At 40.2% G+C, this 144,179-nt stretch overlaps 1 protein-coding gene across 2 annotated transcripts; it reads right to left on the reverse strand.

Moving 5' to 3' along the window:
- Positions 1-10,935: 10,935 nt before the first annotated feature.
- LOC308678543 (uncharacterized protein) lies at positions 10,936-97,097 on the reverse strand. 2 transcript variants are annotated; one of them, XM_081345774.1, is made up of 5 exons: positions 96,329-97,097; positions 83,492-83,570; positions 79,924-80,273; positions 42,073-42,126; positions 10,936-13,654 (listed from the first exon to the last, which is right to left on the reverse strand). In XM_081345774.1, the coding sequence occupies exons 1-5, from the start codon at positions 96,395-96,397 to the stop codon at positions 13,526-13,528; spliced, it is 681 nt and encodes a 226-aa protein (XP_081201900.1). In that variant the 5' UTR covers positions 96,398-97,097; the 3' UTR covers positions 10,936-13,525. The 2 variants fall into 2 exon arrangements, with proteins under 2 accessions (XP_081201900.1, XP_081201899.1); XM_081345773.1 differs by having other exon boundaries at positions 79,783-80,273; positions 96,329-97,096.
- Positions 97,098-144,179: the final 47,082 nt, after the last annotated feature.

Genomic DNA, 144,179 nt, shown 5'->3' on the forward strand with positions numbered 1-144,179 from the left:
TGCCTTTGCCACAGTCTTTCTATTTCTATTTGTAGGTCTTTGTATTTTGTTATCTTCTCCAGTTCTTTCTCGTCTATTCTGCTGTCTCCAGGCACTGCCATGTCCACTATCCAGACTTTTTTGTCTTTCTTATCAACAATTGTTAACTCCGGGGTGTTATGTTGCAGGTGCTTGTCTGTTTGAATTCTGAAGTCCCAGAGCAGTTTAACTTTATCATTTTCTATGACTTTCTCTATTTTATGATCCCACCAGTTCTTGCTTACAGGCAAATGATATTTCTTGCAGATCTTCCAATGCACCATTGTTGCTACTTTGTCATGCTGCTGCTTGTAGTCAGTCTGTGCGATCTTCTTGCAGCAGCTTACCAGGTGGTCCACTGTTTCTTCAGCTTCTTTGCATAGGCAGCACTTACTGTCTGTTGCTGTCTTCTCAATTTTGACTTTGTATGCATTTGTCCTTAAGGCTTGGTCTTTTGCAGCCAGAATTAGTCCCTCGGTCTCTTTCTTTAACTTTCCTGCTCTTAGCCATTGCCAGGTCTTGTTATTGTCTGCTTTCCCAGCTATTTTTTTAATATACTGGCCATGTAGTGCTTTGTCTTCCCATGCCTCTATTCTGTTCTTCATTTGGTCTTTCTGGTAGGCCAGTTTGGTCTCTCCAGTAGTCAGTAAGCCTTCCTGATATACTAATTTCAATGCATCTTCATCATTGTCCTTCAGATATTCTTCCAAAGCCATTTTTTCTTCTTCAACCATCTGATGTACTTGCAGCATTCCACGTCCACCTACTTGCCTTGGTAGATAGAGTCTGTCAATGTCACTGCGTGGATGAAGGGCATGATTCATTGTCATTATTTTTCTGGTCTTCCTATTCATTGCTTTTAGTTCTGCTTGAGTCCAGTCCACTATTCCAGCTGTGTATCTAATGACTGGAATTGCCCAGGTATTTTGCCTTCATGGTATTTCCTCCATTGAGTTTGGACTTTAGGATCTTCTTCACTCTCTTGATGTATTCACCTCTAATTTTTTTCTTGACTTCAGTGTGCTTGATGTTGTCAGCTTGAAGGATACCCAAGTATTTGTAGTAATCTTCCTCATCCAGACTCTTAATGTTATTTTTGTGGGACATCTTGATTCCTTCAGTTTTTACTATTTTTCTTTGTTTGAGAGTAAGTGTGGCACATTTGTCCAAGCCAAACTCCATTGCAATATCTTGGCTATATATACGGACAGTGTTCAGCAGCGATTGTATTTCAGATGATGTTTTTTCCCATACAGCTTCAGATCATCCATGTAAAGGAGGTGGGATAGTCTGACAGATGTTTTTGATGTTTAATAGCCATGTCCTGAATTTCTCAGTATTGTTGTTATTGTTGTTACATTAAATATCTCTGAAGAAGTGAAGATAACAATAGTCAGGATTTACCGATCAGCTACATGCCTGGTCTAACAGAATCTCTCTGAATAAAAAAGAGGACAAGAGATATCCCACTTGTGTTCTGAATCGTAGCTCCTCATGAGGAGACCATTGGACACAGTGGTGGGATTTAGCCAGTTCACACCACTTCGGCAGAACCGGTAGCTAATTTTTTGTGGCCCAGGCTCAGAATGGACTTCCGGAAGAGGCATCCACACAGAGAACTGGTTGTTCACATATTTGAATCCCACCACTGATTGGACAGCAATTTACCATGGATCTGAGTACCAGGAGATGAGGTCTCAACCCTTGTGGAGCCTATAAAGCCATTAGCCTTACTTTCTATACTGTTGAAATGTAATTACTTTAAAGTAACTACACACAAATGTATCACACACATACATTTTTAATGGAATCCAAAGCAGATAGATTCATGAATTATTTTTTTCAATGAATAAAATGGGGAGTGTGTGTTGCTCACATAAGTGAGGTAATATTTCAGTATTATTAATATACTAGTATTAGTATTAAAATATTAGCCCCTAAAATCATTGTTGAAATGAGACAAAAATGTCTCATTTATATATCATAGATAGTATATTGTTTAGGTTATTGAAAATAGGCTTGACTTCCCTTTAAGCTTTTCATGAGGTCTAAGAAAATATTTCACAATTAAGGTTACAAGTCCTCAACTCCAAAATCCCAGCTAACCCATAGATGGCAGCAATGAAGGATTGTGTCTGATGCTTGTTTGATGCCATCTTGTTGTCTGAATTTTTGCAACTGACATCTGATACTTAAGTGATCAGATTTTAGCCTATTCAATTAGATTGTTCAATAAGGCACATTTGCTGAAAATCTTTCTTCTGAGTAACTATTGTGCAGGAAAGGATTTTCTTTCTTTCCTTCCTTCCTTCCTTCTTTCCTACTCTGGCATCCAACTGGCCACGGTATTATTCCAGCCTTCTACAGTTGTGGGGATCTGGCCATTGAATGACTGAAATGGAATTAGCTGTAGGCCATGCACTTCTTTTCTCCACATCTCCCATGTTCAAACACTTTACAAACTTCTTTTCCCTTGGTTTCTTTCTTTTGTAGTTATTCAGAAGCTATACATTCCTTTCATTTGCAGCTTATATAGGAAAGCTTATTGAACTCTCTCTTGTTAAGCAATGAGGAGCCTCTGGAGTTTTTTTAAAAAGAAAAGTTAAACTTTGCATTTCCTCACGTCCCCCTGGTCTTCTGCTAGAGATTACACCAGAGCATAAAAGAGAGGCTGCTGGGCAGCTGGGATTCATGCACACCCCTTCAGTTACGTGCCGATAGCATATGATTGCCACCAAAGAGAAGCAAGGGGACTAGTGTGAATATCTCACAAAGCCTCAGTGTGCTCGTGTTTTGATTTGTTATGTGAAAGGGCCTTTTGTCCTAGGCCAGAAAGGATGGTGAAGGGGCAAGATTTCCCTTCAGAAAGCAACTCCTCCACACCCTAGACCTTTTTGTTGTGTAAAGGAAAATCACTTTCCCTATAGAGTGTTTTTAAAATCAATATTGGAATAGAAATCCTCAAAAGACAATGCAATTCCACCTCCCTCATTCAGATTTTAGAACACCCCCCAACTCTCCAATGAGACTAACTCCCACCCACATGAGTAAGTATTGGATTGACATCACCTGACTAAATGGAGAGGTGAATGCATGAGCAATTTGGCCTTATACAGGCATCCCATGTCTAGGCTACAACTGCCGCTAGTCACTAGCCAGCAAGATCCTAATCTGAAATAGAAGTCATTCACATCTCCCCTCCCTTGAGCTTTTCAGAGGATCATGGAATGTGTAGCATAAAAGGTGCAACAGAAAATACATTCATTTGCTTGGTGCATGCTCAAGGGTAGCAGAGAATATTTGCAAACAAATCAAATTTCAGAGCTTCATGTAATGGGTCTTGTAGTTTGAAAAATGTACATTGCACGAGAAATTTGACTTTTCTTTGTGTCACTATTTCACTTACAAAGTTAAGGCTTGTCAACAAAATTCATGTTGTTACCCGCCCTTGCCTCCAGCAAAAAAGGATGTGGTGGCCACTTTGTGCATCATTCTAGTGTCCTTCAGGGCAGATCTTAGGAAGCAATTGGCTTCATCATCACTATTTCACTGGTGTGCTGGAATCAGCAACCGTTTTGAAAGTAGGGCTTTCTGTTACACTGACCATCAGGAGGCACTGAATGACCTGTTTTTTGTTCTTATTGGGACTCTTCAGACAAAGTATTGTTATCCTACAGCAGGAATTCTGGTAGTTTGGGTCTTAACATCTTTTTTGTACCTTCGTGACCAGAACTGGATGCAGTATTCCAAGTGTGGTCTCCCCAACGCAGTGTACAGTGGTACTATATTATAAGCAGCCTGTTTATGTTTATGTTCACTTAAATAGGCATGTAAGAGTTAATAACGTGGGTTGGTCACAAACCAATTAAACCAGATTCCTTCTCTCTATCCTCTCTTTGATAACGTTACATAATAGGTTAGTAGGACATGGGAATGCTATAGATATAATGAATGTAGACTTACACTAAACTTTTAATATAGTATGTCATTACATTTTTTCATAATCATATGATAAAATATAGGGTAAATGATGTGTCTGCTTAATGGACTCACAACTGGGTGAATGGCCATATTCAAAACCTGCTCATTAATGCCACCCGTCCATATGATACAAAGCTAGGAGGGATGACTAGCCAGATCTGAAGAGAGATGATTCAAAAAGATCTAGACCAGGGGTCGGTAACCTTGGCTCTTTTATGACTCGTGGACTTCAACTCCCAGAATTCCTGAGCCAGCTGGGAGTTGGAGCTCTGGGAGTTGAAGTCCACGAGTCATAAAAGAGCCAAGGTTGCCTACCCCTGATCTAGACATTACTGTAGTGGCAAATATTTGTAGCTCGGGTGTAGGAAGAAGGTGAAGGTTCGTTCTTGGAACCTGTGGGTTGGTTTCTGGATGTTTCGTTACCAGGCTAGGTAACATCTTCAGCAGATTTTGTTTTGCACCAATATAGTCCCTTGGCTACTGCTGGTTAGTTGCTCAATGTGAGAAAAGTTGATAAAAGTGAAAATTTCATGAGTGGAATGCTTACACAATGTTTTAACACTCAGCGGGGGGTCAGGTGCCCATTTCCAGCAGAAAAGCCTCCAAAACCAAACCAAAACAAACCCTGAGTATTTTTTAGAGCTCTATTTTTTTAAAAAAAAAAACCAACAACAGTTGGTTCCTGATATGCTTCAGTTTTTAATTCTTTCTGAAGTTAGTTTAGCCTCAGCTAACCTTACAAAATAAAGCTTTGGTGTCGTTTCGGGAATAACCTCACCCTTGTTTCCAGTCAAGGCACACCATGGTGATGGAATATAGCCAGGCTCCTGGGCCAAGATCCAGACATGCCTGCTCCCAGAAATGGGTGTTGGTTTCCCTGCTGAGGAACAGATTTCGCTTCACCCTCCCTGCCATCCTCCATGACCCATAAATCTAGCTCTGACTCCAGGATGGATTTTTCTTCTTTCCCCATTCTTTAGCCCTTTTAACCTTTGCTTATTTGCAACCCCTTTAAAAGGCACTTGGCTCACTGACCCAGCAAGAAATTTATCTGGCACTTCAAGAAACTCAGCCACCTTCAAGAGCTGAAAGTTCAAGTTTTGCTCTAGAAAAGCTAGGAGTGACTTCCTTATAGAAACCACCAGCCAGGCAAGACATAACATTGGATTAGAAGTCTCATCATCTCCACTGACATGGCATGATCAGAGATGGGAGTTGCATCCCACACATGAAGAAGACAACAGATGGGGGAAGGATGCAAAAAACCCCTGCAGTAGAATGTAATTGAAAACTGCAGCCAGCTACATCTCCAGCAAAATTTATTACTAAGAAATAGCATTTTATTTCAGCTCAGTTGCTATGGCTCTGCTTCTTCCCCCTTTCAAAATACAAAGGAAAAAATGTTCATAGTATCATAGAGTTGGAAGGGATTTTGGAGGACTTTTAATCCAACCTCCTGCACAGCACAGGAATCCAAGCTCCAGTGTTAGATTGGCTGTTTTCTGCTTTTTAATGTAGCACGGGAATCCAAACTCCAATGTTAGATTGGCTGTTTTCTGCTTTTTAATCCTGCACAGCCAAAAGTGCCAGTGTGTGCCAGTGCATCCATGTGTATGGGTGAGTGTGTCTGTGTAGATTTTGTGTGTGTGTGTATTTTCTGCATGGGGTTCCCACTATAGACTGCTTTGCCATATTATTGTACATCAGCAATTAAAAAAAAACACATCAGGTAGGACACTGTGTATTCTGTATATGAGAATCAGAGATCTCTACTCACTTCTCCCCAAGATCTTAATTTACCATTTTGTTAAAGACCAAAATACCTGCAACATGTGGTAAGCTAGATTTTCCCTCAATGTGTGTAAATGATCTCTATTCACATATTCATGAGAATACAACTTGGGAAACATAATCATAAGAAGCCTTCTTTGGCTCATTCCTATACCAATATAATCATCAGCTTTTTATTTTATTTTATTTTATTTTATTATTTATTTTATTTAGTCACCCATCTCACCACAAAGTGACTCTTTTAAATCTTTTAAAGGAGATGTTAACTTGAGGAGAAAAAGCAGAGCTAAAGGCTTTTTCTGAAATTGTCAAAAGCTTCTGTCCAATAATTGCAGACAACTGGAAGAACATGAAGTGGTTCAGACTGAGAGACAGTAGCTGGAAGCAACCCTTATATTAGAAGCCAACTGTTGCATTTGACTGGTTTTCATAATACACAGTTTATATTCAACATTGGACAGAAACCCATCTTTCAAATTCCTAAAATGTTATTCCCTGTTGAAAAGAGTCTATTTCTCTTCTCTGTCTTAGAGAGAAGCAGTGTTGTATCTATAGGCAATCAAATGTTCCTGAATGTCCATCAGGCTGCCTCTCAACTTATCAGTGCTTCAAAGTAGATCAGGAGATAGACTCTTAAGAACAGAATTTTGCAAGCTTGATTATGCTTTATCCCCTCTCCCTCTTATATCCCAGTGAACCAGGAAAGTGTTTGCCCTGATTCCAAATATTATCTTGTTTTGCATGACTTAAAAATGTTTCATCCATTACCTTTACCTCGGTAACTTTTCTTGCACATTTGTCTCAAGATTATCTCCCTGATTCTCTACACAACCAAACTTTTAATTTGTGTGTGCGTGGGAAGCAGAGTCCTGTTGGTGTTAATTTGTTACATTTCATTCCATTACACTACAGCAGACATGTCAATCTCGCAACATCACATGACGTCGTGAGACATATTGGATCTTTTTCCAGCAATGGGGTGGGTGCGGTTTCTTTATGATGCGTCCGGCCTGTGGGCCGGCAGTTTGACACCCTTGCACTACAGCCTTCCTGGCTCCTCCTGTTTCCAGACCTGAAGAACAGAGCTTAACTGAAACTTGGAGATCAGAAAAACTTCAAACCCTTGATGAGAACACCAGACACTGAAAGGCAGGACACTAGCATCTTTAACCCCCATATCTGTAAAGTAACAGCAAGAGCATAGTCCCCATTATGAGAATAGCAATAGCAATAGCACTTAGACTTATATACCACTTCATAGTGCTTTACAGCCCTCTCTAAGAAGTTTACAGAGTGAGCAAATTGCCCCCAACAATCTGGGTCCTCATTTTACCAACCTCAGAAGGATGGGAGGCTGAGTCAACCTTCAGCAGGTCAGAATTGAACTCCTGGCATTGAGCAGTAAGTTAGCCTGCAATACTGTATTCTAACCACTGTGCCACCGCAGTTCTTTGTAATAGCTATTTATCTCTTTTGGGGTAAAATTATAAAACAAATTCCCCCATCAAACTGAGAAAGGCTGGATGAAGGAGGGATGACTGAAGTATTTTGATGCCATCATCTTTATATTTCAGCTTCATGCTGGCTTTTTCTACATATCCATATTTACACGGTTAAGTACAGAGTTCATCAGGAATTCTGGTACTTGGAAGTCAAACTCATATGGCAGGTCTAGGATGTTGCAAGAATCCAGCCAATTGTGACTTATTGCTTTGCTTTGTTAATAAACATTGTTAAAGAAGATGCAGCTTAGCAAAAAGCATTTTAAAAAGAGGTTGCCAGGAATGCCAAGTGGCAGATAAACATCTTCAGACATTAGTAGTGCAACTAAGGAAAAGCTCATATTAAATGACAACTCCCTGAGTAGCAGGAGAAGATAGGAGATTCTGAGTTAACATTTATAGCATCTCAGAAGGGAGAGAAGCTATTGTGCCAGGGCAATAGGTGCAGTTGGTAAATTACTTTGCGCCTGGTACTGCATTTGGGCTTTAACTGCTATTGTAGATCAAAGTCCAAGGACACCAAGGCTAGGACATGCTAATAACCCCAGGAAAAAAACAGCAACTCTGTATTGTTCTTTGGTATAACTGTTAAAATGACTTGCTCTCAATCCACAAACATAATTGGCTGGATTAGTAGTTCTACACGAAAGAAACAAAACAGCGCCCGCCCCCCCCCCCACACATAGCTTTTGAGCTATAAAGTGATTGCAGGCAGGAATTCATTAAGGGAGACCACAACAATAAGAGCAGGAGACAGAAATATGCTCTCAGTATAGAAGGATTGCAAACGATATTTGATTTTAAGGTTGTCTGCCCATTCAAGGCATATATGGCTGATTGGTTATCACAGAGCTTATTAAAAAAACTGAGTGTGAGCACACCTTAGTAGATTTGTAGGCTCTTCACAGTAGGGTGAGCATTCCCTACTGCCATGTAATCATAGGGACTGAGCATACAGAAAGGCTTTCAAATTAAAATGCCTTGGCAAGACTGGATGGTATCCCTCCTTGAGAAAGGAAGCCATATAACCCTAATTGATATGGCCAAAAAGAGAATATCAGTTCCCTGTCCTGATTGATTAATCCACTTATCTTTGTCTTTCCCTTGAAGATCACTTGACTGACTGTACAGGGTATACACTCACACCTTTCTTGTGCTTGTGAATGTAAGTATGGAAAAAAATGTTTCCTTCATATTCAAGCAATCCAGACATAGAAACAATTCAAGGAATATGGGATTGATTTTTACATGTATTTATTGTACCTGCATAGAATTTTGCCAAATAGTTGAACACATAACTTTTTTTTTTAAATTCCATTTATATCCCGCCCTTCTCCGAAGACTCAGGGCGGCTTTACAAACTTAGCAGTAGCCTTCATTCTATGTATATGCCTGCTTATTAGGGCTTTCACACACACCCCCCAAGCGGCATTATTACAAAGTCAGCTTAATTGCCCCCAACAATCTGGGTCCTCATTTTACCTACCTCGGAAGGATGGAAGGCTGAGTCAACCTTGAGCCTGGTGGGATGCGAACCTGCACTAATTGCAGGCAGCTGGTGTTACTTAAGGAGGCATTAGCCCACTGCTCCACCAAGGCTCTTGTACCCTGTTGTCTTCCAGGAGCCTCAGAAGAGTTGTTTGCCCATCCATTGTTGATAATTTCCCATTCCTAGATGCCTATTTCCCATTTCATGCCTGATGTGATACTAGTTTCATACATGAGAAAAGGATGGCTCATATGCAAACATTCACAAACCATATTACTTTAAGAGTTTAAGTCTAAGCACCCAAGATCTCCAGATTTCCTGCCCCTGCACTAAAGTATACATTACTTACCAATTTAACCAAATGACATTGTTGAGGCAGATAGAAAAAAAAACTGAGCAATGTCTTATCTAGGACATTTTGGATACTGAAGTCCAATTCACCAAGGCTGAGCAACTTCACATGGATTTTTTTAACTTCTAGAATGTTCCCAATACCCGCCAGACTGCAACTTGAAAAACATAACTGCTTGAGTAGCTCTCTGTGGATTTTTATAGTCTAAATAATCTGCTTTCATCTTTGAGGGGAAACGCCTGCATGATTCTAGTCAAGAAACAACAGGATGAGGATTTACAGTCAAGTTATAAAAATTGCTCTTGGCTGTTCAACCACAAACTCAACTTTTAGCCAGCTGTGTCAGGTTAGTACTACTAGGGCAATCTCTCAATAATCTAAGACAGCTTCCCTCAGCATGAATGGAACATGGAATGTCAAGCTGTAGCCTCATTTGAATCTAAGCAAATCGAGATTTGGTCATTACATGGGAGATTTCCTGGGAATCTTATGTATACCATTTGGAGTTCCACTAGATGACAGCAAAGCAAAAAGTGGTAATGATGACTCAAGAAAAGGTAACTGAACCAGAATGCATATTTAGCAATACAGCACCAGTGTTTTGGTTGTTGCACTATCAATTATTTGATAGGCTCAACTCGGTCTGCTAATTTCCAACTACAAAGCCCTATGGAACTCAGTCCCTGTGACATTATTTACAAAAACACTGCTGATTGGATACAGACTGGTATTGCATTCTTCCCAAGAAGTGATGTTGATGGTGGTGGGGGCCTCTCATTTACTAAGCACTAACTTACTTTCAAGAAGGGGACAAAGTCATCTTCTTCTGGCAGATGCTGTGTCAATAGATGGATGTGCTAGGCTGCCTTTTTTCCACCTGGTTTGGTTTTATGGGATTTGAATTAGCCAGTTTGGTGTAGTGGTTAAGGTACCAGGCTAGAAACCAGGAATGCAAGCTCTAGTCCTACCTCGTGCATGAAAGCTGGCTTAGTGACTTTAGGCCAGTCACTTTCTCTCAACCAATGATGTCAGGCTCAGGTGACAAGCCACTTGATCAATTCTGTTGCAACCAATGAATCAACTCTCAATTGATTAAAATTTAAAAAAAATGGACCCTGCATTTGCAGGAAATGTCAACTTCTGCTCAATGAAGTTGTATGAATATATGGGACTGTTTTATACACCTATTCCTATACACTATTCACTCTAAACCTTCTAGAATGTCCAAAGTTGGTAGTACAGTATATAAAACAGTAAGTAAACCACCTTGTTTTGAGACCATTTTGTGCTTGCCTCCCTGTCAATATAGCTTTCTTAGCAAAAATATTCCCTATAACATCCCTCACCACAAAGTTGCCTCCATCAGGTCTTATAAATATCTTGTTACATGGACGCTGTAAAATTCATTCACTTACTATGATCTCATCATGATTCTGTGAAAAGGTTACAAATGTAGCTATGTAAGACTGTAATTCTCATTCGTTTTTCAGTGGTGGTAGGGCAAAGATTGTTGCTCGTATAAAGTTGGCTAAGAAAAGATGTTAACTAAACTGTGGGACAGGCAAGAATCTGTTTTTCTATTTGAGCTAAGGTTGCAAAATTCATACCTACAAAGTTTGCAGAAGATTCCAGTTAAGTAACTTTGTGTTTTCTTCTTGAGGGATGAAAATACTTTAATGTGGAATGCAAAGGTATGGTCTGCTATGAAATAGTAACATTAAAAATGCTTTGAATTTCCTTAGGGCCTTAGAATTAAGGTAAGAGTAAAGGGAGAGCAAACAGGGAGGACAATAACAGCAGTTAAAATATAACTTTATTTTTCCTCATTAAAAACCAAAGACAGAGAAATGTTACAAAAGTATTAAAGAGAAGCACTTCATCAGCAGTCATCTCTCTTTCCAGACTTTCACCTTAGAGCAGGGTTGTCACTCTGCCGGCCCACGGGCCAGATGCATCATAGCAAAACCATGCCCACCCCATTGCCGGCAATAGCAAAAAAAAGCTGCAATACAACACAGCACATGATGTTGCGAGTTTGACACCCCTGTCTTAAGAGTATCAGGACAATATCTTCTAGATCCAACACCCCACCCCCCAAAAAACATTCTGCAGTATCTACGGAACAAAGTGAGGGCAACTTTATATGTATGAAAACACATTCCAAATTATCCTGACTATGACAGGTGCTGGTGGTTTGTAGGTCAAGTCTAATCTGCCAAAACAGAAAACTCACATTAGGTTTTGCCCTTATCATTACTAGAGGAAGGCCAAATCCTTTCAGATTATAGATCTTCAACATGTGCACTGACCTATAAAAAATCATCTTTAGGATTAGAAGATAAAAGGGAACCTCCCCTCTTTCAACTAGAACAATTGCTTTAGAAAAACTATTTTGTTGCATGTCAATTTTGACCCTGTTCTCAAACCAATTAAGAATATCATCTTATCTTTTATTTAATTAGTGGTTTAAGAAGGATTGTGCCCATCCATCCCTGATTTCTTCTTATATAGACTGGTATAGAAAAGAAATACAGTAACTCACGTATTCCTTTATTCTTATGCTTTTGCCACCAGGTTTTATAAACCCAACATATTTACTGCTAGGATTAAAAGCAGCTGAGTTAATTCATTCTGACTAGAAAGTTTCTGGCCTTAAGATTCCAATGATAAAAAGAACCTCACAGCTGTTGGCTATTTTACCCCCCTATGAGCCATCTTTTTCAACTCCTACAGTCTACATATTTAATTGTAGAAGACAGCACAAAAGTGTTCAAAACAGTGGTCAAGTTATAGTTTCCATTATTCTTTAATTAAAAAAATATATAACACAGGAGTTCTTTCTACACTGTTCTTCATACGATTAGTATACAAGTTGAGACTGAAATGCCTTTGACACACACTGTATAGAGAAGATAATATAGCACATTGTTAAAACTTATTTTCCTAAATCTCAGAACATAAGCTTCATTGGGTTAGCACAAAAACCTGTAGAGTTGGGCCAACTGATTACCTGAATAATTGGTATCTCAGATGTCAATGCAAAGCAGAAACTATCACCAATGTGTACAGAAGAGCTGAGCTTGAAATATATGGCTGCTTCTGTAAAGCTGCTCTTTTTAAAACATGCCTTTTTTCTGCTTTGCTCATTACTCCTACCAGCAAAAAACAAAATTAAAAAGACAGATCATAATGCAAATACTTGTGAAGTATTTCCTTCCACATATTTATGTCTTACATAACATCCACCTAAACCAGTGGGTTATACATCAAATGCAGCTTATAGTCATATTTCTGCTTTTGTTACAATTTCATAAGTTGTTTACAAAGTGAATGCTATAAGACATGTTGTTGGATGTGCAAACCAATCATTGCAGTATTCATTCCAACTTCACTAAAAGAACATGTGACATTCACATGGCTTTATAAAGGATACTCAGACAAGTCAAAGGAAATTATAACTTCTCATTTATTCTTCTACCTGCAAATATCTATCCAGTTACTGTATATCCTAAGACTCTGTACAGCTCTAATTCTATTTGTGCTGAACAAAATATATAGTTGTCTCTTTAACTTCATACTCTACTAATTTCAAAGCAATTCAGCTGCTGCACAGCTCAGTAAGCTTCTTGGTCTACCTTATAACTTGGTGGCACAAAACCAAATAAGTTTACCTACCCTGCGAGATGAAAACCGTATGTTTCTAATCTTTCAGACTCATACTAAAAGCAGAGATCCTTCCAATTCCTGGATAAATCCTAGTCTACTGAACATTCCTAGATACAAGGAATAATTCTCTTAGATAAAGAACAAGAAAGCTGCTTACTGCTGGGGTTTTAGCACATGGGCAGTTGCTCATTTATAATATATTGTGAAGATGCTCTCAAGCTGAGTTCAACTCCTAAGACTGCATCCATGCTGTTTTCTTGGCAATGTTATGGAATTGGTTTGTGATGTCCTTCCCCTACTGTGGGCTGGGATTTCTTTCCTGTTTACCAATCCAGATAACAACTTTGGACTGCCCAGGTGGTTCTACATATAAACTAAGCCTTACCCAGTTTAGCTTCTGAAATAAGTCAAGGTTGGCTAAATGCTACCACTCACTGAAGATCAGTTATAAGGGTAATATGCTCGCTCCATTTATAAGAAACCAGCCTTCTGTGAATCAATAGTATCTTGATAGTTGCATCACAATTTATGTGCCTAGCTTGGCTGATGCACATACATTTCCTTTCTGACAATCTTCAGACATTATAATGGCATGTAAAACAGACAACAGACAAGACACCAATCTCCTGATACCAAGGATCCTGGAACCTATTGCAGATATGTGCCCTCCATGTCCCTTGGGCAGCTGGTTGATATGATGATTCCTGAGACTTTTGAGTACATTGTTCAGTAGGCACATGATGGTTCTTCAACTGGAGCTATTGGGCTCAAAGGCTTCAAGGTGCTCAGGGATTGGAAGGCAAAAATCGATGGATCATACACAAAGTGGGGTGAGGGCCGACTGCTGTTGATATGCTGCATAGAGAAGAAAAAGAAAGAGATAATTACCAGTTCCCATAGGATAAATGAATGACAGCAACAGGGGTCACCAACCCCCACACAGCAGCCCACTACCAGGACTTGAGCCTTTTGGAACTGTGGAAGTGGTGGGTGAGTGAGCACATCCCCACTCACACAAGCAGTGAGTGAGCACATACATTCACCCCTCACGCAAATGGTGCTGTGCGTGCAGAACCTTTCTCTCCCCCCCCAACCAGGTCTGCAAAGCCAAAAATGTTGTGGAACTCTGAAGTAATATATCACAACTGAAGTGATTCAAAAGCTTTATAATAGTAAATTAGTAATAAATCAAAATCTTTTAAAAGGTTGAAGAAAGGAAAGCACAAAATATGTGTTAAATATGTAATATGTATATAATATGAATGAAATCCTGACAGTAGTTAAATCATGACTGCAAGTTAAACTTCCTTATTATGTGTGATATTTTGGTTTAAAGTTTCTAGGTACTTTATAGTACTAGAAAATTCCCTTCAGTGTATATTTATATTTTGTACTTATTCAATGTAAGGGACGCGGTGGCTCAGTGGGTTGGGACACTGAGCTTGTCGATCAGAAGGTCGGCAGTTTGGCAGGTCGAATCCCGAGTGCCACGTAACAGAGTGAGCACCTGTTACTCGTCCCAGCTTCTGCCAACCTAGCAGTTCGAAAGCACGTAAAAATGCAAGTAGAAAAATAGGGACCACTACGGTGGGAAGGTAACAGCATTCCGTGCGCCTTTGGTGTCTAGTCATGCCAGCCACATGACCACAGAGACGTCCTCGGACAAGTGCTGGCTCTTCGGCTATGAAACAGATATGAGCACCGGCCCCTAGAGTTGGAAACGACTAGCACGCATGTGCGGGGGAACCTTTACCTTTACAGTTGCAAGAAAAAGTATGTGAACCCTTTGGGATTACGTGGAGTTTTGCATGAATTGGCCATAAAATGCGCTCTAAACGTCATGTAAGTCACAACAATAGAAAAACACAGTCTGCTTAAAATAATACTACACAAACATTAGCTGTTGTCATGTTTTAATTGAACATAAGATGGACACATTCACAGTGCAGGGTGGAAAAAGTATGTGAACCTTTGGACTTAATAACTGGTTGACCCTCCTTTGGCAGCAATAACCTCAACCAAACGTTTCCTGTAGTTGCAGATCAGACCTGCACAACGATCTGGAGTAATTTTGGACCACTCCTCTTCACAAAACTGTTTCAGTGTAGCAATATTCTTGGGATGTCTGGTGTGAATCGCTCTCTTAAGGTCATGCCACAGCATTTGAATTGGGTTGAGGTCAGGACTCTGACTGGGCCACTCCAGAAGGCGTATTCTGTTCTGTTGAAGCCACTGTTTTGTTGAATTACTTGTATGCTTTGGGTCATTGTCCTGTTGCATCACCCATCCTCTACGGAGCTTCAGTTGGCAGACAGATGGTCGTACGTTTTCCTGCAAAATGTCCTGATAAACTCTGGAATTCATTTTCCCATCAATGACAACAATCCGTCCAGGCCCTGAGGCAGCAAAGCAGCCCCAAACCATGATGCTCACTCCGCCATGTTTTACAGTGGGGATGAGGTTTTGATGTTGGTGTGGTGTGCCTTTTTTTCTCCACACATAGTGTTGTGTGTTTTTCCCGAACAACTCAATTTTGGTTTCATCTGTCCACAGTATATTTTGCCAGTAGCGCTGTGGAACATCCAGGTGTTTTGCAAACTTCAAACATGCTGCAATATTTTTTTTCGACAGCAATGGCTTCCTCCGTGGTGTCCTCCCATGTACTCAATTCTTGTTTAATGTTTTCCTTATTGTAGATGTGTCAACAAAAATGTTAGCATGTGCCAGAGATTTCTGTAGGTCTTTAGCCGACACTCTAGGATTCTTCTTTACCTCATTAAGCATTATGCGCTGTGCTCTTGCAGTCATTTTTATAGGACCACGCCTAGGGAGAGTAGCAACAGTGCTAAACTTTCTCCATTTGTAGACAGTCTGTCTTACCATGGACACATGAACATCAAGACTTTTGGAGATACTTTTGTAACCCTTTCCAGCTTCATGCAAGTCAACAATTCTTGATCATAGGTCTTCTGAGAGCTCTTTTCTGCGAGGCATGGTTCACATCAGACAGTGCTTCTTGAGACCAGTAAACCCAAAACAGGTGTGTGTTTTTAAAGGGCAGGACAGCTGTCAGCAACACATCCAATATCATCACACTGATTGGAGTCAAGGTTGGCTCACTCCTGGCTGCAATTAGCTCTTGGAGAAGTCATTAGGCTAGGGGTTCACATACTTTTTCCAACCTGCACTGTGAATGTTTACATGTTATGTTCAATTAAAACATGACAACAGCTAATGTTTGTGTAGTATTATTTTAAGCAGACTGTGTTTTTCTATTGTTGTGACTTACATGACGTTTAGAGCGCATTTTATGGCCAATTCATGCAAAACTCCACGTAATCCCAAAGGGTTCACATACTTTTTCTTGCAACTGTACCTTACTTATTCAGTAAGAGAAGAGCAATTAAAAGAATCAGTACTAGAAAATAATTATTGATCCATCCCCAACTTTCTATCCTACACTAAACCATCAAAACTACACAAAATCTTTTCATCAAAAATCTTCTCATAATTTAGTGTCTTTGCTTAAATCCTTTCATTAATGTTAGAAGGTCGTGAAAATGAATTAAGGAACTGTTTTTTAAAAGCTCAGTTATAATGACTTAGCAGTAACAGCCTTATTAGTTATAAATTACAATAAATTTACACAGTCTTGACAAAATGATATTCTGCATGGGGCAAGAGTACGACGGGAATTGTTGTCCAGCCTATCTGAAGGGCAGAAGAAAATAAGCCACTGCTTGCTTTACTGTATATATAAAGATGAAATAAAAATCCAATAATAATTACTGGAACAAAATTGTCAATCAGATGATAAAAAGTAATCAAACAAAAACATCTACTCTCATTTTTTTCCTAGCCGCAGCTTTATTCTAAAAAGCTGGATCAGCATTCTTTGAAGAGAATTGAACTTTGGGTATAACCAGATTAAATTTTAAACACATTGCTTATTCTTTTCCTTTTTTCCCCACCTCATTACCAGCTCAGCACAGCTTTCCAAATGCCAGAGTTTGCTTAACCATTTTGGACACTACTCTTTTTACAAAGGATTTGGATTTTTAACAAACAATTAGCAGCTCTTTTGTCTAGAAGTGACCTCTTACACTTCAGGGTCATTTCGTCATGAGGTGGTCACTGTATCCAGGATTTCACTCCTTCACCTATGCACATTCCTTAATAGGTTTTGATTTAAGAGGTCGTGAACTTTAAGTTCTTCTGTATGACTGAGCCAAGTCAAATCTTTTTATCTGATGGAAAAAGGTCCATCAGATTATCCGCACCATTCTTTCCTTCCTAGTCTTGGAAACTGGAGACATTTCATTTTAACAGAAGGTACAACACAGCAGTTTGGCAGCCTGGTCAAATTACACATCTAAATATTCTTTGATTACAATATAAAGGATACTGCATGCATGATCTTTAGAGTATTTTTACTCAGCTCTAACCAAGAGGCTGCTTCCTGATGCAATACGAACATTACTTTTGAAGAAAAATGTGGGGGGTGTTATTGATTTGTCTTGTGCAATACACCATAGCAAGAGACAGGAGAGATAGGCTGAGTCAAAGCTGAAATAAAGTCATACAAGAAGCAGAGTCCATATAGGCAGCACATAGAGAAACAAACGTGCACAAGAGAGTCTTGTAGCACTTTAAATCTAACTGATGTATTATAGCACAATTTTTCATGGACTAGAGCTCACTTCACTGCCATCCTTGAGGGTATACATAAGCCTAACTAGTTATGGCATAAGCTGTTATATATACAAATATGTATAAATGCATTTCTTTATGGACCCACTAAAATCTTTTAAATAATGGTTGTTGTATTGCTGAAAATTTTTTCCTTTTTAAAAAAAATTACTTAAAAGCATGCTATTGAGCCTTATTGCTAGGAATGCTGAATTCTAATTTGCCCCAAAGTGCTACAGTTTTTCAAGTCATAATTCTAATAATATGTAATTATAATAGCATATAATTACATGCTAGTAAGGGTGGCTGTAAAATAAAACCCACAAATACATTAGTTGGCATTTTATGAATGTTTACACAATCATTTGGTTTAGAGACCTACTGTTGCATTTTTTTCTCACCCCAATGTCTTTTCCAAATATGTATATTTTATATCTGTAAACTTTTGCAGTTGTGTTACTTTGATTCAGTTTTGCCAACTATGTCTGCAATTCTGCTTATCAGTTAATTTACAAACAAATTTTCAGAGAAAAAATCCTAATAATATGGATGTTTTTACATACAAGTGTAACAGAAGATGGCATAATGGACAACTAAGTTATCCATTCTCTCTCTTGGGTTTTGAAATAAAAATATGTTTCTGTTTTAAAAGTCACAAAAGTAATTGGTTGTAAATTCTGAAGGTCAATATGAGAGTACATTCTTTAGCAAGTTGAATCTGCTGGACAGATGGAGGAATAAAGCAATCTGAAATCTAAATGATTGAGACTGAATAGTCCCGATATTGACGTTCTCTTTTCCAGTTCTATATCATGTAGAACGTCTGACAACAATGAAGCGTTTGGTTTTTTATATCTCCTGTAACTATCTTAATACAGGTGCTTCCTAAAATTTAGATACCCCCCCTCCATATTATATCAAACTCAAGTGAACAGAAGTTGACACCTCTATTTGGTGCAGAGTCAAACACATTTTTTGCCAGTTTGAATACATAATTACTATTTATGCATAGCTGTTTATACATTCAAAACAAGAGAACAGTGTAACCAAACAATATTTTAAATGGAGAAGCTCAAGTTCCTGGACAATTTACTTTTATTTTAGCCATACCAGCTGGCCCTTCAGAAAATACATATTTTATTTCTTGTCAAAAGAACCAGTGGAGATCTTTTATGAATAGGTATCTGCAATGGCAGCCATGACACTTTCCCAAATATAAAAACCTTTGGAGACTTCTGCTATAAAGAGTTTTCTACACTTTGTGAGACAAGTAGTATTACTTAGCCCTGTCTTGTATTAAGAGGGATTTCAGCACTATCAAACAAAACCTTTGTTATAAAACAAAACATTTATAGCACAAAATAATTTTAATACGAAGTAGATTTTTTTTAACAAAAATGCCTCACTCAGATAGCAAATAGATAAGGGTGAACCTTCCATTTCAGTTGGGCAGTTGAGTTCTTCTTATTTCCCCATCCTTAGTTTTGCAACCTTTTTAGAAAAATCATACCTATTCTTTCAGCTACATTTTTCTAAAACTAAGGACTTTTTGTACAGAACACTAATATATGGATTTTTGCAAACCACATTTTTGCAAGTCCTTATTAGTATGTAGTATATTTTATGTTTGTGATATTGTGTAAGGCTTTGCTGTTTAAAAAGGTCAAGATTTTGCATACCAACTCCATTTTGTTTCATACTTTGGCTCTGGAAGGACAAGTTAGGACAGTGTGCAGATAAATGCAAATCAAATTAATTTCTCTCTTCCCTCCACATGCCAAGGTGGCGGCTCATGGGAAAAGAAACTAGTGCTCAGCCTAGAAATTAACCAACTATACTGTAGCTCTGTTTCATGAAATCATATCCAACATCCTCCTACACAGCCAGAAGGCTTGGCTAACAGCAAGAACACAGCAGGAGAGGCATATTTTAAAAAGTCTCCATTCACCAGCCGCCTGCTGTGGCATTATGGATGGTGTGTGCTCTGGCAGGCCTCAAAGTTGGAGAGTAACATAGCAACCTTTATTTAGAGTTAAAGGGGCAGAATTAATCAGACAGATTTGTCCTTCCCCGTGCAAGGAAGCCGCTTACCAGTACTCTACTGAGAGAGAGGCAAGGAAAGTGGACAAAGAGTTTGGCACTTCTCTTCAATAAAAAAATGCCAACCAACAGGATCGGTGAACAAACAGCAGCTGGAACTTTTGGCTGCAGGCAGGCAATGGAGCTAATCCATCAAGGAAAGGGAGAAGAGAACCTTAAACTCTGTAGCGTAGCACTACAGAAGTAAAGCCAGAACCAGAGTCTTTTATGGGGTCACATTAATGGAAAACACAAGATTTCACAGAAATACGGCTCATTGGACAAAACGCCAGTTATGATGAAAATATTCAAGCATGGAAAACCAAAAAAATGTTGGGTTGTTAGTTGGTTTGGAGATACAGCATTCTATGGCTTCAAAATTTTGACTTTGTTTTGTTGGTACCACACTGATCCATGAAGGTTCCGTGAGAAATATATCAAGTATATCAATATATATATGAAGTAAAGAAATATTTCAAGTATATATCTCCTTAGATGTGCCCATTTAACATATCCCAGTTAGACATAAGATAGGTTTGAGGGCAAGTCACAAGAGGTCTCTCAAGAAGAAGATGGATAAATAGTAAGACATGTACCACCTATGAGGTGGCTCCTCTGCTTTGAAATTGCCTTTCTGCTCCTCTATTGGTATGTTAACAACATAAAGGAAAATGAAAACCTCTCAGTGGAGATGTAACTATTCTGTCCCAGCAAGAAGAAATAATAGAAGAGTAAATATGTCATTCAGGATTGAAGTATGGAGTTCTTGGCTGCTTTCTGAGCTTAGCTGTCTACTTTCAGACGTGGAGCAAATCTCACTGTTAGTTGCACTGGTGATGTTGTTTACCTAGTTGGGTAAAGTAACATATACAAACAAGCAGCCAAACTCAAAAGGCACCAAAGACGCCACAAGAAACATGCACTTGTCATATGATTTGTGTTATGATCATATTTTGTTCTTCTCCTTTTAATGGATTTTCTTCCTGACTATAATAATAATAACTTGAAAGAGTGGTGGAAAATAGTACAATAATTCAAATAGAAACAGTATTCAGTGCCCCTTTTAAACCTTAGTGAATTTTACAGGACGTTTTTACTCTAAAAGTCACTTTTAAAAGCATATTTCTCCATCCAGTAGAGTCTCTCTGAAAAAGGGAACAACTAGCTGCTTCTCTATTAGATTTTTGGTGGGCTGTAAGGAACTATTTTAAAAACTATTGTTACCAAAATTACCTTGCAATGCTATCCTAGGAAATAGTGTAAATGTAACACTGTAACACTGAGGTTCTGACCAATCTTCAGCTAATTATCTGCTCTTTATGGCATGCTGGCCACTTACTAGCCTCGTGCAAAGCATGTACTCTCTTTTGCAGTTTCATCTAGCATGTGATTTATCAAAAATAATCCAGGCAGACATAAAAGTTTACTAACTCTAAAATGGAGGACATGTAAAGAATAATAAGCCATTGGCAATATCACTTATAGTTAAGGAAACCTTACTGTTTTTCCATTGTATTTATCATTATTTTGGAGCTCTGTAGAATACATAAAACTATAGAGAATAAAATACAAAGCACTGATAATCAGGTATGTAAGAAGCTTGGCTGTTTCTGCCTCTGACCTTGGGCAGACAAACTTGTTACAGCATGAAAGACACCACAAGAATGCAGAAATTTGCTTTTCTTTACTTTTACAATGCCAACAGCCTGAATGGAGACTTTTTGTGCAGCTATTTCAATTTGGTGCCCTCTAATTGATTGGGATTGGGATTCCAGTGACTCCAAAGTACAGACAATGCTGACTGAGCCAACTGGAGCTGTATTCTAAGACACCTGGAAGTAAAAAAAAGTACCGTATATACTTGAGTATAAGCCGACTCGAGTATAAGCCGAGACCCCCAATTTCACCCCCAAAAACTGGAAAAAGTTATTGACTCGAGTATAAGCCGATCCGCCGTTCTGCAAGCCTCTGCCGCCAGCAGAGGCTCGATCCGCCATTTTGCAAGCCTGAATACACAGGAATACCCTGTGTGGCCGCGGCTCTCGGGGAAGCCCTGGCTGTCCGCTTCCTCGCTCCACGCTGCCATTCGGGGCCCGCGCTTTCCCCGGGCAAATCGCGGCGCCCAGCAGGCGAGGAAACACGCCCGCTCCAGTCGCCCCCCCTTCCCTCAGGAGACGCGAAGCAAGTGACCGCCCGGAGCTTACCGAGGACTAGCGCGCGGCCGAGGCTTCGGTGCTTCCAGGATCGTGCGCACCTCTCCCAAGCCGCCGCCGTCCGGAGACCTGCCGAAGTTTGGGGAGGTTTGGGGAGGTGCGCGCGCACCTCCCCAAACCTCCCCAAATGTCGGCAGGTCTCCGGACCTCCGCGCCCTGCCTGCCTGCTTCTTTCCGCTGCGGAAAGAAGCAGGCAGGCAGGGCGCGGAGGAACGGAGACCTGCCGACGTTTGGGGAGGTTTGGGCGCCTCCCCAAACCTCCCCAAACGTCGGCAGGTCTCCGTTCCTCCGCGCAGACCTGCCGACGTTTGGGGAGGTTTGGGCGCCTCCCCAAACCTCCCCAAACGTCGGCAGGTCTCCGTTCCTCCTGCCGACGTTTGGGGAGGTTTGGGCGCCTCCCCAAACCTCCCCAAATGTTTGGGCGCCTCCCCAAACGTCGGCAGGTCTCCGTTCCTCCGCGCAGACCTGCCGACGTTTGGGGAGGTTTGGGCGCCTCCCCAAACCTCCCCAAACGTCGGCAGGTCTCCGTTCCTCCTGCCGACGTTTGGGGAGGTTTGGGCGCCTCCCCAAACGTCGGCAGGTCTCCGTTCCTCCGCGCAGACCTGCCGACGTTTGGGGAGGTTTGGGCGCCTCCCCAAACCTCCCCAAACGTCGGCAGGTCTCCGTTCCTCCTGCCGACGTTTGGGGAGGTTTGGGCGCCTCCCCAAACGTCGGCAGGTCTCCGTTCCTCCGCGCAGACCTGCCGACGTTTGGGGAGGTTTGGGCGCCTCCCCAAACCTCCCCAAACGTCGGCAGGTCTCCGTTCCTCCTGCCGACGTTTGGGGAGGTTTGGGCGAGGTTTGGGGAGGTTTGGGCGCCTCCCCAAACGTCGGCAGGTCTCCGTTCCTCCGCGCAGACCTGCCGACGTTTGGGGAGGTTTGGGGAGGCGCCCAAACCTCCCCAAACGTCGGCAGGAGGAACGGAGACCTGCCGACATTTGGGGAGGTTTGGGGAGGCGCCCAAACCTCCCCAAACGTCGGCAGGTCTGCGCGGAGGAACGGAGACCTGCCGACGTTTGGGGAGGCGCCCAAACCTCCCCAAACGTCGGCAGGAGGAACGGAGACCTGCCGACGTTTGGGGAGGTTTGGGGAGGCGCCCAAACCTCCCCAAACGTCGGCAGGTCTCCGTTCCTCCGCGCCCTGCCTGCCTGCTTCTTTCCGCTGCGGAAAGAAGCAGGCAGGCAAGGCGCGGAGGTCCGGAGACCTGCCTACGTTTGGGGAGGTTTGGGGAGGTGCGCGCGCACCTCCCCAAACCTCCCCAAACTTCGGCAGGTCTCCGGATGGCGGTGCCTTGGGAGAGGTGCTCGCGATCCCGGAAGCACCAAAGCCTCGGCCGCGCACAAGTCCTCGGTAAGTTTTTTTGTTGACTGGAGTATAAGCCGAAGTGGAATTTTTCAGCCCAAAAAGTGGGCTGAAAAATTCGGCTTATACTCAAGTATATACGGTATATGTGTGCCTAAGGCACAAGAGACTATATTATGAGGAACAACAAATCTACTTCTCACTCAGTTAAAGACACGTTCTTATCCCCCATTAAGATTTCCAATGGTTTTAGAGGTATCATCCTAACCCTAACATTCCCTTTAAAGTGTATATCATAAATAAGCAGGAAACAATTGTATTAGAACAGTAAGGATTTCAAACTCTCTGGGGATAAGACTATTTCCAATCCACATTCTAATGCTTATCTTATACTCTGCTACTTTTTAGCCCACCCACAGACAAAAATAAGCTGACAAAGCCTCATCTGGTTTAAATCAGCTGTAGATATGTGGCTGTAGATGAAAGCCAAATCTAGCATTCGTGGCTGGAGATTAAGCCAATGGCCTGACTTGCTAAACCACTGCTTTATTCAAGCAAGTCTCTTCTCTCCCCACCCCCCATTATTTTATTCCTGGTTTAGTTGGTTGGCTTTAGGTCCTGAGGACAAAAATGGCAGTGCCAAATACTCAGTGGTGGGATTCAAATATGTGAACAACCAGTTCTCTGTGTGGATGCTTCTTCCGGAAGTCCATTCTGGGCCTGGGCAACAAAAAATTAGCTACCGGTTCTGCCCAAGTGGTGCGAACTGGCTAAATCCTACCACTGTAAATATTGCATCCCTCTTTTGCAGGTTTTGGAGGTACTTTTTACAACCACTCTACTGAAGTATACTAATGCTAGAATTAATCTGTCATATTTGATAACTGAGTATAGTTTTCATTTTCCCAGGTGCATTTTAGAGCAGCTTTTTAAGCAATTGTTTCTGAAATTCTTTTGATTATCAAATTATTCCTTTAACTTCTACCATTAGTTTGAGGAAATACAGGGTATCAACAATTTCATCATTGCAGAAGAATCTGCTAGTCTGATTGGAATCAGCAGTGTTCCACTGCTTGTACTTTATTTCCAACAAGAGAGTTTTTCCTTCTCTATGTGATCTCTCCTGCTTGTATTGGCAAATATAATTTTATATTATGTCCCTCACTAATTTGGAATTGTGTTCCAGGACAGTTCCTTTACCCAGACACTTTCTAAGCATTCACTTCTGGCAATGGTTCAAGTCCATTGCATTGTAGAATATCTGGCATACTATATCCTTTAAAATGGTTGAATTAAAGTTCCAACTTACAATATTAGAAAGGATAAATACTTGTTTAGTTCCCTCATAGGGCGGTTGCAATGTTGCTGGGGTAGCTTTATGTGAAAAGGTCAAATAACCATGCCAATGTCCTCATTAAGGGCAAAAAAACCCCAGAGCTAATGTATTTACAAAGTTGTCAGGTGGCCACTGGCAATTGTACAAAGGGATAACTAGACAATGCCCAATCTTCTTTGAAAAGCTCTTTACAAAGAGAGGCTTTATGCTCTGTTACACATAACCAGGCATATTAGAAAATTAGCTGGATCTTGATTCTTACTCACATCAAGACAAGATAGCCATAGCTTTTATTTATCCTCACTATCTTTGCACTTAAAATGATGTTGTTACGATATAATACAAAAAGAACATTTCAAACTGAAGTAAAAAATATATTTGTATGTGTTTGTATCAACAGAACAGACTGGGATATTTTAAAATATGTTCTACTTATAAATTGGCCTGGTAACAGATAGATACCTAATTCCCTTACATGGATAAAACAACAGAATTATGACTCAGTAGCTATCTGCTTTCCCTAATTTGGGAATGAGGACAATAGGTCATTAACTTTTCTTATTTTCTCTGGATTTTGTGAACTTTGTGGGTCTCAGAAAAGAGTTTATGTGCACTACTGGAATGCATCTTCTCTTACTTTCATGTATTTGGTTTCTATTCCAAAGACCTCTTGCTTGTACAAAAGCAATGCTGTTTTCCCTGTTTTTGTAGCTAATTCATACAACTTCCCAAGAGAATCATGATGGTTGGATGAAAACTCAAGACTATCTGAATGAGGTTAGGCTCTTGGCAAGCAATGGAAACAGCCATACCTTTAAGCCAGAGGGCTAATTTAACAAATTGTTCAGATACTTCTGAAATGAAGTCAATGTCAATTCAAAAAGTTCATGAAGAAATTTGTTTTACTGCAGAATAGAAGTATAAACCATGAACATGCCAAAGAAGTAGGAATTCAGTTCAGTTGAAAGAATATTCAGAATTTAGTTTTTGATATGATTCAGTCTAGAAAGTTATCGAAGAGGAAGCAATGCCATACAGGAAGCAATACTGTATAAAAAGTCCCTGGCATAACAAATATGGGATTATAGCCAACTTATTCCAAGATGGTCATTCCAGATAAATTGAGACTACAACTTTCTAAATTCTCAGTCAATACAGCAGTTCTTGAAACCATAATTCCAACATAATAGAACACTTAAGCTGGAAAAGAGGGATCTAAGAGAACCAGTTTCTTTAAGCTCCAAATATTTCCACAGCAAGCAAAGTAGATTTTTTTGTTATCATTAAGTCTAATTTTACAGAGGTCAATTTGGAATTTCCATAATATCCCATCAAAACCATATTAAGAAAACAGCATCTCTATTATATTGAGTCAGACCTCCTTCCTATTTAAGTATTGTTCCAAAGTAACTAAAGCACAGCAGGCTATAAGCCATTTGCATCAAAATAAATAAAGAGGCTCCTGCATCTTCAGTTAAAGCAAACTAAAGTCCCTTCTTAAAAATCTCAAAAAGTGCTGCCAGTCAATACAGGATGACCAAAATTTTGATTCAATGTAAGAAAAACTTCCAGCTCACCAGAATTTCAGACAGGGATCTTCTCCAGTCTTGCAGGAAATTCCAAGAGATAAACTTGTATTCTTTACCACTGAGCTATAGAAATGTGTGGCACAAGCATTCTACCAACACAAGCTTTCAAAGGGTGTAGCTTTGAAAGGGTGCTGCTGGCACATGTACTTCTAAGACTTTATGGCCTTTATATGTAATGCAAATCAGATGCTAACCCCAAGGATTTTGTGAACTTTGTGGGTCTCAGAAAAGAGTTTATGTGCACTACTGGAATGCATCTTCTCTTACTTTCATGTATTTGGTTTCTATTCCAAAGACCTCTTGCTTGTACAAAAGCAATGCTGTTTTCCCTGTTTTTGTAGCTAATTCATACAACTTCCCAAGAGAATCATGATGGTTGGATGAAAACTCAAGACTATCTGAATGAGGTTAGGCTCTTTACCACTGAGCTATAGAAATGTGTGGCACAAGCATTCTACCAACACAAGCTTTCAAAGGGTGTAGCTTTGAAAGGGTGCTGCTGGCACATGTACTTCTAAGACTTTATGGCCTTTATATGTAATGCAAATCAGATGCTAACCCCAAGGATCCACAGCACAAGGAATGAATAGCTTCCTTATGGCTAATGTGCAATGAGTGAAGATGCTCATGCATAGAACACCCAATAATTTGCATTGGTTCTAAACACTGCACTCTCATAAAGCTAAGCCATCCAAGGCAAACAATATTATCCATTCAGAAAGGCATTAGTGCTGCACATGCCAGCACAGTACATTTGCCTCTGGAAAAACTGCTTTACTAGCAGAGGTCAAGGATAAGAATCTTGGGTGTATTATACAGCAAAAGGATTAAATGAAAAGGAATCAAATTCCCACAAGCATCACAAAGGGGGGGAAAAAGAACACTGACAATTTACTACCTCTGTAGAGAAAAACCTCTTTCTCCCAGATCACTGGATGAAATTTCCATCAGTTTATTCCCAATATATTTGAAAAACAGTCATGTAATCTCCCCTCCTCCAACACTATAAATGTATTTTATATAAATATATCTGTTGTTGCATTCATTTATTCTTAATATCAAATATGTGCAAAATCTCTATGGGTCTCTGGGCTTGCATAGATAATTTTGAAAAGGTATGTCTAATTTTTCCTATCCAGAGATAAATTTCAGAAATGTTATTGGGGGTTTTTTTCAGCGTAGAATTAAGCCATACAAATTACTTATGCAGCAAAGCATCAAGGGATGCCAATTATCTAGATTTTTATAAAGCATATTTTGATATAGTTATGCTTATTGACAAGTTAACAAAAACATTCTAGCTATTAAATATGAGATTAATAGAATTTCTATCTGCTCCAACTTAGCCAGTTAATTTACTGTATTTAGAAAAAGAAAGATATTGTTTATGCAAATATATAGAACAAAATTGTTTTCATTATTGCAAATCCATTAAAAAAATTAACATGTGGGTGAAAATCTAACAGGAGGAAGAATCGCATGCTTGTAAAGAGTTTCCATCACTGATTCCAGCCCTGTTCAATAGTGGCAATTTGCTACTGGAGCACCTTTAATAAATGGCAGTTTATCCTCTGCTTAAAAGAAAGTCTATAATAGGTTTCCAAGATGGCTTGTTCCATTGCTGAACAGTTCCTATTGCCAGGAAGTTCCTCCTAATGCTTAGCCTAAATTCCTTTGCTTTTAACTTGATTTTGCCATGCTCTCCACTGCATCAGAAAACTAAATTCTTCCATCACCTTTATATATAGCAGCCTTCAAATATATTTAGGAGGCTGTAAATCTATGGTACTCATTCTCATATTTCGGTACAGAATCTTCATTGTATAAAGCTACTTTCTTCACAATTTTTAAAATTTCCAATTACTCATTATTACCACAAATAAAAAGTCTATAGTTAATTATTCTTGCTCTTATTTTCTTTCTCCTCTCCTTTCTATTCTCCTCTCTCTCCAATTGCTTTGCCCTGGTATAGCATATGGACAAGAATTACTAAAAACTAACATAGGAGGAAAAATTATTTGTTTAACAGGAACCGCCTTCAAAATAGGACTTAAACTGTTCCACACTTAAATGCTTGATCCACAAGATTCTGTTGCTTGACTTCTCAGTAAGAATTTTGTCAAACAAAAAAGCAGATTATTGAAGAACAAAAATGAGATTAGAGATTAGATTGCACTATATCTGGGTGGAGTAAGGGTTTCTCTCCATGTGTATATGTGTGTTTGTGTGTGTGTGTGCATGTGAGAGAGAGGGAAAAGAAGAGAAAGGGGAGGGGGAGGGAGGGAGGGAGAGAGGGAGAGACAGAGAGAGAGAGAGAGAGAGAGAGAGTACCCATACTGTACACATACATTTGTGTATTGTCCGACCCATCCACTGTGATCATTAAGTTCACAGATGATACCACCGTAGTGGGTCTTATGCAGGTGGAGATGAAACAGCGTACAGGGGGGAGGTACAAAACTATCCCTATGGTGTTTAGAGAACAACTTGCACCTGAACATCAGCAAGACAAAGGAGATGGTGTTAGACTTCCGGAGGAAAAGAGAGGAACCTGCCACACTGTACATATCTAACCAAGAGTATACTTCCAAGATACTGATCTATATCAATAGGATTTCAACATTCTTATTTCAAAATGCTGTCTAAAAGAGAATTGTAACCATTTGAAGCCATGTAAATGGAAATATAATTTATGTGATCCTCATTATGGATGAACTTACATAGTTAAGTAAATTGATATAACTTTTTTCTACATTTATGGAAGATCTTCATTCCAAAGTTCAAAGTTCAACATTAACAATCATTTATTTTATCTGTAAATTTGTTTGTAATTTTCCATATTGTTAAGGCAGTGGTCTTGCTGGGCTTCTTCCAAAGAGGTTTCTCCAAGGGTAGTAATGCCAGTTAAAAGATATGGGGCATGCCTTTTCTTCATCACCTACATTTCTCATCAATGGCTACACAGGCTTGTTGAAAGCTTTTGAAATCATGCATGCATCTATTTCATATTTCCATCCTTATAGACTGTTTTGTTAAAAAAAAGAGAGGAAGGGAAAGGTAGGTAGGACAGTTCATGACAATGATGTATGAACCGCATAAAGCTCAGTGAAATTGCTAAGAAGATAACGTGATACAGGTAGTCCTTGCTTAACGACTATTTATTGGTGGTTTATTTTGCAAAGAGGGAAATTAGAGATGAAGTTATACAAGCTGCCTATGATTCTAAAGTTGTGATTGCTGATCAAGAAGTTTTGGTTCTAAAAGAAATTCCTCCAAAGATTTTAAGGAGAAGGAAGGATTTTAAATTTCTTGTGCAAGAGCTCAAGCAACGAGATATAAGGTTCAGATGGGAGATTCCAATTGGGCTGATGGTGATGCATGAAGGTAAAAGGTACCGTGATGCAGGCACGTGATTTTTACAATAACGTTTTAAAAGCAACCCCATTATCATTTTTGGAAGCTACAAAGAGATCTGGAGAAGGAGAACATCAAGAGGCTGAAGATGGACAGACAGAGGAGAACGGTGCTGGAGGAGATCAAGCTACAACTTCTTTGGATGATCCTAGAGAGCAGAGGGTGACGCGTGCTGCTTTAAAACGATCAAAAAAAATAAAAGAACAAGATCAGCAGAAGTCTATGGAACTTCCACAACGTACTTATAGCCAAGCAGTGGGAGGAGCACGGCCTAAAAAAGATAGTCCTATCAAAGCAGTGCTTCAAGAGCTTTGGGATGATATGCATGACAACTAAATTTTTAACTTGGAATGTTAATGGACTAAATTCACCACAGAAGAGGAAGAAAGTTTTTCAATATTTAAAACAATTCAAGATAGATGTTATATGTTTGCAAGAAACGCATATTAGGGTTGTGGATCAAAAGTATTTATCGAACTCAAGGTTGGGTACGCAATTTGTTGCTTCTGCAATGAATAAGAAAAATGGAGTGGTTGTTTATGTTAAAAGTGCTTTAACAGCAGACTTAATTGAAGCAGATAAGCATGGAAGATACGTTATGATAGAGCTGCTGCTAGAAGGCAAAAAGACGCTTTTAGTTGGATTATATGCTCCTAATCAACAACAAGCTGACTTTTTTAGCTTACTTCATACAAAGCTTACCCAGTTGGATTATAAATCTTTTATTTTTATGGGGGATTGGAATGGTGTTTTGGATGTACAGATGGACAAGGCTGGAGCTTTTAAGCGCGTCCCAAGTCATGCTAGACTGCCTAAATCCTTTTTTGAAATGAAGGATGACTTGGAACTGCGAGATATTTGGCGCGAGAGACATTTGCAGGAAAAGGATTATACTTTTTTTTCTGACAGACATCAATCTTTTTCTAGGATCGATTTTATTTTGTTGACTAATGATTTTTTTTAAGGACTAAAAAGGTGAAGATTTGTGCAAGAACTATTTCTGATCACAGCCCAGTTTGGCTAGAGATTGATAAGGAGAATAGAGATAGGCGCTCGTGGCGCGTAAATGAGAATTTGTTTAGAAATCAGAGTAATGTGGAAGAATGCAAACAGCGGATGAAGGATTTTTTTGAAATGAATATGAATAAGGGCACCTCTATGGACATGGTTTGGGATGCTAGTAAAGCCTATATGAGAGGGGTGTTGATATATATGAATAATAAACATAGACGTGCTGTGGAAGCTAGGAGGAAAGAACTGGAGAATGAAATAAAGGAAAAAGAAAAGGCTTTGATTTTGAATTCAGAGGATGTGAAGATTAAGGAGGCTATTAAACTGTTAAGAGGACAATTTGATAAATTAATGGCTGACCAAGTGGCAACCAATTTGCGGTTTGCCAGGCATAATACCTTTTGCAACGCCAATAAACCAGGTAGATGGTTAGCTTATAGATTGAGGAAAAAGCAAAGGGCTTCTAATATAGATAAAATTGAGCATAAAGGAAGGGTTGTGTTTCAACAGGACCTTATCAAGGATGCTTTTGTGGATTTTTATTCTAAATTATATGCTAAGGAGAAGATTAATGAAAAAGACATTGATATATATTTGGAGAATGCTAGCATCCCGGTTCTTACGCAAGTACAAAAAGAGGGGATTAATCAATTAATTACAGAAGAAGAAATTCTCACAGCAATTAAGGAATTGAAGATGGATAAAGCACCAGGTACGGATGGTTTGTCTGCGGCTTATTATAAAAATTTACAATTAGAGATGATGAAACCGTTAAAGGAACTGTTCCAGACAATCCAGAGGGGGGGAAAGGTGCCACCGTCTTGGAGAACAGCTTTTATTTCCTTGATTCCGAAGGAAGACCAAGATGCTACTCAAGTTAAAAATTATAGACCGATATCGCTTTTAAATACAGATTACAAGATATTTGCTAAGGTGTTGGCTAATAGGCTGATGAGGGTTCTGCAACAGGTGATTCATGGGGACCAAACGGGGTTTATTAGTGGTAGGCAAATGAAAAATAATGTGAGACATATAGTTGATGTGTTAGAGTTTTTGGAAAGGAACAACCAGATCCCTGCGGCGCTAATTTTTCTAGATGCTGAAAAAGCTTTTGATCAATTGAATTGGCAATTTTTGATGAAAGTTTTAGATAAAATGGATTTTGGGGAAAATTTTTTACAACCGATTAGGGCATTATATCAAAAACAAACTGCCCGAATTATAGTTAATAATAGTCTGACAGAAGTATGTAATATTGAGAAGGGCACAAGGCAAGGGTGTCCGTTATCGCCCTTGTTATTTGTGTTAACATTAGAGATATTATTGGTTAAAATACGGAATTCGGAAAAATTTAAGGGTATACAAATTAGAGATCAGGATTATAGATTGAGAGCATTCGCAGATGATCTGGTTGTTACAGTGACCCAGCCAGAGAACTCTGTTGTGGACCTGATGGAGATAATAACACAATACGGGAAGGTTTCTGGATTTAAAGTTAATATACAGAAAACCAAAATTCTGGCCAAAAATATGACAGTTTCGCAAAAGGCTCTCTTAGAAGGATTAACTGGATTTGAGATTGTTAAAAGGGTTAAATATTTGGGGTGCTTTTGTCGCCCTCTAATACAAAGTTATATAAAAATAATTATGAAAAACTATGGGGGAATATTCAAAAAGAATTGGAGAGTTGGGAAAAATTGCAATTGTCCTTGTTGGGACGGATCGCAGCAGTGAAAATGAACGTCCTGCCTAAATTTCTATTTTTATTTCAAATGATACCGATTCTTAAGAAAGATTCTAATTTGGAGGAATGGCAGCGAGGTATCAATAAATTTGTTTGGGCAGGGAAAAGGCCACGAGTTAAACTTAAGATTATGCAGGATACTCGTGAGAGAGGTGGTCTTAAAATGCCCAATCTTAAACTATACTATGAAGCTGCTGCATTAGTAGGAATAAGTGATTGGATTAATTTGACACAAGAGAGATTATTAAATCTTGAAGGCCACGATTTGTTGTTTGGCTGGCATGCATATTTGTTGTATGACAAGAAGGTAGACAATGTGTTTAGAGTGCATATTCTAAGACAGGCATTGTTGAGAGTTTGGAAGAAGTATAGACATAAGCTAGATTGTAAGATACCACTGTGGGCAATTCCAAAACACGCAATAGAAAATATACATGCTGGTTTCAAACATGATGTGACTACGTACAAGGAGATTCTGAGCTTGGAAAGAAATGTCTGGAATTTGAAATCATATAGCCTCTTGCGAGAAGAGAAGGTTGTTCAAAATTGGTTTCAATATACTCAGCTACGAGCCAGGTGGAAAGAAGACCAGAAAATTGGTTTTACAATGACTGATGAAAATTTGATAAAGCAAATTAGAAATCAGGGTCCAGCACATATCAAACGGATATATCTTGCATTGATAGAAATTGACTCAGAAACAGAGCTTGTTAAAGATTGTATGATTAAATGGGCCCAAAATATCCAAGAAGTTGTTACAATGGATACGTGGGAAAGGATTTGGGTGAGGAACGTAAAATTTACACAAGCTCAAAATCTAAGAGAGAATTTTTATAAAATGTTTTATAGATGGCATTTAGATCCTAAAAAGCTTGCAAGTATGTATCCGAATTATCAGCCTAAATGTTGGAGGTGCGGTGACGAAGACGCAACATATTTTCACATATGGTGGACTTGTAAAAAGGTTAAGGCTTTTTGGATAAAAGTCTGGTGGAACATGCAGAAGATTTTTAAACAAAGGATAAAGTTTTGTCCGCAACTTTTTTTGTTGGGAATAATTACAGATGCAACAGTTGTGGACACTAAGTTGATGTTGAATTTAATTACGGCAGCAAGACTCTTAATAGGTCAATATTGGAAGAAGGAGGAACTGCCGACTATAGAAGAATGGACTTTAAAGGTTTCTGACCTGGCAGAGATGGCAAAGATCTCGGCTTATTTGAAAGATCACTCGCAAGAACGTTATATTATGGAGTGGAGAAAATGGATTGAGTATATCCAGAACAAATATGGGACTAAAAAGTTTCATGTAGCATTTGAATAAGTCTTCCTTTTTTCTCTTTTTTCATATTTAATAGTAATAGTGTTTGTAGTTATCCTATATGAGCTAGAGAGTTTACGGTTGTTAGCATATGGTTGTTTATGATTCCTTTTTTTTTGTTTTTTATACCTTGTACTTAGCTCTGGGAAGTCGGGGGGGGGAGGGGGGGAGGGGTAAGGAGGGAGGGATAGGGGAGGGGTAGGGGGGTTTGTTAAAGATAAAATGTATGATAAAACTTTTCAATAAAAAAAAAAGCTCAGTGAAATTGCTAAGAAGATAACGTGATACAGGTAGTCCTTGCTTAACGACTATTTATTGAGCAACCATTCAAAGTTACAATGACACTGAAAATCATGCTGTATCTTTGCCAAAACAGTCAGCATAATGGATTATTTGCAACCGGCAAAGGGGATTTTAAAATCAAGAGTTCTCATTGATTGAAGACTTAAAGTATTCTTAACAGAAATCAAGGGAGGGACTGCATCAGATAATAAGCAGATTCAAAAGGCAGACACCATAGAACATTGAAAATGATCAGCTGCCAAATCAATTCTTCCCAGTACATTTCAAAGATGTAAAAGATCTATAAGAAAGAGAAATGCATTGGCCACTATCTAAATGGGCATGGTATAAATTCTGTAAATAAATGCATCATGTTCAAATTCTAACTTACTGTTTCCCAGAACGTATCAAAACAGATTATTCCTTCTGGCATGTATCAGAATAACTACCGTTTTTTAGTTCTGCTGATTATGAAAATGTCATCTTTGACAAGCTAATATCCTACAAAAGAAAGCTACAAACAATATTCTTACCATTCATCTTCATCTCCTACATTTATTTTACTATTGAAATGATCCATTTTCATCCTCAGGGCAGGGTTCAAATTAAAAATAATCATTTTTGGTAAGAAAAAAACTAAGTTGTCCTTGCTACTCTCTGAGCTTGCTTGTTTTCTTGCAGACATTTCATTACCAAAACTAGGTAATGTCATTAGTACTAGTCATGTTAACTAATTTGGATAAAGAAATATCTGCAAGAAAACAACCAAGCTCAGAGAGCACCAAGGGTACCTCATTTCAACCCTGAGCTATAAATATTCACCTTTATTGGAAAAAACTAAAGTAGATTTTACTAAGTTATATTCTCTTATATTATATCCATTAATTTGTTTTCAGATTGAGTTTTATTGCCAGACTATATGTATGAATGCAACAACTAAATTATTTGAGTAGCTGTTCATCTCTTCAATTATATTGTCCTTGATTATAGTACAGTACAATACATTTTGTTCATTTTTGGCACAAGGCAAAACCTTTGCCAAAGAAGTAAAATCTTGAATGCCTACTCAATTCCAAGTTGAAAAATAAAATTGTTGTTTTAAGAGGGCACAAAGTTTCACCTGTCTACAGTGGCTTTTCAGACTACTGAAAGAAGAATTAAGGGAAATTGTTTGATGACTCTGATCCAAATCCAAGGAACTAATGGTATCAAGATAAGACACAATCTTTCTCTTTTCTGTTCCAGCTTAATTTATATTGCAAACAGCACAAATGAAGTGAAGAACTGTATGGCAATTAAATTACCAGGAAAAAAGAGATGAAAATAGGGGAGTCTTCTCTATATCTAGAAATTCTCTGATACATGTAAGGTACTTGGCATCTACTTTAAGATAGTCCCCTGATTAATTTGCTAGAACTATAGCCAAAGTGACAGTCCAAGTTTGAAGTATTCATATCTTTGAAAGATCTCAAAAGTTTCTAAGACTATTTTTTAAAAGCTCTTTAGAAAAATGTGGGGGAAAACATGACTGAACACAGAGGAACAAGAAATAGAAGTGATGAACTAAAAGAATGGCTGTTGGGTTCTGAACATAGCATTCCTTTTATAGAGAAAAATTCACCTCAGTATTTTTTGCTGAGTTGATCTAATATGGAATTCATTCTGGTTGGTTGTGTGTCAATAGGAGACAAGCCAAAACAGGCAATATATGCACATGTACAAAATGTTGTATGAAATAATGAAAAGAGATTGACTATCCCTCATCCTGCAAAAACAAAAAAAGAGTTCAACATGTTGAATAGCTTGCAAGAACCTTAGAATGTTTCAATTAAAAAACAAAACAAAACAAAACAACAAATCCAGAGGTGGAAGGGAAGAACTGCCAGCATGCTGAGACTCCAGTTCTCAGATGGGAGAAGAGGTGGCAGACTGGTACTGGAAACAGGACGCCACTGGAGTGGAATTGGGACAGCAATAGAAGAATAGCACCTATAAAGTTTAGTTTAGTTTAGTTAGTTTTATTAAATTTTTATACCGCCCTTCTCCCGAGGGACTCAGGGCGGTGAACAGGGCATATAATAAAAATACAAAACTACAAAAGTTAAAATAGAATTAAATTAATGCCCAAGATAAAACTATAAAATATACAAATATTTAAAACCCAAATTAACTCCCCATCAGGCCAGGCCAGCTTGTTCAAACAGGTGGGTCTTTAACCCGCGTCGGAAGGAGCGGAGATCCGGTGCCATCCGGAGCTCCACCGGCAGTTGATTCCACAAAGCCGGGGCGCCCACAGAGAAGGCCCTCCCCCTGGGGGCCACCAGCCGGCATTCTCTGACTGGAGGCACCCTGAGGAGGCCCTCTCTGTGGGAACGCACAGGGCGGAGGGGAGTTGACGCCGGCAGCAGGTGGTCCCCGAGGTATTCCGGACCCATGCCATGTAGGGACTTAAAAACCATCACTAAGACCTTGAACCTCACCCGGAAGACAACTGGTAACCAATGTAGCTCGCGGAGCAAAGGTGTAACATGGGAGTACCGGGAAACTCCCAAGACAACTCTCGCGGCCGCATTCTGTACCAGTTGGAGCCTCCGAGTGGTCTTCAAGGGAAGCCCCATGTAGAGAGCATTACAGTAGTCAAGGCGAGAGGTCACGAGCGCATGAGTGACCGTACACAGGGCATCCCGGTCCAGATAGGGCCGCAACTGGCGCACCAGGCGAACCTGGGCGAAAGCCCCCCTAGTCACAGCTGCTACATGATCTTCCAAAGTAAGTCGTGAATCTAGGAGGACTCCCAAGTTGCGAGCCCTATCCACGGGGGGTAACAGCTCACCCCCCATAGAAAGAGATGTAACATTTTGAATGTCCCGGGATGCCGGAATGTACAGCCACTCAGTCTTGTCCGGGTTGAGTTGAAGTCTGTTCCTCCCCATCCAGACCCGAACCGCCTCCAGGCAACGGGACATCACAGCGAGGGCATCACTGGGGTGGTTTGGGGTAGAAATAAAAAGTTGGGTATCATCAGCATATTGATGATACCCAACTCCAAAACCACGAATGATCTCACCCAGCGGTTTCATGTAGATGTTGAACAGGAGAGGCGAGAGAACCGACCCCTGAGGAACTCCACAAACGAGAGACCTAGGGGTCGATCTCTGCCCCCCTGCCAACACCGACTGCGAACGTCCCAGGAGATAGGAGGAGAACCACCGAAGAACTGTGCCTCCCACTCCCAATCCCCTGAGACGCCGCAGCAGGATACCATGGTCGATGGTATCGAAAGCCGCTGAGAGGTCTAATAGGACTAGGACAGAGGAACATCCCCTATCCCGAGCCCTCCAGAGATCATTCACCAGAGCGACCAATGCCGTCTCCGTGCTGTACCCGGGCCTGAAACCCGATTGGTACGGATCCAGATAATCCGCTTCATCCAGGACCAGAGGAAGCTGATGCGCCACCACACTCTCAACAACCTTCGCAAGAAAGCGAAGGTTGGAGACTGGACGAAAGTTGTTCAACACAGCTGGGTCCAAGGCAGGCTTCTTGAGGAGGGGTCTCACCACCGCCTCCTTCAAGACGGTGGGGAAATTACCCTCACTCAAAGAAGCAGATATCACCGCCTGGAACCAGCCTCGTGTCCTCTCCCTAGCTGCATAAACCAGCCAGGAAGGGCACGGGTCCAATAAACATGTGGTGGAGCTCAGCCTCCCCATAATCCTGTCCACTTCATCAGGGGTCACAGAATCAAACTCCTCCCAGATAACATTGACAAGACCGCCCGTGTCCTGATCGTCAGACTCTGCCCAGCTGGAGTCCAAACCGGTCCGAATCCGAGCGATTTTATCCGACAGATGCTGACCAAACTCCTCGGCACGACCCTGTAAGGGATCCCCCCTCACCTCCTGATTAAGAAGTGAGCGAGTCACCCTAAACAGGGCGGCCGGGCGATTATCTGCGGACGCGATGAGGGTGGAGAAGTAATTACACCTCGCCACCTACAGTGGCATCATTTAGGATCTATTTAGTTGTATTTATCTCCTTGTCCGTTAAGAAAGAAAAAAAAATCAAGGCAGGGTGACAGATTGTAGAATGCCTTTCAGAAGTGAGTGTCCTATTTGGGCAATATGAAGATGTGTTCTTGAGCTTTACTTCAAGAAATCAGAAGAAAGAATAGCCACTATGTAGTGAGCAGGCTAACCAAATTAGTTCCCTTCCAAAGCATGGCATTATAGAAAAAACATTTTTAAAAATCTGGTTATTTGGCAGCAATCTGCTGCAAGTCACTCAGTAGTGTTTCATTAGCACTCCCTCAGTTATCCTCCATTTAAAAAAAGCTAGCAGAAAACCTTAACATTGGCTGACTTAGGCTAGCAATGTCAAAAGCCTCTGGCTGGGGCGAAAAAAGGCCCAGACAGATGAGGATTCTGCTTCCATCATTAAAGGCATCTGTCAATTTGCAATTATCATAAACAAGATGCCATTTACTTGGCCTCTGCATCAATCCATCCTCAAATTTTGCCCTATGTTCACAAGAAGTAGAAATCACAGGATGAAAGGTATGGAATTTGAGTTTATTTATTAGATTTTTATCCCACCTTTATTACTTTATAGGTAACTCAAGGAAGCAAACATATATAATACTCGTCTATGTTTTTCCAAAAGGCAACTGGACTTTTTTCTTCAACTGAAGAAGCTTCTTGGATCAGAAGCGAAACATTTTCAAGGAAAAAAGCAAGAAAGTCCAATTGTGTTTTGGAAAAGCACCTTTGGGGTACATAATACTGCTTTCTCCTCCTATTTCCCCACAATAATAACCCTGTGATGTGGGTTGGGCTCAGAGAGACTGACTGGCCCAAAGTCACCCAACTGGCTTTTATGCCTAAGGCAAAATTAGAACTCATAGCCTTCTGGTTTCTAAGTCAGATTTTTAACCAGTACACCAAACTGACTGAAATTAAATTGTTAATCAAATAATTATTTCATTTGTAGAACTATAGGCTGTGCAGAAATAATTCCTGAAATACTTCCATAGTGTACACTTCTACCCTATTTCTTTATGAGGGACCAATTTATCTATATTTTCTAGTTGCCTTATTTTAATACAGAGCATTCAGAAACAAGAAAAACGGGTGGGGGAATGGTGCAAAGTTTCAGTTTTAGGCAAAACAAACCCCCTTTATTCTGGAGGTTAGCAAAGGTATACAGTACCCTGTTTTACAGAAACAGCATTTCAACTGGAAAGTATACCTCAGCTTGTGGATATTGAAAGCTTAATACACAGTCACTAAAATGAAGGTATTGTGAAGAATTGTTCAGAAACTTCAGGAGTCCATAAGAAGTTGACATTGTCAATTTATAATTTCTTTCCCACAAGTTTTGCCATTTTTCTAATTCTATATCATTTCCAAAAATTTTAGCCCATCTTATCATTGTTTCTTTAACTTGTTCGCTTTCCATTTTCAAATTTAATAGAAAATTATAAATTTTCTTAATTAGTTTCTCATCAGAGGTTAATAATATCAAACAAGGTTTGCTCCTTATAAAATCCATACAGTTTTAACATCTAACTTACATTTATAAAATGTATTTTAAAACTTTTCAATAAAAAAACATATAAAATGTATTTTAAAACTTTTCAATAAAAAAACATCTAACTTACATTTGTAAGTATGCCCACCATGATAGATTGATACCCTGATTTTTCATTTCTTGTTTAGATTTTAAGTTCCCATCAGAATTTAGAATATCTCTGTATGCTTGGATTTTTTCAAAATTGACTAAATTTGGATGTATGAATACGTCCATTGTTGAAAGCCAACCTGGAATTTTCAGATATATTTTACATTTTATTTTTTCCCATGTTGATAATAGTGTATTTCCTCTATATTGGTTTTGAAAGTACTTGTGGATTTTATTTTTCCCATACCATAAAAAAGTGTGCCACCCAGTTGTAAATCATGTCCCTCCAAATATAACAACCTTTTGTTTCTAAGAATTATCCATTCTTTTACCCATGTTAATACAGATGCTTGATAATATAAGACCCACTGTGGCAAACCAAAACCTTGGCTTCTTGTAACATTTTCATCTTGATTCTAGCTTTCTTTTCTTGCCAAATGAATTTCAAAATTAATGAATTTAAATCTTCAGAGAAGATTTCTTTTCTTATAAAGAAAACCTATATAAAATGTTTTATAAATGGCACTTGCCACCAGCAAGATTAGCAAAAATGTTTAAAAACATGTCACATAGATGTTGGAAATGCAAACACAAGTCAGGTACTTATTACCATGTTTGGTGGACGTGTGCCAAAGCAAAGTTATTGGGAAAAATACATACGTGGTAGAAAAGATGTTGGGAAAATATGTAGATTTTAAACCAGAACTTTTTTATTAGGTATAATAAAACAAAATATATGATAAACAAAGCATGTATTTGATTCTACATGTAACAACAGCAGCAAGAATTATATTTGTGCAGTATTGGAAAAATGAAGAAATACCATCAGATAAAGAAATAATTTAAAAAAATACTAGAATGTGCAGAGATGGATAGATTGACTCTGAGGTTGAAAGGAAAAGAAGAAACTGAATATTATCAAACTTGGGACATTTTATCAATGGCTAGAGGAAAGAATAAAAGATTAGGAATTAAATCTGTATTAGTGAACGTAAACTCAGACAACACGTTTGTTGAAAAAGTACTACTGAATGTATGAAAAAAAATCAATAAAAATCTTATATATAATAAAAAAGAAACTTCAGGAGTCCAAATCATTACTTTACTGACTAGTAAACTGCAAAGCAAGTACATTATTTTCACATTCACGTTTCTATTGTTTTTCTCGTACAATGATAAACATAGTTTCGCCTTCTTTATAACAGGTCTATTGATAGAGCAGACATGTGTTTTTCTCTGCATAGTTACCCCTGGTAATAAATAACTAATATTTCTTAATCATCTCAAATATACAAACCTACATTTGGCTTAATTATTCAGAAATGTACCGGTAATTCAAGCTGCTGGTTATCTTCAAGAGCTCTTATTCCAAATAGAAATTGCCTGCCTCAGAAACACTCTTCTCTTGTGGTGTGGTGGTGATGAGCAATTTCTAAAGGAGGTTCCCTTGTGTGGAATGGATTCCATCCAGAATAAAACCTGCACTCTCCTAACATTTATGAAGTGTTTAAAAACTTGCTTAGTCCAAAAGCTTTTGGGAACCAAAGCAGCTGTTAGGTGGTTGAACTTGGTACAATTTAAGGGCGCTAGTAACATGTATTGTTACTGGTTGTGATGATTAGATCGGTTACTCGCATTTGTTTTATGGTTATTGCATTTCTTTACTATGTTATTCTATCAGTATGCTTGCAAGCCATTTAGTGTTACAGTGATTTGAAGTGGCATATAAGCTTCCATCAAGAAAATAATGGCTTGAATATAAACATCTTCTGAAATGTTCTTGTGATATAATGGGGCAATAATACAATCCATCATTGGCTAAAGTTAAGCGACTTAGGAGAGGGTGGATTAAAAAAAACATGGATTTTGCAAGAGCTGAATATAAAAAAAGGAAACAGATGTAAATATACCATCGTCCCTATTATAGGATTATTACCTTCAGTTATTAATTTATCCTACTAGTTTAACCTATAACATTAACTTATCCTATAATATCCTAATTGATGTCTTTCTCTGACTATCCCAGCTTAATCTTACAGCCAATTTTTTTTAATCTCCTTACTCAGATTATAAAAATATGAAAGCTCTTTTTTCTTCATGATTGGCAATACTGTGCTTATTTGCTACCTTCTTCACCTGAAATGAGGTACTCAAGCTATCCTCTGAGGCAATTAATAGTTGAAGAACTTTTACATTTTAAGCTTTCTACTATCTAGGAAACTATGGCAACTATGACAAAATTGTGTGTGTTTGCAAATTTTTCAGAGCAAATGAATGGCATGCTAAACCTTGCTTTCCAGAATATAAGCAAAACAAGGACAAAAAAGTGGGAGCTGAAACTTACATTTTAAATATGAATTTAATTACATTTTCATTCAATTAATCAAGTTCAGTTAATACGATTATCCCCCCTACATTTAATTCTTTGCACTACCCAGTCTATGTTACTAAAAACCAAGAACTTTTACAAGGGAACTGTAAGGCCATCAGCTGTGGATATTTGCTCTACGGAACACACATGATTTTGACACAAACAATGGAAGGGAAAAGGAAAATGTATCTATGGCTCAACTTACGCGAATTTTGATGATCCTTGTCTTTGTACCACAATTCTTCTTAAACAGCATCTTCTAAAAGAGAAGCAAAAACCTAAGGTGAAAGTCAGCTGAAGCTTGAATGAGGAATGTAACATCACCTCATAATGATCATCAGTGGAGTACTAGAAAGGAGCATGAAGAGTGCATTAAAATATTTTTTTTTAAAAATCCCACACTTTGAACTTAATGGGTGTTATTGTGTTGGAAATGGGGAGCAGCTCCAAATGACTGTGTGATCTCCAAATGAGATAGAAGGAAAAGAGACTAAACTTCTCCTGGTTGCAGGTATTACACAGTTGGTATATAATAGGACTCCCTTGGTAATAACTCACCTTTTTTATGTTATCCTGTTATATTTTACTCTTGGTTAACTAAGACGGCCTTTCACACAGCTGTGTGCCTGATATGATTATCAAGAAGCAATTCATTCTAAAAAAAATCACAAGCATTTTTCTGTATACAGTCGTTGTGATTCCCTACATGCCCAAATTTTAAATATTAGTTTAGCAATATTTTTACCCTTCCCTAAACAATTATTTTACAGTGTTCACTGAAGAAAAGGACCATTAAACCCATTTAAATTCATTGCACAGGTTTAATTTAAGGAGAAATCAACAGTTTAAAAAATTAAATGACATATAAATTTTAAACTTTAAAAAATTTCAAAGGACAATTGCTGAATTATGCCCTTGTAAAACGAAAAGGTGTGTCCTCTGAATGTTGGTTCTACCCTTGGTATTTCTCATTTAATTGAAGTGAGATAAAACTAAAAAGCTACTATGTAAAAAAGTTTACCTGCCTTTCTCCAACTGCATCCTAATTGCCCACAGACACTGCTACTCTTGAATGCCACAGCTCATAAAAAGCTCAGTGAAAACATCAGTTTAATGAAAGACCGTATCAAAATGGCACCATTATTACCACAATATATCCCCCAAAATTTCACCCTGAAAGATGATCATTTAGGCAAATAAGATCTATCAGACATGGCCTATCCTCATTTTCCCATCTTAATTAGGTTCAAAATGAACTCAGAGGTTCACAAGAGAAACTCTACTATCAGAAATCCAGTTTTTAAAAAAAATCAAGTTAAAAACAATTCCATATTTTAGAAACCTATCTAATTACAAATTAGAACAAGTGGAATTGTTCCAGGTAAAACAAAGTTGATAGAAAGAAACAGGAATCACCCAGGATTAATCCAAAATAGCCCTGCAAAATGGATTCAGATTAACTAGCATTTGGAATTATTAACTGACAATGTTTTGTAAGAATCTTCTCAGCTGGGAAATATAAAGCAAAGCAATCAACCAGCAAATTGTGGGCAAAGGAAAAGTTTTTGGGAGATTATCTACAACTAGTCTGCTGGATTACAACAAGTAGAGCATATACTTTCTATGCTGAAGGTCAAAGGATCAATCGATGGCCAGCTTCTGCATGTACAACTGGGAAAGACTTGGCTGCAATACTGGAATCAATCAGTCAAAATTGGTAACACTGTACTGGGCTAGATGGACTTCATATAAGCCCAATGCAGCCATTCCTAGACAATAATTAATTCATAGTTCACTGCTCAGAGAAAACAAAATTAAAACAAAAACAAAATTAAAAAGAACAGAGCAGACTGGGGTAGTGTAGGAAATGACCAGGCTGAGCCCGAGGGTGGAGTCAAATGCATCATTAGTTCCCTTGCAATCCATTGACTCTCATCTGGTGCCAATTTGCCTTGTCTGTTAGTAGTACAGATTCTTGTGTATAGGTAGCATGAAATAAACTTGTAGTACTTTCGAACGCCATTCTGGTTCCTGATTTCTTGCACCTGACAGTTGGGTGGGTGAGATTCTGAAAAAGTTAGCAAGGACAATGCACGCAACTATACCAATCTCAGAAACCTTTGTTTTTTAAAATAAAGATCATGTTCTGACTGGCAACATACACTATGAGAACAATTTTGTAAACAATCACATCCTTAAGGGAGCCATTTTGTAATGACACCCAGAGTTCCTGTCAAAAATTTTAAAATGACTGCAATCTACTACTTTAAGAATTCCTGCCTATTTGTCCTTGCTCATTATATTTACATTTTCTTCAATGGAACATGAAAACTTATGTGGGGAAAATATCTAATTAGGACCTCATAAAATACAGCTACAACCTGTTTTTCTCTACTCCTATGCATTTGCTGGTTGCTGAAATGCAGTCACTTTTTATGCAGGGCTAAACAGAGCATTGTATGAAAACGTTAGTGCTATCTGCTACTACTGAATACAAGCAACTTAACATTAAATTTCTTGCTATCTTTTTGTTGTATGCCTCTTAGAGAAAGTATTGCCCTACTAAGGCAATCTTAAAAGCCTTTAAAATAAATTAATTTAGCAGCATCTTAATGTGCCAAATTCTAGTAAGTAAAGCTCCTACTCCCCCCATGCCAGGGAAAAATAGTGCCAGCTACTTTTCTAGATCGCTGACTATTAAATGCAGCAAAACAAGATCCCATAGTTGCCAATTCTTATTCTGCAATGTCATGTCATAAAGTACCTTCCCATTTTGTTAAGAATTTGTTTAAACTATTTATATTAGCAATAGCTGAGGATGCCAAATATTTCAACTTGAAACTTCCTGCATCTGCTCTTCCTTATTTAGCAATGTGAAAGAATCTGACATAGGTTTGTAAGGGAATTGGTCTTATAATGGACTGCACATTTACAGTAACAGTAAAAAAAAGTCTAATGTTGTTTTCATTCTCATCCAAAATCTGCAAAAATATACGATGTCTCCTTGCAGAAAACAAGCATGCATCACGAAAATTTATATTAGAATAATTTATGTATATTAGAGAAATTAGCATGTTGAAAACTCCAGTAGGGAAATTTGGGAATAACAACCTCCTGTGAAGTCTACAGCTGACTTTTAACTGAAGAAAGCACAATACAATAAAAATGTACAATAGTAACACCAGATTTATAGAAGTATTCATATTTATTAGATTTGTATCTTGCCTTTCATTCAGAGCTTGAGACAAAATGTACACCACTCAGTGATCAGGGATAGCAGAGAGTAAATTTGAACCTGGGTTGAACCCAGTGGTGGGATTCAGCCAGTTCGCACCAATTCAGCAGAACCGGTAGCTAATTTTTTGTTGTCCAGGCCCAGAATGGACTTCCGGAAGCGGCACCCACACAGAGAACCGGTTGTTCACATATCTGAATCCCACCACTGGTTGAACCCAATGCCAATTCAACACTTTAGCTAGTATACCACTATCTTAAGCTCACTAAATCAGACATCTCCCTGCTTTTTGCATCCCTTGTTCTGCCTCTAAGTATCTGCTTAACATGCATAACAGCACACATTAATTTCTACTGTCATGCAGTAGAGTCATGGAACAGCTTCTCCAATAGTTTCGAAAGTTAAGTGTTGCAAAGGCTACAAATATTACATTTGTTTGTTTGTATCCTGCTTTTATTAGCTTTACAACTAACTCAAGGCAGCCAAACATATCCAACATATCCTTCTCCTCCTATTTTCTCCACAAGAACCACCATGTGAGGTGGGTTGGGCTGAGACAGGGTGATTGTCCAAAGCTACCCAGCTGACTTTATGGCTAAGGCGCGACTTGAACTTGCTTTACCACAAGATTAAACTGGCTCTTATCCTGCCTTTCTTTTGGGAACTCAAGACAGAGTATCTCCCCTCATTTTATATACTGTATGTACCAGCCTGGGGGTTAGGCTAAACTAGGAGAAGTTGAAGTCAAAATCATCAGCTGGCTTCAATTGGGGATTTGAACCTTGAACTCTCCAGTCCCAGTTCAATATATTAACTATTATACCGCGCAGACTCATTGTGAGATAGCAATTCATAACAAGAAGGGGTAATATCAAATTACTTCTTTCCAAACTTATTGTCTTCTTTCTTCCCCCTTTATGCCTTAGACTTCTATTGCTTTTAATGAGATGGACCAGCTTTTTCCTCACCAAGTCGTTCAGACCTTTTCAGCAATCTTTGATAGCCATTTTTTCTCTTTTTTCTCACCCCCATGCTTCGTTAGGCCCTTTTTCTACTTCTCCCATGTGCAAGCTGCATATACCTATTCTATTACATATTTGTCCTGAATACCAAATATACTATTACTTTGTCCTAATGGCATATTCAGCTTGAAACTTTCAGAGGACCAAAAGTGATTTTGTTGAATCTTGGGACATGGAAAATGCACAAAATACACTGGTAAGTTATACCACCTGGGTCAACAACCATCATACAATATTCCATATACAATAAGGCTTAGAATTTCACAATCAGTTGAAGTTAGGAAGTTTTTTCTTAATTCCAGGTTGCTTCTCTCCTTGAGTAATTTCCATCCATTATTTCTTGTCCTGCCCTCTGGTGCTTTGGAAAATAAGCTCTTCTTTGTGGCAGCCCCTCAAGTACCGGAATACTGCTATCATGTGCTAGTCCACACTGCTAGTCCTTCTTTTCTCTAGACTAGCCAAACCCAAATCCTACAACTGTTCTTCCTATGTTTTAGTCTCCTGGCCTTTAATCATCTTAATTGTTCTTCTTTGCACGTTTTCCAAAGTCTCAACATCTTTTTTGTAATGTGACCCAAAACTAGATGCAGTATTCCAGGCTTTATAAAGCAGTATTAATAATTCATGTGATCTTGATTCTACGTCTCTGTTTATACAATCAAGGGTTGTATTAGCTTTTTTGGCTCCTGCTGCACACTGCTGGCTCATGTTTAAGTGATCGTCCACTAGGACTCCAAGGTCCCTCTCACAATTACTGTTTTTGAGTCAGGTTTTGCCTAATCTGTATTTGTACCTCTGGCTTTTCCTGCCTAAGTGTAAAAAACTTGTTTTTCTCCACATTAAATTTCATGTTGTTGGATAGGGCCCATTGTTCAAGTCTGTCAAGATCTTTTTGGATCCCAAGCTTGTCTTCTGGGGTGTTGGCTATTCCTGCCAGTTTAGTGTCATCTGCAAATCTGATGAGTTCCCCTTCCATTCCCACATCTAAGTCATTTATGAAGATATTGAAGAGTACTGGGCCTAAGATGGAACCTTGTGGTACTCCACTGCTTACTTCCCTCCATGTGGATGTAGTACCATTAAGGACAACTCGTTGAGTATGGTTTGTCAGCTAGTTACAAATCCATCTGGTGTTGATGCTGTCTATCCCATATTTTTCTAGCTTACCAAGGAGTAGATTGAGGTCTACTTTGTTGAATGCCTTTCTGAATACTAATTATCCTATGTCCACAGCATTTTGCGGGTCTACTAGTTTAGTCACTTTATTAAAGAATGAAATAAGATTGGTTTGGCATGATTCGTTCAGGATTTCTAGGAGTTGAAGTCCATGAGTCATAAAAGAGCCGAGGTTGCCTACCCCTGGCCTAGACAATGGGTGTGTGTCTCAACTTCTATAGGGAGTGTTAATGGACTATGTTATTACTTACACAACAAAAAATAATGCTTCGGAGTTTATTGGACTTCCATTACACCTGTACAGTAAAGGATTATTTACGACAGTATAATGTTGCAAATGCAATAAAACAAAGCTTCTTTAAAAGACATGTTTCTACAATGTCCTATATTAAACTAAGTTTGTGGAGAAAGTAGTGAACTATATAATTGTGACTGCAACAGAAGCTAAAATTTTCAGAGTATCACATTCTCCTGAATTACATATCTAGTATGTGAAATTTGACAATTGGACAATGAAAATGGATTCCCTGTGCCTTTACTATAGGAAAAAAGACTGTACTGCAACACTCAAAAGATGAATACACGGCTCCATTTACTCAAAGGACTGAGGACTTGCTCACACATTATTTATGAGTGAATAATGAATAATACACAGACTTTGTATGGATAAATATAATAAAATATGGGACTCCATACAAAATATAGTGGATAGGTGTATTAGAATCACACACACACATATCTGCATAATGCTTATAGATAATAAAAGGAATATATCTGTGTTTTGTTCCTTCTTTCCCCTTTTTCTGTTACTATTTCAAAAGCAATTAAATTTATGTTAAAAACACTAGAGATTGAAAAGCTAAACTTCTGACAATTCAATCCTGCTCTTGCCTACAGGGATCAAACTAAAAAATGAAATAGTCATACATCTCTTATCCTTTGCCCATTCAAATATATTACTGCTGTGTTTCTTTCACCTAGAGATTGGAGCATACGCAAATTTTTCAGATGGGAGAAAGTCCACACTTTCTGAAGCTTCAGTTACAAAAAGCCAAATACAAGGCAACCAATCTCCCTGAAAGATTAGAAGAAAAAAACAATCATGTGTTTCTCTCACCATATTTTCTACAAAGCTAAAATATACTAGACAATCTGGGAACTGTTGGGTCATCATTTCAGAGATATTTCCTTGTGGGAAGCTGGCAGGAAGCATTAGAAATAACTATCATGTGACCGTGGCTGACTGCAGTAGTATGATGGCACTGAAGAAGTCACAATGTTGCCAAATTTCAATTCCATGCAAGTTATGTTCCTGGATTCTGGATGCATTGTGCAAATTAGCTCATTCATTCAACAATTTTTTTTATTTATTTATTTTAATTCCATTTATATCCCGCCCTTCTCCGAAGACTCAGGGCGGCTTACAAGCTTGTTGCCCTATGATGCACCATTTTGGCCAACAAACAGACAGGAGTTTTTTAGTAGTATATTGTTCATTTGAGGAAACAACTAGTAAACGTTTTGGGTAAAAATGGGAAAGCGTCATTGAAAAAAACAGTCTTTCATGTGCTACTTCCAAGTTAAGTGTGACTGAACAGAACATGTGAACTGTAGTCTGATCCATCTGGAAAGCACCAAATTGGAGAAGAATGAGGTAGCGGCTTCTCTGAGGCCTCCAAAGCTGAATCATAAATCTCTGTTAGGGTTAAGCAGAGCAAGCTCTCCTTCTGAAATTGCATTAATTTCCTGTCTCTACTCAGACTGAAGATAAGCAAAAGCAGCTGGTCCTGAGGTAATCCATTCTACAAGGAAGATCCAAGAAATCAGGCTGGAGCATATTCTTGGGAGCAGGAGAAGAAAGAGAACAAACCAACAGATGTTACTTTTTACAGTACTAGCAAAATGCCTGGTTCTATGGCCATGGCCTGCCTCCCTGCTTCCCAGGAAATTGATGAACTAAATTCGATTACTCTTCATAGGGACTTGTATCCCTTCCCCTCAGAGCAAATTAAGCAACATGGCAAACACATCTTTGCAGATTAGCAAGGAAAAGCATAACGCTGCACAGCACACACTGACGAGACATTCTGAGGCAGCCAATTCTCTCCTACCTATCCAGAGCTCTGTTTTCCTCATTTCATTCAGGAAAGTGGCCCAGAATCAGTCCTACACTCACAAACAGCAGCGCTGAGACAACATTAACTCCATCATCTGCTAACAGAAAAATATGGCATATAAACCAGAAGGTGAAATAAGGAGTGCTTAGCTAGACCTAAATTCCACATATTTCATAGACACACAGGTACCAAGGCCAACTTTTTTTTCAAAATCAAAATTTTCTTTAACACAAAGAATCAGGGAGCAAATCTTTCACTAGCAATGAGATGCAGTGATAGCAAAATACATACTCCTTCAATTTCAGAATGCAATACTCGTGGTTAAAAGCATCATGGAACTCTTAATTCTGGCTGGTAAACTCAGTATGTCCAGCCCCAAACCATCTTTTTTGTGTCTAAAAAAAAACCCCTCAGCACTGAATTAGGACTTTATGATAGCAATTTCAAATGGTTCCCATGGGCTTTTATGGCCACATGGGAGACTAGGTATTTGATGTTGCCATGCTTGCTGCTATAGCAGCTGCATGTGACCTTTAAGCTTGGATACCAAGAAGTAATGTTGTCATCTGAGCCATAATAATATCAGCCTAGTTGAATGGAGTTCCACATGTCTGGAACATCCCTGGACACACCACCAGCTTTGTCCCAAAACCTTCAATCCTAATATTAAACTAAGCTTGAAACTATTGGTAGGTAATTACAATAGGTTTTCAAGAACAGGGTTTGCTTGATCTTTCCATATGCTTTGCAGGGCTACCTCTCTGGAGGAAATTCAAATTTAATACTACAAGTTTGGGTTGATAAGACAAAACAAAGCTCTTTGAAAGATCTCAGTTACTTTCAACATAGCAATGTTTGCATGATCTTGCAAGATTCTTAACCAGGAATTTAAAGGCCAGGTCACATTTACAGAGTTTATAGGCACCGACTTAAAAGTGGGCCTAATAAATCTTAATACTATGCCTGTTTCTAGACAACATTTGGAAATATCTGCATTACATGGAAGTACTGATGGATTTTTACTTTTCTGGACTTTACTTTTTTCATCAGATAAAATGAAGGGAGCACAATAATGAGGGGATAAAGCTTAAATTCATGGATATTTATTATTAGGAAGCATCCCAGTCTTTGACACAATTGTGTAAATAGATTTAATTTATATAGTCACCCACTTGCCAAACATCCCTGGGTGGCTAACATATTTAAAACATTAAGAAAAAAGCATCAACCATAAAAAAGAACCACATGTAAACACATATAGGTTTTTATTGACATAAAGTGCTGGAATTGATAACTCATATAATTCATACTCCCCTTCATGGATTACTGCCTTGTCATGGCGAAGGGGCTTGCATAATTCAATGAAGCTATGAGGTATGCCATGCAGGGCCACACAAGATGGACAGCTCATAGCAGAGAGTTCTCACAAAACATGATCCACTGGAGAAGGAAATGACAACCCACTCCAGTATATTTGCCATGAAAACCCCAAAAGGCAAAAAGATATGATGCTGGAAGATAAGCCCCTCAGGTCGTAAGGCATCCAATATGCTACTGGGCAAGAGCAGAGGGCTAGTACTAGTAGCGCCAGAAAGAATGAAGCGACTGGGCCAAAGCCGAAAGGACGCTCAGCTGTGGATGAGTCTGGTGATGAAAGGAAAGTCCGATGCTGCAAAGATTTTCTTCTCCATAAGAACCTGGAATGTAAGATCCATGAATCAAGGAAAGCTGGACGTGGTCAAACAAGAGATGACAAGACTGAACATCGACATCTTAGGAATCAGCGAACTAAAATGGACAGAAATGGGTAAATTTAATTCAGATAACCATCAGGTTATACTACTGGGGGCAAGAATCCCTCAGAAGAAATGGAGTAGCCTTCATAGTCAATAAAAGAGTAGGAAAAGCAATACTGGGATACAATCCCCAAAATGACAGAATGACCTCAATTCGAATCCAAGGCAAACCATTCAATATCTCAGTAGTCCAAGTCTATGCCCCAACCACCGGTGCTGAAGAGGATGAAATTGACCGGTTCTATGAAGTCCTACAGCACCTTATAGAACTAACACAAAAAAATGATGTCCTTATTATCATGGGGGATTGGAATGCTAAAGTAGGAAGCCAAAAGATAACCGGAATAACAGGCAAGTTTGGCCTTGGAGTACAAAATGAAGCAGGGCACAGGCTGATAGAATTTTGTCAAGAGAATACGATGGTGATAGCAAACACTCTTTTCCAACAACCCAAGAGACGGCTTTACACATGGACATCACCAGACGGTCAACACAGAAATCAGATTGACTATATGCTCTGCAGCCAAAGATGGAGAAGCTCTATACAGTCAGTAAAAACAAGACCAGGAGCTGACTGTGGCTCAGACCATGAGCTTCTTGTTGCAAAGTTTAGGCTTAAATTAAAGAAAGTAGGGAAAAGCGCTAGGCCAGTCAGGTATGAATTAAATCATATCCCTGTTCAATATACAGTAGAGGTGACAAATAGATTTAAGGAATTAGATCTGATAGACAGAGTGCCTGAAGAACTATGGACAGAGGTTCGCAACATTGTACAACAGGTAGCAACCAAAACCATCCCAAAGAAAAAGAAATGCAAGAAAGCAAAATGGCTGTTTGAGGAAGCTTTGCAAATAGCTGAGGAAAGGAGGGAAGCGAAAGGCAAGGGAGAAAAAGAAAGATATGCCCAATTAAATGCAGAATTCCAAAGAATAGCTAGAAGAGATAAGATAAGAAGAGATAAGGAATTAGATCTGATAGAGTGCCTGAAAAACTATGGACGGAGGTTCGCAACATTGTACAAGAAGTAGCAACTAAAACAGATCCAGTACTAGCTGACCTAACCTCTCTGATATCTCCTTGAAGAGACCGGGATGCAGGCGCCATTCGGAGTGATCCACTGTCGACCTGCTGAGAAAGCCCACCTGATTTGCCTCCCCTGAGATGTGCTCTGCCCTGAGTGATGAGAGGTTGGTCTCTGCCCAAGAGCACAACAGTTGGGCCTCGGCCATAAGGGACTTGGAATGGGTACCCCTTTGCCGGTTCACATGGGCTTTTGCTGCTACGTTGCCCATGAGGACCAGGACATGTTGTCTTGCCACCCTGTTGTGGAAGTGGCGTAGGGCCACATTTATGGCTCTCAGCTCCAACCAATTTATGTTGTGCTTCAGGTCGGACTGGGACCACTGGCCCTGAGCCAACTGAGACCCTAGATGCGCCCCCCAGCATCCGTAGTCAGGGTGATCCGAACAGGCTCCTGGAATAAAGAGCCCCTGGCTACCGCTGGCAAGGTCCACCACTGGAGGGAGTTTAGGGTTCAAGATGGAACCCTTACCATTTGGTTGGAGGAGCTGGTGCCCAGTCTCTGAAACAGGAGCAAAAACCATTGCAGGTCCCTGGAATATAGTCTGGCCCATGGGACTATTCCCATGCAGGAAACCAACTTCCCTAACAGTTGGGAAAGAATGGCCAGGGTGACTACATGCTCCCTCTGGACCTGAAAGACTAGGGCTCTGATGCTGTCCTGACGGCCATGAGATAAATAGACCCTGCACAGTTTGGTGTCTATGACCACGCCCAAATGAAGAAGGCGGGTTGAGGGAACTGTCTGGCTCTTTTTAAAGTTCACCAAGAACCCATGGTCCTGGAGAGTCTTGATAGTCAAAGCCAGGTCCGATTAAGCCGCCTGGACCAATAGGGACTGGATGAGAATGTTGTCCACATAGCACTGGATGCGTACGGGGACGGACCTCAAATGCACAGTCCTCCGGTGGGTGGGAAGGATGGGAATGTTAAGGTATGCTTCCATGAGGCCGATAGACATCAGGAAGTCTCCCCTCCTGATGCTGGCCAAGATGGACTGTAGTGTTTGCATCTTGAACTTCTTCAGTCCATTTAGATCGAGTATTGCCCTCCATCCTCCAGACATCTTCGGAATGACGAAGAGGATGGAATAGAACCCCCTTCCTAGCTGCCCATCTGGGACTGGTTCTATGCCCCTTATTTCTAAGAGGTGCTGAATAGCCTCTGTCATGAGAGCCTTCCTGACCGCATTTTTTGATAGCGGACAAGGAATGAAGTGCTCTGGGGGGACGGACATGAATTCTAGGAACAGACCGCTCCTGATAGTGTTGAGGACCCAAGCATCTGTGGTGGTGGTCTCCCATTTTTGAACAATGTCAGTCTGCCACCAATTGGGGAGACCACCCTGAAGTCATTTAGACTTTCTGAAGGGACGGCCCCCCGTGCCTCAAAAGGGCCGCTTTGCTTGGAATTGCAACCTGGGTCTTTCTCTGGTTCCCGGTCGGTCGAATCGACAGTCAGACCTGGGAGGGAAGGAACGGGAAGGCTGAGCAAACTCTGATCCTGACCCTGACTGGAAAAATTGTCTGCGGATGTATGAGGTAGGCCATCTGCCTGTCTAAGAAGATAAGACATCACCTTATGCTTGTCCTTGTTTTCCACCAAATAAGGTGTCAAGGCCTCCCCAAAAAGCTGACCACCACGGTAAGGGGGCAGCTGCCAAGCGCCACTTGGATTTAACATCCGCTCGCCAGTGTTTGAGCCACAGGAGTCTGCGAGCGGTAACATTGGAGGCTATGGCCCTAGAAGAGAACCAGGCGGCATGTAGAGATGCGTCTGCCATGTACTCCAAAGCAGCCACTAACATGGCTAAGTCCTGGTGCATTCAGACTTCCTCTGGGGGTACTCTGGCCTGAAGTTGGCGGAGCCAGAGAAGGGAAGTTCTGGCAAAGAAAGAGGTGGATGTGGCCGCCCTCACCGCCCATGCTGAGACCTGGTGGGTCCTGTGGAAGGAAAGTTCAGATTTCCTGTCCTCCGCCTTCAAGGTCTCAGCCATATCACCGGACACCATGAAGGAGAAGAGTGGAGTCAGAGGTTCATTCACAGAAGGAACCTCTAGCACTTCTGACAAGGCCGGGTCAACATTAAAGAGCTTCTTGTCCATCCCCCCTGGAGAAGGAAAAGTGCCAGGTGTTCCCCATTGCTTCTGTACCCTGTTGAGTAAGAGAGGGGCACAGGGGATGTGACACTCAGTGACCACATGCTCTGAAAATACCAGCCTTGCATCTTGGCTGGTGGATGGACCAGGATGGGGAACCTGGTGAGGACCAATCTTAGCAGTAGCACTGGCCTTATGAGGCAGAAATTTAAAGAGCGCCAGATTGAATAGATCAACAAAGGGAGGAGGGTCCGGAGTAAGATCCTCACCCTCTGAGAGTGGCATAATATTGTAGCTTTTATAAAACTTTTCAATAAAAAAGAACTGAAATTAAGCATACGATAACCAAACATAAAACCAAACTGTCTATAAGTGCACTTTATTTTTTCTTAATTAGAATACTTGCTGAAATAGCAGTTCTAGAAGTTGTAAAAAAAACAAATGATTTGTAATATATATTCTAGTCATTCTTACCTGGTGTGTGTGTGCTGAAGAATAATGTTTCTCCATTATATTTTCAATGTATCATCATTCCCCTTTCCCTCCAATGTAAAATTGTAAAGAATGCAGATATAATCAAGTACATACTGAATTGTGAGTGTCAGCGCTCATCATAACAAGGCATGCTGAAGGCCTTCTGACTTTCAGCTATATTTAGCGGGCGGCAGATTTCTTATCTTGTCAAGCAGATATTCACCTCATCAGTAACATGGAACATGAAGTGAGAGTACCCAAAGAAAAGGAAAAAGCATCAAGACACATGGACACACACAATCCTACTGGATTATGGTATATACAAAAATCATCCAAACAGCGAGATTCTAACACAATATGGCCAGTCAGAAGAGAGATGAGAATGAGAGCACCAGCCATGATGAGGGAAAATAGCAGGGGCATGTTGACATATACCAGTTTTGCTGCTTCTCCCATTCAAAATATTTAATGGGAAACAAGAAATTTAAGAGAAATTCAGAGCATAGAGACCCTACATCTGTTATGCTAAGAATCCCTCATCACATCTTCTTCTCATCAGCACTACGATAATTCTCTCACAAGCCCAAGTATGGCAGCAGGAAGGAAAGACTAATCATAGAGAGGGACCATTTTTCCATAGTGAAACAATAAGTGTCTCTGCGTTGGTAGGGTGAGGGGAGTATAAAACCCCCACATTCACTTCTGCAAATGCTAGGCATTAGCACAGAACACAAATCAACCAAATCCAAAAAACCCTGCATAGCAAGAGGGGGGGAAAAACACACAATCTTTATTGCTTCACTGGCTCCCTCTTCATTGTTGGGTCTGGCCCTAAGTGTGCTAAGGGTTAAAGCTTTCCTTTAAGGGGAACAGCTGTAGCCTGGCAGCTGAATGAGGTCAGGTGGAAGACACAGTGGCTATTGTGATGTGGCTGCAGCTTCTGCTAGAAGGGCTTCCACCTACAGCTGACCATGTGGCAATCCTAGAGTAGGGCAGAGAAGGCATATGCATGCATGCTTGAAGAAGTGACACACCCCATGATTTCTCAAGAAGCAAAAGTCTTTTTTACTTATTCTTGAATTGTTGGCTCAAAGGAGGAAATCATCTAGTGTTAGATTTTCCAAAGCCAAACTGTAATACATACCAAAGCTGCCCACATACCCAACAGTTTTGACTTCTAGATACTGAGGCTTTCTTTTGTGTGAATGGGATGTAGTTTCTGCAAGCACAGACCAGTTCTCCCCGTAAGTACATATTATCACCCTTTCCTGGCTTTGAGTGCTCCAGATGTGCTGGACTACAACTCCCATCTGCTAATGAAAAACAAATAAAAAAAACCTAATGCTCAGGTGTCTGAACATCCAGCCACTTCTTGTTCTAAATCTAAAAGAATGTTCTTTAGCCTCACTTTACTTCTTAAACAAAGATGCAGTTTTCCTTCACAGCCAATACATTTGCTATGCTCAGCTTGATTAAGTCCTAAAGTCAGTACTGGTGAGGGTTTGTTTTTTTTAATGGTTGCCTTTATTGTCATCTCTGTACCTCTAACATGTTAAAAGATGCATACATCAGAAGTGGCTTCTTCCATTGCAATCCTCTTCCTTTCAAAAAAAATGTGAAATTAGTCCCAGCCTCAAGAATTTATCATCCCTGATAGCCTGCAATTCTCATCATTTTTCATTATTTGTCATTAATATGATCCAAAAATCCGACAACAGATTTCAACCAAATCTGAAGGACAATAGATTTTTTGCACCATGTTTAACTAAGATTTTAATCTTACATTCATGCTCTCAAGAGCTCCACAAAGAACAAAGGACTATTTTTGTCCATGAATATATGCATGTAAAATATATCTACATTTATTTGATACATACTGCTCAAGCATAGCCCGCCTGCCATTTGATATTCTACAGCTGGAAATACTGTTTCAAACTCTATATTATAGAAAGGCTAATATTTATTTATCAAACTCCAGTTTTGAATCAAGGAATATTGCACTCCAGTTCTGAATCAAGGAATATTCTGTTTGAAAAAAATAGCTTATTTTATACTTCTTTTCAACATTACACTAAGAACGCATCAAAAGGTTTCAATAACATGCAAATATACACGTATACAAGTTAAAACACAAATATACAAGTTAAAACAATTGGCAACAAAAAGACTAATCCCTAGACCAATGTGTAGGTGGAATGTAGTTCATAACTGGGTTAATGGCAGGCTGATTTCTGAACCAAGCACATCTGGAAAAGTATCTGAAAGATTTGGAAAGCTTTTTTAAGATACCCCAATCCAAATCCAACTCTTCCTCCTCCCTCAATTTTATCTTTCCTTATTCAGTACAGCAAAAGATTGATAATGAAGCCCAGTCTGCTTGGAATCTTTAAATGTTTGTTTCGACTATGTTGACTGCTCATCAAAACTTCATGTTAGCTTTTTTTTTGCACAAACTTTCCTTTCTTTTGGCTCGTTGGTACCTATCAGGCATTTGGCAGTTGTCTGAACCTAAAATGTTTTTTTCCACAAAACACAGACTCACAAAGTTGAGTTTAGTAAGATAGGGACGCGGTGGCTCAGTGGATTAGGATGCTGAGCTTGTCGATCAGAAGGTCGGCAGTTTGGCGGGTCGAATCCCGAGTGCCGCATAACAGAGTGAGCGCCTGTTACTCGCCCCAGCTTCTGCCAACCTAGCAGTTCGAAAGCACGTAAAAATGCAAGTAGAAAAATAGGGACCACTACGGTGGGAAGGTAACAGCGTTCCGTGCACCTTTGGCGTCTAGTCATGCCAGCCACATGACTAAGGAGACGTCCTCGGACAAGTGCTGGCTCTTCGGCTTTGAAACAGAGATGAGCACCGGCCCCTAGAATTGGATACAACTAGCACGCATGTGTGGGGGAACCTTTACCTTTATTAAGATAAAAGAGTAGCAGTACAAGAATTCCACAAGTGAACAATTATTTTTTTTGAGACAATGTATTTCAGTGTATATTAGAGTGGACGTTTTCTGAGTCATTTTTTAAAGTCTCGTACAGGTAGCCCTCGACCTATGCCCACATTTGTGTGCGTGTGCTGCCCCACCCACTCACACACACACATGTAACTGTGGTCTAGTTAGTTTATTAATATTCCCCAGCAATATCCTTCACCAAAAACCCAGAACTGTCCCAATCAAGTCCAATCACGACCAAACCAAGGTTAGTCCACAGAGCAATGGCCCAATAGTCCACAAGGACTTGAAAATTGCTCAAACAAAATAACTTCACCAAACAAACTTAAATCCACCAGGCAAAACTTAAATCCACACATAAGAGATCTCACAGGGCAAGAAAGGTTCAGAGTCTACAATGCACAATTCAATTCCAAACAGGTGTCAGTACAAAGTGAAGCAGGAATCACGACAACCAAACAAACACATTGTTCCCAGCAACACCTTCATCTGTCTGCTGTGATAAATAGCTTTCATGCAGCCCATCTAGATGAGCGGGGCCCTCTTCTCTTGAGTAATCTGGCTGACCCTTCTTTGCTCCTGCCTTTTCTCTGCCTTATGTGTTCTTGGATCAGGTGCAGAAGGCAATTCCTCCTCCTCTTCGCTGGCCGTCTGTGACTGCAAACTTTCCCCAGCTGAAGCCCCAGCCAAATCTTTTCCAGTCACTTTCAGAGCCATCAATCAACTCAGTTGCTGACCTGCCAGGAATTGGCTTATCTTCCCCTGAACTGACATCTGAGGAGATATCTGGGGAATCATTCAAGGGAGACATCACAGTGTGCTACATGACTGTATTGCTCAGTGATGGCAATCCCACCAGTCCCAGTTGCCATCTTAACTCCAGGCACATGGGCCATTCTCCCAGGATGTGGCAGGAGAAAGAGAATGGTGAAGGCCAGCTATGTCATCAGGTGCTGCGGAGTGCAAAGAGCCAAAAGGGCATAGATGGAGGGGGGAAAGGCAGGGGGGAAGTATCCCTGTGGTCATAAGTGTGGGGGGGCTATAAGCACTTGAATTTTGATTACATGATGGCAGAGCTGCTGCAACAGCTGTAACTTCAGTGACTGGTTGTAAGTCCCTTCATTCAGTGCCACTGTAACTTCGAATGGTTGCTGAACAAATGGTCATAAGTTGAGGACTATCTAGAAGTATTACAGAGGGGCAGAAGCTGTCTTCCCTGATGAGGACATCTGCAGCTGACTGTTTACATAAGTCAACTGAATCTCGATCAGTCTGAACAGCTCTTATTTAGCCTAGTTGCCACCATAGCAAAATATTTACATAAAACTCAAGTAATCCAAAACTTCAATTATGAAATGAAATCACATGGCCTCTGTGAAGATTTATTTGCAAACTTCTAAAGCTGACACAATTGTTTGGTAGGAGTCCTGATTTCTACATATACTATACAACTCCACCAGACATCCAGTATAAATCTGGCAGAAGAGTATCATAGAGAAGAGCCCCCCCCCCAAGGACCAGTGCTGTAGAGAGAGGTTTTTCCATGGACCAGAGGGGGTATGGTTTTGTGTGCTGCCTGCATCTTGCAGATGGGGATTCGCTTGTTTGTGAGGACCGGTTACTGGCATGCTGCGGATCAGTGCCGGTCCACAGACCAGGGATTGGGGACCCCTTCCATAGAGGAAGGTTGTCACTGGTGTGCTCATTCATGTAATGTAAGTTGGATCAGAAGTGGCACAGCTGCTTGAACTGCTCTTAGCAGAGTTCAGCTGGTCCCCCTATCTATTTCAGAACTGCTGTTAGAAAGACTACAATCTTTAGATGTACCTTGAGAGGCGAGGAATAAATACTGGTCCCAGCAATACTAATACCAGAGAGCCCACACAAAAAACACGAGAGCAATCTTGTTGAAGGTTGACAATATGATTCCTTGCCAAGGTCAGGATTGACTTTCACTCCTGTTTGTGGAACAGCAGGCTGCCACGGCCAGGAGGACATGTGCAAAACTTCATGTTGTGTGCCCCTGTTCCCAAACTAGGAGATTCTAATCACTGTCACCCATGCTTTGCTCACCTCCCAAATGGGCTACTGAAAATTAATAGAAGAAAAATGTGGAAAAGAAAAAAAGAGAGAGAGAGAATTTTGTTATCATGCTGGTGACTGAAAACAAGTTGAAGTGGTTTAGTGGAGCTGTGCCAGTCATGTGGTGTTTGCTAGGCTAAAGACTTGGCTGAAGCTACCATGGTGCAGCTAGATAAGAACCTCTGTTTCAAACAAGAACTGCAGCCACACTGGACACCTGATTGCTTTTTGTCAGCAGAGGAATGTGCTTCTTCCTGTTCTCCAACACAAATAATTCCTGACTTATAACCACAGTTGAAAGTGGAATTTCCATTGTAAGCCAGTGTGGTCATAAAGCAAGATGTCACATGACCGCACCAACTTATGAAAGAAATCCTGGTGGTCGTTAACCAAGTATTGCAGGTCATTAAACAAGTACCTCCCCAATCCAAGCCTCAATAAAGTAAGAGATTGCCTCTTTCCACCTGCCTATCTCTCTCCTCCATATTTCTGCCCTTTGGGTTGCTCTGCACTGTTTTGTGGGGTTCGAGGGAAGCCTCAGCCGCCAGCCTGCCCCAGCAAGCATTCTTTTGCTCCTCATCCCATCCAAGCAAGCAAGTCAACAAACATTTGTCTGCTCCTCATCTCTCCCTAGAAGCTCCAGCAAGCATTCTTGAATGGCCAAACAACTGCAAATGTAATTCAACTTACCGTATATACTTGAGTATAAGCCGAATTTTTCAGCCCACTTTTTGGGCTGAAAAATCCACTTCGGCTTATACTCCAGTGAACAAAAAAAAGAGAACTTACCGAGGACTTGCGCACGGCCGAGGCTTCGGTGCTTCCGGGATCGTGTGCACCTCTCCCAAGCCGCCGCTGTCCGGAGACCTGCCGAAGTTTGGGGAGGTTTGGGGAGGTGCGCGCGCACCTCCCCAAACCTCCCCAAACGTTGGCAGGTCTCCGGACCTCCGCGCCCTGCCTGCCTGCTTCTTTCCGCTGCCTGGCTGCCCTACGACGTAACCCGCTTCATGATCGAGTGCGACGCCTGCAAGGACTGGTTTCACGGCAGGTAACACAAAGCGATCGGGCCTTTCCTCCCCCCCTTTCCCTCCCCCCTCCCGCTCTAGGGCAGAGATCCCCTTCCTATCGCTCGGGGCCTTTCGTCTCTTTGGCTCGCCAGGGCTGGAGCGGCGAGAGCGAGCGGCAGAGGAGAGATGGTGGGCTCCTGGCTGCCGCTTCTGCTCTGTGCAGTTTTCCAACAGGCCTTTTTGGAGAAGAGGAGGAGGAGGAGGAGCCACTCTCGTTTCCCTCTCTTGTATTTTTTTTGTGTGTGTGCGTGTGTGGTTTTTTTTTTGTTTCGTAAATTGTCGAGCCCGGGCATACACAATGGACTTCCCCCCCTCCTTCCCGGGGCTCTGGTGTCAAGGGGCTGCGGGTAGTGGTTTTGGTGAAGGAGAGAGCTATTGTCCTTCACTCGGGGAGGGACGGCGGGAGGACTGGCTGACTGACTCGCTTGTGCTATAAAGGGTGTTTCTCCCCCTTTTTTAAAAAATTTTTTTGGAAATTATTATTTTATGAGCTCCTGGTTTCTGGCTGGCTCCCTCCCTCCCCCGATCGGGGGTCTTATTGGGTGGATTCAATGGGGATGGTTAAGGATTTAAGGTTAGATGCTCCCCTCACTTTCTCCAGAGAAGGCATGGAGAGAGCAGAACCGAGGGGGGGGGGAGGTTGAGGAAAGCGGTTCCACAATGTCTGGCTAAGAGGGAAAAGCCAGCGAGCCAGTCCCGGGAAAGATCCCTACCGAGCAAGCGGGAACCGCAAGGACTGGGGCAGCGGAGGCGGCTCCCAGAGAGCCCGCGCTCCAGGCGGTCACTTGCTTCGCGTCTCCTGAGGGAAGGGGGGGCGACTGGAGCGGGCGTGTTTCCTCGCCTGCTGGGCGCCGCGATTTGCCCGGGGAACGCGCGGGCCCCGAATGGCAGCGTGGAGCGAGGAAGCGGACAGCCAGGGCTTCCCCGAGAGCCGCGGCCACACAGGGTATTCCTGTGTATTCAGGCTTGCAAAACGGCGGATCGAGCCTCTGCTGGCGGCAGAGGCTTGCAGAGCGCGGATCCAGCCTCTGCTGGCGGCAGAGGCTTGCAGAGCGTGGATCCAGCCTCCACTGCCGACAGAGGCTCGATCCGCCGTTCTGCAAGCCTCCGCCGCCGGTTAATACCCTGTATTCAGCTCTGGGAAGTGGGGGAAAGGGGGAGGGAGGGGGAGTTTGGGGGGAGGGGAGGGGGAGCTCCACGTGCAAAAATAAAGCCCTGCCGCTCTTCGCGTTGCTTGCCCGACTGGCTGTCACGGGACCGCACGGATCGCCTCGCTCCCACCGGCAGCTGATTCCTTCGAGTTTGGTCTCGAGCGATTTTGCATTTTCTCCAGTGCTGAAAGCCACTCGGGGAACTTGAGTTACCGGCTCCCCGATCGCTCCACCCTCATCTTCTTTTCGTTCCCGCTTCCCCTTCCGAAGGTTCCTCTCGCCGTCCGTGACTAAAGTCCCACTCCCACCCCCCGCGGCAGGTTGGATTCCCCCCCAACTATCTTGAGTACCTCCTAGAGCCCCGCGCTGCCCTCCCCCGGGCCACCGCAGCTGGAGAGGATGGCTCTGAAGTTAGATATTCCGCCCGTAAGTCGCAGAGGGACCCCGGGTGTTCATAATTGATCCATAAAAACCTAATACCGAATAAAAGTACGATACATCAATAAAAAGATCCAATTTGATTTCCCCCCCGCCCCCCCCACACACACACAGGTTGGAGACCCTCCGACGTGGCTTGGGCACCCAGAGGCTCCCGCTGCCCCCTTTTCTCCACCGGGCGAGAGAGGCAAAACGTGCACCAGCCCTGCCCCCATCCACCTCCAGTATGGATGGCTGTGCCAAAAGAAAAGCAGCCGAAACAAGCCTCCCATTGAGAGAATGGGGCGGCAGAGGCTTGCAGAACGGCGGATCGAGCCTCTGCCGGCGGCGGAGGCTTGCAGAACGGCGGATCGAGCCTCTGCCGGCGGTGGAGGCTTGCAGAACGGCGGATCCCAGCCTCGGCTTATACTCGAGTCAATAACTTTTTCCAGTTTTTTGGGGTAAAATTAGGGGGTCTCGACTTATACTCGAGTCGGCTTATACTCAAGTATATACGGGTAAGTGTAAAATTATGCATATAGGGGCAACTCTCTCCCCACAATTGCATATATGCATGAATAGGCTCTCAACTGTCTGCAACTAATCAGGAAGAAGATCCTGAAGTCATAGTGCATAGCTCAGTGAGGATGCCCTTTCAGTGTGAGGCAACTGTGAAACAGGATGCTAATAGAGATCACTGAGAAGGAGACTAAAAATAAAAATGGCAGTGTTATAAAGATCTTATACAAATATATAATACATCCTTACCTGGAGTTCTGTATATTGCATTTGAAAAAAAGATGCAACACAGCTGGAAAGCTTGCAGGAGACAATCAAAATAATCAAAGGACTTGAAGATCTTCCCTATAATTGTCCATAAAGAGAGAGTTCTCAACTTACAACCAGTTGCTTAATGACCAAAGAAAGTTCCAATAGACCTAACTGGGAGCTACTTATGACCTGGACGTGAAGTTCTTAGTCAGCTCCCCCCTCCCGCAAGGTCACATGACCACACTTTACGCACTTGGCAACTGGGATGCCTTTACAGCTGTTTGTAGTGTCCTGTAGTCACATAACTGCATTTTTATGATGGTTTTATTGAAAACCAGCACTTATTTCCTGTTTTCAGCAAAACCATGCCCACAGCAAATCAATGGTTCATGTAATGACTGTGACATTCACTTAACAACTACGGTGATCATTTTATGACCGAAAAATATTTTATAAAAAAAAGTTTGTAAAATCTTTCTGATTATTGTGAGTTACAATTATTATGGCCATAACTTTAGTACTACCTGTATTTAACTTAACAGTGATATAAATGCATTACAGAGTTACTAATCCATATTAGTTATTTATTATAATTGATTGGACTCATTTGTATATGCAAAAAAGTCTGATTTTGCATCATTGCCCAGGCAGATTTCCAATATTCAATTAAGCAAGCATGTAGATTGAAGTGTTATTTAATATCACAGAAGCTTCCAATGACAAGAAAAGAATAATAATTAAAGGTGTGTGTGTGTGTGTGTGTGTGTGTGTGTGTATACATACATACACACATACATGTATTCTCTTTAATTAGACTAAAAATACGAATCCCTTGTTTGAGTTTTCTAATATATACTGCTCAAAAAAATAAAGGGAACACTTAAACAACACAATGTACTGTATTTAATAGTAGGATGTCTTATTTTCTGTTCCCTTTATATATATATATATATATATATATATATATATATATATATATATATATATATATATATATATATATATATATATATATATATATATATATATATATATATATATATATATATATATATATATTGTTGTTGTTGTTAGTTGCGAAGTCGTGTCCGACCCATCGCGACCCTATGGACAATGTTCCTCCAGGCCTTCCTGTCCTCTACCATCTTCTGGAGTCCAGTTAAGCTCACGCTTACTGCTTCAGTGACTCCATCCAGCCACCTCATTCTCTGTCGTCCCCTTCTTCTATTGCCCTCAATCTTTCCCAGCATTAGGCTCTTCTCCAGTGAGTCCTTCCTTCTCATTAGGTGGCCAAAGTATTTGAGTTTTAGCTTCAGGATCTGGCCTTCTAAAGAGCAGTCAGGGTTGATCTCCTCTAGGACTGTGTGTGTGTGTGTGTGTGTGTGTGTGTGTATATATATGTGTGTGTGTGTGTGTGTGTGTGTGTGTGTGTGTATATATATATATATATATATATATATATATATATATATATGTATACACACACACACACACACATATTACATAAGCTCATGTGAGAGTCACTGAAGGCCTAACAAAATAAAAAGATCTCCCTGTATCAAGATTTAATCCGTTGCTGCAACATATCATTAACCACTGCCAGTGAGAGCTTTCTTACAATGTTCTCCCTGCCTATATTATGCCCAGGCTGGACCCAATATTCATAGTAAAAATCTGTCACGCCTAGAATGGAGTAGGAACAGGTTCTATAGATCAGAAAATAGAAGCAGAAAGTGGTGTCCAAGCAAAAACATCCAACGTTAGCAGCGTTGACATTTGGTTCTGCTAGAAAATATGCTGGCAGTTTATGGGAGGAGGAAATTATGATAACATTAGGTCAATCAGATAATTCTTCCAGTAAGAGGCAAGAAGAATGTACTTAAAGCACTATGAAGAGGTGTATATAAGTCTAAGTGCTACTGCTATTTTTTTCAGGCAACTCTGTTTTAGCAAGGGGTGCCTCTATGCATGGTTCTAAAACAGGATCCCTTTGGAAAAACAGCTGGAAAATAATCCTTCGTGGGCTCAGCAAATCACAGAGTTTTGATTCTTGGTTTTAAGGCTTTAATTTTTTTAAAAAAACCCAACCAAAACTATTTATGCCAGGGCTGGACAGTATGTGCATTTCCATAAGCACTGGAAGATTGCACCATTGAAATTAACTGACAAATATGTAAATCATGGGAAGCAATGTTTTGTTCTTTGGTTTGCAAAATGAAAAAGGCAGAATATACTTTATGTGCTGTTTTGGCAATAACCATGCCAAAAAGCAACTCCTCCCAGAAAAGGAGAAACAAGTCTGAAAATTCCAGTTCTCTCCTGCCAGAGACACCCTCACTACGCCTTTTCTGACTTTCAGAAGATAAATAAAGTTTTTAAAAAGATGCCCCTGCCCTAAGAGATTAGTCAGCTCTGATCTGGTGCCTTAAACTGTTTCATTCCGTGTATCAGCCAAGATTACTCATATCTAAGATCCTGGATCTATTACAGCAGCTTTCATAAATTCCCTGCCAGATATTGCAAGAGTAGGCACTGGATTTTTTACAAGAATCTCAATACCAACCAAAGCTAGGAATAAAATTGTGTCATTAAGGGAGAGTAAAGAACAGACATAGAATTAAGTAAAAGCAGGCCTTCAGTTACATTCTTAGTTCAGGAAATAGTTTTTAGGACCAGTTCTTTCACATAAACAAAAATCACTCTTTGCTTCATTGCCTTCCTTAGCCAATTTCTTTCTCTATCTCGTTAGTCTAATCCATAACATCCCCCCTCCCCAATCACCTGGCATTCTTTTTAAACAATGATTTATTCCAAAGAACCCAATGTTCTAATAGGAAATCACGATTTATCTTTTTTGAGCTCTGATTAGTTACATGAACATAGAGATTAAGGAAAGATTTTAGAAATTCTTCAACAATTCCTTCCTTTATGAAGCAACAGATTAAAAGAAAGAACTGCATAATATCTCTGCTGTCATAACAATGGGGATACTGCACTCTTGCCCCAATCCAATCATAAATAGTCAACTAGCTGGGACAGGATGGAAAGTCATCCTTCTGTGTTGGGTCCAAGATCTACATTCTGTCATATACAGATCCACATCTCCATTCCACTCTGCTGCAATTAACCACACCCTGGCTAATTGTGCATGACTAAAACTGGATGAAAGCAAACTTCCAAATAGCCAACTACAGTCCAATTGTTCCAGTGGAGATGTATTTGGCAAGGATCCAAAATATTTAATCTTCATCATAAGGAACACTAAAATAGAATCACCTCAGGCTGACCATAAGGCAATTAGTTAAGCATAACTTTTGCATAAAGTAAAAATATTTTATTATTATACTGTATTATCTTATATCAATCTATTGCAGCATGAAGTTATGAACTGTCATCTACCACAGAATGGTGATGCAGACTGATAAAGATTTTTTGACTTCACAGTTCAGGGTTGAGAAAATATCACAGGCCCAGAGTTACACAACTGGTTGTCATGCTTAAGGGACAACTAGAAACTACTTCAGTTCCTTAACCACCACACCACACTAATTCTCATTCACACACAAACATTTGGAGCAGCAGCAAGACCACATGAGAGAAACAATAGCTGGAAAGCATTATGAAAGCTTCTAAAACGTAAAATGCTTTTCAAACATTTGAAGAACTTTGATATTTTAGTATAACATTTATTCTTACAGGAATTAACTGCAAGAGCTCTTCCTATAATATCCTTTAAATTACAGAATACAGAATAGTAGAGTTGGAAGGGACCCTGGAGGTCTTCTAGTCCAGGGGTGTCAAACTGCCGGCCTGCAGGCTGGATGCGTCACGCGGAAGCCGCACCCACCCCATTGCCGGCAATGACAAAACAGTCCCGATACGTTGCACGACGTCACATGACATCACGAGTTTGACATGTCTGTTCTAGTCCAATGCCATTTCAGACAAATGATTGTCCAGTCTCTTCTTAAAAACCTCCACAATTTCTGAAGGCAAGCTATTCCACTGATTAATAGTTCTTATTGTCAGGAAATTTCTCCTTAAGTCTAGGTTAGATTTCTCTTCCATAAGTTTCTATCTGTTACTTCTTGCCTTGCTCTCAGATACTTTAGACAATAGATTGTCCCCCTCCTTGTGAAAGTCTCTCAAATACTGGAACACTATCATGTCACCCGTAGTCCTTCTTTTTGTTAGACAAGGCATTCCTGGAACTGTTCATCATATGTTTCAGCCTCCAGTCCCCAGTCAATCAATTCCAACTTCGCGAGATCTTTGTTTTTCATGAGAAGTTGGAATTCATTGACTGAACTTTTTTTTTTGTCCCACAAACTTCTGTGGGAGGAGCACATCAGAGCTAGAGAATTTGCCCCACCCACTACTGTCCAGATGCCCTCCCTTCCCGAATCATTTCTATGCTAATCTTGTCCCACAAACAAAAGAAGTTTGCCGAAGTCAGAGGTCAGCAACCCGCTGCTCTGGAACCGCATGCGGCTCTTTCATCCCTCTGCTGTGGCTCCCAGTCCTCTACCCAGTCCTCCGCCACCTAAAAAAAAAAAGTTCAATCAATCAATTCCAACTTCTCATGGGGAAAAAAAAAGATCTTGCAAAGTTGGAATTGATTGATTGAACTTTTTTTAGTCACAGACACAAAAGAAGCTTATGGGCTGTCCAACAAACAAAAGAAGTTTGTGGGACTGCCCACAAGCTTTTTTTGTTTGTAATGTACACGGCAGTGGAGGAAATGATGGAGGACTGCATCAGAGTTGGAAAGAAGGTGCCGCGTGGGTCCTATTGGGGGTGTGGAAGGGGGGTTTCTGCCAAGCATCTTGTATGGAGCCTGGGAAATGGGCCGGGAGAGCTGCCAATTCCGCTGCCATGAGGCTTGTCAGATTTCCCCAGTGGCCGATCCCCCCAGCCACCATCGCGCAATCTCCCCCTCACCTGGCTGGCCAACTGGCATAAAGCCTCACCGCTCTTCTCCTACTCATTCTCCTCCCCACTCTGCTCCATCCGAGCTGAAGAAAGCAGAGGCACAGCAGCGGGATTGCTCTCAATAAGGCGGGTGCACACGACCAAGCAGCGCACCCGGCTCTTATTGTTTGAGAGCAATCCCTCTGCTGTGCCTCCGCTTTCTTCAACTCAGATGGAGACGAGGAACTGCTGGGGCCCTCTTGAGTGGGAAAGACGAGCTTTGCTGCTGGGCCATGCCTGGGCTATGCCCTGCTGCTGCCTCCCAAACTCCACCTTTGCTGCTGGGGAAAGCCGCAGTGGCAGGGCGCTCCATGCGGGGGAGGTAGGAGAGAAAAGCGGCGGCAGCAGGGCACTCTGCGCAGGGAAGGTAGGAGGGAAAAGTGGTGGCAGGGCACGCTCCACGTGAGGGAGGTAGGAGGGAAAAGCGGCAGTAGCAGTGTGCTCCACGCGGGGGACATAGGAGGGAAAAGCAGCAGCAGGGCGTGCTCCACATAGGGGAGGTAGAGGAAGAAAGCAGCAGTGGCAGGGTGCTCCACATGGGAGGAGGGGTAAGCAGCAGCAGTGGAGTGCTGCGGGAGGAAGCAGCAGGGTTTTGCGGCTCCCAGTGTTTTCTTTTCTGTGGGAAAGGGGTCCAAATGGCTCTTTGAGTGTTTAAGGTTGCCGACCCCTGGCCTAAGTGGATCCTGGGTTGCCATGTATGCTGCAATAGAGAGATGGGAAGTGGAGCAGCCGGTGCAAGGGAAGGAGGAGTGGAGAAAAGACGAAAAGCAGTCAAGTGAGAAGTAGGGCTGTCCCAGCTGTTCAGGCACCAAAGCGCCACCAAAAATAGTGGAGTCTGTATGTTCACCTGCTACACACTCGCCCTGTGTCAGCCACGCTCTCCACACCTCGGATCAGCTGCAGTGTACTATGGAGAGCATGGCTAACATGGGCCGAGCATGTGGCAGGCAGGCACACACTCCGCTGTTTTTGGCAGCGCTTCTCACTTGGCCGCTTTTCCTCTTCTCACTGCACCTCCTTCTCTCTCCCTGCCTGCTCCACTTCCCATCTCTCCATTGCAGCACACATTGCAGCCCAAGATCCACTTTGGCAGCAGCAGAGTTTGTGGGATGGTGAATCCCCATTCGTGGACTGTCCACAAACCAATCACCATGCCAGCTCCCAGGAGGGCACAGAAAAAAACGGAGTCCATGTGCGTACCTGCCTTGTGCTCACCCCGCATCTGCCATGCTCTCCACGGCATGCTGCAGTGGACCTGAGGTGGCTAACCAGGCACCAAAGTGCCACCAAAACCAACAGTCTATGTGCACACCTGCTGCACATTCACCCATCAGCCGTGCTCTCCATGCCTCAGATCAGTTGCAGCGTGCTGTGGAAACCATGGCTGACATGGGCAAGTTTCTGGCGGCACTTTGGTGCTTTGCCAGCTGCCTCTGGTCAGCTGCAGCGCACCAGGGAGAGCATGGAGGACGTGAGGTGAGTGCGAGGCAGATGCGCACACAAACTCTGCTTTTTTCAAGTACCATTTTAACAACCGGTTCGCTGAACTCAAGAGAAAGTAGGTAACGGTTCTGCCGAACCAGTGTGAACCAGCTGAATCCCACCATTGGTTCTTTGAATATGTTCTAGAAATACTTCATATTTGAGAAAGAGAGATTGAGAGTGTCAGATAAGAGAATAGTTATCTTCTGTGAATAATTCTGGGCCACAGGGCACTGAAGCTGAACATTATGTGCTACCAGAACAATTATTCTGAGCCTGGACTTAAAAATTCTATTTTCAATATTACTAATAACATCTGTGAAAATTTACAATAAAGGAACGTAAAATAAAAGAGTGATATACAGTAAAAAAAACATAAGTCACATTTTAAATTTTCAATATCTGCAGTTCCTTGGAGAGAATAGCAGTTTTGCCATGGTCTGCACTAATAGATAACGCCCTGGATATATGGACAATATTGATTTTTCTCAGTAAAATATGCTCAGGTTCCAAAGAGTTTGTCACAGTATTGCAAAAGATTACACACATAGCAAAATGTAAGTAAGACTCTTGCAGAGACTTCAGCTTTTGTGAGAGAAGATTGAACTTGATGCCGATCAGTCACTCAACAGTATGGCTGCTGCCAAATGCTTGAGGAAATCCCTCCAATCTTACATATAATGCCTGCCAAAAATTTTACCTCTAAAGTAAATGAGTCCATTCATTAAATATATATACCCCTCCAAACCCAACCTCTGAGGACTTCTAAAGAAGTAATATATCCTATAAAATATTAAGTCAGAACCAGTTTTCCAGTACAAAATAAGATAAACAAATGACACAAGCAACACTAGTTTTCTGATATTTTTCTACTTTAGGAGATCAGATCATTTGATCTTACAGACCTCTTTTGGAAAAAAGTTCACTAGAAAGTTGGTAGCCCCAAAAAAATACTGCACTCATATAGTGCACTTGGCAGAGCCAAAGTATAGTTTTAACAACATCCCAACCTATAGTACATGAGTTGCTATATGTAACGTCTGTAAGCTGCAGTTCTATGTCAAGCATAGGTCAATATTAAATAAAACCAGGTTTAAAGCATGAACATTTAGAAACCCTCCAATTAAAGAAATACCCATGGCATCTGAACTACAGTATATGGTCAGTGCAGTGCTTGAGAAGAGGTCCTGTTTTGTCTCCTAATTTTTCTAACCATGTAGGTATTAGAGACCAATTAAAATATAACTCTTATGTCCACCTTCCCCAATACAGATCTGTATGGGGTTGTAAAGATGTTTTGGGACAATTACTGCCTGCACCAGCTTGGAATCCTGGTAATTGTACTTCTAATGCAACTGAAAGACATCAGCTTGAGAGAGGCAGGCATAGGAAAAAGGTGACCTGGATATATTTTTGTTGTCTAAATTTCATTCTTCAGAAGCAATGTATATTTTTCCCATTCTGGTGTCTCTTAGGTGCATTGAGAATACAATTTCCCAAATTCCCAGTCACCATGGCCACTGTTATCACAAAAACTGTGAATGGAAGATGAACATACTGTACATTCAAGACAAATCCCATGCCCTGTATAGTATGAATGCATTATCAAAGCATTAATCCTAGAACTTTCTCAGGGATGCTTGGGTGGTGTTGCCTCCAGAGAAGTGGATGCCTCCTTAAAATGAAATATTAGCTTGTATTGTATCCAGGAAGCATTGTGCTGCTGGCCTAGGTGGTTAGAAAAATTAGGAGAGAAAAACAAGACCGCTTTTCAAGCATTCATTCATTTACGCCATAAAGCAACCTAGAGTCATTTCTGAAGCTGTCAAGATACCCTACTGTCTAGTTGTATTCCTTGTAGTTTTAAGAAGCAAATAACATTTTGCCAGGCCCTTGAGCACTCTGCATCTATCCCAAGCTTCTGCAGATACCAACATACAAGCAGCCGGAAGAATGGCTGTATTGTTTACATGACTTAACAAGAAAAACAGTGTCTAGCAGCAGCCTGACTGAATTATACAGCAAGCAGAAGACTGTTCACACCCCAGAGGCGCTTAGATCCCACGGGTGCCGAAGCAAGCACAACAAAGACCAACAATGTGACCTTTTATTTTGGATATCAGTCAAGCAATGGCCCAACTGTAACAATTTTATACCAGGCTCTGGAGCACACAGTCAAAATGAAAATTCTGGGACAGGTTCCATGAGCTGGTCAGTTCCAATTAAAACAAATTAATGAACAATCCTAGTGGCTTTAGCTTCAGATTTATAACTACATATCACTGCTATAACTTAAGGCAGAGCTTCTCAAACTCAGCAATCACCAAATAAATTGAGATGGAAGAAACATGTTTTATAGGCTTACCTATGTAAAGCAGCCCCTTCATGGATTACTGCCTTGTCGTGGCGAAGGGGCTTGCGTAATTCAATGAAGCTATGAGCTATGCCGTGCAGGGCCACCCAAGACGGACAGGTCATAGCAGAGAGTTCTGACAAAACGTGATCCACTGGAGAAGGAAATGGCAACCCACTCCAGTATGTTTGCCATGAAAACCCTATGGACAGTTCCAAAAGGCAAAACGATATGACGCTGGAAGATGAGCCCCTCAGGTCGGAAGGCGTCCAATATGCTACTGGGGAAGAGCAGAGGGCTAGTACTAGTAGCGCCAGAAAGAATGAAGCGACTGGGCCAAAGCTGAAAGGACGCTCAGCTGTGGATGTGTCTGGTGGGGAAAGGAAAGTCCGATGCTGTAAAGATTTTTTCTCCATAGGAACCTGGAATGTAAGATCCATGAATCAAGGAAAGCTGGACGTGGTCAAACAAGAGATGACAAGACTGAACATCGACATCTTAGGAATCAGCAAACTAAAATGGACAGGAATGGGTAAATTTAATTCAGATGACCATCAGGTATACTACTGCGGGCAAGAATCCCTCAGAAGAAATGGAGTAGCCTTCATAGTCAATAAAAGAGTAGGAAAAGCAATACTGGGATACAATCCCCAAAATGACAGAATGATCTCAGTTTGAATCCAAGGCAAACCATTCAATATCACAGTAGTCCAAGTCTATGCCCCAACCACCGGTGCTGAAGAGGATGATATTAACCGGTTCTAAGAAGCCCTACAGCACCTTATAGAACTAACACCCAAAAATGATGTCCTTATCATCATGGGGGATTGGAACGCTAAAGTAGGAAGCCAAAAGATAACCGGAATAACAGGCAAGTTTGGCCTTGGAGTACAAAATGAAGCAGGGCACAGGCTGATAGAATTTTGTCAAGAGAATACGATGGTGATAGCAAACACTCTTTTCCAACAGCCCAAGAGACGGCTTTACACATGGACATCACCAGATGGTCAACACAGAAATCAGATTGACTATATGCTCTGCAGCCAAAGATGGAGAAGCTCTATACAGTCAGTAAAAACAAGACCAGGAGCTGACTGTGGCTCAGACCATGAGCTTCTTGTTGCAAAGTTTAGGCTTAAATTAAAGAAAGTAGGGAAAAGCGCTAGGCCAGTCAGGTATGAATTAAATCATATCCCTGTTCAATATACAGTAGAGGTGACAAATAGATTTAAGGAATTAGATCTGATAGACAGAGTGCCTGAAGAACTATGGACAGAGGTTCGCAACACTGTACAACAGGTAGCAACCAAAACCATCCCAAAGAAAAAGAAATGCAAGAAAGCAAAATGGCTGTCTGAGGAAGCTTTGCAAATAGCTGAGGAAAGGAGGGAAGCGAAAGGCAAGGGAGAAAAAGAAAGATATGCCCAATTAAATGCAGAATTCCAAAGAATAGCTAGAAGAGATAAGAATGCCTTCTTAAATGAACAATGCAAAGAAATAGAAGAAAACAATAGAATAGGGAGGACCAGAGATCTTTTCAAGAAAATTGGAGAGATGAAAGGAACGTTTCATGCAAAAATGGGCATGATAAAGGACCAAAATGGCAGGGACCTAACAGAGGCAGAAGAGATTAAGAAGAGGTGGCAAAATTACACAGAAGAACTATAAAAGAATGAGCTTAACGTCCCTGATAATCTCAATGAGGTGGTCACTGACCTCGAGCCAGACATCCTAGAATGTGAAGTGAAGTGGGCCTTAGAAAAGCTGAGCAACAACAAAGCTAGTGGAGGTGACAGTATTCCAGCTGAGCTATTCAAAATCTTAAAAGACGATGCAGTAAAAGTGCTACACTCAATTTGCCAGCAAATTTGGAAAACTCAACAGTGGCCACAGGATTGGAAAAGATCAGTTTACATTCCAATTCCAAAGAAAGGCAGTGCCAAAGAATGTTCAAACTATCGCACCATTGCACTCATTTCTCACGCTAGTAAAGTTATGCTTAAAATACTACAAGCTAGACTCCAGCAGTATGTGGATCGAGAACTACCAGAAGTACAGGCAGGATTTCGAAGAGGCAGAGGAACTAGAGATCAAATAGCCAACATACGCTGGATCATGGAGAAAGCTAGAGAGTTCCAGAAAAACATCTACTTCTGCTTCATTGACTATGCTAAAGCCTTTGATTGTGTGGATCATAACAAACTGTGGCAAGTCCTTAAAGAGATGGGCGTACCAGACCATCTTATTTGTCTCTTGAGAAACCTATATGCAGGCCAAGAAGCAACAGTGAGAACTGGACACGGAACCACTGATTGGTTCAAAATTGGGAAAGGAGTCCGGCAAGGCTGTATACTGTCGCCTTGCCTATTTAACTTATATGCAGAGCACATCATGAGAAAGGCAGGGCTAGATGAATCAAAAGTTGGAATTAAGATTGCCGGAAGAAATATCAACAACCTAAGATATGCAGATGATACCACTCTAATGGCAGAAAGTGAAGAGGAACTAAAGAGCCTCTTGTTGCGAGTGAAGAAGGAGAGTGCAAAACTTGGGTTGAAACTAAACATTAAGAAAACCAAGATCATGGAATCTCGCCCTCTCAATTCCTGGCAAATAGATGAGGATGAAATGGAGGTAGTGACAGATTTTATTTTCCTGGGCTCCAAGATCACTGCAGATGGGGACTGTAGCCAAGAAATTAAAAGACGCTTGCTCCTTGGGAGGAAAGCCATGGCAAATCTAGACAGCACACTAAAAAGCAGAGACATCACCCTGTCAACAAAAGTGCGTATAGTCAAGGCTATGGTCTTCCCAGTTGCAATGTATGGCAGTGAAAGTTGGACCATAAGAAAGGCTGAGCGCCAAAGAATTGAAGCCTTTGAACTATGGTGTTGGAGAAGACTCCTGCGAGTCCCTTGGACTGCAAGGCGATCAAACCGGTCAGTCCTAGAGGAGATCAACCCTGACTGCTCTTTAGAAGGCCAGATCCTGAAGCTAAAACTCAAATACTTTGGCCACCTAATGAGAAGGAAGGACTCACTGGAGAAGAGCCTAATGCTGGGAAAGATTGAGGGCAATAGAAGGGGACGACAGAGAATGAGGTGGCTGGATGGAGTCACTGAAGCAGTAGGCGTGAGCTTAAATGGACTCCAGAAGATGGTAGAGGACAGGAAGGCCTGGAGGAACGTTGTCCATAGGGTCGCAATGGGTCGGACACGACTTCGCAACTAACAACAAAAATGTAAAGCAGGATGTTGTCAGTTCTCACTCACTTTGTACCTGAACAATCATTTGTGTGGGCAAAGAAGGAGTGTGTGATCTTCTCTGCACCTGCTCAGTTGCTTGCTCCAGCACTTTGTTCACAGCCCTTTCCTTCACCAACCATAGAAATAAAGCTAAACACTGTTTTGACAGCTGAGAAGGTAGAGGAATTCATTTTCCCTTGCCAGGAAAGACTCTTTCTGTTCCTGGTTTGCTTGGTTGGCTGGATATAAATTTGAGGGCGAGGTGAATTATTAAGAAGGGAGAGAGATGTAGGAAATAAAAAAATACTCCTTTCTGCATGAAATAAGGCAATAATTCTGTAGCAACCACTTCAGCTTTTTGAACTAAAATACAATTCAACCAGATTAGAACTTTTGGATAAGCAACAGGAAAAAGAGCGAGAAACTGGGTATTCTTGTTTTCCTGACCTTTAAATATAGAGTTCCTGACCCACCCCACCACATGTGACTGGAGATACCCTTGTTAACAAATTGACAGCATACCCCCTCCTATATCATCTCAGCTAAGATCAAACCTTGTTTATAAAAGAAGAATCAGATGGAAACCCAACCAGCTGTATGACCTAACTGCAAATGGGAATATTTTCTAGCATTCCTTCTCATAAACACATACAAGAGTAGCAGAGATTAGGCAGAGCAGACTATAGGCTCTTTCTACTTTCTCTCTGACTGTCCATCATGGTTACATTCAGAAATTTATCATGTAAAGGATAACCAGTTTACCAGCAGCATACCATAACACCTCCCAAAAATGCTGTTGGGTAACACTTCAACTTCCACAAAATTTGACTTTGGATGTCTCCCTCAAATAACAGAAGAGTCTGTTGTTTGGCAAATCAGACTAGACAATTTATGCAAATTGGCATAATTTCAGTAAATTTTACATAAATTATATAATACATAAATACATAAAATTGCATAATTTACATACATTTACCACAGTTATGTAAATTTGGACTTAATGAACATTTGGATTTAACAGGCACCTCTTTCCCCCAATTATTATTCCCCAATTACTCTTCCTATTAAAATTCTGCTTACGTATGCAACAACTAACTAATGAGGGGGAAAGACTTGGATTGCAAGAAAAGGAACAAGTGAACTTTAACTTGTCTGAAATTATCCATCCATATAGACCCAAGATTCTTCAGCCCCCTTTGAAAATCATGCAGATACAAACTCTCACACAAACTCCTGAGTGAAATTATTTCTTCACAATCCTATCCCTGCTCAACCCTTAAGGCCTTGCATCTCGGGAAGTAGAATCTAACAGGGCAAATTAAGAAACAAGCCAATATCTGCAGTCTGTAAAAGGGACAGTCCACTGAATGATCTCATTATACTTTGGGGGACAGAACCACAAATGAACTGGAGGTGAGAAGAGGAGACAGCATACAAGATAAATTCAGATTTGTCTATAAAGGTAAAGGTAAAGGTTCCCCCACACATGCATGCTAGTCGATTCCGACTCTAGGGGCCGGTGCTCATCTCCGTTTCAAAGCCGAAGAGCCAGCGCTTGTCCGAGGATGTCTCCGTGGTCATGTGGCCGGCATGACTAAACGCCAAAGGCGCATGGAACGCTGTTACCTTCCCACCGTAGTGGTCCCTATTTTTCTACTTGCATTTTTACGTGCTTTCGAACTGCTAGGTTGGCAGAAGCTGGGACGAGTAACAGGCGCTCACTCTGTTACGCGGCACTCGGGATTTGACCCGCCAAACTGCCGACCTTCTGATCAACAAGCTCAGCATCCTAACCCACTGAGCCACCATGTCCCTAGATTTGTCTATACATCAGTATAAAAGTTGCATTCAACAAGGCTCTATACAGCTCAAGCAAAGAAAATGTATACTGCAAGTAAAAGCAGTTAGGATCAATCTAGAGCATTCCCATTTAGTATCAGTCTACAGGCAGTGAGAAAGACCCTTTCCTCATTGAGTTAGACAAGCAAATAATTGGAGGTAGGTAGCTACTTATAGTCAAAAGATGTACTTCTCAACCTCAGCAACTTTAAGATGTCTGCACTTCAACCCCTAGAATTCCCCAGCCAGCATGTTTGTTTCCCAGCCAAAGCTGAGAAACATCGTTCTAAAGCAACAGCTGTGTTTCTCTATTCTGAAAACTCAACATTTTAAATCTCCCGTATCGATAGAACCCTCACAATTGAATTGTCTGAAATCTTACAAAAATGACCAAATCTCACAAGATTTTTATGTTCAGATTGGGTGAAGTTTTGGTATTCAATATCTAAAAAGACCTGATCTTTTAACAAACTGAAGCTCAACTAGGCAATCAATATTGTCTCAAAAGCAACTTTTATAAATTCTTCTACAAACCTTGAACAACCTCCCCATTGATTGATTGATTTAGATGATGTCCGATGGAGTCTTCTGAAGAGTTTATGATTTCATGTTGATTTCTCATTGTAAATTTGAAATAAGAGAAGCTGAGAGGTACACATGGTGCTCTTTCCTTTGTTGAGCCAATTTCTAAGGGAAGAAGGGCAGATGCTACAAAGCTCGATCCTCAGGAAAATAGAATACATGATTCCCTCCCAATAAAGGCATGCGGATAGGTCAAGCTCATAGCCAGAAATACTCTTGTCTCTGCTTATCTCCAGAATATGCTATTTCACTTGCAAATTGCTTATTCTCCAAACACCAAGCATTCATGGCTAAAAAAAAGGCTTGAGAAAGGGGTAAACTGCCACCCTAAGTGTTTCTACTATTACATTCTGCAAAAACATGAAATCACACTGACCCTTTCTGTATTATTTCTCATTATTTTAGTTCTACTTCACTCATTGTGTACTACTGAGTTCAGTTAGTGGGACTTGTTCATCAAAAGGAAAGCACTGAGAGTTCAGCAGGTCCTTCTGCTTTGGCATTCAATGCAATCATTTTGCTTATTGTGAAAACTCTACCTTTTCAAGAACAAACCTCCCGCCATGCCTAATAAGAAGATCCAGCTGGGTTTTGATTTATGTTTGTTTGTTGGGGAGAGAGGGTTGGAGCAGAGAGGACAACTTTGCAGGTACTCATTAAAGGGCCAAATATTTGTTTTTGGTCCTTCTTCATCTACTTGCTCTACAGATCAACACCAACAACTATAATCTCTTAAGAGCCGGTTCAAGTGCTCAGTAGGGCGTCTGATGAATTTCTGGAATTTGTTCCCAGAAATCATATTAAAAAAAATTAATTTTGACAGATGAAACTTTTCTAAATTATCTGTGATAGGCTACAGTATCAAACTCCAATCTTCTGTACGTCTATAGTGGCTGCAGCTGGTTCGCTGTGCTCTCCGCCTGACTGCTGGCACCTTGAGCAATCAAAGCACTTTGCCTACCACACACAGGCACCCCATCTGCCTTGTGCCTGACAATACTTCTGAATGGGTACCATGAAAAGAAGAGGCTGCACACTTGCCAAAGGCCAGACATGACCCTGTTCTTTCTGGGACACAATCACAAAGCCCTCGTTAAAATGCATATGGCTGGCAGCAGGTCCTGGATGTAATTAGGACATTGTCCAAGGACTATTGAAGGGCTGCAAGGGAGACTATTCAATACAGTGTAGATGTACTGGTGCCTTGAAACACAAGCCAAGCCATTTCAGCCCAATTATTAAAAAAGAAAAAAGAAATGAAATGAAAAGATGGGAAGGCAGCCAAATGCAAAGAAATACACATATTGACGCAAATACCCCTCTGCAAAGTACAAGCAGCCTAGCATGACAAGCAAAAGGGGCAGCTGCTTCTTCCAACTCATTACAGCAGGATAATGGCTTCAGTTGGTGACACTTAAGAGGTACAGAACATGAAGTGTTCTAAAAAAGAAAACATCAAAATAAAGAATAGAGTCAGTGGCAGAATAGCACAGGAATCTGCCTTATCCCACATAAAACCACAACGCTCTATTTATTTAAACGGTGGTTTGTTAAACAACCCATACTGGGTGGATTCACATATCATTTTAAGCCAAAACCAAAAGTGAAATCCATTTACCTTGCAATGTTAGACTTTCTAGAAATAAAAGGATTGGGTAGAAATAAAGCCTTTACTCCATTGTTATGTTCTCATTTTTGAACAAGAAATCACTGCTCTTAAACCATTATGATATGCAGTCAAAAGCAGGAAAGTTGTGCCCTGGTTTCTAATGAAAACAGAGGCAGCATGGAAACCGCTCCAATAACAGATAATTCTGAGAACAGAAAGCAGGTACAAGAGATCAAGCTGAATGAAAACATTCAAAATCCAACAGCATAAAAAGCCAAACACTACTAGCCTACCAAGTGGATAAAAAGCTTTGAAAAGTCTTTTTCTATCATATCTTTCCAAGATCTACCATGTATATGAATAAATATAAGTAGCATTTGATGCAACATTGCCTTACTTGCTGCATTTTTTCCAGATCGAGACTGGGTCTCCCGACTTTGTCACCATAGCCCTGTCGGTGTCGTTTACATGGCATGCCTTGCTCAAAGCTGCCTCCAACGCTTGTAAAAATTATAGGCCGGGATGATGTGGTCCGTACCAAGGACTGCAGTATCTTAGGAGGTGAGGCACTGAAGAGCACTGGGCTGGTACTGGCACGCAAACCCTCCACAGCTTCGACCACTGGTCGGAAGGATTTGCCACACAAGGTCTTTACTTCCTCATCACTGGAGGAGGTATTACAGCTGTCACTGCAGCAGCCAAACCTGCTGACCTGAGACCACTTCCGTTTCTCAGCAGCAAATTCACGGGTGATACATTCCAACTCTTCTTCAGAGCTATGGTGGTCCAGCCCAGAAGGAAAATAGGCCCGCACTTTGCAACACTGATTTTCTTGATTTTGCTGTTGATTGGTTGCCAAGGGAGTCAAGGTGCAATTCCGTCTTCTCTCTGAGAAAATATTTAAAACAGTGATAGAGAAGATCTTAACGCAGTCTTACATAGTGATTAAAAAAACAATAGTCCCATTCCCCACTCCTTCTATCAAATAAGTCCTTCAACCCAGACACTGGAAGGAGTTAAGACTGGCAGCAGGCAGGAAAGTTGAGCACTTCTGGAATCATCAGGAAAGTGAATGTTCCTGTATTTAAAAGAACTGGCAGACTCACACGGCGAAGGACACTCTTATTATCTAGGATCCACTAAGACTTAATCAGCTACAACATCTGAAGTCCCTTGAAAGCACCAAGGGTGCTTTTTCAAGAGGCAACTGGATTTTGGCGTTGCAAGAAATCAATGACCCTTTTCTTATAACTGCTGGTGGGATCTCTCTTCAGAGTCTCCTATGTAGTAGTGTCCTTTGGAAGACTGTTCACCTTGGCCTTGTATTCAGGTTGACTGCAGTTGCCTCTTGAAAAAGCACTTTTGGGACAACCATGACCTGGATGACTGAGAATCTCCATAGACAAGTCCCTTGAAAACAGAATTCTGTACAGAGGGAGAACCAAGATTAATTCGTGAGGAGGAGATGGGGACAGTACACATTGAGTATAAATAGAAAAAATCTGGTTGTGTAAAGTCATCTTCACAGTATGAGTGAAATTTAATGAAAAAAGGCTACATTTCTATAGGCTGGAAGAAAGTAAGAGTAGAAGCAGGGTCTATTTTGAGTACTCAAGTAGTAGTTCTGTACAATTCAGAATTCATATTCCACATGTACCTACTAACAAAGTGCTCCAGTACTTTCTGACCAGTCTACGTGTCCATGGCAGACAAAATCTTATATTACTTTAGTATCTTATCAAAAAGGGGGGGAAAAACATCCAATCCATATTAATTTAAGTAAGATGTAGTACCAATATATAATGTGATTAACTTGATTTAGACTTTCACCCAAATTTAATGATTTGGGTGAAACCAACAAATATAACTTGTAGCCCATAGTTAGAACATGGAATAACAGAGTTGGAAGGGACCTTGAAGGTATCTAGGTATCAGAAGGTATCAGAGCCTTGGTGGAGCAGTAGGCTAATGCCTCCTTAAGTAACACCAGCTGCCTGCAATTAGTACAGGTTCGAGTCCCACCAGGCTCAAGGTTGACTCAGCCCTCCATCCTTCCGAGGTATGTAAAATGAGGACCCAGATTGTTGGGGGCAATAAGCTGACTTTGTAATAATGCCGCTGGGGGGGGGGGTGAAAGCCCTAATAAGCAGGCATATACATAGAATGAAGGCTATTGCTAAGCACATTGATTTGTGCTTTAGATTGTAAGCCGCCCTGAGTCTTCGGAGAAGGGCGGGATATAAATGGGATTAAAAAAAAATCTAGTCAAAATTCCTGCTCGAGCAGGAGAGACTATACCATTTCAGACAAATGGCTGTCCAGTCTCTTCTTGAAAGCCTCCAGTGTTGAAGCACCCACATATAAACGCAGCCAATTATAATTTAATCTATATACCATGTTCACACAAACCATGACTTAGCATGATGTGCAAATTCTGTCAACAATTGTATCTCAGGTTGTATCACAAATAGACCTAACCTAACAGAATTTGCTTTTGGTAGAATGAAACAGCAATTTTAGCTAATATCTCCTACAGCTGTCATCACTACCCTCACACGAAGAGGTTCACCAGCAGAAGGATCTCAAAACAAGGCATATAAAAGTGGCCAAATCCTAGCAAAGATCATAGGACCACAGAGTTTTTCAAATTTGGAGCAAGATCCACAGCAGAATTCCCAACCACTCATAAAGCTTACTGGCTATTATTGCTCCCATCATCATCCATCAAGCCAATTTAACTTCATTGTTCCAAAAATAATGTACAGACTGTACTCTATAGTGATGTACAGTCTACACTCTATAGTGATGTAAACTCTACAGTCTGGTGTGGAAGCATCACTGTTTCAGACAGGAAGGCGGTGCAGAGAGTGGTGAGGATGGCAGAAAAGATTATTAGCAGTTCACTCCCTTCTATACAGGACATAGCATTAAGCGTTGCTTGAGCAGGGTCTGCAAGATTGTCTGGGACATTACACATCCTCTTCACAATCTGTTTTCTTTGTCACCTTCTGGGAGGATGCTTTGTGGTATCTGAAGCAGAACATCCAGATTCAGTCACAGTTTTGTTCCATACAGTATTAACCTTGTGAACTCTCAAGCTTCTGCCTTCCGTTATGTATTCAAGATGGACAGTGATTAATATTTATATGTATTTATATATGAGTGTAGGTATATACATGTTGCATATAGCAAGTTTATATGTGTTATGTATGTGTACACATTTGAGAGTAGGCAACAGAATTTCATTTTTAATATGTTCCAGTGTGCCCACAGTAAAAAAAAACAATAAAGATTACCTATAATTATCTATCTATAGAAGAATGGACAACAGATACAAATAAATCTTTTAAGAAAATAAGTTGAGTTTTATGTGTTTCTCCAGGATTTGTAGTAGCATAAAGAGTTCCTGTGAAATTATTCTGCAATCTATATACTACTAAAACTCTTGATTCCTCTAATCTTTAACTGGGCAAAAAGTGTACCATACGGACAAAACTTTTTGTACCAAGATACCTCAAATGGGTTAACTTACCAAATGTATCCAGAACTCATAGTTCCCATGTAATTGAAATTTGGCAAATTTTGTAAGGTATTTTATGACATAAAATGGATCATAAAACAGTGTCACATAATAAAAAATGTCATAAAACATTTCCTGTGTTGATGTTTGACTATATTATACAGTTCAATGTGGGCTACTTTCCAGGCAAATACATCTCTGAAAATATCCTAACTTTTCCAGTGAAGCAGAACATTAGAAATTCTGTCACTGCTTGAAGGCATTGAGGAATCTGGTAAGGAAATATCTCTGAAAGAATGACCCAAGGGATCACGGGTTGTCTAGTTAGCCCATTCATCTTGACCACTGCTCATGCTAGCCAGAGTTAATAAGACTTCAACAAGATCTGGAAGGCATCAAATTTGAGAAGACTGCTGGACAGGAAATTCTTAGTTTCAGGGAAGGTGAAATTACCCATACGGGATGGGATTACATAAATTGTAATAAAAGTTGACAGACCTGCACTAGAAAGCAAATACCTGGAAATTACAATGGAAGTTTAACACTAATATTCTTAGCAGGTTTCCTAAATACTGGAATGCTTTACCTCTGTCAATCTGAGCAAGTTCCTGGTTCTCTCCCTCAGAATCATCACTGTCTTCCTCATCACTTGGTGTGTAGGAAATCTAGGAGCAAATGCATATTTAAAAATCATTCAACATGAAATGTGCAACTGGCAAATTCTAGTCGCCTGTTTAATTTTCATAAGCATTTCTTTATGAATGCATATTCATACCCAAATTAATCTCAATTTTTTTACATTAAAAAAAATCTTAACAGAAATGTTTCTTTCAGCAAGTTCTTTTCAACTTCTCCTTTTCTGCATATCATGCATTTCAAAATTATTTGCTATCCAAGAGGGAGAGAGCCCCACAGCCAGTTTTGGTGAAGAGAGAGATCCAATGGCTTCCAAATCACCTATTATGTAGTTTGAGAGGTCCAGAGTAGACTCACTCTTAAGAAAATCTGCAAATAATGCATTCAATTTGGCATTCTTAACATGAAATCCAACACATGCATCTCCTGCTGCCTCCACAGACATCAATAAAATCTGTACGTAAACAACACAATTCACATTAGGTAAAATTCTGTTTCCTTATCAGAGGTATGCAATTTGACAACTGAAGGACTCTCTTAGCTGCAGTGACACACCTGTGGACTAACCTCCCTAAAGCAGTTCAACTGTAACAAACCTGTTCATCACCAAGCACAAGTATTCTTATTCAATCAGGCATTTTAATTTATGATATATGTTTTTTGTGGGTGGGTGTGTGTGTTATAACGAACTACTCTGATGTTTTTGGTATTGTATTATAACGCAGTTAGTTGAATGTTACCTGGAATCTTAAACTTGTAAAGTATATCTACATGCTGTACGCTACAAGCACACGTACAGATCCAGCCCCCAAATCTGAAAGTTGGGTAATTGGTGTGTCTCAGTGCAGCCTCCCTAACTTTGCAGCTTCCTGACACATGTGATGACTGAGGATGAGTTGTCATCTAATATATCTGGACAACTGCAGCTTGGAGAAAACTGATGGAAAGTATTTTGCCATATTATAAGCATATTTCTTTCAAGAACCTCCAAAGGAAATCTACATTGTTCATCTGTCCCTTTTTCAGTAACAGTGTGCATTGGAGGCTTCCTATCATCTTTGCTATTCCTTGAAATCCAGATTGGAATGTCAAAAAACATAACCTCTTAAAAAAACTCGTTAGCATTATAAACAACTGATCTGTTCTGTCATTTGAAACATCTTAAGAAATTGTTCAATTTGCCCAAGTTTGCTGCTATCTCATTCTGTGCTAAAATACCATTTAAATTAGAAAAATTGAATAGAGAAGTTAAAAGGTTAAAAACCAAGATGATGGGAGGCCTTGGCATAAGTATCATTGCTACCCAATCAGTCACTCCTAGTTTAGTAGGCCCCTCTTGGGGCCCCAGGCCAAGCAGCATAGCCAAGTTCTTAGGCTCTTCCAGAAGGAGTGTGGGGGTGGACTTCACCTACCACAGAAGAATATTCCAGAGGGTGGAAGGAGCCACATCAGAAAAGGCTCTTCTCCTGGACCTCCCAGCTGAAATTCTTTGGATGATGGGATCCAAAGTAGGCTGGAACAAGTAGAGCAGGTTAGACCCATCAGGGTAAGACAGTTACTCAGATACCCTGGATCCATGCCATAAAGGGCTTTAGAGGTAATGACCAACACCCTGAATTGGATCCAGAAGAAAATTGGCAGCCAGAGCAGCCTGCATAACAGAGTGTCACATGTGCCACCCGAGGGGGCTACAGAACTGTCCTCTCTGCTGTATACTGCACCAGTTGTAACTTCTGAATACTCTTCAATATATTTGGAGATGACCAGGGCATGAGTGACTGGGCACAGGGCCTCACAAGCCAGGAAATGGCACAACTGGTGCATAACATGGCTGCTACTTGCTATTTGAGCAGGAGTCACAAGTCTAAGAGAACCCCTAAATTGCTCACTGGGTCTGTCTGGGTAGTGCAACCCCGTCCAGATTTATCCAGATGATAAATTCCCAGATCCAGAAGCCCCTTGAATCCACACCCACTCTGTCTTACCAGGGTTCAGCTTGTTGTCCCCACCCCTTACATCAGGGGTGTCAAACTCAATTTCATTGAGGGCCGCATCAGCACTGTGGTTGCCCTCAAAGGGCCGGGTGGGTGTGGCCTGGGTGGGTGTGGCCTACTGGGTGGGCGTGGCTAGAGTGTGTATGGCCTACTGGTTGGGCGTGGCCAGTTCTACAACATTGGCATCAAGGGTGCCTATGGGGGCCTGGGCAGGAGTGGGACAGATCTGGGGGTCTCTGGCAGAAGGAGGGTCTCTGGGCCAGGGCCATGGCAGTGGGGGCCGTTCCCTCACTGTTTCCAGGATGGCTTCGCGGGCCACATGAAACCACTTCGCGGGCCAGATCCGGCCCCCGGGCCTTGTGTTTGACATGTCTGCCTTACAGCCTCCAGACACTGCAAGAGGGCAGTTACAGCATCATTTGTGATGGAGGGATGGAGATTTAAAGTTGGGTAACATCAGCTTATTGATGATACCTCATCCCATAATGTTGGATGATCTCACCCAGCAGTTTTACTATTTATTTATTTATTTAATTAAATTTATATACCGCTCTATTCCCGTACGACTCAGGGCGGTTTACAGGGAAGATTAAAACAACATACAAAAAATTAAAATCAAATTAAAACAATTAATTAAATCAAGTCCCCGAAATTTAAAACTAAAACCCAATAAAAAATTAAAACCCCTCAGCCTGGGCCAGACAGCTCGAAGAGCCAAGTTTTCACGTCCCGGCGAAATGAGCGAAGGTCGGGGGCAATCCTAAATTCCGTGTGGAGTTGGTTCCATAGGGCCTGCGTGCCCACAGAGAACGCTCTTCCCCTGGGAATAACCCGCCGGCATATACTATACGTGTATGTTAAAAAAAAACAACCACCAATCCCTGCAGCATGCCACAAAGGAGGGGCCATGGGCTGGACCTCTCACTCCCTATCAATACTGATTGGGACAGGACTTGAACAAAGGAACTGAACCAGCATAAAATTGCACCGTCCAGCCCCAGCTCTTAAATATGCCCCAAAAAGCTGCTGAGAGACAAGAAGAGCAAAGATGGATGCAGTACCCCCATCCTGCTCCCACCAGAGATCACCTACAAGTGTGACCAATGCTCTCTCTGTCCCATAGGCAGGCCTGAAACCCGATTGAAAGTGACTGAAAGCAGTGCACTAGCTGTCTCTTGACTGAAGCTTTGTCAAGGTTAGAATATTCCTAACAACCCTCCTGCCACTTCTCCATTTTATGAAACTAATTAGAGCATGCATGTTGTTGCACTAACTATTGGTGGGAGAACCATGAAGGTGTTGATTTGTGGTAATTGGTTTTACCTTGATTGCTACTGTTCATATATTGACACTACTTTAAATGTTATCTGCCCAAATAAATAAATAAATAAAATCTGGAAGTATGCTAAGAGTGAAATGATTAGGTGGTACATACAGTAGGACCCTTTTATTTACATAATCACAATTATCCTCAACAGAAACACTATGAAGTATATTAGCAACAATATTAATATTATCTCCATGTTGCAAAGAATAATTACTACTTCAGGGCTACACAGTTCATCTCTGGCTCACAAAAGCTGCAAATCTTATGCAAGAATTAGCAGTTTTGGGAGCCTGCAGCTTTCCTAGAGGCTTATAATATAAAGAGATAGAGAGGGTTTTTAACTCATTGTGTAATAATCCTGAAGGGAGACAGCTAAAAGAACATAAAAACCACAGATATTTGAAATATTTAATTGAAATTCACATATCATCAAGTATGTTTTTTATGATGCTCAGAAAGTATTTTAATAAGTGCTATTTAGCCCCAGTTCCATATTCTGTTTACATTACAGTTTCTGCTTAGTTTACAGCTTCTAAAAAGGTACATTAATTGTAGAAAACTGTAGAAAGCACATGATGCTGTATACAAAATGTCAATGTTACAAAACACTGACTAGGGGGGCTTTCGCTCAGGTTCGCCTGGTGCGTCAGTTGCGGCCCTATCTGGACCGGGATGCCCTGTGTACGGTCACTCATGCGCTCGTGACCTCTCGTCTTGACTATTGCAATGCTCTCTACATGGGGCTTCCCTTGAAGACCACTCCAAGGCTCCAACTGGTACAGAATGCGGCCGCGAGAGTTGTCTTGGGAGTTTCCCGGTACTCCCATGTTACACCTTTGCTCCGCGAGCTGCATTGGTTACCAGTTGTCTTCCGGGTGAGGTTCAAGGTCTTGGTGATGGTTTTTAAGTCCTTACATGGCATGGGTCCGGAATACCTCGGGGACCACCTGCTGCCGGCGACGACTCCCCTCCGCCCTGTGCGTTCCCACAGAGAGGGCCTCCTCAGGGTGCCTCCGGTCAGAGAATGCCGGCTGGTGGCCCCCAGGGGCTTTGTGGAATCACCTGCCGGTTGAGCTCCGGATGGCACCAGATCTTTGCTCCTTCCGGCGCGGGTTAAAGACCCATTTATTCGAACAAGCTGGCCTGGCCTGATGGGGAGTCAGGGTTTTAATGTTTGTATATTTTGATTGTTTTAATTTGGGCAATAATTTAATCCTTTTTTAACTTTTGTACTTTTGTATTTTTATCCATATGCCCTGTTCACCGCCCTGAGTCCTTCGGGAGAAGGGCGGTATAAAAATTCAATAAACTTAAACTTAACTTAATAAACTTAAACTTGTTAAATGTAATTGTAGAAAGCTGATCTTGTCTGTATCTCCTTTCTTCTCTTCACCAAAGATATTTCATCAGATATTTCAAAGAAAAGTGTCTAAATTTTCTGGATGGGTAGAAATGACACTATCCAGCTTTCTACTTTTAGTTTCGCTTAGTGATGATTCATTTCCGCATTTTGTGGATAATTCATGCATTTATTGCAACTTTGAATCTAACACTTTTTTCTAAAAAAAAACAAATATTGCCATCAGGCCATAATTTATATCTTTAACTTCTCCAAAAAGATTAACATGATATCCCGTTGCCTGGAGGCGGTCCGGGTCTGGATGGGGAGGAACAGGCTTCGGCTCAACCCTGACAAGACTGAGTGGCTGTTCGTGCCGGCATCCCGGGAAATTCAGATTACTCCATCTCTTGCTATGGGGGGTGAGCTATTGCCCCCCGTAGATAGGGCGCACAACTTGGGGGTCCTCCTAGACTCACAGCTCTCTTTAGAAGATCATATTGGAGCTGTGACTAGGGGGGCCTTTGCCCAGGTTCGCCTGGTGCACCAGTTGCGGCCCTATCTGGACCGGGATGCCTTGCGTACAGTACAGTCACTCATGCGCTCGTGACCTCTCGTTTGGACTACTTTAATGCTCTCTACATGGGGCTGCCCTTGAAGACCACTCGGAGGCTCCAACTGGTGCAGAATGCAGCCGCGCGAGTTGTGTTGGGAGTCTCCCGATACTCCCATGTTACACCTTTGCTCCGCGAGCTGCATGGGCTGCCGGTTGCCCTCCGGGTGAGATTCAAGGTGTTGGTAATGACCTACAAAGCCCTACATGGCATGGGTCCGGATTAACTACGGCAGCACCTGCGGCCGGCGTCAACTTCCCTCCGTCCAGTGCGCTCCCACAGAGAGGGCCTCCTCAGGGTGCCTCCGATCAGAGAATGTCGACTGGTGGCCCCCAGGGGGAGGGTGTTCTCTGTGGGCGCGCCAGACCTGTGGAACCGCTTGCCGGTTGAGCTCCGGATGGCCCCCGACCTTCACTCCTTCTGGCGGGATCTAAAAACTTACTTATTTGAGCAATCCGGCCTGGTTTGATGGGGTTGGGGTTGGGTTTTTAACATGGTTTTAATTATTGTATATATCGGGCATAATTATTTAATTGTTTTTTAAGTTTTGTATTTTGTTTTTTAATATTTATTGCCCTGTACACCGCCCTGAGTCCTTCGGGAGAAGGGCGGTATAAAAATTTTATAAATATAAATATAATATAAATATCTTTTATATACTAAAATTCTCCAGATAACTTGGATTTTCATACAGATAATTTTTTAAATGTAATACACCTACAACTTCATCGCTTTGTGTTGTTCTCACTAGAGAAAGAATGAACTATGTGACATCTCAAAGAGTATCTAGGGGTTAAGAATCCATTATATCCTCAATTCTATGATGTTAAAGTAAGGTGGTTTTCTGTTGTCATACTCTCCTCGTTGGCAGAGAAGATGCAGTCTCACTCCAACTCATTAAACGATATAAGCAGAAAAGGAGCAGATATTCCTCCAAAGATAAAACCAGTAGCAACAAGAGATTAGGATATTTCATTTGAATAGACTTGAGTTGTCTCATGGGCTTCACCAAATACTAGTTCCCCAAATCTTCCAAAAAGCTGCAACAGTTAAAATAGGCATACCACAGAAGGAATTGGCAAAGATACTACATTTCTCACACTGAGTGACTCAATAGAGCTATTTCATCAAAACTATTTCTTTTTCTCAGGAAACCACCTCTATGACACGCCTCTCCCTAAACATTTTCAATGTTTTCTGTAACTTTTAAAAATTAGTGGCCACTCCAGCAACCCCAATGAGCTAAGACAGAAACATTTCCAAGCATGGTATCTTAAGAGACCAGAAATATTTTTTAAAACTTACAACTTTAAATAAGGAGTATGCAGATAATTCTTTATACAGTAGCTGTGTCTTCAAACCCAACAATTGAGGAATAGACTCTAGCAGTCCTTCTCATTCCTTCAAGCATTTTTTGCTCCCACTCCAAGACAGCAAATGCTTACTTACATTTCCTTGAATGCAATAGTCATTTTTGCCATCCAAGCATGAGATAATGAAACCAGAAGAGAAGTCAAAATGTTTAAGGCACTTTTACCATTGATTCTTTCTCCCAAATTTGGAAGCAGAACCGCAAGAAAACTGCCGCTCTTATTAACAGTGAAACCTATGAATAAGGAATTGGTTTCTTTTTGATTTAGCATGATGTGCAAACAATTGCCCCATTACATTAATGTAACCACTGTTAAGGATATGAACATGTAAGATGTGCCAGATTAGACCAGAATCTTATCTATTCCAGCATCCTGGTTCCACTATGGAAGTCTCTGGAAAGCCCATAAACAAACTATGTAGAGAACTGAGCACTTTCACGCATATACCCCAAATGAAATTGCCTTTTTGTTTGAACCATAATAAATAATTTGGGGTGAGCAGCAAACTTGAACACTGCAATGCTGACTCTTAATTATAAATAATTTGTACAAAAAATCCTTGTAAAATCCCATGATGTGCCTCTCTCCTTGGAAGAATGTTTTATTTATTATATCTTTAATTACAAATTATATGCAACTCCATAATTTACAGAAAATCTTGATTTGGGAACCTAGACCTTCACATAGTACTGTAGCCCATAATTAACAGAACAATGGCTTACTGAATAAATCCAAGATCTTGTGTTTGCACAATACTCTAACCACCAAATAGCCAATCACATTTAGCCTTCCATATTATTTGTCAGTCCTGATAGACAAAAATAATCGAATAATCATACAGTCCATCTTTCCTGCAGCCTGGAGAAAGCTACAAACAACATTAGCAGCTATCAGTTTCATCCATACTGAAACCATGGTATTTATGCAATGAAGATATTACTTATTTATACCTCTTTTTAAAATAGTACAATGAAACAGAGAATAGTTACATGGAACATATACCTTGAAAAAAAATCAGATTACTTGTGATGTTGATAGAATATGGCCTTGAAAATCTGGTTTTGTTGTCAACCCTGGGGCCCTGGATGTATGGCTTAGCCTATATCTAGACTGTGTTAATTATTGTTATTGGTTGGGTTTTCTTGGCTGCTATATTATTTATAATTTTGTTATGTGGTATTTATCTTGTTTTTAAATATTTTTAGCTGACAATAGTCATGCATTTGAGATGGGTGGCCCTACAAATTGAAATGAATTGAATTAAAGAATAAGGATGGCTAATTTCAAAATCTATTTCCACAAAGTTCAAGAACTGAAGATGTAGCTCATAGCCAGGTGTCTCTGGGACAGATGACTGGGAGGCAATTATTAAAGCTTGTATAATAACTTTGTCACACAAATGGCATGACTTATGTACTTGCAATTGCACAGTGGTGTTATTTTTTAATAATCTTATTAAAAGTTTTAATTACAATAGTAAAAAATAATACAAACTAAAAAGAAAAAAGAATAAAAGTTGGAAGAAATAATAAATGGTGTTATTTCTGTAATGATAACACTGCGCACATGTCTTTTTGGTGTCGCTGAGGTTTGCTGAGGATGCCACTGATTCATATTCAGATTTTCTGCATATATTCACACATTGTATATATTTTCTACATACACCCCCCCAACCCACCCCATAATTTACAACAGCGTGATAGGACTGGATTAAATAGCATGGGAGCGAAGATGCTAATTATAAATTAGAGAGCATTAAAAATAAACTTCAGTAATATTAATATGCCTGCAAAACATATTTATCTCACAATCAACATAAAGAATACTTTATACCAGGAACAGAATGTATTTCTGAGTTTACAGATCCTTTCCTCTAGCTGCAATTATCAATAGCATTAGTTCATTCTGCTGAATAAACATTTGGGCTAAGCAAGTTCTCTCTTAATGATGTTCAATAATTTTCAATATTCTGCAAGCTAAGTAATTGGTAACATCTCCACTTCCCTAATATTTCACTGCCTTCTACAGATAGAACCTATAGATATAAACCTCAACACAGCTTCTAGGCACTAATAGGCTAGCCACTGCAAAAGTCTTTGTAACAGAAGAATACAACTCATATTTTTTTTCTGGCATAGCAAGCTGAAGGAGGATATGTGGCAACTTAAAAATTGATAGGTCAACCTATACACGTTTTCATTCAGAGAGCGATTTCATTCTTACCCTTTTCAGAGAATCAATAACCTGGTTTACCTACAGAATTTATGATGTGGTGTATCGGTTCACATAGCAATAGTCTCCATGGGAGTAATATATTGGTTGGGGTTTGTTCATTCTATAGTGACATTATATCATCATGTCACGAAAGCACCATTCTAATAAAAAGTGGATAGTAGATTTCAAATAAAAAACCTGATCAACACAGGGTAACAGACTCACTCTTTCACCTTTATGATCTTGTTAAAACATCAAGACTATTAGTTTCAATAAAAAAAGACTATTAGTTATCATGACTTCAATTAATAACCATCAATGGCCTAAGTCAGGGGTAGGCAACCTTGGCTCTTTTATGACTCGTGGACTTCAACTCCTGCTGGCTCAGGAATTCTGGGAGTTGAAGTCCACAATCATAAAAGAGCCAAGTTTGCCTACCCCTGGCCTAAGTCCAATTAGTAAAGCTGAATGTCAGACTATTATCTGGGGTAGCCTTTGCAATACGATTTTCTTCCAGATATGTAGACTTCAACTCCCGGAATTCTCAAAAATGTTCATGCTGGTTGAAGAATACAGAGAACTGATGTCCACCCTCCTGGAGAATGCCATGTTGACAAAGACTAATCTTCAGGAAGATAACCTACTTCTTTAAAATTGTATTTCAGAAAAGGTCATCTTTCAAGTAATATGAGGTAAAAATATCCATGGAAACTATTTCTTGTTTTTAAAAAGATGACTATGACATGTTTGACATTTGAAATATGCTGTGCCTGACAAATACAGTAATATTAAAGAAAGCCAAACATTTCTTCCAATAGAAGTCAAGAGCAAGGAAATCTTTTCCTGACAGGAATTTCTTTCCTAAATGGGGGGGGGGAGAAGGGGGAAGGTAGGATGTGAAGAGTGAGGGAAACAGAAAAAGATATGGCCTCCCAGAGAGATAAAGAAGGGAATCCAAGAGATCAAGACTTTCGTCAGTTGAATGAAAAAAATTACCTGGAATTCAACTAAAAGATCAAGAAACTCAGGCAAAACAAAAAACCTTAATATTCTGTTCCTACAATCAGTTCCAATTATCTTAAACTCAGCAAATGAACCAGAATGAAGTCTGCAGAAGTAGTCACTGCACAGGAAAGATTACTCAACCAATTGAGAATTGGAGAGATGGGAAAACACTCTGCTATTAATAATGGGAAAGGTCACAGCTTATAGCAAAAGCAGTCCAAAACCTTTGTTGACTGAGCCAGAGCAACCAAGAGCAGAACCTCCCATCGGTATGCACAATACTTGATATTAGCTAAGTTATTTTGACTCATAAGGCTGGCTACTTACAAGTGCCTTCTTCTTCCTTCACCAGGAGCCAACATAGAACAATAACAATCTGTCACCATTTTGACATACAAAATCAAATGCATGAGACAGTTGCCTCATTCTGCTTAATCACAGAGTAAGTGACCAAAGCCACCTAAAGTATGCTTGGATGTATCATCTTCCAGGCTTATATCACATCTAGGCTCCTCAGAGGTTCTCAGAAACAACTTTTTCAAGACAAGAAATAGCTGTTCAACTAGCAACAGACAATTATTCTGTTGTCACATGGCCAATGCAGGGTTGACTTTAAATTCCTTTCTTGTTTGTTCATTCTTACAATGGTTGATTGGCTATTACTTGTTGAAGTTCACAATATAAAGAAATACTGTTCCATGCCCATCAGACTCAAGAGCTGAAGCAACAGATTGGCCTTCTGCCCTATTTGCCCTGCCAAGTCAGACAGGAGCTCATATATCTTGGCACACGTCCCCTAGTATTCAGGATATGTTGCCTTGAGGAAATTAAGGGAGTGACAGTTCCATATGGGGGTCAAGCATGTTTTATAACAAACATTTAATATTTACAGAGCAATTTACAAAGGTTTCCTTCTTCAAGTTAACCTCTACTTCATGGATACTTCCATGTAGTTGTATTGGCAATAACATAGCCATGGTTTGTCACTGCCTTCTTCTGGAATGTTGCAGGGTTCTACCATCCAAATACTAACCAGGCCCAAATCTGCTTAGCTTTTCAAGAATTCAATTGTTGGCTTTTAGAAAATGAGTTACAGTACAATATATTTCAATCCAGGGGGAGGGTGGGACATACATCTAGGGACACAAAAACAAAATCCAGGTTTTGCTGTAAATAGCCTCCTACCCCAATAATTCTTGGTCTCATTGGAGGCAAAAGAGTAAGCCATCCCCCATAAGAGCTATGACTGACTCAAAGATATTGCCTTACTTTAAGATCTTGTGTTATAAAAATCGAGAATAAACAAACACAGTCCTCTAGCCTTTCTGTCTAAATCGGTGACAATTATGCCAATAAGCTAGTGCTAGAGATCCCCAATAATGTATGTGGAACCTTTTGAGATCACCATCCATGTCTCCGTGGCTTTGACCCATCCAAACAGAAGAATGTTTTCTACACAAAACTTTCATAATCATAATCTCAAGCCATTTATCAATGAATTCAATATACAGCAAAAATTGAAGCAAGAAAATATGTACAGTATACAGCCAATATGAAGGAGTGAAATTATTACACAGCTGGATATGCAAGAGCACTTGAAAGCAAGAAGCCATTTTGCTCATTCAAATGCATGTCTAAGCACGTATCTGTATCAAGTGGGCACCATCATTATTTCTGATTGCTGTTTTTTATATTGCAAAATTTGACATACCTATTTTTCAGAGGCTCCAAAAACCCAGTAGTGCCAGCTGCAAAATACAGTCAGTGGTCAACTGGATATATTTCAGTAACTTGAACCACTTGAAAATGAAAGGGCGGTGGAGAGAAAAGTTGCAAAAACCAAGACCTTAAAATATTAGATGTCTTCTTTGTGCATGGGACTCTCCTCCTCTTCTTCAATAGGTTTTTAATTTAAAAAGAATCTATGGCAGGTCTACAAAAAGTTAGTTCTTTGAAGCACAACATGCTTTAAAACCAAATCTTGACATACTGCAGATATGTAATACGTTGCAAACCCATTCTAGATTTACAGTTCAAAGAGGCTTCTCAATAACAGAATCTTAAATAGGTCAATTGTTACTTTTTTCTCATATATAAATAGTATACAGATAATAATCATGGTCCTAAGCTCTAATGATATCAGGAAGAGCTTCGCTAAGCAGTTTGGATATGCATTTGATCCTATTTAACTTTTATATTTCATTACAGGGGTGAAGGAGGTAGAAAAGGGGGATTCAGACTGCAGAAGAGGAAAAAAGTGCATTGCCTTTGCTTTAAAAGCTATAAAGGATAAAATGTAAAAAGCTAGATTCAGATCCAGTTCCACTTTATATGCAAAAGCAAACATTCAATAATAAGAAAAGGGCCCACAGCCTGCAGTCGATCTACAATGCTGGGCTGATTTCATGAGTCCAACTCTTAGGTGAGGCTTAGGTGAGATATACAATTCAACCCTTAGTACAGTTTTTAGACAGAAGCTAGTCTTAGCGTTCAGGATGATGCTTCTCAGTACTTGGAACACGTTAGTTTTGCAGAACACAGATCAATTTTCAACAGCGTCTAGTACAGTACAAGGATCTTTCCCAACAATATGAATATCCCTGGGAAACAGGTATCTCGACCTTTAAAAAAAGGGGGGGAGGGAGTTTACAACCATGATATAAGTCTTTGGATTCTAGTTAGGCCTTTTATCACAACAGTATCTACCGATCTCGAGGACAGGTTGAATTCAAAGGAACAGACCTGATTTCTTCGCCTGCAGACCTGCTCTCCCTTCTTGAGATCTCCCAGGGGGCGGGGGTGCCAAGGGGAAATCGCACCCCGATTGTACATGATGCCTGCTGGCTTCTTAGCTAATGCTAAGTTCCACTAGGAGAGGCACTTTCTTGGAGATTTTTACGTGTGTATTTTCTTCTTCTTACCTTCAACTGGAAGGGCTGAATCTCATTCAAACTTTGATTCCTGAGCTTCTTCGTAAGGATCTTGAGCATGGTACAAATCCAAGGAGCCAGGAAAGAGTTAAGGACGTGCTCGCATCTAAAGGGCGTGCAGTCGCACTGAGCAACTGCAGGTACACCCAACTTGTAGCTCGAGTGGCATACGATCTACCGAGAAATACGATCTTTTTGCACCCCTATAACATCCCGGATCTGGTTGCTAACGTACAACTTCCTCCCCCCCCTCCCCGTCTGCTCCGTTGAAACAACTTAAGACGGTGTTTCTGTTTTTAGAGGGCGAATGTCTCGTTTCTCCAAGCTGCAGCAGAGGACGCCAATGCCGAAACCCCGAGACCAGCTAGCAGGGCTTCTATTCCAAGGGGCAGGAAGACATTAGATGCTGAAAGAGTGAAACAGGAGATGAGAAAGCTTTCAAAACTAAGGCCCGGAACTCTGCTCATGCTCATGATCTAATAGGTCTGCTCTCTTCCTTTCCTGCACATTGCCGGTCACTCTCGCGCTCTCTTCCTCCAATTTCCTTTCCTTTTCCTTTTACCACGCTCTCCTCGCGCGCGCACGGCCGCCTCTCTCTCTCTCTCTCTGTCTCCCTCTCTCTCTCTCTCTCTCTCTCTCTGCCCTCGGCGTTCTTGCTATATGAAACTTGTAACGAACAGGACCCGAAGACCGGGCGCCGCCGATTGGACAGCCAAGGCGGACTATGTCAATTTCAGGGGGCCGGGTTTCCATTTAAAGGGAAACCAAAAGAAGAGCCGAGCAGGTATCGCCGTTTCCTCTCTTTTTCCCCCCACAAGTAGGTTGCTGGCGATCTGGAGGCGAAAACCCAGGTTGTCCTGCATCTCCTCCGCTTTGAAAGCGTCCTCCCCCCCCCCGCCCCTCTCTTGGAAGTTAAGAGGTTGGCAGCGCAAGAACCAACCAGCGATGCAAAATTGAACCCTTAACAAGGTTTCCTCCTTTCCTTCTGTACAGTCTCGGGTTTCTCCCTTACGGGTATCGCTCTGTACAAATGTGGTGCATTTTTTAGCACTTTTTTTAAAAAAAAAAAGACTTTAATCGCCACCCTCTTTGCTTTATATCCTCCAATTGAGGACTGAAACCCCTTCACTTCTCACTACTCCATTGTATTAATTTATAATAATATTGGGATATTTAAAAAGGGAAGGATGTTATCATATTCTAGAAAGAAGAGAATTTATAGCTATATGCATTTTAAAATAAATTATTATTATTATTATTATTATTATTATTATTATTATTATTATTATTATTATTATTATTATTATTATTATTATTATTATTATTATTATTATTATTATTATTATTATTCTGGCTGCACAAAACCAAGCCTTAAGGACAAATGCATACAAAGTCAAAATTGAGAAGACAGCAACAGACAGTAAGTGCTGCCTATGCAAAGAAGCTGAAGAAACAGTGGACCACCTGGTAAGCTGCTTCAAGAAGTTCGCACAGACTGACTACAAGCAGCAGCATGACAAAGTAGCAACAATGGTGCATTGGAAGATCTGCAAGAAATATCATTTGCCTGTAAGCAAGAACTGGTGGGATCATAAAATAGAGAAAGTCATAGAAAATGATAAAGTTAAACTGCTCTGGGACTTCAGAATTCAAACAGACAAGCATCTGCAACATAACACCCTGGACTTAACAATTGTCGATAAGAAAGACAAAAAAGTCTGGATAGTGGACATGGCAGTGCCTGAAGACAGCAGAATAGACGAGAAGGAACTGGAGAAGATAACAAAATACAAAGACCTACAAATAGAAATAGAAAGACTGTGACAAAGGCAAGCAAGGGTAGTACCAATAGTAATAGGCGCTTTGGGTGCAATCCCAAAACAACTGGAGCACCACTTGAACACCATTGGCATTGACAAATTCACCAATAGTCAATTGCAAAAGGCGGCCTTACTAGGAACTGCTTCCATCCTGCAACGATATCTGTAATATCATCAAACATCCACATCTGCCTATCCCAGGTCCTTTGTAAGGACTCGATAGGTAGACAAAAATGTCAAATCCAGTCTGAACGTCTGGCTGACTGTGTGATGATCAATAATGATGATGATGGAAGAGACCTTCAAGATCATCTAGTACAACCCCTTGCTCAGGCAGAAAACCTATACCATTTCAGACAAATGGCTGTCCAGTCTCTTCTTAAAAACTTCCAGTGTTGGAACATTCACAATTTCTGGAGGCAGATTGTTCCACTGATTAATTGTTCTAACTGTCAGGAAATTTCTCCTTAGTTCTAGGTTGCTTTTCTCTTTGATTAGTTTCTTGTCCTGCCTTCAGGTGCTTTGGAGAATAAATTGACTCCCTCTTCTTTCTGGCAGCCCCTGAGATATTGGAATACTGCTATCATATCACCCTTCGTCCTTCTCTTCATTAAACTAGACATACCCAATTCCAGCAACCGTTCCTTATATGTTTTTGTTGGACTATAATTCTCAGAAATCATAGTTATTATTATGGTTCAGCTCACAATCATCCAGATATTCTGATTGGATTTGGCATTTTATCTGCCTAATGAATCCTACCAAAAGAGTAGGCAGATGTGGATTTCTGATGGTAGATTTCTAATGGTATTAAACATATTCAGAGGCTGTAAGCTGTTCAGAGTAAAGCTGCCTTTTGCAATTGACTGATGGTGAATTTGTCAATGTCGATCAAGTTCCACTGGTGCTCCAATTGTTTTGGGATTGTGCTCAAAGCTCCTATTACTATTGGTATCACCTTTGTCTTCTTTTGCCACAGTTGTTCTATTTCTATTTGTATTTTGTTATCTTCTCCAGTTCTTCCTCTTTTATTCTGCTGTCTCCAAGTACTGTCATGTCCACTATCCAGACTTCTTTTTTTTTGTTCTTATCAACATTTGTTAAGTCTGGGTGTCATGTGGCAGGTGCCTGTATGTTTGAATTTTAAAGTTCCAGAGTACTTCATCTTCTTCATTGTCAAATTATTTTCTGTATTTTATGATCCCACCAGTTTACCAGTTCTTGCTTGCAGACAAATGGTATTTCTTGAAGATTTTCCAATGCTCCGTTGATGACACTTTGTCATGCCAATTGTTTGTAACCGGTGTGCGATCTTCTTGCAACAGCTAACTAATCCACTTCTTCCGTTTCTTTTCAAACAGCTGAAACTTGCTGTTTGTTGCTGTTTTCGCAATTACGGCATTGTATGCATTTGTTCTTGGTGGCTTGGTGTTGTGCAGCCAGAATTAGTCTCTGTATCTCTTTCTTCAACTGTCCTGCTTTTAGCCATTGCCATGTCTTGTTATTGTCTGTTTTGCATACTATTTATATGTAATGGCCATGCAATACTTTGTCTTCCCATGTCTCTTTTCAGTTCTTCATTTGGTCTTCCTTGTAGGCCAGTTTGATCTCTCCAGTACTCAGTAAATTGTCCTGATATACTAGCTTCAGTGCCTCTTCTTCACTGTCCTTCAGATCTAGTTCCAGTGCCTTTTTTTCTTCTTCAACCATCTGATGTATTTGCAACTTTCCACACACACTGATTTTTCTTGGTAAGTAGAGTCTGTCAATGTTGCTATGAGGATGAAGGGTGTGATTGTCATTATTTTCCTGGTCTTCCTATCCAGGCATTTTAGTTCTGCTTGAGTCCAGTCTACTATTCCAGCTGTGTATCTAATGATTGGAATTGCCCAGATGTTAATTGCCTTGATGGTATTTTGTTCACTATGTTTGGACTTTAAGATCTTCACTCTCTTTTCACTTCTAACCTTTTTCTTGGCTTCAGGGTGCTTGATGTTGTCAGCTTGAAGGATGCCCAGATATCTGTAGTAGTCATCTTCATCCAGACTTTTGATGTTATTTCCACAAGGAATCTTGATTCCTTCAGTTTTCATTACTTTTCCCTGTTGAGTGTGGCACATTTGTCCAGTCCAAATGCCATTGTAATATTTTGGCTGTATATAGACAGTATTGAGCAGCAACTGTATTTCAGATAATAGTGTTTTGCCACACACAGTTGTTTTCAACTAGAAGTTGTGGGACTGCATCAGCTATCACGCTTTCACTTTTAAAAAGAAAAGTAATATGGAGAAAAGGAAGGAATTGTGCTTTTCCTACATACAATACCCTGATAAGTTGATTGTGTGCCATCAAATTTTATTGATTCCTAGTCACTATATACATTTTTCTTCCATGATTCTTAACTTGATCCTTCCAGCTGTGCATCCATTGCCACTGTACTTCAGACCATTCACTTTACTGCTAGCTATCCTAATCTTTTCTTTTCTGCTACCTTTTCCAACATTAGAGCTTTCCCTAAAGAGCTAGGTCTTTGCATAATGTGTCCAAAGTAGAATGGTTTGAGCCTGATATTTGTGCCTCCACAACCCTGGATTGATTTATTCAGTGTTCCAATGTTTGCTTTCTCAACAGCTCTGTTATTCTCTAAGGGGTCTTCTCCAATACCGATCTTCGAAAATGTCAATACTCTTTCCATCCTGATTTTTCAAAGTCTAACTTTAATTTTCATAGGATGTCAAAGGGAATAGAATAGACTACACTATCCTGATCTTTATTGGATATAGCATCTGATTATTTTTCCCAGTGCCTTCATGGCTGCTGTACTGAGTGTTAGTCTGCAGCATATTTCTTGATTCCTTGTTCCTTTACTATTGATAGTTGAGCCTAAAAGGCACAAACCATCCAATACTTCAGTATATTCATTGTCAGTTATAAGGCTTGTGCTTGTTGTCTTTCATGTGTATAATTTGAGTCCTATATTTTTCACTGTGCACTTTTATTGCTAGTGCTTACAGATCTTGTGATTTTGGTGATCAGGACACTGTCTTCAACATAGATCAGGCTGTTGATATTTCTTTCTCCAGTTTTAAAACCACACTCATCTTCTTCCAATCCACCTTCCCTCAATATATATTCAGCATGTAGATTGGCTAAATAAGGGGAGAGTACACAGCCTTGTCTCATTGCCATAATTCTTTCTATATTCCTACTCTACTCACAGTGATGCTTAGTCATTAAGTAACCAGTTATAATCCAGTAGCCGTCATGTAGGCATGGGAGAATATGTACTGCACTCATCCATTCATCTGCCCTCTCACTCTTGGTCACAACCACTATAGTGCAATAGGGGAGAGTCTTCCTTTACTTAAGAGAGACTCCGCTCATACTTTTACATCTGAATAAAACCAAAGCAGTGGTTTAGAGTAAATTCACCCAGCTTGGTGGACATATGAAAAAAGCAAAAAAATAAAAGAAAAATGGAAAAAGAAAGAAAGAGAGAGAGAAAGAAAGAGAGTGTGAATTCAAACTAACTCAAACATAATAAAATTACGTTGTAACCATGGAGCAAGAGTTTATTTTCAATTGCCAGATAAAGCCACTTGAGTTAGATAATTCTAAATTCTTAATCTCAGAGGATGGAGGGGGTAAGTTAATAATACGTACAATACTTCACTTATTTCAACACATAGCATATCTTTTCCCACAGTGCCTGGAAGCTCTGCAGTCTTGTCCTGATGTCACCAACACTGTCTTCTTTAAAATGTTTATGGAAAATGTTTATTTTCCAATCCTTCCTGTCTGGAAATGGTTAACCATTTTATGATATGGTTATTTGCAAGGGACTTTTTTCACATATGTTGCCATACAACTTTTCGGTAAGAATATAAACATCTTTTAGAAGTTCTTCACTTTACAGTTGATGGAAACCATCATCTGAAGTGAAATGTATTTGATCATAATCGTGTGAGACAAGTGCAGCCTAAGAAACATCTAAACAGTCACCCCAGGATATCTTTCTAAAAATAAAGCTTTTTTGTTGCTGATGTTCTTGTGTGCAATAAATTAAAAAGTCAGTACTACTCTAAAAATGTTTCTGTCCTTGGTCACCTCCTGTCACATGACCTGCAAGTCAGTAACTGTGGAAAAAAACAACAAGAGCTTTACTCTTTTGCAATAAGATTGCAAGCTGATTAGGGAGAAATCTGCCTTTTTCTATGGCTCTCCAGTTGCAGTGATTCCCATTTTAATCCCTTTACCCCATCCTACAAAACCATAGTGGGACTTGTAGTCCAATATCCAGCTAATATTTAAATAACAAAATCCCTCTTATCCTTGTTCTTAAAAATAATGCATGATACTGGAATTCTGTTTTGCACAAATAATATATATGTAGATCCTTCTAAATAACTGAGTGGATTTTTTTTTAAGTTTTACTTTGCATCAACCCAAGAGGACATCTAGCTGGATTAGGTTTACTTCTAAGGAAATGCACAAAAGACCTTTCCTCATTTTTAGTACATGCAGGTAGTCCTTGACTTACAACAGTGACTGTTCAAAGTTACAACGGCATTGCAACACCCCCCATAGTCATGCGATCAGAATTCAGACACTTGGCAACTGACTCATATTTATGACCATTGCAGGGTCCTGGGGTCATGTGATCCCCTTTTATGACCTTCTGACATGTAAAGGTGACAGGAAAGCCAGATTTGCTTAACGATCGGGTTCCTAGCTTAACAACGGCAGCAGTTCCCTTAACTGTGACAAGAAAGGACGTAAAATAGAGCAAAGGTCATAAAAGGTGATCACATGACCCCCAGGACACTGCAACTGGGTCACTGCAATATGAGTCAGTTGCAAAGCGTTTGTACGTTTTAATTTAATTAGTAGTTAAAATTAATGGCAACAAAATTAAGTTCATTAAATACCACTAACGTTTCTTACCATGTAGTCCATAATTTATAATTTGGTGGCAGTGCTTAAAGAGGTTCTGTAAACAGATGGACAACATCTAGTTGTGAATGATTACGTGAACTTCTCTGTTGGCACAGCTATATCAGGTACTCACCAAGATGCAGGATCAGTGACTGCTTGCTAGTAGCATAAACCTAATAGGCAACAACCACTAACCTGGTCATGGAAAACTGGGTGGAGCAGGTTCAAAGGAGAGTTATCAGGATGACAAGATTGCTGGAAATTAAACCCTAGGAAAAACATTTAAAGAAGCTGGGCATAGTTTACTTGCAAAAAAAGAAGACTAAAGGGAGATATGATAAAGGTATTCATGCATATATAAAGCTGTCATGTGCAGGACTGAACAGACCTGTATTCTGATGAAACTAAGAGCTAGACAATTTTTATTTTTTAAAAAGGAGATTCAGCCTGAATATGAAGAGGAATTTCTTACAGGAATAGTTGTGTGTGTAGGAAAAATGGAAGACTTGTTCCCTGGAGATTTTCATACAGTGTGAATAGGGTTTAGAGATTCCCAAATGAGCAAGAACATTGGCTCAGATAACCTAGGAACTCCAGTTCATATGACAAGATTTGAATTATTTAAAACAAAAATCAAATAAAGCCTACTCATTTCCTTTTCCTAATGTCTAAATATTCCTCAGTCTGTCATGGCCCCATCTTGTTTGTTTGTATACAGACCATTCATCTCATATGCACAGTAGAAATCAAAGGGAGATTCAGATTTCTCCCTCCCCCCTCTTTTTTTTTTTGGTTATTCATCAGAAATAGTTTTTACACAGAGGGAGAATGAAGGTTGACCGAGCTAATACTAGTATACCCATATATGATTGGGGAACATGCAGGGCAGTGATATACGTGAAAAGGATCTCCTTGTTTTGTGAATCAAAAGCTGAACATGTGTCAACAAACATAGTTAAAAAAAGAATAGAATTTTAATGTCAGGTTTAGTGTCAAGATCAAGAGTAATAATTATGTAATGACTTCCACATAACTCCTTTATCTTCTGTGATTTTATGAACCTTATCGCTCAACTGGTCCAACTGGGCTCTGCCACTATGAATCTGAGTTTCTTCTTCCTATTTGTTTTCAGAGTAAAAATAAAACCAAGAGCAACGGAGATGCTTTGGCTGAAGATACCTCATTCGGCAGTCACTCCTGCCTTCAGTCATTATGGCTAGAGACCAGAAATTTCAGTTCAGAATAAATGAACTTTTGAACACCCCATTAAACCAGGCAAATTAACCTAAATGGTGATGTTATTTAACCACAATTTAATCCATTTGTCCAACTTTGATCACATTAGATAAAACTACAAAAAAATTAGTGTATCATACAAATGAAGTCATTGTGCTAAGATATAAGGTATACTTTATAAATCACAATAATTGTGTTAAATCAAAATCAAACAACATTGTGATTTAATGCAATATGCATGTAGAAAAACAAAATAAACTAGAAGGAAAGGGGGAATGGTGGACTTAACACAAACTGCTTAAAGATCTGGCTGTTCTCCCAGGTCCCAAAAATCTCTATGGAGTCAGGCAGCCTGGAAAAATTGAAATAATAAATAAAAATCTCAGAATGTCACATCAGAAATTAATAATTTGTTTAAATGATCACAGTTACAAACATATAATTTGAAGAAAGTAGTAACATATGATGCTGACTTTAAAGGACTATTAGTGCTGAGATCTCTACTCAAAGACACCCTTTGTTTAAAGAGCAGTAAGCTAAACACTTTGATCTGGTCACACACACACACACAAACTCCATGTATTTTTAATTGCAACAATAGAGGAGTGCCTTGTCATTAACTTATTTGGCGATGTTTTTCACCTTCCCAGTCTATCCTATGGCTTTAGCTTTCCTTGCAACCTCCCACCCAAGTACTAAGTCTGACCCTGCTTTGCTTTTTCCAAGATCAGATTTAAATATGAAGAACCACTGTAAAAGAAAACAACAAGAGTTGAAGTTGCTGTAGAATCATTAGCTCCCAGACAGCAGATTGAGCAGGCTATGGTATGTGCCCCCTCTAGAGTTCTGCTCAGCCCCTACCCTACTCTGTTTTGAGAAAAAGAGTCAAGACCTTCATCTTTAGCCAAATATTTTCTGTTAAATTAGTTAATGGTTGATCCTTACTCTTAATTTATTTTTATTTTTTTTTTACATGTTATTGTTAGTCACCTTAAGTGCCCTCAGTTGAGAATGCTTTCATTTGTTCCTCCCTCGCCTGAGCAACAACACAAAAGCTTCATGCTACTTACTATTAGGGCTTATGGTTCTGTGAGTATAGCTTGTCAGTCAACTCTACCTCCAAGAAGGCTCTGCATTGAAAATGGTCTTTGGAAGGAGCATAAGAAACAGCAGGAACTCATAGTGAAAAGACGCCCAGCTGCCACAATCCCTGGGGCTGATGGTTAATGTCTCTACTGACTTCCTGGTATTCTTGGTCCTTCTGCTTCTCTTTCTCTTTCTCTATCCTGACTGGTGACAACAGGAGCCATAGACCAGCAGGGTTGGGAAGCATCAAACTGAAAAAGGGCAAATTAATGCATTGCTCAAGTGAGGAACCTGGTGGGCTCTGCTTATCTTAGCAACATCGTTTGCCTGGGAGCCTTAAGATCCCTGGAGTGCCATTTACAGGTTTGAGTTGAATTCAGTATCCAGGTGCCCTGAAATTCAAACAATGGTGTTGGTTTGAATTTAGAGGATTGATACTCTTACTGGCTAAGCAGAAACTGCTTAACACCTCTTCACCAACTGCAAAGTGAGACAGGTCTGACTAATCCTTTGGGTAAATCTTGCACATGCTGACCAGCAATAGGCTGACTTGGCACAAGAAGAATTACTGAGACCAATTTTCTCCAGACCGGTATTTTTCAAATTGATTGGATTGCTACCTCCACTATCCTTACTTAGTTTGCCAAAGGTCATGACCAAAGCTCTGCCATCTGCCCAATTTGCTCCAAGGGTGCTCATTGATCCTACAGACTGCCTGCCCCCATCTGTGCCTTCTCCAGTCTCCTCCTGCTTCCCACCTACTCAAGCAAATAAACTGGACTGCCAGGCAGCCAGCAAGCTGTTGGTTTCTACTTGCTACCATCTGCTTAAAGCTGTGTCACCACCTTTCCACCTCCTCCAGTCCCTGGCAGTGATCCACATGTCATGTGGCAGCAGCTTCTTACACTTTGCACATGGAAAAAATAGGGCTTCCCACAGGGGTCAAAGCCAGCATTCAATGAGAAATATAAATTAAATTGGTGGGGAGATCATAAGAGCAAACTGGCTCTCATCTTTTCCATCTGAGAGCAGTTGCCAAGGGAGGGGTGTGGAAAAGGAAAATATTTGGACTGGGTTGTTTTTCCTGACTAGTTCACATCACGGCATGCTGTTCTTTGTGGTAGCAATTGGCTTTAGCTTTGATAAGACTCAAGGTTTAAGAAGTCCCTAATTATTGCATTCCTTCTTCAACCAATACATTCAGGAACAGGCTGTAACGTTACTCTTTGGCAAAAACATTTGAAGGCACCCTGAAAGTCCTACTCTAAGATTTGGTTGCAGGCTGGATAAAGCCCTGAGGATCTTGGATTGTGAATTTTGAAAGGATTCAGCCATATTTATCATCTGCTCGAATCATTTAGATGCTGATTCTTCAGATCAATACTGGAACATCTCCTCTAAAAATAGAACTTAGGGTTAGCCAGAGGAAGAAAACTCACATTCCTTTTATGTTGGAACCCCCTCCTGCCAGATTACTCTATGAATTAAGCACCCCACGTGCTCAAAGACTATTTGAATATTAGGGCAGTACAGTACTACTGTTTTATTTTCTGCTTTCTGTAATGAGTAATGCTGAACAGCAAGAGGCAGCATAATACCTTAAAGTCACCCCCACAGTACAAAAAAACAAAGCAAGTGTCACAAGAGGGCAGCAAAAGTACATTAATGCTGTTAGTGGCTAGATTAGGAATGGGTGAAAATAAGATGCAACCTGGGACATACCAAATCTATTTATGATGGTATATGGATCTTCACCATCAGAGAGCTAAAAGCTACCCTAGATAATTTACTGAAGTGCCTCAATTGGGTCAAACCTCAATCAATGTTAAATATTGCATAACAGCGTATGGCAGTTAAGCTTGTTATAAACAAGGGACCTGATGAATGAGAAATACCCCAAAGTGCAGCTGCCTATGTTTTCCTCATGAAGCTTACAAAGGGGAGAAGAGCTGCCTTTGATTGGTCCATAGATCTGCTTTAACAGAGCCATCTTTGAACAATTGACTGGTATGTTGCTAAACTTAATTGTAGCTGGAATTATTCATGTTCTCTGGGTTTGTACATATTATAAGCAGGGCTGCTAAGAGCCAGTACATTGAGACTGAATCCCAACAAGATAGAGACCTTGAGGGTGTGTTAGTGAGATGCTTTTGGCTATGAGACTTGGGAGAATCTGTCCTTTTTGAATACAGTTGCACGCCTTCAGAAAGAACAGAGTTTGAATGTGTTCCTGGAGTCATCTTTGCTGTTTGCAGCTCAAATACTTTCTGTGGATAGGAATGTCTAGTACCAGCTTTTCTGATCTATCAACTGTGATTTTCCTGAACAGGGAAATAGCTAAGATATTGCTACTAAGGGTAGCCCTTGATTTAAACCAATCTTTTAGCAACCATTCAGAGTTACAGTGACACTGAAAAAAGTGAGTTATAATCAGAACTTCCATTTATGACCATACCAGCATCCCTTCATTCATATGATCAAAATGCTTGGCAACTGACACCTATTCATGATGGTTGCAGGGTCCTGGGGTCATGTGAATTGCCCTTTGCAACCTTCCAACAAAGTCATCTCATTAGATTAATGAAGCAGAATTTGCTGATTAACTGGCTCTTTCTGAAATTATTTTTAGTTGTTGGCCACCTAATGAGAAGGAAGGACTCACTGGAGAAGAGCCTAATGCTGGGAAAGATTGAGGGCAATAGAAGAAGGGGACGACAGAGAATGAGGTGGCTGGATGGAGTCACTGAAGCAGTAGGCGTGAGCCTAGATGGACTCCAGAAGATGGTAGAGGACAGTAAGGCCTGGAGGAACATTGTCCATAGGGTCGCGATGGGTCGGACACGACTTCGCAACTAACAACAACAACAAAAATATTTATATCGCTGACAGGATTATACCAAAGGGAAAGATAAGCTGACAATTATTCACATGTTTCATTTAACCATAATATGATTTGGTTGGGTCTTGCTCACCCTACTGTCTATAGCAGTGGTGGCGAACCTATGGCACGCATGCCAGAGGTGGCACTCAGAGCCCTCTCTGTGTGGGCACATGCACCGTTGCTGCAGCAGAGTTCGCCAAAGTAGCGAGCACATGGTGCTTGGAAGCGACAGGGCAGGAAGTGAGCGAGCAAGCGGTATTGGCCCCCCGGGGATGCCCCGGAGATGGCAAGAGACTGGCCCCGGCCAAGCTTACCCAGTCTTCCGTGACCACTGCAGCCATGCCCACCCAGTGGGCCACGCCCCCTGCCCCCCTGAGGGCACCACAATGCGGATGCAGCCCTGGCACTTTGCAATAAATAACTGGGTTTTGGGTTGCAATTTGGGCACTCTGTCTCTAAAAGGTTCACCATCGCTGGTCTATAGCCATCCATTGAGTTGTAGCACATGATTTATGACCAAGAATTATGTGCATAAAATACTTGGCAAATGTTGGTGCATTCAATAAACCAGAGATATATATAAGCTTTGGTTTGATGTGAGTTGGTAAACTCAGTATTATATCCCTAAAGCCATATAATTAGTCCATAACAGATATGGGATTTAAATTGATCATCATTTCTCCTCTTCCTGTTAAGGAATAGAAACTGGACAAAGGAGGAATAATATTGAGCTGCAGTCATATGTAAGCTTTTTTGGGGGGAGTCAGAGGTGCAACTAGATAATTTTAGATTCTGGACTTAATGATGTGTTTTCTCTGTCTGTCTGTCTCTCTCTCTCTCTCACACACACACACACACACACACACATCTTCATTTTATGTGGTAGTTTCCTTTATTTTTACTTCAATTATAATTTTTATGCATACTTTTCAGTGTTAAAAAAACCCCCAAAAGTAAAGAAATACAAGCTGCTTCAAGGTTTTGTAGGCTTTTGCCCAATTGACTCAGCCTTCCATCCTTCCGAGGTAGGTAAAATGAGGACCCAGATTGTTGGGGGCAATTAAGCTGACTTTGTAATAATGCCGCTTGGGGGGGTGTGAAAGCCCTAATAAGCAGGCATATACATAGAATGAAGGCTACTGCTAAGCTTGTAAGCCGCCCTGAGTCTTCGGAGAACAGCGGGATATAAATGGAATTAAAAAATAAATAATAAACCTTATTTAGGAACCTCTTGCTTGCTTGTTCCCTGTGCTGAACAGTACCAACCAAAGAATCCCTAAGACAGCTCCCACCCACACAGATAGGCAAGACACCAGAATATAAACCGACAGCAAACAGCACTCCTTACTAGCACTGATGATGTTACCTAGTTACAGTAATGAACCGTTTGCAAGAAAACAAGCAAGCTCAGAGAGCGCCAAGGACCCCACAGTACCCTGGTGTTATGCCCACTCCTTCTTTCCAAACAATGCCACTTTCAGATTAAAGCAAGACTCAGACTGTACTTCAGAGTCAGGCTGAATGATTTTTTTGTTTAAGAAAGCCATGAGCTCCAGTGGAACTACCTTTGATAGTACTGATCTTGGAAAATTGATAGATCTTTAATGCAGTAAGAAATGCCCAGGTCAGTTCCTGTGGGCCAAAGGATAACGTGGCTTACCTCTGAACTGAGAGAAAGGAAAGACGCGACATCGTCACGTTTGCCTTTGCTAAGAGGGGAGTGAGAGGAGAGGAGAAAACTTTGGTGGCAGGAGCATGATCTGACAGTGTTGATCTCCAAATCAACCAAGCTGAAGATGCCCTGCTATGCTCTTTCACTTCTGAAGGCTGCTAAAATGGGAAGCTGTCAATTTAATTTGCTGTCAAGGATTGCCTCATTTCAAGACGGAGCCCTGCAAGCATAAGAGAAACCTTTGAAGTGCACAGAGATTGATCATGAAATTGAAAATGGGACGTGGCAGCTCCGGCCCTGTTGCCTACTGTACAGAACAATTTCAAGCCTTGCTAGTCTAGAGAATGGGATTGTACTACATCTCCCCTCTGTGTAAAAACCTGGGTTTTTTTTTTGGGGGGGGGGAAAGGGGAGGGGAATTTGAATCACCGTTTCATCTCTCCTGCGGGTGGTATTGATTGCATTTGATCAAATCAGGGGAAAGGATAAAAGAGGAGCTTCAAGGTAGTAGGAACCACTGCTGTATTTTCCTCATTGTACAGAATGAGGAGCGAAATGAATAAAATACACCTTGTGATGCTGCATGAAATCCTGCTACAGAAGCAAGACAAGGGATAAACTTGGCTTTGAAGAGGGCGCCCATAAGGAAGTTGTGACCACATCATTGAAGCCCCACCCATTTTACATATGCAACAAACATAAAAAAGCACTACAATTGTGTGGTTACGGTCATCATTTTGACTTTTCTGACCTGTCCCTCCCCTCCAGTGAACATCCCTGTGTGCTCCTACAAGAGGCCAAAACAAAAATGAGATCCAGAAGCCCCAAACATTTATTTTTTTTCCAGTTTATTCAGAATGCAGAATATTAAATCCAATGGATATGAATACCCTAATTACTTTCCACTGAGGCACTCAAAATTGGCTAAGATGGGCAGCCATATGTATTTGCTAAATACACAAATGAATGAATGTAATAATTTCCAATACATGAAGTATTATAGCTACTTTTTTAGTAGAGCTGTGGAGAGTGAATCCAAGGTTTCAGAGAATCTTGTTTGTAACCCTTACTTCAGGTACTTCAAAGACAAAGAAACTGGCCTTTCCCAGTCTAGTGCTATCAAACTTTTTTTTACAGTATATTTTAACTGAAAGCTAGTTACTTTCAACTTATATCTCTTATTTTTATTCCTGGTTTCTGTGACCATGGAAAATTGTTCATGATCATCTTCCCTTTATGTATCTGACCACAGTTATAATGGTTCCCCTCAGCCTTTTCTTCAGACTAAACATTTCAAGTTCATCAGCCTATACTCACAATGCGTGTCTACTCCTCTTTTATCTTTCTTGCATTCTTTATTCCTTCCAGAAATGAGGCACTCAGAACCACGCTGAGGTGTTGCCTCACCAAGGCTGAGTAGAGATAAATAAGAACTTCATGTCTCTTGGCATTGTGCTTCTTCTGATGATCTCCAGAATGTTGTTACCACATCTAGCACCTCCCTTCTTTTCTGCTTCCCATGCTGCATTAGATAGAAGCTTTTGGCAAAGCTCCTGTGACATGGATAATAATATAGTACGTTATTTTAAGGAAACAGTTTCATTCTATGTGCAAGTGAATTTGGGAGGAGAGTTTGCTAAATTGCTGAAATGCATTGCCAAAATCAGATCCATCACTCTAGGAAATAAACAAAAACTTGCAGTTTGGATTCATCTTGGCTAGCCTTTGATTATTTAAAATCAAGTTACTTCTTTAGCAAATTTGAAACCCATGTGGAGGCTGAAGAGGACTGGGATGATCAAAAGAATGAGAGTGAGAAATCTCAACTAAGAGAAACAGAACAGTGTGAATATAGCTATGTTCAAACTCCTGAGCTATGCTACACTACAGTATAATATTTAAGCAAGTAACCTATTTATCAGTGGGCCTCCAAGTTGCACTGAGACCAAAAAACAAATGAACAACCCTCTCTTCCACCCCCTAAAATGGAAGAGTAGCTTCCAAATACTTATTTCCCAGCAATGGTAAATCCAGCCTTGCTTCCTATCTTCTAGCTTTGATAGAACTGCAACTGGTTTTGATTTGTTTTTGTTTTTTTTCCTTTTCACTGTTTCTTCATCCAACATGTCTATGCCCTACAGTGCTAATTTGATTGTACAGATCAGGGGCACTTGTGAACAGCATCAAAATGGGTGCTCCTAGCAATCAGTCCTGTTTCTTTTTAATAAGTGTTTTGACCACCGCATGGATATAAAAAGAAGCAGGGCTTTCATCATCCAACGGTGTCCACCATTTGGATACTGTTGTCCCCACCCCATCTCCTACAGACACTTGTAGAGTATGCTGAAATCAGAAGTATTGAGAACAATTATCAGGACAGAGTAGCCTACCTCTTACTCAGTACCCTATTCTTGATCAATATGAGGACAAAAAAGAGAACATAAATCTGTATGTATATCTACATTTGTAGATTTAGAGAAGGAAAACTTTGGTCAACTGACAGGTGTTCCTGTTGAGTCTGAGATTTGATCATCAAAATATTTAGCCTTCATTTCTTTGCATCCATTTCTTGGACTGGACAGCTTGATATAAATGCCTTCTTTCTACAAACAGTGCTTCTCTGCAAAAGCCTCCTTTTGAGACTATTATTTTTTTGTTGGTTGGTTGATTTGTAACATTTATTGGCTGCCCATCTTACCTTAAGGTAACTCTGGGTGGCTTACAATCATAAGAGGTAAAAATTATATAAACTAAAAGACTCAAATAAGACATGAATATGAAAGTTTTCACAAAAAGAGTCAACATAATTTCATCGCCACTAATTCTGGAACTGTGTGTACATGATTGAGTATCCAAAATATGATAGAGTTGAGCATAAAGAATAAACCTAACATTTAAGGACAAAAAGGTTTCTAAGTTCAAATATTTGATAGATTAGAAAGAAATTTGCAAAGACTCTGATTATCTAATACTAGGGTAGATTGATAAAGAGTTGGGTTGGTAGAGGTAGAATAGAATAGAAGAGAAGAGAAGAGAAGAGAAGAGAAGAGAAGAGAAGAGAAGAGAAGAGAAGAGAAGAGAAGAGAAGAGAAGAGAAGAGAATAGAAATATAGAAAGTGAATAGAATAGAATAGAATAGAATAGAATAGAATAGAATAGAATAGAATAGAATAGAATAGAATAGAATAGAATAGAATAGAATAGAATAGAAAGTGAATGGAATAGAATAGAATAGAATAGAAATATAGAAAGTGAATAGAATAGAATAGAATAGAATAGAATAGAATAGAATAGAAATATAGAAAGTGAATAGAATAGAATAGAATAGAATAGAATAGAATAGAATAGAATAGAATAGAATAGAATAGAATAGAAATATAGAAAGTGAATAGAATAGAATAGAATAGAATAGAATAGAATAGAATAGAATAGAATAGAATAGAATAGAATAGAAATATAGAAAGTGAATAGAATAGAATAGAATAGAATAGAATAGAATAGAATAGAAGAGAATAGAATAGAATAGAATAGAATAGAATAGAATAGAATAGAAATATAGAAAGTGAATAGAATAGAATAGAATAGAATAGAATAGAATAGAATAGAAGAGAAGAGAAGAGAAGAGAAGAGAAGAGAAGAGAAGAGAAGAGAAGAGAATAGAATAGAATAGAATAGAATAGAATAGAATAGAATAGAAATATAGAAAGTGAATAGAATAGAAGAGAAGAGAAGAGAATAGAATAGAATAGAATAGAATAGAATAGAATAGAATAGAATAGAATAGAATAGAATAGAATAGAAATATAGAAAGTGAATAGAATAGAATAGAATAGAATAGAATAGAATAGAATAGAATAGAATAGAATAGAATAGAATAGAATAGAATAGAATAGAATAGAAATATAGAAAGTGAATAGAATAGAATAGAATAGAAGAGAAGAGAAGAGAAGAGAAGAGAAGAGAATAGAAGAGAAGAGAAGAGAAGAGAAGAGAAGAGAAGAGAAGAGAAGAGAATAGAATAGAAATATAGAAAGTGAATAGAATAGAATAGAATAGAAGAGAAGAGAAGAGAAGAGAAGAGAAGAGAATAGAATAGAATAGAATAGAATAGAAATATAGAAAGTGAATAGAATAGAATAGAATAGAATAGAATAGAATAGAATAGAATAGAATAGAATAGAATAGAATAGAATAGAATAGAATAGAATAGAATAGAATCCTGCCTCAGCTTCTTCTCCTTCTCAAACATGTTCTGTGCATTCAGCAGACGCTTGCTTCCAAGTAAGTGTACACATAGGACCTAAGCTTTTAATGAGAACCATCCCAGACTGAGGCTTGGTAAAAAGTCAGAACCAAAACAGAAAAGTATGCCTTCAGTTATTCCTCTGGTTGTTCTCCACCCTTCCAAACAAGGCATTTTGTTTTATTTATTTTCCTGTCTCCCTGTCCCTCCTGGGTTTTATGTCTGACCAAATTTAAGGGAAAGATGTAATACCACAAAGTGGCTCAGTCCTTGGAAAACATCAGGACTTGGGGCGTTTCTGCAAGAAGAAATGAAATGGTGACAAAATATTTCATAGGCAACCAGCCAAATATAAACAGCATGTCCATTGTTTTTACTGAATCATTCCAGTTATTGACCCCCATCTAGAAGTGTTCTTCCCCAGTGGCATTTTTCCAACTCTGGTCAAACTGCCTTTCACATTCCAAAATTGTCTTTTGCAGACACCAAAAATCAGCCTTGTTAGAAGCTGATCTTTCCATTTCTGCAGTCAGGCAACCATGCGAGTGCCACAGTTCACTTTTGCAACTGCAGTAGCAATCATTAATGGCTGGCTGCTGTGAATGACTGGACACCATGACCTCTTAATTAATAATACTATCTATAGGGATGTATTTGTCAACCTGACAAGTAAGAACCGGAAAAGGGGTATTTATATAAATATTAAATGAGGGATGGAAAAATTGTCTCACTGATCAGGGAGGAGAATTTTATATAAGACCTGTCATTCTCAGTTCTCCAAGTTTCTAAATGGTCTTTTCTGGTTCTTGGATAGACAAATCTTTCTTGCACTGATGATGTTACCTTGTATGGGGAATGAAATGTCTGCAAGAAAACAACCAAGTTTAAAGAGCACCAAGGACATCCCCCCCACCCAGCCCAAATCTTTCTTCCATTTCCCCTTTCTTCTGCATTGTTTGCAAGTTCTTCTTAGCAATGCATCGTGCTTTTTCAAGAGGCTTCTGCAATAAACGAACTGTTCCAATTTGGATATATTGTGCAAACTTGCATGATGCTGGAAATAGAAGTATTGTTGTCCATCGATTATCTCACCAAACCATCAAAATACTATTTCTGGAAGACATATCACAACTGCCCCTGATCATAGTTCAGTGGTGACTCTCATATTTGATCACTGACGATCTTCCACCAGCTGAAGCTAATATGATTTGGTATCCCAAAATAACAGGTGAGCTCCAACTATCACCCCAGCATTTATGGCTCTCAAAATTCTTTTCACTTTGCACAGGGGAAAAAAATTAAATTGATTTCATTTGAGTTCGGCTCCTGGAAATTCCATGGATGTATCCAGGTCTTCTAATTAGCCTGACATAGAAGTGTGGTTTAGCCCTGCCTTCTTAATCTAAAGCAAAAGTTCATTTCTTCCCTTTTTGGTTTTATCTTTTTGCATGAAACTCTCCATCATTTCCCTTCTTTCCATTGTCAATAGCTACATAGAAAGTGTGGGAGTGACAACTGACTATCACTGATTGATAGCTCAATAATTATGTCAAATTTCCTTTTGGCTTTGTTCTCAAAAATCAAGCTACATAAGCTCTTTTCTACAGATGAACTTAATTGTGGCTACAGTGTTTAATCAACAGTATATAGAATTTCTGGGACTAAAGAGAATATATATTTTTTTTCCTAGGCATGGTTGGCATAAGCCCTTTCTATACAACTGATAATCAAGGCCCAGTCATGGGGACTGACTTCTAGGCAGTTCCTGACAACCCTTAAGCTTGGTTTATACGTTGTGGTAAGCCATGGTCTACTTATTCGTGAACTAAACCCCAGTTGGATGAAGTCAAAGAAAATACAATGCCATTAACCCTGATTTACAAACCCTGATGGTTGCATTCACATAACATAGTGTTTCTCAATCTCAGCAACTCCTGGTGGTTTCCCAAGCTGGTTGAGGAATTCTGGGAGTTGAAGTCCACACCTCTCAAAGTTGCTGAGGTTGAGAAGCACTGACATAAGATACTGCACCAAAGCCAAAGAGGCCACATCAAGTCTTAGCACAGTGTGATTTACACATGTTATTAAATGTAGTCTTCATACGGTTCATAAATAAAACAGGACTTGGGAACATAGAAAGTCATAGTGTAGCTGGAGGATCAGGATTCATGGCTCAGTGGATTACACAAACGTGACCAATAGTGGTTTAAACTATGATTGAATGAACCAGGGTTTAGTATGTCACAGCAATGGGGCAGCCAGACTAATGTAGTGGACTGGGTCTAGGGCAGGGGTAGGCAACCTTGGCTCTTTTATGACTCGTGGACTTCAACTCCCAGAATTCCTGAGCCAGCATTCTGGGAGTTGAAGTCCACGAGTCATAAAAGAGCCAAGGTTGCCTACCCCTGGTCTAGGGGGTCCTGGGTTCAGTCTTCCCTTAGCCATGATAGCTCACTGGGTGACTTTGGATCAATTATTCTTTCTTCATTCAGGGATGCTGTGGAGAGCAATGGGAGGAGGGAGAACTATTTGCACTGCCTTGAACAAAAGGCAAGACATGCATCTAATGAATAAAAATAACAGCCTTGTCTTTTCATTTGAAAAGGCAGAAAGGACTAGTAAAATATACAGATCCCTAAAGGCTTTTCATGCTATTTGCAGTTTAAAAAACAACACCAACCAAGCATAGATTTTTTGATAAGCCCTGGCCTGGGGAAAAGAAACTGTCTGACAACTTTCCTCTGAGACAGACAACTGTTTTCCAGCAAAAAAAAAAAAAAGTAAAGTAGAAATATGGGCAACAGGGGGAGAGGGGGAGAGCAAAACAGAGAAATAAAAGAAGAAAATGAAGGAGGTGGAGAAGAGGCCCATATGTGTCACTGCTTACCTCAGAGCCCAAATTAGAAGCCGGGTAAAAATATAAAATCACAGCAGGAAATAATGTGTTTCTTAATATAGCAACCTCAAATGGGAGCAAGAATGAGAAGTGGGCGGCCTCTAAGGGTTGCTACTGGGTTCCACCCCTCCCTGGCAGGCTGATTAATATGTCTGCACTACGGGTGTTTATGTAACAAAGAGCCCCAAAGGCCAAGCCTGCATCTGAAGGATCTCTGCAGGGGTTTGTGTGAGTTTTGCCTTTCACCCTAGGCTGGGTATTAAGTGGGAGGCTACATATTCGCAACTTCCTCTCTAGGAAGACAAGTCCCTGTTGCAGCAAGATGCACTGAATTATGTTTCTCCTTGAAAGCTTGCCTTTCCCATTTTGCATTTTGGGCAGAAACTGCTGTCCTCCTATTTTGTCAGGTCTACAAAGAGCCTTCAGCTCTTGAAGCAATGTCATATCATGCAGTCCACCTTTTGGGTCAAAGGGGCCATGTGCAAAGTCAAGTTATAATTTTATCATCATGAAAGTAGCTTGATCTTTCTTCAGTATGTTTAATTCAGTTCTTAAAGGGTTAGGGTTGTGTACATTGCCATGTGAGAATGTCTTGTCTCACATCATGTTCTTTAAACAAAGCCTAGAATGATGTGAGACAAGACATTCTCACATGGAATGGAGGTTGCCATGTTATATGTTGGTTCACACTGCTTCCTCAAAAATCAGTTAATGTGAATCAGCAAGTACTGCTTCACATACAGACAAGGAGGGCAGACAAATAGAAAGACGGATGTGCTCTGAAAAAGTTAGGCTTTAAAAAGCATTGTACATTTACCTTTTTTCACAAATACTTGGTTCAAGGGAATTCCCTTACTTTCTCCTGTAAACCCTGCTTTGACAAAGTGTGAACTTTCATCTTTTAATTTCTTTGCAAGTTACTTTACTGTGTCTCCAAAAAGGATGGAATGTGTTTTAAGTAACCTTGAATCTGGGGGAACGTTCTGCCTTTAAGATTTTTGAACCATCTTGCCACATGAATACTCTTGTAAAATTCACAGATAATTTATGTTTCTATACAAATGCAACCCTATGTGGAAGAATTTCCTACTAAGCTTCCTATGATCCAGCCAATTAAATATGCAAGAAGTAAAAAAAAACAAATAAATGAAAACATTAAATATCTGGGTCTGTTTATGGCCTATGTGGTTTATAACTGTTTCTGTAGACACCTTTCTTTTGTTTGTGAAAGTACACTCATTGGGATTTCAAATATTTTTCAGAAATGGAGAAGAAGTAGGAGAAGATACTGTAGACAAGGAGCATCTCATTCCAGCTGTAATTCTCTGACTCACATATCTGGAGAACACAAGCATGAGGTTGTGGTTTTTTTTTTGTGTGTGTGTGTTTTTGGCAATAACAGAGAGCATACATCCTCTCTGCCATCTGGAAGATGAGATTTTATTTTTCTACTCTTGTCATTGCCAGCACCACCATTAGATCTTTACAGGAAGAGAGACAGATGGAAAATGAAGAGATAGGGCTTCAGTACACAGCATTGCCAGATAGATCTCTTCAATTCTATTCCGAGAACTCTGTCTCAAATAGTTCATATACAGCCTGATCCTTGACAGATTACTCAGTGTTGCCATCCCCCTGTCCTCTTGTTGTTCTAATTAGCTGGCATTGAGGGATGGGGGTGAGATCAGCTATTCTGACAAGGAAGAACAGTTATTTTGAACTTCCTGAGTATTTGTTGCATTCCCCTTATTGCTGCATAGGATCATAATCGTAAAACACTCAGTGATTGAATTTTCCTTTCCTGTGCCCTTTCCTTCTGCGTCAAGACATTTTTAAATTTTAAGGCTGAAGTAGGAGTACTAAGAGCTTTCAGACAGGGAACAGGCCAGAAGCCTGATTTCTATTGTGTTTACAATGTACTGCAGCATTCAAATTAAGTTTTATAAGATGGACAACTGCTTATTATAAGTCACAATTAATTCCAACATTCATGAGGGTCCCAGTCACGCTCACTAAGCCTCTAACCTTTTCGCCCCTCCTTGTAGTGACTCAGCCCTATAGTTCAGATCATTGGACTCAGCTCTATTACTGTTTGTAACAAGATCCTTGAGTTAAATCCTGTGGCTAGGCGGATATTATCTATTCATAAGTACAGGGTTTGAGATAACAGTGCAGAAGTGATTTGCAGACTTAGCATCTTCATGTACGTTTTCTTATTTTACCATCTGACACAAGAGTATAGGACTTCTCAGTGTACCTATTGAGCTTTTTGAAGATCTACCAAAGCAGGCTAAGTGCTGCCACATGATATGATTTACATACCTTGCTCCAAAACTGCTTGGAAAAAAGAACATAGGACCTTGAACCCCTTCTTATAGGTACTTGAAGAAACCAGATCATTATTAAGCATGCCACTGGGGCTGATAGCTAGAGAAGCTGTGTTGCCATTTTATATATTGCATGTGATGTGGTTCATAGAACTCTCTAATCCCTGTATTCTTTCTTTCCATGGATGTTGAAAAGCCATGGTGGTCTAGTTCCAGTTTGTCCATCACACTAAGCCAGAAGTAACCAAACTTGGCAACTTTAAGACTTGTGGACTTCAACTTGTGGACTTGCAACTCCCAGAATTTCCTAGCCAGCAGTCACCAAGTTTGGGGACCCCTGTGCAAAGTCACAAACTAGAGGCGCACAATTCTTTTTTATCTAATATCTTGCAAAATCACCATATTTGTGTGGTTCTTTCTTTATTTATTTTTGCATTGCAAACTATTAAGGCTCTTTGGCAGGTCAGAAGTGTCATTGTAAGAGATGGCATGGCATATTCTGTTAGTTTCAAATTAAATATTTGCCTCTTACTTGCTTCAATGTCCTTTTTATTCCTATTTATTCACTATATAATAGTGAAATATTATTATTTTTTATTTCTTTTATATTGGGTTTTTTTTATCCTGTAAGCCGCCTTGAGTCACTGTGAGCAAGGAGATGGCAATATAAAATTTCAAAAATAAATAAATAAATGGCCTCAAGCTATTTAGCACCTGGTATCTAGATGAAGACAAACTAATGCTTTTGCTATTAGAATCTATGGGCTGCACCTTTCAAAGTACTACTTCTTTTAGCCTGGCAGCTCAAAAGCCAGGATAATCACTATACGGGACAATTGAACCACACAGATGATTGTGACAGTTGTGCAGTTTGCTCTGTATAACCTTTGAAATAGCCAATGGCTAAATGCCTAACATAGCCTCAAACTGAAACAATTTACCAGGTCACAGTGGTCTCTTTGAGGACAAACTCATTCAGAAAATAAACTCTTTTCTGGCGATGAAGGAAATTATTAAAAAGAGGGACCCTTATAAAATGTGAGGCTAGCAGAAGGAGAAAAATGAATTGCTGAGTACTGCATGCCAGATACATCCACTATTGTGGATCGTCTCTTGCCCAGAGAAGATTGAAGTCACCACTGTTATGAATGGGGTTTAAGCAACAGCTGGGCAAATACCACCAGGTGGCGATGTACCGTTACCGTATTGGCTGGTCAGCTTTCGGCGGGAGATTCAGACGAATGGATTGGCCAAGAGCATACCTGGCTAGGTATATAAAGGGTACAGGTAACCCCCTTTGTTCAGTACAGTCCTACCACAATAACGAGCTGATGCTGTACTCATCTGCCTGCTGTCTTCCATGCGGTCCAGAACCCACCACACAATAGCCACCATCTCTTGATGGGACTCTCAGCCAGTCAACAGGAAGAGAGAAAGGAAAGGGGATGTGGATCCCTGCCAATGGATTTGTCCTGCTCATGGACTCCAGCTGAGAATGAATAGCATCTGCTTTCTCGCTACTCCTGCATTTTCTATCACAGCTAAAGTGTAGCACTTGCGTCCTGCTTCACAGTAATGACTCAGCCTCTGTGAGTCATGGGCTGTATCTCTGCCAGGGAGGATTGTTTCCAATCTGGAAATGAAAATGCAGCAATCACAGACTGTCCCAGGAATTGCAGATGCTGAAAGCCCTAAAGAGAGGCAAGGGGACTGGAAATGAACTCTGATGTGGCTCTCTTTTCCAGGAATTTACCAGTGGAAATGCTAGGCTGTGTTACAAACATGTTTATTTAAATGGGCTAAAATTAACTAGTACTACTTTTGTTAAGATGGTATGATGAAAATTTCTCAGGAAAGAGAGTTAAGATCCAGCTTGGTTCCATCTTTTATGGATAGGAGTGGAAATTTGGTTGTGATGCCAAGAAAGCTTTTCTTCCTCCTACTTTCAGTAATAGCACTAACAGAAATACATCTACTCAAAATAGCCAAAAATGCATCTTCCTGTAAGTGCTTACTCAGATCAATTGAATTCATTGGGATTTACTTCCAAGCAATGCACCCAGGCTAGCTTCCTTGAAGGATTTTGAATTAAATAAGTGTTGAGATACTTATGAGCTGCTAATCACTGAGATAAATTTGAGTAAATCAACTGATCTGAAATCAGTGGAAGTTTAAGGCAAAAGGAAAATGCTCTTCTTAAAATGAGCAATTAGGTCTCACTGGGCTGGCACGTTGCATAAAGCAGTGGCTTATTTACCATAATTTCTTGAATAAACTACAACTGAAGGGGGCAGGAACTTTGTGTATGTGGACCTGACTGGTTTCATACATGCAATCTCTGCCCTGGGTCTACAACAACTCAGCACGGCCAATGGTCCACAGCCAACTTGCCTCAGAACAACTCGCCGTGGGACAAGAGTTACATTAATATTGAAGAAATAGTGGAATAGACTCATTAAAGAAAGGATGCTAAAGGAGTGAAAAGAGTGAAATCTGAATGACAAAAATTGAATTTTTTAAAAAAATTATTTTAAATAATTAAATTGAATCGTTGAATTGTCCTGCAGCAGATTGCCCATGGTGAGTTGTCCCCCAGTGAGTTGGCCGCGGTGATTTGGCTCATTCTGCTCTGCCCTGTTGCCTTCTTTTCACATGTTTGGCACATACAAATCTGTTGTCATATTGTCTTCATCTTTGTCTTCCTACGGAATGACAGAGTTTCATCCATGAGGCCAGAGGATGGATTTGGTGCAATGACAAAAAAAAGCCACAATTCAAATTATGACTACTAAGAAATTCAGTCGTTTGTGACAGCTTTGACAATGATATGAAAGATGTATTTTTGTTCTAAGCAGCCATTAGATGTCCCAGATCTGCAGAGGCCTCCAAAGGAGGTTAAAAAAAATCTGTAATTTCTAAGCAAGATAACCAACCTCTTGGATATGGATTACAGGAACTGTAGTCCAATAGAACTGGAGGAACACAATCGTAAACCTCCCACGCACAACTGTTGCCTTTAATCAAACAGGGGTTTCACATTTTTCAGGATCAAACACTGCAGGATGTACAAAATATAGGCGATTGTGTTTGCCCATGAGAACTTAAGCTCTGTGAAAATTATTATTGGTTTCCACTCCAACTGGCCAGAAAGACGTTTCCACTTATCTAGGGCCAACATGAAACCTATAACACAGTGATCTGAGAAGTGCAAAAAACAACAACACAGTTTTGAAGCATGTGATATTCAAAATTGCCTTTTGTGTAATATTTCTGTTGCAAGCGTAGTATGCCCCATGTTAAACATGCTTTTCTCCTATTTTGCAAAATTTCCACTCTTACATAGATTTGGCTTATCCACAAGTGACATCACCTAGATCCCATGGAGGCCTATGGCCTACATGTGCCCCATTCTAGGCAAATTCCTGTGCACAAAATGAATGAACTCATACAATCCTGCCAGCAAAAGGTTTCCACTCTTCTTGTAACAGAATTTCCTCCAGGTGTCCTTATCAGTACTAGCACAAGTTATGTATGTTCTAGTTAACATCCTTTTTTTCTTCCTTACTGAAAATCAGCTGTTCAAGCTAATTCTGACAATCAGATGTGAAGCTGATATATCAGTTAACATTCCTGTGCATTCCTTGTGAAGTGTTAATTTTAGAGATAACCCTGAGAAATGCACAGGACTTGTGTTTCAAGAATTTCCCTCTCCAAGGTTGATAAGCAGCAAATTCTACAAAATATTCAAGAAATAAATATTACACAAATTGACCCATTCATTTTCTTATCAGCCATCCGTATATACCAGCCATTTCCTATTAAAAGCCACCCCATAGTAATTCCCTTCCCCTTTAGCTTTGTTAGTTGATTTAATCCCTCACCTGATTTTACTTACTAAAATTAACTGGACTAAATTAAAATGTGATTATCTGATCTGAATGTAACATGAGTTATAGCCCATCAGCTTTGATACATTAGCAGAAGAGAAGAAGCAAATGGAAGAACAAGGACATAATGTTAATTCTTGCCTTACTAAACCAAATGTAATAATAATAATAATAGTAATACTAATAGTAATAATTATTATTATTATTATTATTATTATTATTATTATTATTATTATTATTATTATTATTATTATTATTATTATTATTATATTTATATACCGCCCTTCTCCCGAAGGACTCAGGGCGGTGAACAGGGCAAACATATAAAAGTACAAAAATACAAAAGTTAAAAAAGAATTAAATGAAATGCCCAAGCTACAACAATAAGTTAAATATATTTAAAACAACAATAAAATCCCAACCCATCCCCCATCAGGCCAGGCCGGCTTGTTCGAACAAATAAGTCTTCAGATCACGTCAGAAGGAGCGAAGGTCGGGCGCCATCCGGAGCTCAACCGGCAACCGATTCCATAAATCCGGGGCGCCCACAGAGAAGGACCTCCCCCTGGGGGCCACCAGACGACATTCTCTGACCAGTGGCACCCTGAGGAGGCCCTCTCTGTGGGAGTGCACAGGGCGGAGGGAAGTTGACGCCAGCAGCAGGTGATCCCTAAGGTACTCCGGATCCATGCCATGTAGGGCTTTGAAAACCATTACCAGAACCTTGAATCTCACCCGGAAGACAACTGGGAGCCAATGCGGCTCACGGAGCAGAGGTGTAACATGGGAGTATTGGGAGATTCCCAACACAACACAACACAATGTACTCCATCTTTCTACCTTTTACATTTGCACTGCTAGCATCCATAGTCAATCATCACATCTCAGCCATACATACAAACTTCAAATCTTGGCACTTGATGTTTGGTGCAGGAATTTTTGGTTATATTTCTATACACAAAGCTGAACATACACCAACAGAAGTACCCTACAGGTTTAATGAGAAGATTGACATTTGCAGACCAAGAGTGAGTTCATACATCACACTAAGCCATAATTCAGATTTGCTTTAGCGTGTTGTATGAATCCAACCATTGTGATTTGTAAACCATGGCTTAATGGGAGGTGCAAAACCTTAAATTGAGTCTTCCTGGATCTGAGGGCTCTAAAGATTACTGACTAATCATCTGCTGTTCAAATTAGAATGAGATTTCTTCTCCCAGCTGCTGGGATGAGGAATAGACAAACAAGGATGGGAAGATAAAACTCTTTATTTTTCAACATGTGGCATGGTTTGTGTTTTATGGATTGAAAGATGGAATATTAAATCACCTGTCTGATTTTAGTGGAAGTGTTCACCTGGTGATTAAAAATCTCCCCCATAACTGTTGTATCATATCTGCTCATTTGCCAGGGAATGTTAATGAACAAAGGCACCGGAATCACATAGGTTCCCCCCTCCACAACCCATTAAACATTTCTTTTTCAGCTGCAGAGTTTCAACATAGACAAAGTTTCCTGTTTTCCATTTTGTTCCCAAGAGTTCTTGGAATCAGCTATTAGAGATTAATGAAGTCTCATAATAACCAAAGGGCTTGCAAATTCTCCCTCCCAAACCCATTTCTTCATTTGCATCATGTGAGCATGCCACAAAAGACTGCCTTGTTCTTTGTTGTGACTCGCTGGTGTGACATCAGAGATGGCTCTGCCCTGCTTTGTTCAATAATCAACCAACCTGGACATGTCACTGTTTCCCTCTATGATCTTATTTACTTAGGTCTGCCTTTGTTCCATTCACTTGCCATAAGAGGTCAGTATTTAACTAAAGGTGTATTTTTAAAAATCTGTTCACATTGAAGGATGGTTTTACTTGTTGAAAAGTCTCTTCCCCCCCTACTCTTTTCCCCTGGACACTCTGCAACACATCCTAATCACACCCCTGCTGAGAAATGGCCTGCCTTTCTTGATGACAGCAACGGCAGCATGCCCTTAATTTGTTCCCATCTGTTACACACTGACATTTCAACACCAGCATCAACAGCAGCCAACATTTTTCCTTGCTTCAGCTAAAAATAGCAGCTCTCTCTTTCCATCAATTCACCACAAATGATTACTTATTAATAAGATGGAAATGATACCTAACCCGGAGCATTAACTAGGTGGGAGAGGAAACTGACCTGAAGCGTTAGGAAATAACTAGAACTATTCTGATAAGCCTTAAGATAATATCCTTCAAGGGGGTGGGGGAGAGATCTAGGGAAGAGAAATCCCTCAGTTCTTACTCAACTTGATGAGTTTTTTTTAATTTAAACATTACTTCAGAGTGGGAAAGAATTTCAGAGGGATTTTACTGGTACTTATTTCATTATCAGGCAAGGAAGAGATGCATGGATTGACTTTTCTTTTGCTGTACAATCAGGTCTTCAAATTCCCTGGCTTCTTACTCTTTTTAATTCACCCCAACATCTCTTCCCACTCAGCCTTCTCAGAAGCTCTATTTCCCATTACAGGACAACCTTGCTCTTGTACAAATTGTAGAGAATTTTTCCTTCCCAGGAAATAGGGATTACTCAATTTCAGTGCCCAAAAATGAGATGGAAATTCTCAAAAGGCCAGTGGTGCCCAATTCAAATCATACATCAACATTAACAATATCAATAAAAATGGGTTGCATTAGCAAATTATGATAACCCAAGGTTAATTTACGTTTGCTTTATGACGTTAATATAATTCATTCATTGGTTTCCTTTTTCACATGGCATATTGACCCATAAATGAGATTTTAAAAAACACTAGGTTTATATATGGCTGCTGTACAATATGTCGTACTAACTCAACTATTAATCTCTCTCTCTCTCTCTCTCTCTCTCTCTCTCTCTCTCTCTCTCTCTCTCTCTCTCTCTCTCTCTCTCTCTCTCTCTCTCTCTCTCTCTTCTCTCTGCCTTTGAGTCAGTATTAAATCCTGGTGGCTCCCTGGACGAGTGTCTGAAGTTTTCCTGGCAAGCTTTTTCAGAAATGGTTTGCCCTTGTCTATATCCTATGGTTGAGAGGAAGTGACTAGCTAGCCCAACGCTTTGTGCTTAAGGCAGGATTAGAACGCACAGTCTCCTAGTTTCTAGCCTGATGCTTAAGCACTACAACAAACTGATTCTTTTTCTCAAGTTTAGTAGTGGTGAGCAACCAAAAATACTAGGCTGATTCTGTGAATGAGTTCACACAATACACTAGACTATGGTTTAAGGGTTTCATTAAACTACAGTTGGACAGATTCACACAATAACCTAGGCCAGGGGTAGGCAACCTTGGCTCTTTTATGACTTGTGGACTTCAACTCCCAGAATTCCTGAGCCAGCAATTCTGGGAGTTGAAGTCCACGAGTCATAAAAGAGCCAAGGTTGCCTACCCCTGGCCTAGGCCATAAACATTAATGAGTTCATTAAACCAAAGCTGTAATGTATTGGCCTTTTACATGCTGTAAGTGTTTGCTTATGTATACTGCTTGCTAAATGCTTAGTTCAATTGCTAAGTGCTTAGTTCATGTGTATGCTTGTAACAGTTGCTGGGCTGGCCCAGACTGGTTGTCTCCAGCCGGCTAAGTAGGTCTTTTGGCGGGAAACCACTGCTTTAAACCTATTGGTCGCTGTCTATCTGCCAACCGTATAAATAGCTGCAGAGCAGCTCCTTTGTTGTTTGTTATGTTCTGACCTTCAATAAAGCTTGTTGCTGTTTTGAACCTTCCGTCTCACTCAATGCCTGCAAAGAACCAGCTACACAACAAAAGCTACCAGGCATATTGTACAAACCCTTTCCTGTCCAACCAATTCTGCTTCCTACAAATGACTTATAAAGAAAGAATTCAGTGGGGTTTGCAATTCAACTTAAGTCATATATTGTTATTAGGATTTATTTTTGTGGGTATGGGGAGGCTAAATGTGTCATATGAATCCAATCTAAGTGTAATTTGTAAACTGTGGTGTATGCCATCTTATTGTGAGGTGAGGTTACAGGCAACTAACTTATTCAAAAAGCATGATTAAATGCAAAGGATGGCTCAGGGAGCTGCATGAACCCAAGTTTGTGCAGTGTATATTATACAAACTAAAAAAATATACAAGCCAAAAATCAAGCAAATTGCATTACAATTTGCATTTAGCTTAATGTTTGAACCAGAGTGATCTATCAGAATTCAGAGACCTCTGACAGATTTAATACCCACAGTTCCATTGTAAGCCTGACCACTTGCACAAGAAGTTCATTTGGATCAGATATTTCTTCCTGAGTACAACACACAGATGGAAATGTGCACCTAAAGTCCTTTAACATGTGATGAACAATGCAAATGAAAGAAATAGGACACTGCTGCAAGCAAGCAAGAAAACTAACATGGACATCCAGCTCCTCTTCCATGTTCTGAATGAAAAATAGGAAGGGGGGATCTAAATTAATATTTTAATACTAAACTATGGTTATTAAAAGGGACACGGTGGCTCAGTGGGTTAGGACGCTGAGCTTGTCGATCAGAAGGTCGGCAGTTTGGCGGGTCGAATTCCGAGTGCCGCGTAACAGAGTGAGCGTCTGTTACTCGTCCCAGCTTCTGCCAACCTAGCAGTTCAAAAGCACATAAAAATGCAAGTAGAAAAATAGGGACCACTACGGTGGGAAGGTAACAGCGTTCCGTGCGCCTTTGGCATCCAGTCATGCCGGCCACATGACCACGGAGACGTCCTCGGACAAGCACTAGCTCTTCGGCTTTGAAACGGAGATGAGCACCGGCCCCTAGAGTTGGAAATGACTAGCACGCACGTGCGGGGGAACCTTTACCTTTACCTTTATGGTTATTAACAACAAGAAGACGAAATTAGTAGGTCTCACCACAATAGAATTTTGATCTTCTCTTGGCCCCATTTCTATTGTGGATTTGAAGGCCAGCAGAGTTCATTGCCTATAGGATGGGATCATGAGCATCTGGAGGCAAACATCCTTTTTCCTAGTTTTCAGGAATTCTGCCCAGATTACTATGGCAGGAATTCCCCCAGTCAATCTGTTTCCCTTGCCCCATTTCCCTCTCTTACAAAGCAGTTTTAGGTAGCCATTCTTACATGGTTATTTCATTCTCAATGGGATTGAAAGACATAGCTATTAAATGCAAAGAGGTAAGAAGGTTTTGGCATTGAAATCCCCTTACTTGCTGGAATCATAAGCCTTTCATATCTATTCATCCAACCACTTTATATTCAAACCAGTACATTAGAATTGGATAGCAGGAGCAAAACCCAAGACTTCTCTTTTCAAATAATGGACACTGAGATCTTCAAAGGTAACAGAGGTGAATTTCCCCCTTTTTGTTGGTAATTCTTATTCTCAGAAAGCCATTAGATCTGTAATTAAGATACTACATTGCTCCAATGGCAAATAGCCAGGTTCGCCCATCATGCAAAGCCACAATTTGCTTAGTTATGGTTTCTTCTAAAGAAAGCATAATTGAATGTGTTGTTACATTATAATCAAACTGTAAATATACAATCTATTGTATGGTTTAGCACAGCGCTTTTCAAATTTGGCAACTTTTAAGATGTGTAGATTTCAACTCCCAGAATTCCCCAGCCAGCATCATGAATCTAGTAATCGCTTATGTATATACAGTATATATGCTATTGGTAAGAAATAGCACAACTATTACCATTATTAATAAATAAGTAAGTAATTCTGTATGCTGCCACACTCCCAGGTGTTCAAGTTGCTATATTCTTGAAAAACAAAAGGTATATTTATTAACTTCATATGAGCAAGAAGACAAAGGATGAACTATACGCTACCTAAAATATACAATCACAAAAAATAAAAAAAAAATCTGCAGAAAGCTGGCTAACCACCAGCAGCTTGAAAAGTTTTATTTATATTTAGAAAAATTATTTGCTGCTCATCTCGTATCCAACTACTCTCTATTGTTCAGTCCAGATGTGGAATCTCAAGTTAAAAGGCATAGAAGCAATAGAGTAAAATACGTAACGGGCCTTTCACATATTCCGAGATTTCCTTTCAGCAGCTCTCATCCATCTTTTCTAAAATACAACCAGGGAAGAATAGTATCTCTATCTCAGTGCCATCATAGAGAAACTTAGAAATGAAGCTGTTCCTCTAGTGGAATTAAAGTGAAGGAAAAGGCTTTTGTCGCCTTAATTTCAGGAAGACATCCTGCTTTTAAAGGATCAAGAATGGGTCCAATTATAAAAGATGGCAATCCTGTACCTTAAGTTGATTTGCAACTGCCAATGTAAGGGGATGATCAGTGGCAATGAACTATTAACTTTACAGAGAACATGGAGCTTCATATTCAGACGCTGGGCCTGTTTTCAATAAGGGGGTTCAAGCCAGAATTATTTTGGCCCAAACAGTTTCGAGTTAGCACAGAACAGACCTGACCTGGAAAGGGTTCGACTGAAATCCACACCACATTTTAAATTTAGTGGCTGACTTTAAGCCAGTCTACCTCTAATTCATCCAATTATTGGAAAGATAAATAAAGTACTTCAATGCTTTTAAAAGAAAGGGTGCTATTATATATAAAGCTGTCATCAGCTTAGAGAATTCCCATAAAAGGGTTATATATGGAAAGGGCAGGGAGACACTGTCAGATCAGTTCATCATGTTCTAAATCAGTCTTTCTCAACTAGTATCCTCCAGCCCACATGTGTTTCAAATATTTGGGGAAGATGCCAGGTTGGCAAAACCTATCTTAAATCAACAAACTCTTGACCTAAATTTTGTTGTTCCTTGCTGAGCTTTCTCCTTACACAGAACTTCAAAGCCACAAGCCACATGCTGGATTAGAGTACTGTGCTAACCAAATTCATATGGTTAGTTCAATGGCTCGTGCAAAGCCAGAAAATTTGGTTTGCAAAAAAACACGGGCAAACCTCTCAGGCAAACATTTTCTGGAACTTGCAAAAATGCATAGTAGGTAGGCAGATAGATGGATCATTGATAAGCCAGGTGCATAAAATACCTCTCCCATGGCACCCAAAATATTGGCACCAAATAATCCAAATTAAAAGACATTGCAACTTAGAAGCTCAATAATTCAAAGACATCACAACCGCTGGCTTGAGCGATGGAATCTGACAAAGAATAACTCAAACCCTCAAAAGTATTTGGGGAGGGGGATAGAAAGCCAGACAGAGATAAATCAAAGAGCTACTTGAGAAGAACTCTATGACCCACATTTAGAAAGATCGCATTGGGAAGCAAAGGCTTCTCTAGCATTGTGTCAGCTTTGCCATGACGATTGTCGTATTTTCCTGCCTCCTTCCCCCAGAGAGATGTCGTAAGAAACCACTACTTGTCCCAGGGAAACAGAGCAGTGGGGGTGTGGAGACAAAAGCTGCTGCACTTTTTGGGAAAGGCTAGAAGGACCACACCCATTCCCACTTGAAGGCTGGTTAAGTTCAGTTCAGCAAAGCTTTGTTGGCATCCTGTGTTGTACAAGAACAACCAGGAAAAGGGGGAGATGGGAAAAAGTTTTGAGCTTGTTATCAGCATTTCTTCATTCTCTCTCCCGTAGCTTTCTGACTCTGCGGCAGAACAAAGCCATCCTGACCCCAGTCATCTTTTCTTTCTAGAATCTTTTGTGATGAAAGAAGGGGAGCAGCAAAGGACAGGAGTTCTGGGCGTTGAAGTCAACAAGTCTTCAAGTTGCCAACTTTGGAGACACCTGTGCTAAATCAATGCAGGATAGGGAGGCGTAGATCTGCATCAGGTGATACAGCTATAGTGACCCCAATGCAGTAGAGGCTGGTCAATAGCATAGGGTGCAGTGGTGGGATTCAACTGGTTCGCACCAGTTCAGCAGAACCGGTAGTTAATTTTTTGTTGCCCAGGCCCAGAATGGACTTCCGGAAGCGGCATCCACACAGAGAACCGGTTGTTCACATATCTGAATCCCACCACTGACAGGGTGCCATTCCAGTCTTAAGCCTGCCAATAGGTCAATATTCTAATCTACTGTAACTGAAATAGAACTGGCTTTGAGTACCCAGCACGGAAAAATTATAATCCCCAAAAGCAAGGGGCTGGGATGCCATTAAAATGGCAGATTATAACAGACTAACAGAGTTGGAAGGGACCTTGGAGGTCTTCTAGCCCAACCCCCTGCTCAAGCAGGAAATTTTATACCATTTCAGATGGTCGTCCATTCTCTTCTTAAAGAGATTAATTTCTCCAAATTGTTTTCCCGGAACTATCCCCCAAATGATACTAGCATTACACCAACATGTAGGCTTGAGTGTAGCTCAAGTTGTTTTCCTTCCATATTGTTCCTGCACACTAGACTTCAGCTTGGCTGAGTGACCACTTCCGGAGGAACTGGGATATGCCTAAGTGTATGACAAAAATCAGAAATCTAGATCCACAGCAGGAAGAAAAAAACAACAACAGAGGATTTGTTTCTTGCCTCAAATCTGAAAGAGAACAAATGGTTAACCATGCAGGGTTTCAGGTGGTGTCTATATTGTCTGAAGTAAGTCCCATTCACTTTGATGGAAATTAATTTTCATGTCAGCATACCCAAGATTGCAGTCTCTGCCTCATTAGCAATGACTGATGATTTGTTAAAAGCATTCACATGATGAGCTGTGCTTCAAATAAAGCCAGTCTTCTTTGAGCTAAATTTGATTCCTAGGTACTGTGGGCAAACCCATGAGTTTTCTTGGCAGTTATGTGAATGTGATTGGCTACTGCTTTCTTCAGAGATGCTTTTTCAACTCAGTGGCCTCTAGAGCAGGGGTCCTCAACCTTGGCAACTTTAAGACTTGTGGTTGAAGTCCAGAAGTCTTAAAGTTGCCAAGGTTGAGGACCCCTGCTCTAGATTACAACCTTGGATTTCCTGGTGGTCTCCTATCCAGTCCTAACCAGCTGCCTTCAGGGTCAACTAGATACTGTCAAAGTAGCCAGCCACTACTAAAGGGCACTTCTAAGCTAGCTAACTAGCTACCTAGCTAGCTAGCTAGCTAACTAATAAAAGGGTGCTTGGTTTTCAGAAGTTTTCAGAGACTTATATGAACTAAATAATAAGCAGCCTGATGCCAATCCCAGAACTACAGAGACCTCTCGAACTGGCTGTTTCATCTGTGATTTTTCCACCCCTCTTCAGGATGTAAATCTTCTGTTCTGAGTTAAGATAAATAGATTTGGGGTTGGGAGTGGTCTGTGGTCCGTTTCGCTCTTGAACTGATGCAATCAGCCGGAGAAGCTGGAAACTGGCCGGACTGTCCGAACTGGTAAGGCTGGCCCTGGACGCTCGCCTCTGAGCAAATACAAAGTGCACTCCCCTTGACACAAATCTCCACCCAAACCGACACCCGCCAATAAAGACGATTCTTTTGCAGCACAGTTTGCCCTTAGACCAGGGGGTAGGCAACCTCGGCTCTTTTATGACTCATGGACTTCAACTCCCAGAATTCCTGAGCCAGCCATGCTGGCTCAGGAATTCTGGGAGTTGAAGTCCATGAGTCATAAAAGAGCCGAGGTTGCCTACCTCCGCCTTAGCCAAAGACATCCGGCGCTTGCTTCCTGACTCTCCCCTCCCCAGCAGATTCCCATTCCGTACAAGGGGGCCGCGCAGTTCCATTAATTCCAAACTTGCGAGATAGGACTGACTCTTCAGTATCTTGAAAAGAATTAACTGATTCCGCCAGCCAAGGTGTCGCACGCGAGCCGCAGGGGGAAAAAAAAGCCTTGTTTCTGTCAACCCGCTCTTCAAAAAGAAAGCCCGCAGAAGCAGCAGGCCAATCAGAGTCAGCGATATTTGCATATCCCCGTGGCATGAGAGAAAGAAATATATATATATATATACCTAAAGCACATTAATAATAAAAGAGACCTGGATACGACCGTGCATCGTAAAATTATAACCAGATAACAGAATCTTTTCTAAGCCTTAGGACTTCTCTACGTTTTGTCAACATATCTCACTGTATCCTGAAACGTTAGCATATCAAGAGCTTTATATACTACTAAGAGCGTCTTAGTTTCTTGCCCGGATGATCCTCAGTGGTCTGGGGTGCAGGCTTCAAACCTGTAGCTGTCTAGCGACAGAGTGGTTCAATTCCACCTTTCGGGCGATCGAAAAATTTAAGTAACTTTAGGCGGTGTTCGGTGCCTTTTTTTTACCAGCACAATAAACTCTGGCAATCATAGACCAAAACCTTGTATGCTTAAAAATGATGCTGGTCCTTAAAATATTCTGCCAGCTGGCCTGGCAGCTGGTGCGGTTGCAGGTTCAACTGTCGGTTTTAGCTCTCCTCACCTAGACAACTGTTTCCTCCGTTGGTCATGACTAGAAATAGCAAACATTTCCTGGTTTCCCCCCTTCCCTCCTCTTTGGGATTGCAATGGCGCTCCTAAGAAAAGTACGGTCCAGTTGGAGACCTCATAACACTATATTTTGAAAACAAAAATAATATAATATGAATTGTATAACCCTGCTCAAGCAACTGAGGAAGGAAGGAAGGAAGGAAGGAAGGAAGGAAGGAAGGAAGGAAGGAAGGAAGGAAGGAAGGAAGGAAGGAAGGAAGGAAGGAAGGAAGGAAGGAAGGAAGGAAGGAAATCTACAGGGAAGCAAAAAAAAAAAAGTTAACATTGATGCCTCAATTGCACTGCAGTGGCCAGCATCTTGACTTATTTAATGCCGCATTTTAGACATCAGGTAGGAAGGACAACTATTCCAACTACTGATCCTGGTATTTGCTCCTGCCTCCCAGGATGGCATCTTAGGGGAAAACTAAGTCTGGGTTAACTCTGGACTTTATGCTTGGACTTTATATCGCTGAACTAGCAGGTTACTTCCACATTTGAAACAGTGATACAGATTACGTGGCTATCTGGCAATCATGTAGTCAGTCCCAGCCAATCTATAGCTTGGCAAGGCTAAAGCTGGTGTCAGACTCCACCACACTAGATTAAAAGGATAACCATGCCATAGAAGTCTTATCTTCTTAGGACACGTTACCTATGCTCCAAGTTGACAAAGATTGAGCTTCAAATCTGAGTTCTTGACTTGGAGGCTAGTTGCCATTCAGTGCTGTCAATTGGTAGATTACAGCTATACAGTAACTGCATTTGGTGTGCCTAATCCAATATGCACCTTTCTCTAAGTTGCATCGCTCTGTCTCATCTCATATTTTCATTGTCATCTGAAGCCATAAAATGGCTTATTTGGCTTTGGCTTAATGTATTGTGTAAATCCAATTATTGGTAGTTTATGCAATAAACTATGTTTAGCAAACCGTGAACCTTAATCATGCTACATTTTCAGATGCCATGAAGAAGCCTTCACCTAGTGTGTCTGTTCACTGGATTTTGGAGCTAACGTTCAAAATAAATGAACCTCTTATACAATAGATATTGATTATTGTGATCATCATCATTGTCATAGAAGGTGTCTCTGGTTTCCATAAAAATGCCTAAAGCCTTGTTTAGAATGTTGCATTTGAAACTAAGCCAAGTCTTTCCATGCAGCTTAATTTGCCAAACCTCTGGTGCCCTCATATCACACAGAAGCTTTTTGTATCCTTGTTTGACATTTGTTTGAATTTTCCTACAATAGAGTTGTGAATACCAGATGGCCGTTTATAATTTTTACAATTCCATCTGTTTCTGCAAATCAGCATGTCTGGGGTTGTAGCCCATAATGAACTTTAAGAGTCCAAAGCACTGTGGCAGCCCTTCAGCCCTGAACAATGTGAGTTTGGCGATGGGATCCATTGTCTTCAGGGGTAGCTCAGGAGAGAAGGCCTTTGTTCAGCTAGTTGGCAACTGGGAACAGTTAATCTTCATGTCAGTTTCATAAATGAGCATAATAAGTCCCTTTGAATGTGTGGTTAGAAAATGAGCATGCTGTTTCTGTCTGGTGTTTTTATTCAAGAAACAATTTGGGATTAAATCTAAGCAATCAAGCTCTTAAAGCCGGTTCAGCTCCTCCCGTCCTGTAAACAACAGAAAAATAGTGTTGTGTGCTTTGCAACAAGCTAAGATTAGAATGGGGCAGCAGGCCAGCCCATCAGCCTGTTCTCTGGACTGCCTTTCTGTCTTTGTAGAGAAAGTCTCGCTTAAAAAATTAAAACTTTCATGACTTGAGTGCAAATCTTGATGATGATGATGATATCAACGTATTTAGGTCATCCTTTGTCCATTGCCTTCTTCCCAGATGTCTGTCAATAGCTCTGTGCTTTATTTTGGTCATTGTCCATACAAACGCTAATCATAGTCAACCCTGGTGATCAGCCAAGATCAGCTAGATATGGCCATTGCACAATCTTCGGGGGGGAATGACCAAAGTATATTAGGAGAGCATTGAACTTACTCATAATAATGGTTACTTGTAGAGGTTTCTAAAAATCAAACCCTTCCATATCTTTAGGCATTGAAGGAGGGATTGCTCAAGTATGTTGTCAACTCTACAATGATCTTGGCTGCAGCCATCTTTCTCTTTATTCTCGGTTATTCTCGGTTGCCACATAGAACAGAGGGAGGGGGGATTGCTTCCCTAGTCAAAATAATCTTCTGTCTCCTGGGCACCAAGGTCATCAGGGACTCGGAATTGTATAAGAAAGCTCACCAAATGAATGTATTGGGGAATGTAGTGATGGCATAGTTTTGTGGGTGGGACATTATACTTTGTAACTGGGAAATATTTAGTGGGAATTTCAGACTTGATTTCACTTTTGATCATGGTGATACTTTGTAACTAATAAACATGTTCTTTGAGGACTTTTCAAGCCTTGGAGTTCTGCTTTATTTGTCTCGGTCTGTCGGAACCATGACATACCGGTATGTCTTAGAATCTTCTCTGAGGGGAAAAATGTGATACACAAAAAGTGATCTCATAGTCTGTGTATAAAACCCTGGGAGAGAAGATTGTATACTTTTATGGTTCATTGTTGTGAATTTTTAATGTTGTAAGCTGCCCAGAGTCACCTGTGTGTGAGTTGGGTATGCATATAAATTTGTTTAATAAATAAACTTCTTTTGTAGAAATTTCTCCTGAAGCCCTAATGTGATCAGTTGGGGGCTTAGCTTTTTTTGGTTATGTGAACTTAGCTTCACATAATAAATAATAGTTTCTGGCTTCCCTGCCAAGTAAGAATCCAGCTAATTGCATGCTATTCAGCAAACCATTATTTAAAATAATGATTTAGCACTAAATGTGAATCATGTTACAATGGCAAATGTTAGTTCATTTGTTTCTTTTTTTTCCTTGCAAGATCCTTACCTCGAAAAAGCTGTAAATTGGACCAGAAGGTCAACATTTTAAACTCTTTGCTTCATTTGGGCCCAGAATTAATCAACTTTATTTCTGATTGAGGGGTTCGTCACACAGCACGTAGCAATGCAGATCCTACCTAGTCAGGATCAGCTAAGACGACTGTGGAACACCTGTGGTGCAGGATTGATGTGGCTCTGAAATGAGGCTGGCAGATTGTCTTCTTGTCTGTGCTTCAAAAGAGCCTTCACAATCCAGACTAGGTAGTGACCTTCTGAATAGGGAAAGGCTAGAAAATATTCCCAGCAGAATTAGACCTCCTCTGAACAATCAGGGTGTTTTTCCCCCCAGTCAAATACATGTCAGAGCACATCCTTGGCTTTTACCCCATTATGGCATTGGCCAAGTTCATGTTCTGCCCTAAGACACAGTTTACTTAACTATGGTTTATTGACCAACACCATTTGTCTCAGTTCACTTGATACTAAGCATGACTAGTGCCTTGCATTGGCTGGCTTTACAAAGCTGAACAAACTTCGAAGATGGTTGTAACGCTTTTTATTTTGGCTGCCAATTTGTATACTTTGTGATATTATTTTGTTTATTGTTTTTTATTATTCAATGTTTTTAACTATTGTTTGCCACCCAGACTCCCAAAATTGACATGGGTGACAATATAAATTGAAATAAATAACCAAATAAATAAATTTAGATTTTTGTGTGACTCCAGCCATTATAACCGAATAAATAAATAAATAACAAAGCAATTCTATGGATATTACTTGCTATTACTAGCTGTTCCAAACCTGGCTAATTTCATACTGTGAGAAACCAATTTTCTTGTTCCTAAGGACAGAATTCCAAAGCACAATTACTAATGCTCATAAAATATTTTTTGTGAAGGAAAAATGGAAAATTATTACTGTGTACAGATTTCCTGAATCTGATGATAGATTGGATCTTATCTCCCATCATTCCCAATCAGCCAATTGGCTACAGTCATTATGAATTCTGGAAGTTGAAATTTATAACATTGGAGGGTATCAGGTTTGGGAGGACCAGTTTAGTGTTAAATTATTACTAAATTCTCACACTAAGTCACAACAAACAAACAATACTATGGCTAATGAAATAGGCAAACACAATCAAGGCATTCCTGAATATGGTTAGCTTTTTTTAGTTTTTGAACAATTACCACAAAGTTCTTACTGTATTGCTGAGAGCAAATAATTGTAGCTGTCCAAATGTAAATTTATAATAAAGGAATTAATCCAGACAGGATGCAAGAAATCAGGTCCTGAATGCTGTGAGTGACATCGGGGGTTAAAATTTGTTATTTTGTTTAGTTTTTTTTTTCCATTCAGTGATTAGTTAGTTACGTATGTCTGACTTCAGCTAGATAGCAATACCTAGCTGACCAGTAGCAAACCATGAAGAAACAGTATCAATTTTAAAAATGCTGCTGTCAGCATTAACAATTCAACTAGATTTCAATTAAACTCTTTTCTATATAAATCATGAACATAGTTTTTGAACCAAGAATATCTCTATTTTAACTTAAAATTCTTCCTGTCTACACAAACTGGAGCTTAATAGCATAGAAAGTAATTTCTTAAATGCAATTAGTCAGTAAAACTCATAACATTATTATTTTTTAAATGTTTAAATATAATTAATAGACAATTTAAATTCCCAGCAAAATAAATGACTATTTTTGATTGAAACCAACAAAGATAAAAACAAAGGAGATCTTATTGTTGTGTAAATGAAGGTACAGGGTGGTTTGGATAGTGTTTGTGCTTAAAATTGTTGTATGGGATGATATCATTTTGTGTATAGAGTAGGGGATGAGTATATTCTGAATCAGGGAACATGTGTTTATGGGGGAGTATAACAGTGCCATTGAACAGTTTTGTATGCACTATAGACAACAGTTGCTTTGGTGGTGCCATCTACAAGGCCTGAAGGGCAAAGGCCACAGCATCCATTCAGATTGGGAAAACATGCCCATGGGCCTATGCTGAAGGAATAGTAGAGACTCTAAGTGACATTTTTTCCTCTCTGCTGAGCTCATCTTACGTGTTACAGCAAGGACTGGTAAGTGTGTGAAACAGAGAGACAAAGAGACTTTTTGTTATCCTTTGATCTCATGGTAGCCTTTATTAACCTACTGCAGAAAGCTTCAGATTGGTTATCACAGTATACCAGCTCAGGCAGAAATGAGTTAGCTACTCATGATGTATTCAGTTCTATCAGAGTTCAATTTTGCCACATGTTCTTCATTGGAATAAATAAGTCTATTGACCAAACTAAAAGGAAAACAAGCTAGAGTCCTTGGGAAATATTCATTCAGAATTGTGATTCTCCATTTATGTTTTATTGACCCTAACTAAAAGTTGCCATCTCTTAGGACCAAAAGCCCATTTTGAGAGAAAAAATGGATTACCCTTTAAAATGGTATAACTCTTTGTTGCTTTAGCTGAAACTTACCAGCATGACAATTCCTATTAATGAGGCTATGGCCACCTTTGTAGCCCCATACAAAGTCTGACAGGGAACTTTTTTATTTAAAAAATGCTCTCTCCTTACAGTAGTATATCAACAGCATTGCAACATGAGTTTATGCAGAATTTACACAGTTTTACCTTCAGATTAAATAGAAGAAAATAAATAAATTCACAGTAAACTTTTTTTAAAGTTTTCCTTTCCTCCTTCATCGGTCTCATGGTACTCCAATTATGTAGCAATGGATTTATTCCAAATATTTATGTTACTTTTTATAGCAAGTTCCTCCCAAAGCAACACAGGAGATAAAATGAAGATAAGATATATTGGGCAGGGCAGGTAGATGAACAGTGAAACATCAATTCAATATATGATAAACATGTTGCTACAGCACACAGTCATTAATTTTTACAAGAAAACGTAACGAAAGGTAAGATTTAAGTTTGAGATCTATGTTGAAGAGTCCAAGGAAATTTAGATGAAAGTTTTTTTTAAGGCTAACTATTTCTACAGGCAGGCAAGAGAACAGGACTTCCTAAGCATATCTTAAATTAGGTACAAAATGGATATCTGAAGCCATCTATGGAGCTTGCCATGGTTCACACATTGTCCACAATATCTCTCCCAGGTTCTTTGTGTGGATATTGGACAATAGGAAGGAAAAGTCGCTCACATTTATTTGAAACCTGAAAAAAGAGAAACATGGAGTTATAGATGAACATATGAATATGAGAATATTCCTGTCTGCAGTTAAAACAATTACTTAAAAGTAAGTAATTACATACAGTATTTTTATTAATTTATTTTTCTACTTTCTTTTTTTAATCTTATTTACAAGTCAGACCCTGACATGCCATTCAAGAGTTGTACATCTCTAGATTAAGAGCAAGGTCAGGCTTGTAAAGGTGATTCCAAAGATAGACATAGACATAGAATAACAGAGTTGGGAGGGACTCTGGAGGTCCAACCACCTGCGCGAGCAGGAGATCCTATACCTATACCATTTCAGACAAATGGCTTCTTAAATAAAAGCCTTCAGTGATGGACCATCCATAACTTCTGAAGGCAAGCCATTCCTCTAGTTAATTGTTCTCACCATTAGGAAATTTCTAGGATCTTATTAACAACCAAAATTTGCATTGGGCCCAAATACACAGGTACCAGCTTACTTTCTGCATGATTGATGTTACACTTGCACAGTTTGTGGCTCTCGTTATTAGCACTAGGTGGCATCATTTTTGACATACACTATATTTTAGTGCCATAACTGGCACATAACCGGCACATAACCAATAACTGTCTCAAGATCAGATGGGATGCAAATGTCTATGGACTTGATTTGGAAGAGACAACTTTTATACATGGCAATTGACTACAATTTGGCAGCAATGGTATATCCAGGACCACACCCAAATAATATAGTCCTTCAAGAGATCATTTTTCCTATGGGACCATCTTTTTACTGTTATTTTGCCCAACAAGTAAGGTCAGGATTAATTGGTGTGCTTCAAGTCCCAGATGAAAGCAGTGCCATCTTGGGAAACCTAGGAGACATGCCTTCTCCGTAGCTCCACCTGTCCTGTGGAAAACTGGTCCTCTTAAGATCTGCATGACCTGAAATCTGTAGAATTCTGGATCTTCTAACAGGCCTGGGGAGAGGTTGCAGCAATAATCTCTCTGATGATGATTGGTGGGGAGTATATTTGTTTAATTACTTTTTCTGTGATACTCATAGTTGTTATCAACAATATTTTACAGCTGACTTGGTCCTTTTATTATTATTTTTTAATTTGAAGTTTTAATCCTATACTGTAAGATGACTAGAGACACTTCATGACTGAGGGGCCATATTGATAAACACATAAATTGGAACCTCAACTGTACATATGTATTAAGATGTGCACCCATATTGCTTAACCTACAAACCACATCAGATGCTCATTAATCTCAAACCCTTATTTGCGAGAGCCATGGTGAAGTACTGTACCATATCTACTTCAAGGGTTAGAAAATCTGCCATTTGACTTCCAGCAGAGGGCTCCAGTGCGCCAGCAAAAAGGCTGAAGCTGGCAATCTTTGTTAGGGGGGGGGAAGTGTGGCTATTTTTCAAAGCTAATAATTAACTGAGTGCATGTGCAGCTAAGGAAAGTCACCCCATCCCACTCAAAACCATTAACTTGATCTCATTCTGGTGGGCTTTTTTTTTTTAAAGTAGGGGATATGGTGGTTGTCCTTTGTGTGCATCACAGGAGAAAGTCCAAGCCAGGCTGAGTTTCATTTAACTGTCGATTCTGAATGTTGTTTTTCTTCTCTCCTCATTTTAAAGAAGCACTTAGCCAGATGGTCTGTTTTTCTTTTTCTTTCTTTCTTTTCTTTTACTTTTTTTAAAAAAATGCATTGTGCGTTGGTTGGATATGTGTTTGGAGGAGCTGCCAATTTCATAAAAAGGAAGAAAGAGCAGGAGAAAGCACCATTTGGTGTCTATCCTTGGTATCTGGCCAGAGAGCTAAGACACTGTTCTAGGAAAGGAAGAATCTTAGAAGTAAAATAATTCAATTCTGGAGAAACTTTTGTAAGAATATGCAAACTGTTGGATTCATAGAGAACTCCCCATATGTGGGATCAGAATAGTGACATGGATGTTACTAAGTGCTGCACGTTGTATAGTGTGCAACAGTTCTTTGCTCTACTTCTTCCCACAAAACCCAAGCATTCTGAATGCCACCACAAAAGCAAGGGATACCCCTTTATATTAATATTTGGGGGGTGGGGAAGGCTTTCTTTCCCTAAGCTAAGCCAATGCAGTTGAGAAGGCAACTTTTTTTTTGCTCTGCATATTTGTTTTGCTCTGCATAGATGATGACAATGAGTGACAGATTTCTGACCTCTTTTTTTTTACAGCCATCCAATAGTCTCCTGGATTTATGCAGCTCAGATATGGTAGCCCAAAGACCACACTTGACATTAGAATAAGCCCTTGGTTTAGTGGACCTTGGATGCAATGGACAAAATCTCATTTATAAATGAGATAAAATACATACAAGATGAATGTATAAAATCCTATTTCAGATTTATAGGATGTTCAGATGTAATACATTACCTTCTCCCATTAATTAAACCGAGGATTAATATTTTTTTCCCATTAGAAAGCCCACTATGACATGTTGAGAAATCCCAGCAAATGTTTCTCCAAAGGTGTATGTTCGTATTCCCCTTTTCTGCTGGTTTTCATCCTCCTGTGCCATCTACAGAATATGAGAAATTGAGAGTATTTTCATACAGTAATGTTTCTTGTTTCAGCACAGAGGAACAATCTTTTTTAAAAAAACTATAAAACATTATTTTGGAAAAGCAGTGATTTAATGATGTAAATATATATATATATATATATATATATATATATATATATATATATATATATATATATATATATACACACACACACACACATACACACACACACACACACACACACACACACACACACACACATATATATATATATATATATATATATATATATATATATATATATATATATGTATGTATGTAAAAAAAAATGTGGCTTGCTAACAAACAATAAAGGGAAACAGATATGATCATTTCAAACTTAATTGTTCTCATCAGTCAGCCATACCCTTCTGAGATTCTAAATACTTAACAAACATTTAACATATATATATGTTCTGCATATATGTTCTATGAGAAAAAAAGCCATATATATATATATATATATATATGGAAAGAAAAGAGTTTAACTTCACCTCTGAAGGGATTCTTAGAATCAAATGCTGTTTTGGATCAGCAAACCAGGCCTGTACTTCACTCCTCTAAGCTATTCTGAAAATAAAAGTAAATAATCTTGTTGGCCCTAGCAACCGTGAGGCCCACCCAAAGCCTCTTCTGCTCATCCTGTCCCTAGACCACATTGTACTCTCTGCCAAGTCTTGTCCAGCAGCTTCTGAGATACAGCATAGTATTTTCCGTTCCTCTCCTCTGAAACCACAAGGTCCTCACCGTGTGTGCAGTGGGAAAACAGTGCAGCACGTCCAGCCGTTTTGGAGAGCACACTTTAGAGTATCGCAACTCCCAGAAGTTGGCAGATGCATTTCAAGGTCCTGTGCCAAACTGTTACTTAGGAACTTCAAGCTCTGAGACACCCTCTCTGCTTTATCTCTTCACTATTGGGTAATAAGCAACCAAAAAGTAACAAGCTATTTGAATTTCCTGTTGTAATGGTTGGGTCCCAGCCCAACCCAGCTCCAGCCTTGGTATATGTTCACACAATATACCTACCAAGTCATAAACTTGGTTCTTCTTTTCTTCTTAACGTCCTCTTTTACCACTTCATGTAATGAGATGTTATCTATAAAAAACAATCATCTTCACAAGATTTGTCATATTTGCTCCTTCTGATTTGTTAAAGCTGTTCAGACAGAGTATAGATCATCTTTAGATACTGCTCTTTTAATTTTTTTTAAAAAAACTGATCAGCTTTTATTCTTTGACTGTTTCTGGGGCCTAGTTAAGTAATTTCTTTATTACTTGAACTTTGCATACTGCGATGAAGAAATCTATATTACAGCTTCAATCTGAGAGTTTAATTACATGGTTTAATTATTTTTATATAATAAAAGAGGAAAAAAAATCTTTACATGTTCAAGGGAATGCGATCTCCTATTTCCATCAGTATATAATTGATTCAAACAGTAATAGCTGAAAAACATCAAATAAGAGTGGAGGGGAATCTGAACAGTTACATACAGACAATGCCCATTTCAGTACTGTAGCCCACTTATGTATAAATACAATGCAGTACTGTATTATTAAGAGCAATCCATGTGTATTGATGTTTCCAACACACAAAGAAAACTTATTTGATATAAAAATCTCTTTTCTTAACTCCAGCAAACCACAACTTTCTCAATCTTCCCTTTCTTCTGGGTTTTTGTAATGTGATCCTTGCTCATTCATTCTGTAAAAGCAAGTCACATCAATATACTTTTTTGTGCTGGTCATTTAGTTTTATATATAAACCACATTCATAATCACCCATTCATCTTGACCCTGTCCCTTTTTTCATGTTCACGTTTTTC

This window comes from Vipera berus (genome assembly GCF_964194415.1).
Source record: "Vipera berus genome assembly, chromosome: 1".
Lineage (NCBI taxonomy): Eukaryota > Metazoa > Chordata > Lepidosauria > Squamata > Viperidae > Vipera > Vipera berus.

Coding starts and splice junctions, on each gene's coding strand:
- LOC308678543 (XM_081345773.1), bottom strand. CDS start 96,397: ATGCTCAAGATCCTTACGAAGAAGCTCAGGAATCAAAGTTTGAATGAG. Junction 42,127..79,782: donor ATCTGGAAAAAATGCAGCAA/GTAAGGCAATGT, acceptor CTTCTCTTTTAG/AAGATGCTGTTTAAGAAGAA. Junction 13,655..42,072: donor CAAGGATCATCAAAATTCGC/GTAAGTTGAGCC, acceptor TTCTCTATGCAG/CATATCAACAGCAGTCGGCC.